Source organism: Grampus griseus (assembly GCF_964374135.1).
Source record: "Grampus griseus genome assembly, chromosome: 14".
Lineage (NCBI taxonomy): Eukaryota > Metazoa > Chordata > Mammalia > Artiodactyla > Delphinidae > Grampus > Grampus griseus.
The window spans coordinates 19,626,420-19,770,598 of record NC_139008.1 but is presented as its reverse complement, the minus strand read 5'-3'; the positions used below and the strand labels follow the sequence as shown (position 1 = coordinate 19,770,598).

The 144,179-nt window shown below is 45.2% G+C and overlaps 2 protein-coding genes across 3 annotated transcripts in view; both read left to right on the top strand.

Moving 5' to 3' along the window:
- PRKCB (protein kinase C beta) overlaps nucleotides 1-7,015 on the top strand; it is a gene marked incomplete at both ends in the record, with an annotated part of 311,977 nt that extends 304,962 nt beyond the window's left edge. Inside the window, one exon of one of the 2 annotated variants that reach the window (XM_082671427.1) lies at nucleotides 6,425-7,015. In XM_082671427.1, the coding sequence (XP_082527553.1) occupies nucleotides 6,425-6,577 (153 nt within the window). Of the gene's footprint in view, nucleotides 1-334; nucleotides 494-6,424 lie in introns of those variants that run through there. The other variant, XM_082671426.1, reaches the window with a different exon arrangement.
- Nucleotides 7,016-38,231: 31,216 nt separating this feature from the next.
- CACNG3 (calcium voltage-gated channel auxiliary subunit gamma 3) lies at nucleotides 38,232-118,671 on the top strand (the record flags this gene model as incomplete). Its single annotated transcript, XM_082669564.1, has 4 exons — nucleotides 38,232-38,442; nucleotides 107,675-107,758; nucleotides 113,590-113,730; nucleotides 118,160-118,671. 4 exons carry the CDS (start codon nucleotides 38,232-38,234, stop codon nucleotides 118,669-118,671), a joined length of 948 nt encoding a protein of 315 aa, XP_082525690.1.
- Between the last annotated feature and the right edge of the window lie 25,508 nt (nucleotides 118,672-144,179).

The following is a 144,179-nucleotide window of genomic DNA, read 5'->3' as shown; positions in this document are numbered from 1 at the left end:
CCTTGGGGTGGGGTTGGGAGAACATGCCACATGCCACCAGCCCCACCATCCCATGCCTTTGCCATCCAGCTCCTGACTGCCCAGAAGGATACCAGAGGCAGCTCACGAGCTACAGGAACTGAAGGTTGGGAGCCCAGCGTCATGTGCCAATCAACGGTCGTGAAAATTTTGCATTTTATGTTGCTCTCATTTCTGATCATCAAAACAACCTCTCTGAGGTAGTGAAAGGGAAGGGTTTGGAGAAAACCTCACCCAGTTTTATTTCGTTCTGTTTTGTTTTGGTTGTTTTTTTTTTTTTCCACCCACCACAAATTCTTCTCTTCCCCTCTCATAGTGTGGGCGAAATGCTGAAAACTTCGACCGATTTTTCACCCGCCATCCACCAGTCCTAACACCTCCTGACCAGGAAGTCATCAGGAATATTGACCAATCAGAATTCGAAGGATTTTCCTTTGTTAACTCTGAATTTTTAAAACCTGAAGTCAAGAGCTAAGTAGATGTGTAGATTTCCGTCCTTCATTTCATTCAAGCTCAACGGCTATTGTGGTGACATTTTTTTTTTTTAATTGCAAAATTGCATCCATGTTTTATTTGCTGATGAAACTAGAGTGACCATGTTTCAGGACCCAAATGTCCTCAGGTAGTTTGGAGCATCTCTGTGAGATGGGATTATGCAGATGGCATGTTGAAAATGTGGCTGCATAATTAGCACATTATCAAAGTTCTTTTAGCACTTATTTTCCCCAGCACGTCAGCGAAGTAGATCCAGTGGGGACAGAACATGCCTGCTTTCTTTCCTTTTTTCCTGCGCTGCCATTTTCACACATTTTCCAATCCCAACCATCCAATCTAGATTTTTCCTGCCGAACGAGTGGATAATCGGATGCTAGCAGTATTCTTCCACTTCTGGACTTGGAGCTTGGCTTGTATCCATGTAGGTGGTTGCTTTGACTTAGAGGGAGTTTCCTCCATTCTGCCTGGTTTGGAGGCACTGGGAGCTTTGAAAAGAACATGCTGAAAATAAAATTTTATTTGTTATTTTTTAAAACGCGAAGTTCAGAAGATTATCTAAGCCCTTTTAAAATTCTAAGAGTGTGCCTTGAAACAGTTTCAATCTAAGGGCACCTCAAGGAGTCATAAGGCAACCAACTTGGGTGCTGCCTCAACGCTGTAAGCTCTGATTCCCTGTGTCCCCAATCACCTTCATCCCCAAACTACTTGAAAAGGACATTTGGACCCACTCCCTGAAAAGACATGGTCACTTTAGCAAGGTCCTGAAGGGCCATGGTTTTACATTACATTTCAAAGTTTATTTGCTTTGGGGTTTTATTTCCGTTGTTGTCCAAATGCAAAAAAAAAAAAAAAAAAAAATTACTCTTGTTACACATGCTTTGAAATACGTGTCCAAATGTTATTAACCACAATGACCTGCTTTGATTCACCAAGAAGACGGCTCTGGAGCCTGGCAGACCCGTGCCTGCGTGGATGGGGTTTGTCTAGGTTTGTTGCTGGCTTCGGAAAGCTAATTAAGTGCTCTGAGAAAGACCATTCGTGAAAGCATAGACAGTTGTATTCCTCACTTTGATGTTGTTTTGCAAGATGTTTGTGGAAATGTTCGTACCTGGATGTCTGTTATGTGCCATTTTTCTTCTAGCATCGAGATACAATAAAAAAAAAAAAAAAGCAAGAAAGAAGAAATACTATTTCAAGGAAAATGGCTCTCTTTGAAAACCATGGACCCAAACTACAAAATGGGGCCTCCTGAGGCTTCACGACAGAAAAAAACTAAACCCAGAACTTAACCTTGGTCCCAGTGTTTAGCCAGTCAGAGAGGCTGGGACTGTGGACCATTCAGGGACTCCTGGGGGCCTGTGATGGGGTGAGGTGAGCTGGCGAGGGGGGCCTCCAGCAATATCGGAGCTCAAGGCCCACATTCCCACCAGAGGCAAGTTTAGGGTCCAGCTAGGAGCCGGGCTGGGGCTCTTGATTTTCTTGTCAAAATAGCTACTCCTCCCAGCTCACACTCAACCTTTCTAGCAAGTAGGTTTATGAGCCCCCAGAAGCCCAAGGAAACCCCTTGGGTGGAAGAAATCCCATTTCCATCTGAGCAGATGAGGACAGCAGGTGGTCCCCCATCCCTGCCCCCTGTCCCCTGCTGTCCTCAGGCAGCCCTAAAGACAACTCTTGTCACAAGTCCAGTGATTTCTGGAAGTGCCAGGGCTTCTAAGAGACCATCAAGGGAACTTGAAAAACTTGACAAATGTCCTTGAAGTGAGACTTCTCATCTTTAAAAAAACCATGATTTGATCTCCACTTCAGCAAAGCCCCCTGCGGTTCACTGCTTTCTGCCCGCTCTCATCTCCCTGCTGTGGGCTTTGGGACCAGCCCTGCTGCCGCCGTGGTGGTAGCAATCTGGACGTCAGGGGAAGCATACATGAAGTCCTGGCTGACAAGCTCAGGTGGCCAGAGAAGGAGGGAAATCGGGGCACAACCTCATTTTATTGTTGGGAAACCAGCATCTGGAGGGAGGAAGTGACTTGCCCAATGTCAGCCAGCTGGGATGCAAACCCAGTTTCCTCATTCTCGGTGCGGGCCTCTTTCTGCTCTGTGACTACCATCTCTGAGCTGTGCCCACCAACAGACAAGTTATTTGAGGTCCTTCACCTGGCTGTTGGGTCACCAGTCCTCTCCTTGGATATGCTCTCAGGAAGATTAAAAATGATGGAGAAACATTGGCCCATCAATAAAAGACTACAGACAACTTTAGAGAACAATGTAGGATGGATGGATGGATCGATAGAACTAGATAGATAGATAGAGATAAATAGAATATACTCTGTGTGTGTGTGTGTGTGTATACACACACACACACACACACACACACACACTGCACTCTACATTTTCCAAATTGCTGCCATTATTTTACAAAAGTTTAATAGTTTGCAGAAATAGGTACTCGAGCCAAAGTCTCTGTTCCCCTAACACACCGAGCTGAGGGTTGGTCAGGGAAGCCTTCTGTGAAAGAGAGGGATCATTAGTCAGAATTCCTGCAGTTGCCTTTTCTATCAACATTTCAATTGCAGAGGAGACTGAGAAACAGAGCTTTCGACATGTGTAATCCCAAGGGAATACTTTGCAAAGGTATCCAAGAAGGAAGATTTTGAATTTATTTTTGCGACCGTCCATGTATTCCACCCTCCATTCATTCACCCAACCAGCATTTATTGAGCACCGGCTCTGTGCCAGGCTCTATTGTGGGTGCCAGGAGCGTGGTGGGGAACCATGAAGATGCAGTCCAAGAAGGCAGTCATTAAACAAGTAATTAAAAGCATGATGTAATCTAGAGATAACTAGTCTCCGGGTTGATCAGGGAAGGCTTCTTTTAAGAAAGAAGAAGTCATCAAAAGTCTATGGGGCTCTGCTTTCTCTCTGGGGATCACATTTGAGGCTACAGGAGGAGATGCAGCAGTGCTCTCTTGACCCAGATTTGTGGGACAATCATATAGTGCAATGGTGGGGAAAGAGAGGCAGGAGGGTAACTGGGGTGAGTTTCCCTCCAGAAGACCAAAGGCACAGTCTCCATACTTGAACAGCTCACAGAATCACCAAGAGTGGAGCAGAGACGCCTGTATGGAGAGAGGGAACTGGTTTCAGAGCTCAGTTCTGAGTCCTGAATCTCACCTTTGGGGTTCATCACTCAGATTCCTGCAGGCATTACCTCTTCTGGCCCTCAGGGAGACACCGCCCCTGGCTTAACACCACCTGGTTCTTCTAGATGAGACAGGCTGATATTTTCCAAAAGAACTTAAATCAGAGGAGAAGTTTTTAAAAAGAGACTAAAAAGATAACCCAAAGGAACCAGAGCACAGTCCAGGTCAGCCATGGCTAGTTGCCTACCAGGATCTTAGAATCCCTCTTTTCATTACTTGGACTTCTCACTAACCTGCTTCTCTTCTAAGAAAGCACAGGGCCGTGGTCACAGTGACCTTCTTGGGGAATTAATAGGAAGCCAGTGGAATCAGTAACCCTCCTTGAAGGAGTGAAACTATTCTCATGTGGCTTCAGATACTATCAACCCAGAAAGGAATTGTCCCAACAGAGAGGCCCATTCTTTCCCAATTGCTAGGGTAGAATTCAGGGATATTTTCTATGAGGATCTGCCCATAATGGCCAGTCCTGTTTACACCATGTGAACGATGGAAGCATGAGTCATCACCAGAACAACACATGGGGAAGGGCCTTCAGTACTGGGGCTGGTGGGAAGGGAACCTCTTCTGGATGCCCACAGGCAGGGAAGGCCACGGTGGGGGGACCTGAAAGGAGACAGCTGCCTGCTTCTAGCCCCAGATATACCCAGGGCCCACACCCAGCCCTGGAGCTCTCAGATCTCGAAGGAACTTAACACAGTTCTGTCCATATTGGGGCTCACAATGGACAGGGGCCCATGTGAGAGACCCGTAGGATCAATGGGAACAAATTCCATTGTTTTGCTATAGAGTATGATCTCTAGCCCCGGGGGCAACTGTAAGTTGGAGAAAGCAAAGAGGCTCATCTTTCATAAAGTCTTCATTCATTGACTCATTCATTCAACAAATAATTGTGGAAGGCCTGCCATGTGCCAAGTCTTGGCACTGGAAATATACAGACAAGGACCTTGCCCTCCTGGAAAGAGGCAATAAATAATAACGACAGTTCCTGACAGCAGCAAGTGCAACGAAGACAATTAAAAAGATGCTAACGTATGACTTGTGGGGTCCAGAGAGGGATGCACAGGCAATATTAAAGGAAAAGACGGCGTGGAATTCAAGCTTTTCTCTGAACACAGCAAACAACACATTCAGTGCCTGGGACAACACAAGACAGGCTGACAGCAGGCAGGACCAGACAAAGCAGAATAGGTGGGGCATGGTAAGAGACGGTCCACTGTCCAGAAAACAGCTCCAGCGGCATCTTCAGCCCACTCCCCTCTGGCCACACTTACTGAAGTGCATTCTTCATGTCCCCCTCACCCCTACACCCCTACATATACACCAAAAGAGCAATTGGAGCACTTCTTAGGGACATTTTACCTGTCTCAGGGGAGCAACCAAAAAGAAGGCATTCTTGCGAGAAGTATTTTGCAAAGGGAAATGAATCCAGTAATGAGAAACCCTTGTCAGTCAGTACCCTTTAGGGGTTAAACCTAAAGCATGGATGGCCATTGACCAAATTCTAGCAAATCAGTCAATCTTCACCGACCCTTCCCTCTTTACAATCTGACACCACTCTGCCTTCAGCCAGGTAACCTGCCCGGTACCTGTGAAACCCATACGTTATCCTTGGTTGTCCTGCAATAAACCAGCCATCAAGCTTTCCCCCCAGTCAGAGAGGCTGAGATTAAGCAGAATTAGGTGCGATGTGGTTGGGTGAAAATCACTACCCCACTGTGCAATCTTGGGCAAGTCACTTTACTTTCCTGTGCCTCAGTTTTCTCATATGTCAGAGCACCAGGGGCGAGGACCTCTACCTGCCCCTAGATGTGTGGTAAGGATGGGAAGATCATAGGCTGATAGGGACCCTGAAGAGGTGAGAGCATCACCCAGATGTGAGATCTTGTTATGAACCCACGCTCTGACATTCCCTGGTGAAACTTGCCCCAAACTGCAGTTAGTAAACTGGGATGGATGCCCACCCCCCCCCCAAAAAAAAGAAAATGCCAGACTAACTAGGAGAATAGAATGTTTTAAAGCTGCCCTTCCAGACTAGGAGTTTGTTGACTAGATACATTGCTGTAAACATCCTTGGAAGAAACTCTGGCTGTTGAAGACCCAAATTCTAGTCTGTGGGCGGATTTCAGAGCATCCCTTCGAAGCCTAGATCGCACCAGGGAATGTGGGGTGGATAGTGATCTGTTCCTTTCATTGAGCAGTGATCTGATGTCCCCATTTTGCCGCTCTGCCTTCTGGGGAGCTGAGTGGTCATGTGGCTCTGCTCCTCTTTAAAGAAAGAAGCCTCCTAGCCACAGGGGACGCTCTTGGATCATGTCCTCCTGGACTCTCTACTGCATGACTAATTCTGTGACATCATACCTGGTCAGAGGAAGTTTCCAACTCAATTCATCTCAAAGCCAAGGAAAACAACACACACACACACACACACACACACACACACACACACACACACCCCTCACTTTCTGGCAATCCTTAAAGAAAGTCAAGGTCTCATTTCCTTTCTTAGAAAATTTCCACCAAGTTTTCTCTCCTGAAGCCAACATACAATGTGAAAGCTAGGGGATAGTATTGCAATGCCGCTGCTAAACCCTGTCAGCACAGGGCTCCTCCTGACTCTGCCCATGAGACGTCATCAGCTTCCCAATAACTGGCACGTCTTGGTCACGTTTCCTTCTTCTTATGCTGTGTTAATGTGTTTGCTTTCCATTTGGCAGAGAGACAAGCGAGACGCCTCCAATTTCGACAAAGAGTTCACCAGACAGCCTGTGGAACTCACGCCTACTGATAAACTCTTCATCATGAACTTGGACCAAAATGAATTTGCTGGCTTCTCCTATACTAACCCAGAGTTTGTCATTAATGTGTAGGTGAATGCAAACTCCATTGTAAGCCTGGAGTACAAGACTTCAGGGCGAGTGTATGTATCTATTCTAGTCTTCCAGGATTCATGGTGCATATGCTGGCATTCCACACGTGGAGAGCTTGTCCTAGAGGGCTTTTCTTTGTATGTGTAGCTTGCTAGTTTGTTTTCTACATCTGAAAATGTTTAGTTTAGAGTAAGCGCTTTATCCAGTTGTAGAGGTACAATTTTCCAAACTGCCAGAAACTCATCAAATGAACAGACGATATCAGAACTACTATGTCTGATACCAAAATGCTTCAGCATTTGTAATTTTTAAAGTCAGAAGCTAATGTTCATGGTAAAAGTTTTTACAGTTATTCTATGATATCCCCCTTGAATGCTAAGCATGACTGGTATTTTTAAATTGTGAGTAAGCTTTGCAGTTACTGTGAACTATTGTCTCTTGGAGGAAATTTTTTGTTTAAGAATTGATATGATTAAACTGAGTTAATATATGCAAACTCTTGTTTACATGTCTGCTTTTTTTTTTTTTTTTTTGCGGTACGCGGGCCTCTCACCGTTGAGGCCTCTCCCGCTGCGGAGCACAGGCTCCGGACGCGCAGGCTCAGCGGCCATGGCTCACGGGCCCAGCCGCTCCGCGGCATGTGGGATCTTCCCGGACCGGGGCACGAACCCGTGTCCCCTGCATCGGCAGGTGGACTCTCAACCACTGCGCCACCAGGGAAGCCCTACATGTCTGCTTTTAAATAGAGTCTGGCGCAGAGGTTACAAACTGGAGAGCCATGGGCTGATGCATAGATGAATTTCGTTTCACTCGCACAGAATTTCATTTAATTGAAATCATTGTCAACATTAAAAAATGGAAGTTTTATGTAAATTTCTAGACTTTCAGATTCACTTTTAAAAAAATCAGAAGACTGGTAGCATTGGGCCTACATTTCCATGTGGAAATAATTCAACAGAACTGAAAAATGGCTATCTCCTTTAAAAGCAGTGCATCCTCCTATTATACCACAGTCTCCACCACCCCCTATTGTACTATGCTCTCATCCACTTCTCTGGATTCTCTAGCCATTTGAGATTGAGACCTCTGCCATTTGCAAGTCACAGGCTTAGTGACCTTCATATTTTCCTGTGCCCGTAATCAGGGTATCTGCTCAGTCATCCATTTGAGTGGTTTGTGTGCATTAAATCCTCAAGCACAAAGTACAGGACATAATTTCATTGCTGCCATGGCAAAAGTCAGCAAGGAGACTGGAGTCAGGACAGAAAGAACCCTTCCGTGAGCATATCACTCATATTTGTAAAACTACTTACCTTTTACTATTTTCTCCTAACTTAGTATCTGCAACAGACAAAACAAAACAAACAGGGGTTTGCCCTTTTCTCAACAGCCATGCTTGTCCAAGGAGGTCAGAAGAGGAAGGGAAAATAAGGGAGATCACTGCTAAAAGCTGTTGGCATGATAAGGAGCCCCATTCTCTCTGAGATCAGAGTGTCACGTTACTGAATCACTGGATATGAGCCTGACACCTTCTCTGAATGAAATTATGCTTCTCTTTTCTTTTTGAAAGATGTAGTAGTCCAATCGGTAACACATGGCTTTGTAGCTGCTAATGCCATAGGGTAGCAGAAAAGAGCAATTCTGTCACACCAAGTACATCATGACTCCACAGAATTTATTCATCTCCTCCCTCCTTGGAAGACCCCCAGGAAATGGGCATTGGGCAGATACAGTGAAGTCACTGGTCTTAGTGTTCTCTGCAGAATTTTAGAAACTCTGCCGGTTAAAATTGGGTAAAGCCAACTTAAAAGAAGACTGTGTATTCAATGCATCACATTTAGAAAACAAAAACATGTGGATTTCTTTAGATGTGTGATGGCATGTTCCATTTAAGATGATATTAGAAAAAAGGTTGCTATTGTTACTTCTGATTCCTCCCTTTTTCATACCAACTCCACATATTTTCTCCCTCTGCTGGATATAAACCAGTTTCATTTCGTAAATATTGAGCACCGGCTCTGAGCCAGGCATAGTTCTGGGTGCTGGGCATATAGAGACCAACAAGGCAATCCAGGACTTTATACTTATAGGCACAAGAAGACTGCAGAAGTCCCAGACACTTATCTTCCTGGGATCATGTCCAGTGAGACAGAGTGGGAGCTCCTGTAAGAGCCCTGTAGTTTCCTCTGACTGGCTCAGCCTGGTCCCATGTACATCCCTGAACCAAGCACTGTATCTGGGGTGGAGAGGAATGGTGGGTGAGGCACTTTGATTGGCCAGACCTAAGTTGTATTAGTTATCTACTGCTGTGTAACAAATTATTCTAAAACTTGGAAACAGCAAATATTTATTACCTCTCAGTGCCTGGGCAGGAATCTGGGTGGTGTGGCTTCATTGGTTTAATGCCTCTCATAAGGTTGCAATCAGGCTGTTGGCCAGGGTTGCGGTCACACATGAAGGCTCGACCGGGGGAGATGGGATTCACTTCAAGTTTAATCACATGGTGTTGGCAGCCTCAGTTCCTAGCAAGATAGGTATCTCCATAAAACTGTCTTTGGACACGGCTTCCCTGGGGGAAGATGGATCAAGTGAGAGTGTCTAATCTGGAAGCCATATAATCTCAGTAGTAACCTAGTCTCAGAAGTGACATCCCATCATATTACTGTTTTCTGTTCTTTAGAAGGAAGTCAGTAAATCCAGCCCATACTCAAAGGGAGGGAATTATACAAGGTGAGAGTTCCAGGAAGTGGGGGCCTCTAGGTGTCATCTTGGAGACTGCTTACTACACACATCAGGAGCTGCACCTCTGGAGCTAGGGGTAGAGTGCCACCCAAACTACATTAACTGAGACTGGGTGAGGGACCACGCTCTGAATAAAAATCGGAAGCTGTTCTCGGAACAAGGGGAACGTATGTTGAGGAAGCAAACCACAATGGTGGGTTCTCTGAAGATGGGAATTTGGGGTTACCCCAAGGATTCCTTAAGGCTGAGAGACAGGTCAATACTGAGAAGCAATTAAAGGAATGACTCACTTGTCATTGTATTTGATCCACAGAGTCCCCATCGTTTCATTGCCAAGTTCACCACCAAAAGCAAGAGCCTGAATTTGACGTTCAGAGGAATTAGAGTCCTTTGCCTTCAGGGACTCAAAATCCACCAAGGAGATGTGTTGGTAGAAACATACGCATAAGTCTACATCAGTTATTTAATACTGAGTAACAAGACACTTCAAAACTTAGCGTCTTTTAAAAACAACCATTTATTTAACTCACAATGGTTTTTCTGCTTTGGCCATCCCAGCTTCTCTGATGGACTTGCCTGTGACTTTCCGTCACCTGGAAGGGCAGCTGGTGACTGCATGGTCTAGGCTGGCCTCATTCCATGTACAGAGTTTGCAAGACTGACTGGTCTAGGGAAGGCTCAGCTGGGATGGTGTGGCTTTACTCCATGTGCTCTATTGCATTCCAGCAGGCTAGAACGTAGGCTTCCTCGTGTGGTGGTTTTGAGGACTACAAAAAGCAGCAATGGGAAGCAAACCCCAGTGCACGAGCACTTTTCAAACCTCAGCTTATGTCATGGTTGCTGCATTCCCATAAGAGAAATTCAAGGGGTGGAGAAATGGCCTCTACTTTTGGATGGGAGGCACTGTAAAAACACATTGCAAAGGCAAATGGACAGAGGGACGGAAAAATGTGTGACCAACTTTATATCTACCATGGAGTCCAACAAGGGCACCATTCGTGAACTTAGGGGACATCAAAGAAATAAGACAGACGGGAAAGAAACTTCCAGGAACATCCTGGGCTGCCCCGTGGTCAGGCCTCATAGATCACCAGAAGTCAGTCACCCTACTTGTCTCTTCAATCTCAACATACAAAGATACGGTGCTAAAGTTCAGGCTTGCCAGTGGGATAACAAGAGTCAGCTTGAGAGCTGGTGCTATAGGTTCTTCAAACCAATGAAGACAAAGTTCTGAAATCCTCACCTGCTACTCCTGCCATGGTTCTTTTTCTCACCGCACATACAAGCTGAGATGCCAGGGAGGAATGAAAAGCAAGATAAATAATAACCAAATCTGGGACACCCAATCCAGTACCACCTATCAATATCTGGTTCTAAAAGCCCGAAAGCCAAATCGCTGAGCTCCTATATCTTTCCTGATTTTGATGTGGAGCTGCTTTGACCTACATGGAATTCTGCTGCTCATCACTTCCTAGACAAGCAATGGTGGCTTCAAAAGTGAATCCTGATTTCCCAAAACAATAAAGATTTGCACTTTAGACTTCTTGCCCAAACGACTGAACCGCACTCCCTCCACTATGGATTTTGTCCCATGGAATGCTAGTTTCCCTGGCATATGGACTGCTGATATCAGGCCAGATGTCAGGGTTGAGATTACCGTGGTGTTTAAACAAAAGATGCAAGGACATTCAGTTCTGTTTTCAACCAATCTGTTTTCAAGTACTTCTTGCACTTCCTCACGAGGTGCAAGAAGGAAATGAATGCATAGAGGACAGTGCCTAGTAAATGAAAAGCTGATCAGTATTTGAAGATTCGACTTTATATCCCAGTGTGGGATCCTAACCCCAAGGTGGGTTAGACTGCATGGAGAATTCCTAGATATCGTGTGCATTATATTACTTATCTATCGCTGTTAACAAGTTACCCCAAAATTTAGCAGCTTAAGACAAGACATATTAGCTCACAATCTCTGTGGGCTGGGAGTCCAGGTACAGTTTAGCTGGGTCTTCTGCTTCACAGTGCCTTATAAGCTTCAATCGAGGTATTGACAGGGGCCGTGGTCTTATCTGAAGGTTCAACTAGGGAAGCATCGCTTCTAAGCTTGCTTGCATTGGTGTTGGCAGGATTCAGTTCCTTGTGAGCTATTGGACTGAGAACCTCGGTTCCTCGCTCTCTCTCAGCTGGAGGCTGCCCTCCGTTGCTTGCCATTTGGGTCTTTCCAAAATGTCGGCTTGCTTCATCAAAGTGTACAAGCTAAGAAGGCAATATAGTGAGAATACCAGTAAGCGGGCAGTGCCGTTCTTTTGTAAATGAATCGTCACTAGGTCCAGCCCACACTTAAGGAGAAGGGATTATACAAGGGCATAAATAAGTGAGGCAGAGACCACGGGGAGTCATATCAGAAGCTGCCTGCCACATAGGTGTAAAGGGATGGGAGATATATCTGGGAGATTATATGAGATGGGAGATTATATATATATAATCTGGGATATATATATATATAATATATATATTACATCTGGGATATATATATATTGGGATATATATATATATTGGGATATATATATATATCTGGGATATATATATTTTATATATATATATATATATCTGGGAGATTATATGAGATGGGAGATTATATCTCTAAGAGATATAATATGGGATGGGGTATGGGAGACCGAGGGGGGTCTCAACACTGTGTTCAATGAATGTGCTCATCTTGATCAACCAGAACAACCCCTTCCTCGGAGGCGAAGTGAAGGTGCGGAGGAGACACTGTGATCATCCCTTTTCTGACTGGGAGTTTCCGAGCTGGTGTGGGTGGCCAGACTGACACCATTTATCTGAATGGAAATTACTTTTTTCTTGCATCAAAAGATTTGAGCCTCTCCTAAGTAGAACATTAATCAGCATTTATTTAATCCCACAAGATTGAAGGGCCCTTGGTCTCAAAACAGAGGAGTTTCCTTGAACCGCCCCCCTAAACACAAGCAGCATTAGATTCATATCTCTGCCCTAGTTAAGCAACAGAAAGCTGAAAGGAACCATGGAACTTTAGTTGGGGAGCCCCCAAGGCGGGGGCTCCAATGACCCCAAGATCATTGTCAGGAAATTCTACTAGTTGTAAGTGAACAGAGCCCAGGGGCGGACTTACAGGGAAAGAAGGTGAAAATATTTTAAAATGATGTAAAGGGGGAGGAAACTCTGATTGAAGAGAGGAGCAAGCAGAAAAAGCCTCCAGATCCCATCTTCCTCATTATTATGCTACAGAGACTGAAACTGTGTCAGGCAGCCCATGACTGCACTGCAAAGAGAAATCATTAGACCTGAACATGATTGAATATATTTCATTCATTCATTCATTAAATCTCTCTTTAGGACTAATGTCTATTCCAGATGGGGAACAAAACATGGGCCCTCTTCTCATGCAGCTGATGTGCTGAGAGGGATACATATGAAATACAGTGAATAACATTACAGATAGCAATACCTGCTAAGAAGAAAACAAAACAGAGTGGTGGGTAGATACTGGCAGGGATGGGGATGACTGGGTCATCAGCCACTTAACCCAAACGCTCAAGGAAGACCTCCTTGAGAAGGTGATAGTTCGAGGTCAGTGATAAGGAGCCAGAGCAAAGCATTCCAGACAGAAGGGACAGCAAGTTCCAGAGCGTGAGACCTGGCCTCCCAGAGACCAGAAAGGAGCCCATGTCACTGGAGAAAGGCAAGACTCGGCAAAGTGGGGGAGGTGAAGCCAGAGAGCAAAGCAGGGGCCAGATCTTGTAAGCATTCGCAGACCTTGATGGGAAGTTTGACTTTATTCTAAGTTCAGGGAGAATCCCCTGGACACTGTATTACTTTCCTGTTGCTGCTGTAACTAATTGTCACAAGCCGTGTGGCTTAAAACAACACAGGTGTATTCTCTTGCCGTTCTGGATGTCAGAAGCCAAAAATCAGTGTCCCTGGTCTAAAGTCAAGTTGTCCACAGAGCTGGTTCCTCCTGGAGGCTCTAGGGGAGAATCGATTTCCTTGTCTTTTCCACCTTCTGGAGTCCTCCTGGGTTCCTTGGCTCGTGGATCTCTGTCATCTTCAAAGCACATCACTACATCCTCTGCTTCTGTCGTCATATCTTTTTACCTGTGACTCCCCTGCCTTCCTTGTGATTACATGGGGCCCATCCAGATAATTCAGGATAATCTGCGCATCTCATGATCTTTAACACATTTGCCAATCCCTTTTGCCACGTCAGGTAATATATTTCTGGTTTCAGGGTTTAGGAGGGGACACCTTTAGAGGGCCTTTATTCCGTCTTCTGCAGAGACATGAAGCAACGGGCTGACATGATCTGATTTACCTTAGAGAACATGGTTTTGTAAGGGTGAGAGGGAGAAAGGAAGCTCAACGGAGACAATTGCGGTAGTGCAGGGGGAAGCAGAGGTGCCGGACCGCTGTGGTCCTCATAGAGATGAAAGAGAAAAACACAGAGAAGGACTATCTAGCCAAACAGGTGTGCTGACTCCCAGCTGAATAAGCTCAACTAGTCCAGCATCAGTCTCTTTAGAGAACTCTTGGGTCTGTGTGGCTTTTCGGAAGGGAAGAGGCCTGGACTGGAAAGGAGTGAAACACCCCTTCCAGTGACATAAGCAGGGTGGGGCTAGTCCCCAGTCTGGGGTGGGAGGGTGATGCTTGGGCTAAAGGGCTAGGGGGGAATAAAGAACCAGACTGGGGATGAGTGGGGGAAGGGCTTCAGCAGTGGTGGGGAAAACCTGGGGTAGTAAGTTGAGGACTGCCCCCCCCACACACACACACCAAGTATTGAGTCTTAACCCTAGAATTTGTAAAATTCACCTTCTTTGGGAAGAGTCTTTGCATATGTAATTACACTGAGGATCCTGAGATGAAGAGATTACCCTGCATTACCAGGGTGGCCCTAAATGCCATCACAAGTATCTTTACAAAAGAGACACAAAGGGCAGTAACACATACACACAGAGAAGGCGGCATGAAGAAGGAACAGAGAAGGATGTGACCACAAGCCAAGGAATGTCGACAGATGCTGGAAGCTGGAAGAGGTGAGGAATGAGTTCTCCCCCGGAGCCTCCAAAGAGAGTGAGACCGTGTCAGCACCTTGATTTTGGCCTCCAGAACCATGAAAGTATCAATTTCTGTTGTTTTAACCCATCCAGTTTTGGTCATTTGTTACAGCATCTCTAAGAAGCTAATACACCTGGTGTGGACAAGATCATAGTGTAGAGTTTGACTCAACTACTGATAAATGGGCCAAACTGGAATTCTGAAACAAACCCTTCCAATGTGGGCGTGCCACCAGGCAAGTGAAGTTGGAGATGGAATCTCAGTCCCAATCATCCCAGGAAACAAGATGAGAAGAAACTAATGTCACTCTGACAGCCAGGGGACCCTGATGACTTTAATCCCCTTCCCCATTGGTGCTGCCCTCACCAACTGAAACTGGGAGCAAGAACCCCGCCTGTGGTGCAGCCCTTCTGCGGGACCCCTGAAGACAGCCAGCCATTGCTTTGTATGGTTCAGGTCTGTGGACAACTTGCCTCCCCCTCACAATACACCCACTTGGGGTTGGCTCAAATGCCTCTATGTCTGACGCTGCAGAGAGTGGTGGAAAGCTACAGAGAATGGACAAAACTCACCATCTGTTCATCTTCTGTGTTTTGCGAATTTATTTTCAAAGTTAAGCATTTGATAGCAGTTGTCAGGCATTATCTTAAAAGATACCACTTGGGTAAAGACATTGTTTTAAAAATCCAGGAGAATCACTCATAGATCAGGGTTTGGAATAAGGGATGAGTTGTATTTTGAAACAACTTCAAATATTATCATATAACTTTATTACCGGAAAAGGGGAAAATGTCTTGTTTCTATAATACAGACTTCAGGAAAGAAAGCTTGACCAAATTTTGCTAGAAAAGCTGTGTAGAAAATGGAGGAATTTCTCAATCAAGAATCACAGGCTCTGGGATGAGGGTTTATTGGAATTTCCTGGCCATGGTGAGATTTTTATGTTTATCAAAAAAGGACACATTTGTTGTTGTTGTTGTTGTTTTTCTTTAGCGGTACGCGGGCCTCTCACTGTTGTAGCCTCTCCCGTTGCAGAGCACAGGCTCCGGACGCGCAGGCTCAGCGGCCATGGCTCACGGGCCCAGCCGCTCCGCGGCATGTGGGATCTTCCCGGACCAGGGCACGAACCCGCGTCCCCTGCATCGGCAGGCGGACTCCCAACCACTGAGTCGCCAGGGAAGCCCCAGGGACACATTTTTTAAAAAATGCTATGTAGCCCCTTCAGTAGAAGGATATGTCACCTTGACTTGATTCTCAGAATGTTTGGAAAGTGAGTACAGCCATCTAGGAAGGGGTGCATCAGCAGTTGTAAAGGATAAGCAGAATGTACCAACTTCTGGGCATGAGTTTTGTCCTCCATGCCCTACAGTTCTGGGGCTGAGTTGGGAGATACTCAGGTTGGAAGAGACTCTCCCTCCAACTTCAATACCTTCCAGCAGGAGCTTCTCAGTAGAAGCTTGAGTATCAAGGACTTAGAATAAGTCCTTGAGTATCATGGAAATTAGGCAGCTAATTCCCAAATCATGACCCTAGGCACCATAACTAAGCCCTCTTGGCCAACATGACCATGAGAACTGAATATCGACCCCCTGGAACACGTTCCCATTTCATTGATACAACTGCAGAAAACTTTGCCTAGGTTAGAATAAAGGGGTTACTCTAGAGTATAGTGGGGTGGCGAAAACCCAGACTCTGCATTCAGAGCATTCAACTCCCAGCTCTGCTACGTACCAGCTGCATAACCTTGGCAAGTTACTTAGCCACGTCTTCCCATCCTTAAGATGGGAGGGGACAATAATACTCTTCCTTAGAATTGTTGTGGAGATTGAATGAGACAGTGCCTGGAATATAGTTTGTTTCATTTATGTGTCAGCTATTATTTTCTTTATTACAGGAGCTGGGCAGGTAAGGCAAATGCATGAAGCATTCTAAGAGTAGAAAAATAAGAAGGTTGTGAGCTAAGAGTTTTTGACCTGGAGAGTGCCTCCTCCTGTCTGACGTCAGCAGCCACTGTGGCATCCTCTCCAAGAGACAACCTGCAAGGATGCAGCCCAACAATGCTGTATTTTCCATTCCTCAAAAGAAGCTAGATTTTTATATAAAATGTCTTGATTTTAAAATATGGACCACTAATTCTAATCTTTTGAAACTCTGGGCTGTGCAAATAAAATATGTCCATTTAATACATTTGTCAGGCAGGCTTCAAGATAAGCGGGTACACATTTTCAGCTCTTTTAAGAGTCTTCTAAGGATATCTGGGGGAGAAAGCATTTCATCTGCAGAACTTATTAACTGGACATTATTATTTATAATAATTTAGCACTTATAATGTGCCAAGCCCTATCCTAGGGCTTTATAATAATAATTCCATCCTCACAACAGCCCTGTAAGGTAGGTACTATTACTTTTGTCATTTTACAGTGGAAGGGACTGAAGCTCAGAGGGTAAGTAACTTGCTCAAGACAAAAGAGCAGGTGGTAGAGATAGATTTTAATGCAAGCTGACTTTTAAAAATTTGTTATGGGGGCTTCCCTGGTGGCGCAGTGGTTGAGGGTCCGCCTGCCGATACAGGGGACACGGGTTCGTGCTCCGGTCCGGGAAGATCCCACATGCCGCGGAGCGGCTGGGCCCGCGAGCCATGGCCGCTGAGCCTGCGCGTCCGGAGCCTGTGCTCCGCAACGGGAGGGGCCGCAACAGTGAGAGGCCCGCGTCCCGGAAAAAAAAAAAAAACGTTATGGATCACATAAAAAATTTTAAAACCCACACAGAATGTTGGCACGGCCAGAGCTGTCACCAAAGTGTGTATTTATAAAGGTGCGTATCACTGAGTGATGTTGGGATTAGCAGGACCACGAGAGAACCCAAGCAAACAGAGCTCAGCAGAGCCGTGCCACGCACGCAGAGTTGCTTGCGCCCACCGCAAGTCAGTACGTGACCACTGAACCGTATTTGTAGTTGACGTGGCACTAAATTAATCATATAGATGATGGCAAACCTTTATAGAGCCCTTACCATGTGCTAGTCCCTATTCTAAACACCCTACAAGTACTAATTTACCTAATCTCATTGAGACAGATACTGTTCCTATCTTCCCCATTTTATGTGGAAGCTGAGTCACAGAGAGATGGAGTCGTTTGTCCAAGTCCACACAGCCACGAACTGGGGCAGAGTTTGAATCCAGGCAGTTCAGTTCCCGAGTCTATGCTCTTGGCTACTACATTTTGTTCATAAATCAATTGACAATGTCAATTACCTGTGGTGAGTTCCACTGCAGAAATGCCCACGAGCAAGAAAGAACATGGCAAAGAGAGAGATTTCAAATGAAGTTGCAGACAAAACTGAACATTGATGGGGGTTTGGGGGGATATAGTTTGCTTTATAATGATGACAATAGCTAGCTCTGGGAGGGAATTATTCCTAGGTTCCACCAGTGTTAAGTTCACATTAGCCTCATAGAAGCTGTAGGAGCTGGATGTTATTATTCTACCCATTTTACAGATGAGAAAGCTGAGACTCAGAGATGGTTTGAATAAGGTCACATAGCTGCTAAGCGGTCAAATGAAGGCATGAACACAGGTCTGTCAGACCCTACAGCCTGTGTGTTTAAGCCTCACATTAAAATGCTCAGACACTTGTTTCTCCCACAATGGCTTCTGCTAAGGGAGGTGGAAAAAACTAGGATAAAGACTAATTGCTAATCAGCCAGGGAGTAACTTCCAGGGAGTTTCCAAAGAAAAAGTCCACATGACCGGGCGGTGCCTGAGGGGGGAGGGTTTGGGATAGAGCCTCACTAGGAGTGTCTCTGACACCCCACAGGCCCCAGCCCACAGACACCCTGTTCCCTGAAACCAGAGGACCACAGACCCTTCCCTTCCCTCTGGCTAAATGTGAAGAGCATCCTTCTGCCTCGTTACCTCTTGGAACCCAAAACCTGGCTGCGCACTGAACTTGCATGTTGGACCCTCTTAGGTTTACATGGGGCAAAACCCACCTCAAACTGCAGTAATTAAAAGAATAAGAATCATTTTTTTGTTTAGATAATTAAAAGAACCTTGGGAGCTACCCTGGTGGCGCAGTGGTTGAGAGTCCGCCTGCTGATGCAGGGGACGCGGGTTCGTGCCCCGATCCGGGAGGATCCCACATGCTGCGGAGCGGCTGGGCCCGTGAGCCATGGCCGCTGAGCCTGCGCGTCCGGAGCCCGTGCTCCGCAACGGGAGAGGCCACAAGAGTGAGAGGCCCGCGTACCGCAAAAAAAAAAAAAAAAAATTTAAAAGAGCCTTGGGCTGTCTGGCTTCAGGTACAGATGTGTCCAGGGACTCATACAATATCGAAAGCTGTCCTTCTCTGACTTCATCTAATGTTCTCCATGGCTTCATTTTCTTGGTGGCCCACAGAAGCTCCAGTCACTAGCCCCAGAGCTTAGCAATACTAGTGGGAGGAGAATTTAATTTTTCTAATAGTCCCAATAAAAATGAGACTGAGTTCTACTGGCTTGGCTTGAATATCCATCTATAACTTAATTATCTTAGCTAGAGGGATAGATTTGCCAAGGCTGGGTCACATGCTCGCCCCTGGAGTAGGGTGGAGGTAAGAGAGTCCTCTTGAATCACATGGGGATGGATGGTTTCCCAAAAGAAAATGGTAATATAATTTTAAAAAGAAAGGGGAATGGGAGTCTGGGAGATAATAACAGGTGTCTCCTAAAAGCTCAGACTATAGGGTCACCTACTTTCAGATGCTAAGATTATAGGCATAGATCCCTCTAGTCCCTAGATGTGTGTTACCTATCACTCTTAATGGGAGGTTCTCAGTGTCTCTGAAGCCTGTAAGAAAGGCAATAAACTTCTTTGCTAGCATATGTAGTGGACATTTCCCCTTCTGGAAAGAGCATGCCAATATTCCTTGTGGTTCTATCCATCCCTCATTCTCAGTCACTATGGTTCAGAATGGGGCTCACCCACCCAAGTCTTCAAGCATAAAGTTGTAACCTAAACCCATCGTATGCCTTTGGCCATATGACTGGTTCTGAGATGACTGTGTGATTTGATTCTTACCAGAGTCATCATATCCTGGGCGTTAAAAAAAAAAAAAAAAAAAGGACTACTGGGGAAGAAAAGCTCTTTCTTTTCAACTTGGGTTGGTGAGAGGGTAGGTTGTTGGCTGGGCGAAGCTAGAAGCCATCTTGCCACTGCAAGGATATTGCTGGCCCAAAAATGATAGAAGAAACCAGAGCTGAGAGATGGAATTTGAGCCCCAGGACCCAGACATACTCTATTTGAGTCAATCGATCACCATCATTTTTTTTCTTGAATTAAACCAATTTGAAGTGGATTTTCTGTCACTGGCAACTAAAAAGTGCCTAACTAATTGCTACTACCTGGCTTCAAATACCAGCCCTGCCATTTTTACAAACCATGTCACTTTGGGTAAATCGCTTAACCCCTCTCATCCTCAGTTGCCCCTTCTATGGGGGGCAAATGTCTTTCTTGCAGGGTTTCCAGGATAGTAATTGAGGTTATAACTGATTAATACTGAGCACAGTTCTGGGGACACCATGTGTGCATCACACATGTAAGTTTTATTGTTGTTGGGAGAGCAGGAAAAGCCAAAATGAGTGGGATGCAAACTAAAATTGAGTGTCTGTCAGAGCCAGGGAAGCATTTGATGTAGCTGAGCTTGCTGGACACAGATAACAGGGAATGCTGGGGGATACCGGGAGGGTGAAAGCCTGATTCCAACACATTCAAACTTCAAATTTTAAAATCTCTGTAAGGGACAAGCAAAATAAGGACAAGTGCTACTATTTCTCCAGGCCCCGGAAAACAGTTGAAACATGAATGTTCCAGACAAGACCGTGGCTGTGAGCCAGGAGGGGTGGTTGACCGATTCTAAGGTGTTCCTATGAATTCGGGGTCTCAGCACCATGACGCCCCCCACCTCAACGCTCTGCCTCTCCCAAAGCAAGAGAGTCGAAGGGCTCTTTGAGTCCAGGCTCTCCTTAATTTCAAAACCGAACATGACCACTCTTTATTTTTAACCTTCCCTTCCCCTCGTCTATGCCTTCAAGCAGCTTTTCTGGGGAGGGAGTGTTTGCGCCCACACTGGCAGATCTGAGTCCCTGGCCACGCGCCGGCTGCGATGGGGCTGTTGCCATGCCCACCCACCCTAGCAGCCGGGAAGCCAGCCTTTAGGGGGGCTCACTTGAGAGCTGCATGAACCGTGAGGAGAGTGGAACTCAAGTGCCAGAAGTGACCCGGGTGTGGGCAAGGTGCCCTCCGCTGGCTCCCTCTTTTGAAAGGCGCATGCCTCGTGTCTGGTTGGAACGTCTGTAACAGTAAAGGACTTGGAGGAGGAGGTGGGGCGTAGGGTCGTCATCGCCATACAGTGAATGCTCCCCATGAACCAGCATTTGTCGGATGTTATACTTTTATCACATTTGCTTTACAGAGAAGGAAGCCCAGAGAGGTTAACAAACTTGCCCAGAGTCACAAGGCTAATGGGCGACAGAGCCAGAATTTGAACTTCAGTGGCTATAAATCTAGCACTTTAACTTAATCACCATACTGAAATGCCAACCAGGAGATAAAATGCATTGATGAGCTGACATGAATGTTCTGAGCCCTTTGACAACTGCATTTATTTTTGCTAATTATTAAAGGATCATCTGATCCATACATCAATTTCCTCTCAATATGACTAGTTTGATGGTCTTAAACATGTCCACAGATTTCTTTGACATCCCTCCCATCAAGAGATGGAACTAATTCCCTTCCTCTTGAATCTGGGCTGGCTCCTAACGAATATAATGTGATGGAATTAATGCCTTGTGGTTTCCAAGGCTTGCTTAGAAAGAGCTATAGAGCTTCTGCCGGGCTCCGTGTCCTGAGATGCTCACTCTTGGGATCCAGCTACCATGCTGTGTGGAAGCCTAGGCCACTCAGAGGCCACATGGAGGTGCTCCCTGTGAAAGTTCCTTCTGAGGTCCAAGGCCACAGCCAGCATCAACCACCAGATGTGCAGATGGGGAAGACTTTGAGATGATTCCAACTCCAGCCACCATCTAACTGCAACCAGAGAAGAACCCTGAACAAGAACCACATAGCTGATTCAGTCAATTCCCAGAACAGTGAGAGATAATAATAATGATTGTCATTAGGTACAGTTAGTGTGAATTAGTTCCTGTAAAAAAAAAGATCAATTCTTGGACTTTGGCAAAAAAATAAAATAAAATAAAATAAAATAAAAAATGAGCTTCTTGACTTGTATGATTTGATTCCAAACTGAATAGACTCCAATCCCACAAAATCATGTCTGGGCAACTCTCCACCGACCTTTCTGACAGTGCTCTTAAATTTAAACAATCGGGACGATGATGATGATGACAGTGATGATGATTTGTGCTACTCCTTGAGAGCTTTGTATGTGCCACACAGAGAGCAAAGGGCTTTACCTACATGATTTCATTTTTTTTGCTCAAAACACCCCCATGGTATTGCCTTTTTTTTCAGGTTTGGAACTGAGCTCAAGGAGTGGAATTGTACAAAGTCGCCCAGCTAGGATGCAGCAAGGCTGGGTTTTCGTGGATTCACTGAGTTGACTTGTACCATATTGATTGAGCTCCCACTATGTGCCACACACTGTGCCGGGCCCCCGGAGACGTCGCAAGAAGACAGATATGGTTCTTGTCCCCAGACTCCAATGTGGCAGACAGGTGATAAGAAAACAGACGAGCAAGCAAGGAAATAAATAACAGCATTGCCGATGGTGATCAACGCTGTAAGGAAAATTGTGATGAGACTGGTAGTAGTGAAGGCACTGCCCTCAGTCCCCTCTGAGGAAGTGGCCTTTGAGGGACAAGACGTGAGATCTATGCCATGTGATTCTGGAGGAGGTGCAACCTGGGTGGCAGAAACACTGAGAGGAAAGCCAGGGTTAGGGGAAGGGCTTGGCACAGTCAAGAAACAAACACGAAAAAGGGCCAGCATTGAAGTCAACAAGAAAAAATACGAGATGAGGGCAAAGACGGAAGGAGGCCAGACCACACATGGCCTTGTTGGCCAAGGTAAAGAATGTGGGTCTATTCTAAGAAAAATGAGAAATTTGGAAGTTTAAAAAAAAACAGTATAGTGACATGATCTGGTTAACGTTTTAAAAGTGTCATTTCTGGGGCTTCCCTGGTGGCGCTGTGGCTGAGGGTCCGCCTGCCGATGCAGGGGACACGGGTTCGAGCCCCAGTCCGGGAGGATCCCACATGCCGCGGAGCGGCTGGACCCGTGAGCCATGGCCGCTGAGCCTGCGCGTCCGGAGCCTGTGCTCCGCAACGGGAGAGGCCACAGCAGTGAGAGGCCCGCGTACCACACACACACAAAAAAAGTGTCATTTCTGCTCCATGGGCTAAGCCAAGGAGAAGCTGGGTGGACTGGGAGAGGCTACTCAGTCAGAGCTGAGCCATATGACCCGGAACTAAACTGAACACCCAACCCCTGGGATCAAAGATTTGACCTGCTTGGCCTGACCAGAGCATTATCCATCCAGAGTGGCCATCTCTCCACTCCAGCAACTGGAGGATAAGACAGTATGCAGAGGAACCCAAAGAACGAAGTTCTGAATTCAGCAAGAGAGAGTGGGGAGGGGGCGTGGAAAGGAGAGGGTCGCCATAATGATTTCTATTCATTAAAAAAAAAGAAAAAGGAAATTAAATGAAGTAAGCATCCAACTCAAGAAATTAGAAAAAACAGCGAAAGTACAATGTACAATTCTTTGTTAGCAAACTGGAAAATCTTGATGAAGATGATGCTTTTCTGGAAAATAATCACTAAAACTCTTTATATAACAGAATATTATATTTTAAGTATAATATAATCTTTATAATATACTTAAAATCTTATCATCTTAAATAAAGTAGCACAGTGATTTAGGGTGGAGGCTCTGCTTTCAGACTGATCTGGATTCAAACCCAGTCTCCACCATTTACTAGCTGTGTGACCCTAGGCAACACTCAGTTTCTTCACTTGTTATTTTCCCCTCTTTTTTTTTTACTTCTTTAATTTTCTTAATTGAACTATAGTCGATTTACAGTGTTTCAGGTGTACAGCAGGTATATATCAGTTAGACATCTATCTATCTATCATCTATCTATGTATCTATATATGTATCTATCATCTATCTATTCTTTTTCAGATTCTTTTCCATTATAGGTTATTACAAGATATTGAATATAGTTCCCTATGCTATACAGTAGGTCCTTGTTGTTTATCTGTTTTATATATAGTAGTGTGTATCTGTTAATCTTAAATTCCCAATTTTTCCCTCCCTTCCATTCCCCCTTAGTAACTGTAAGTTTGTTTTCTATGTCTGTGAATCTATTTCAATTTTGTAAATAAGTTCATTTGTATCATGTTTTTTAGATTTCATATATAAGTGATATCATATGATATTTGTCTCTTTCTGACTTACTTCACTTAGTATGATAATCTCTAGGTCCATCCATGTTGCTGCAAATGGCATTATTTCATTCTTTTTATGGCTGAGTTCTTCACTTCTAAAATGGGGATAAAAACAGTCCCTGCCTAGAAATAAATATAACTAGGGGTGTGCAGAATGTATGTGAAGAAATAATAAAAGTTCATCAAGGGAATTTAAAACAAGATCAGATGAATGGAATCAAAGTATTGTTACTTAATAATGTCAGTTCTTCTTAAATAAACATATGGTTCGATATAATTCTAATAAACATCCCCAATCAATTACTTTTATATTTGTTATATTTGTGTTCCTTTGATGGGAAGGGGGAGAATTTGATGAAGTGACTCTAAAATTCAACCTGAAGAATGAATGGGCAAAATAGCCCAGAACAACCTGAAAGTGAAGAATAATTAGGGAACGTGCTGACTACAGATATTAAAATGGACGAGAAATTTTCAAAGATTAAAATAGCATAGTACATAAATATTGAAACATAGATCAATGGAATAGCGCAGATAGCTCTGAGGCAATCTTTCATGTACCTGACTTTATTAGATAATAAAAGTGGCCATCCAAGATTATGGAGAAAGAAGAAATATTCAATAGTGACACTGGGACAATTGATTAATATTGGGAGGTAAACAAAGGAAAACTAAATCTTCATCTCACTATACATCAATGTAAATTCCAGATTGATTAAAGAGTATAAAGTAATTTAAAAGTTAATTAAAACTAATAAAAAATCTAGACAAAGTTCTGATTAAGAAGGCAACTTGGTCACTTGGTCACAGGCATCTAACGTTTATCTGCTCCTCCTTTCTCCTATATGTATATTTAAATATATATATATTTAAACATATATATGTATATACATACATATGCTATATATATTTATGTATTTAAAAAATTTATTTTATTGAAGTATAGTTGATTTACAAAGTTGTGTTAATTTCTGCTGTACAGCAAAGTGATTCAGTTATATATATACATTCTTTTTCATATTCTTTTCCATTATGATTTATCACAGGATATTGAACATAGTTTCCTGTGCTATACAATAGGGCCTTGTTGTTTATCTATTCTATATATAATAGTTTTGATCTGCTAGTCCTAAACTCCCAATCCATCTATCCCCCAACCCCCTGCCCCAAGTCTTGACAGTCACAAGTCTGTTCTCTATGTCTATGAGTCTGTTTCTGTTTCGTAGATAAATTCATTTGTGTCGTATTTTTTAGTTTTTAAAGATGAGGGGTAAAGCCTTATCTGTGCTGACAATTATGGAGGGCTGCCATCCATATATTTGAAACTTTAAAATATTTATACTCAATATGATATGGATGAGACAAAATTTAAAAGTGGCTCTTTGGTGACGTTGGGAATCAATAAAAAAGAAATACTTTTTTAGTTAATCTAATCAAGGAGAGGAAGAAAGACAGGTCTCATTAGGAGTAAGAGAAATCAGAATTACAGTTAAGGAAAATAAATTTAAAATGCAGAAGATATTATGCATAACCTCATACTGATAAATTAGAAATTTGGGGTGAAATAGATTATATTATAGAAAAACATATATGGCCAAAAAATTGATTTGGAAAGGAGAATTAAAAGATCTGAGTAAGATACAAAACCACGGGAAAAATTGAAAACTTAGTCAAAGAATGACAGTGGGCCCAGCTGGTTTCATGGACGAGATCATACGTTTAAAAAAACTGAAGGGAGTTGGCAGAATCTATACTTCCATGTCTCTGTTTTGTTTTAAACCAGAGGTCCGACTGGAGCCAGGCAGGTGACTTAGGAGTGACGCAGGTGGAGGATCATAGGGAGGACTGGAGACTGCGGTAAAATGAAGCAGGCTCGCCTCACTGAAGGGGGCAGATGCTACTCTCCTCCAACCAATGGCTGGCTGAAATGTGGGCCCACAATTTAATCCAGTGCAATGCAAATTGTAAAATCAGGTGGTGAGGCATACCAGTTTGCAAGTTTCTCCCGGAAATGTACAAATACATAGGATTTAGGAAGAGATGACCTCTATACCATTGTCTGGAATCATTCTGAAAACTCTTTTTCAGGGGGCTTCCCTGGTGGTGCAGTGGTTGAGAGTCTGCCTGCCGATGCAGGGGACACGGGTTCGTGCTCTGGTCCGGGAAGATCCCGCATGCCGCGGAGCGGCTGGGCCCGTGAGCCATGGCCGCTGAGTCTGCGCGTCCGGAGCCTGTGCCCCGCAACGAGAGAGGCCACAACAGTGAGAGGCCCGCGTAACGCAAAAAAAAAAAAAAAAAAAAAAAAAAAGCCCAATCTAGGAATAATATCAGATCTGGGACTTGCTTCAAAATAAATCAGTGGGGAGGGGCAGTTAATAGGACATAGAGATAAAACAGGATTGGCCATGGGTCAATGACTCTTGCAGTTGGTGATGGGTACAAGGGCATTCATTCTTTCATTACACTTTCCTCCCCACTTTTATACATGTTTGAAAAATTTTCATAATGAAAATGTTTTTAAAGTCCATTTCAGTTGAAATCAAAATTTGAACCTTGCATTCAAAGTCTTTCCTTCTCTCCATCCCCGGCCTAATCATGAGTGGAGGGGCTCCGTGTAGGAGGGGGAGGTGACTGGGATGTCCTTCTCCGCTTCCCCTCCTCTCCTGTTGCTGGCTCCTCTGGGGTTGAGGAGGGGGAAGTGGGGTGGATAGAGGGGTAAGAGGTCAAACTTCTCTTAGATGATGCCATCAGTGGTTCTCTTTCGGCTGCCGATGCCCTCTGCATTGCTGGCGTTCAAATGTTGTTCTCTTGTGAGTGTGGTCCCATGGAGAGAGTTTGAGCTAATTTCCTCCGTATCCACACGGATACTGTGCGTGCGCATCTTTGCAACACCAAACGCTGGCAGTCGAGGCTGCCTTCCTGGTGCCCCCTCTCCTCACCCTATAATCGAGGGCTGCTCTAGCCAGCCTCTTGCCTTCAAGGTTCTCCAGGCAGGAACCAGACACAGCCTCTATGTTCATGGGTTCACGCATGCTCCAAACACCTGGTGACACTTAGTTTCTCTCAAGTGCTCCTCTCGGTGCTTGGGTCCCGCCCACCATTTTGTTCCAGGTGCCAGCCTAGAGCGGCCACTTCAGCAAGCACCAGCCAGGGAGTGAGGTGTCAGTCTCCCTTCTTGTAGGTCCCTCATCCCACCAATGAGGGGATTGGACCTCTTCTCACTTGACGTGATGGGGAGGAGCCACCCAGAGCCAAAGCCCCTCCCTCCCCCAGGCTCATGGCTCGTTGTTTCCCCACCTCATTGAACTCCAATCCTCAGTCCATATAATCTGGACAGAAGTTATCCGAGGGAGGACTGCAGGCGCCCTGGGGAGCCCTGGGGACTCATCTGGCAGCTCTTTGGCTCTGCACGTGGGAATATTTCATGTTTATTGTTTTCAGCTTTGGGGTTCTGGCCAACATTCCAAGCCAACAGGTAAAGCCCTAAACCACATCCTGTTCTACTGAATTTAGGAAGGTTTCCAAAGTGGTTTTAAGCCTCTTAGTTGACTCTTGAGGTGTTTCTCTCATCTCTCAATAAAGACACCTTTTGAATCTCTAACTGCCTCTTGGGTCATTTTGATTTCCTGGTGCACAAGTCCTACGGAAAGTGATGGACCACGTAATCGTCAGCTGTTTGTTATTCTGAAGGTGGCAGATTAAAACAAATCTCATTAAGAGAGCTGGCTGCTTTGGCATCATTTTATTTATAGCTGCAGCTGACACTTATGGAGGACTTCATATGTGTCAGGCACTACGTAAAGCACTTGTGTGAATTATCATATGTAATCCTCATTATACGATAAGGAGGTCCTACCGACCTTAGAAATAGGTCCTATTATTTTGTTTATGAAGAAAGAGAGGCAAAGAAGGATTAGGTAATTTTCTCAAGGTCACACAGCAAGTGATGCAATTAGGACTGGAATCCAGGTTTCACTGACTCCAAACCCCACACTTTCGGCCATGCCCCAAGTACAGTTTTTGGTGTTTCCGTAGATTTAAGCTTCTGTCCCACAAATCTGTTCAGAATTAGAGGAGCAGAACCAAGGCTCTGATGTACCACTAAAACAATACAAATCTGATCACTTCACTTCCTGCTAAAACCTCTCACTGTTCCCCACGACCCTCAGGAAATATTCCCTAACAACCCTAGTCTAGGATGTCCATATCTCTAGCCCAAGCAAATGCAATAGCCTCCTGATTCATCTCCTGGTTTTTCGCTCTTGTCCTGGTGGAGTCTATTTCTAGAGTGAAATTTCCAGGTCAGGTCATGTTACTCTGCTGCTTAACTTGTGCAATGGCTTTACGTTGTTAAAGAATACCCAAACTGTTTACCCTGGCACACTTGCTCTATGTAATCTAGCCCCAGCCTGCCGCCCTGACCTCCTTGGCTGTCATTTTTCCTCTTGTTCACGAGACTCCTGCCACAGTATCCATTCTGTCCTTCAACAAGGACACATTCATTCTCATTTCAGGGCTTCTGCACTTGACGATCCTTCCGCTGGGAATACTTTCCCTAGATCTTCTTCGGGCTAACTCCTCCTCCACCTTTGACTTTTTTCAGCTCAGAATCACCTCCTCAGAATGCCCTCTTGACTGTGCTCCCTAAAGCAGTCCTTCTTCCATTGCCGACACTGCTCTTATCCTATCGAATGACTTGATTTCATTTTCTTTTCTTCACAGCATTCATCATTACTTGCATTTTTTTGTTTGTTTGGTAACTCCCTCACCAAGTTCCTTAGGTGCAGGGAATCTGTGTTGCTCATTACTGCATCCTCAGTGCCTACAGCAGGGCCTGGTAAACAAGTGGGTCTTGATAGATATTTGTTGAATGATCTAGTGTGGCAAAAAGGCCCTGCGGCATATGGCATCGACCTATCTGCAGTGCACAGTGAACATCTCATTTTCTTTTTCCTTCCTCTGGTAACATCACCCTCAAATTCCTCAAAGAATCAGCCCTTTACCCACTCTCAGTTCACACGGATTAAGGTAAGGCTGATCTTCCTCCCTCTGTGTCTGGAGACAGAATGATAGCACAGACCTGAAAGTCAGTGAATCCCATTTCCTGGCCACCACGATTGACTCAGGTAGGTCTGAACCAAACGGGTCAATGAGAAACCATCCCCAAGGCATTTGTCGTAACTCTTGATGGAGACGTATCCTCTTTCTTCTAAGGTGGCTCAGCTGGTAGAATGCAGAACAGGAGTTCTTGGTACTTGAGAAGAGAGCCAGGCTGAAGATGGAGCTGGTGGAGACGGAGTCAGGGCTGAGATGCAGAGGCAGATCCTGGATGTCATTGTTGGAAGCCCTGGATCCAGTTGCTCATGAGCTTGTCTACTTTTGTACTTTTAAATCACAGGCACTGATTGATTGCTTTTGCTTGTTGTATACCATTTGAATTGGGTTTCTGTCAGCTCTGACTAGAAGCTTCATGGCCAGGGGGAGGGAGAGGGAAGGACTGGGAGTTTGGGATTAGCAGATGCAAACTATTATATACAGGATGAATAAACAACAAGGTCCTGCTGTATAGCACAGGGACCTATATTCAATATCCTGTGATAAACCATAATGGAAAAGAATATGAAAAAGAATGTATATACATATATATATAACTGCGTCACTTTACTATACAGTGGAAATTAACATAACATTGTAAATCAACTATACTTCAATAAAATATTTTTTAAAAAGAAGCTTCATGACCAATAGACTACCTAATTCCACTTCTCTTCATCTGTACAAATTAGGAATTACCATTGATTCTTGAGCAACAGGGTTTGAACTGCACTGTTCCACTTATGTGGGGATGTTTTTCAATAGTAAAGGCTACAGTACTATACGACCTGCAGTTGGTGGAATCTGCGGATGCAGAACCAGAACGCCGGATACAGAGGAACTGCAGCTACGTGTAGGAGGGCAGACTATAAGTTAATCATGGATTTTTGACTGAGCGGAGTGGTGGCGCCCCTAGTCCCTCCATTGGCCAAGAGTCAAGTGCGCTTTCATCTGCTAAAATTGAAAAGGGGTGAACTAAATTAAGGAGTCTATTTTTGTCATGTAATAATGATTTTGGAGATAATCAATCCTGGCCTTGGATGGGGTTTCCATAATGCTAGTAGGGGCCCAGGCTTCTCCAATTTTATTTTATTTTCAGCTGTCTTAAAAATGTGCTTGTCACGTTACGGTAACAAGTCAGCCGGTTGACCTCTGGCGCAGAGTTCCAGTTCCTAGCAGGAAGAAGGAGAAGGTAAGGGCAACACACTGTGGGTTGTCAAAGTCTGACCACCAGCCCCGTCGAAGGAGATTTTACACGCCACAGACAGCTCTTTTTTCCCCACTTTAAAAACTGTGGTAAAATTTATGTAACATAAAATTTGCCATTTTCAGGGTACAATTTAATTTCATCCACAATGTTAGGTAACCATCACCACTCTCTATTTCTAAAACTTCTCATCACACAAAACAGTTCCTTAACCATTAAGCAGTAACTCTCCATCCCCCTCTCCTCTCGGCCCCTGACAACCTCTAATCTACTTTCTGTCTCTATGAATCTGCCTATTCTAGAGCCTTCTTATAAGCGGAATGATATGATATTTGTCCTTTTGTGTCTGGCTGATTTCACTAAGCAAAATATCTTCAAGGTTCAATCATGTTGTCGCATGTATCCAAACCTCATTTCTTTTTCTGACGGAAAAATATTCCATTGTATGTATAGAACACATAAGTTTACCCGTTCATCGGTTGACGGACACTTGGGTTGTTTGCACCTTCTGGCTATTGTCCACAAAACAACTTTTAATTACATTTTATTGGTCAGAATTTTGTGACAGGGCCACCATTCTCTTCACGGAAAACTGAAAGATGTAATTTTCTTTCAAGTAGACAAAGAGCATCCCCAAATACAACTGGAGTTTTATTAGTTAAAAAGAAATGAAGAAAGGTCATTAGGGAAGCAACTAGCAGCCTCTGCAACAGTCCACCCCTTTGCCAGCAAAAGTCTTTCCACATGTAGAACACACTCACCTTTTCCCAAAGGAAACAATCCCAAGACATCCCCTGAGAGGGTAAGCTTTCTGAACAATGTGTAGTCCTCTTCATCAGGTCTGGGTGTGTCTTCTTTTGGTCTAAACTAAAAGATAACATACTTGCTACCAGCACACCCATTATTCAACTGGGCAGATGGAACCAGATAACCATTAAGAGCTTCTTTTGAATGCAGAGACTGGGCTACACAGAGCACCCACAGGTTCATAGAAATTATCCAACCCAACTGAGCAGGAATAACAAAATTTCTCTTTCCTGGGAATGGAAGAAGTTTCCTGGCTAGCAAGGAGGAACTCCCTTATCTATTATTTTCCATCATCTTCTCTCTGCCCTCTGGAAGATTCTTCTTTGCCCATCTCTCTCCCTGGATCCATCTGAGGTGGAACTGGGGGAGAACAGCCTTCCTCTTGGGCTCAAGAATCTTTCAGGGGTTTACCTGTTTAGAGGTGTCATAGTCACAGGTTGCTACCCAAGTTTGGGTCATATTTGGCAAAATAGTTCCTCCAAAATCTAATAAGCTTCGAATATTTTCTGGAAGAGTATTCGTGGACAAGCATCTCATCTATACATAATATGCAAGCACGAAAATCTGCGACACTAACCCCACATCACACTCCAGCCATACTAAGCTACCGTCATTCCCTCAAGCTCATCACGTACCAGGGCTTTGCATGTACTGGTCCAACCGCCTGCAACACAGTTTTCCCTCATCCTTACTTGGCTACTCGTCCTTAAGGGTTCAGTTAAAATGGAACTTCCTCTGTGAAGCCTTTCTTGATGACCCCCACTGTTATGAATTGTCCCTCACTTGCACCTCCCTAGCAGAGTACTTACCAGACCTCCATGATATTTTAGGTAGTGTTCCCTAGAAGCAGAGCCTGAGGCAGGGAGTCAGGTACATGTAACTTCTAGAAGGAGTGATCTTTAGGAAAAACCTGTAAGGGAGTATGGGAACAAGCATAACGAAGGGCAGTGAGTCTCCACCTGTGACCTCCCAGAGGAGCAAGCAGCATTAGCTTTGCCAGGGACCTTGCTAGAAGTGAGAAACTCCCAGAACCAGCCTAGAAACTCTGGGAATGGAACCAGTAAGCTGTTGTTTAACCAGCCCTTTAAGTGATGGTGCTGCACACTTAAGTTTGAGAACCACAGGGGAAGGGGCCAAAGTCAAATAAGGATGTGATCCCAGGTAAAATCTAGCCTGGGCCTGATCCATGGAGGACTCTGGAGCATAAATTGCACCACAGAATTGTCCCTGCCTCTGGCAAGAGGGAAGATTTTGCATCTCTGTATCAGCACTCATTGACGGTAGGCTGTCCCTTGGGGGAGGGATCCCTTGGGTGAGGCAGCTCCTATCAGCTGAGAGCAATTCTCCCAAGAAGGGGCAACCAAGGGCTGGCAGAGGGAGTGGGAAGGTTGGTGATGCAAATACACCAACCTAGCAAAGGGGATCCAGGCCTCTATGGGATACTAGCAGCATCTACTGCAATTTTTCTTATTTGTTCAATGATCTCTGTTCTCTCCATCAGACTGAGAGTTCCAAGTGATCAAGAACAATGTCTTGTAATTTAGATGTGAATTCTCTTGCTCTAGTTGGGGAGGTGGCAATAAACACACAGGCACATATACATACATATGTACATATGTATATATGTACATAGGAGGATGTCAGATATTGATAAATGCTATGGAGAAAAGCAAAGAAGAGGGAGAGGACAGAGGGAAGTACGAGGTGTTATTTTAGAGCAGTTAAAGAAGGATTCTCTGAGAAGGCGACATTTGAGCCGAGATATGAATGAAGTGAGGGATTGAATCATGAGAAAGAACATCTGGGTAAATTCAAAATTATTTCAAAATAAATGTTTTCTTATGAGAAGGATATCTCAGGGGAGAGCATTCCAGGCACAGGGAATGGATGGATGAGTCACAGGAAACACCTGCCATTTGTATATTGATAAGGCGGGAGGTGGCTGGAAAGATGGACAGGTGGCATGTTGCTTACTGTTTTCATTTATTTTTTAATTGACTTTAAACATTTATCAAAATATATATGCACAAGATTTTTAAAAAATCAAATAGGATCAAAGGGGCTGTCATGAAAAGCAGTTCCTCATCCCACTCCAGCTCCTCTCCCCAAAAGTTACCACAGTTAACCATTTCTGTCTTAGTTTAACTTATTTCACTCCAAATACAGCTGTTGAATATTTATGGTTCCTCTACTGGTTATCTTTGTAACTTTCAATAACAAGCCTCTAGTGCTTCCATCAACTATAGACAGTATCTCTTGGCTGTTGCCTTTGTAATATTGGGATGTTGCATTCCTACCATTCCTCCCCTCCTTCAACCATCCAACTCCTATTACTGTTGTAGACAGTAGGGACCTAACTTTCAAGTATTTGGGTGTGACAGGGAGAATAGGGGATTTCGGTTACTGAAAGAAATTCAGTAAGGCTAAATTTTAAGTAATAAAATGAGGATATGTTTTATAACAATATTTCATTTTCAATGCTTTTTCTATAGGTTGAGTCTAAAAGTAGAAAACTAATAACTAGACTGTGTGAGAACACAGTCAAGGGGGAATTACGGGATGGCAAACAGTACACCCTCGGTCTGTGTCTGCTTGGTCTTCACCATCTCCTTAACTTACACTCATGTGGGTGACTTTACAGCAGAAGAGTTTTTCTGTTTCAACTTATGTTCCTTGGAAGAAGAGCATAGACAAAGGTGAAGCTGGTTCCCAGCCCAGTTCTACCTCTAGCAGAGACTCCAGTATCTTCAGAGCCCTCCCATGTGGTCTCTCATTCATGATCATGTTTTACTGCTGAGTCCCTGGGCATCATCAGAGTGGCTCCAAAAGTGAATCACATGGACTTTTCATAGCAGTCTTCTGAGATGTCTCGAAAATTCCTCCTACTTTGAGAACTGTTCTCCCTCCCTCAACTCACAGAGGCTGGTCCCAATAGCCATGTCTATACTACACGACCCTATCTCTATGACCACAGCAGTATGGGCCAGGAAGTGGCACATGACACAATCAGTTTGTCTCCCCTGGAAATTTTAAATTGAGACTAAAACTGCCCAGTTGAGTCTGGGTGGATCTCTTGGATAGAGGAGACATAAAACCTCAAAATCTAGCTTCCATCTTGAAGATCAACGAGTAGAGAAGGCAAAACAATCTTTTTCAACTAAAAATACGGGAAAAGTCAGAGATGAAAAATAGAGTGACTGTCAGGACTCCTGATGGCTTTTTTCCCCTTGTTTCAGCTCCTTGCTGAAGACTTTGCTTGAAGGTTTCTTGAAACAGCACCACATCCTTATACCAAAACCCCAATTTCTTAAACTAGCTCCAGTGAGTTTCCGCTATTTACAGCCAAAATGTACTAACAAAATAACCCCTACTATGCAATGGGCTCCTTGGGGGGTAGGAACTATATCTGTGTATTCTCCAAACTGCTAAGCAGAATGCTTTGTACATAGTAGGCACTCACACAGAGCATTTATTGAATTGAATCAGCTGCTGGTACTCCTTCCTAAATGACACAGCCACTTTCAGGGGCACTGACTCCTTCTGACATGAGGGTAGTTCCGACCTATGAGAGGATGAACAGAAAAAAGCACAAATCCACCTTGCCAGCTACTCTACTACCTAAGAATCCAATGGAGGAGGGGTGGAAAGTTGCCTTAATAAGAGAATCAAACATCAGTTTCAAACTGCTTAAGTGCCTCCCAGTTTCCTGCCACATTAGTAGGATCAAAGAAGGTCATCTGCAAACACAGAGAAAGAGCCTGGCTCCATCATTATAAGGAAAGATGTGCTTTCAATCTCTTGGATCCCTTATGGATCTGGTGAAAGAGCCCTCTAGTGGTGAAAATGAGCAATTACATCTAGGCTTAGACGCCTATTCTACGCACACATGTACACACACCCACACATTCAATTGAATGAAAGGATGAGGTCACCCCCTAGTAAGTGGGGAGGCATCATCAGGAACTAACTGACGGCTTCCCTGTCTCTGCATTCCCACTCCAGTCAGGTGTTCTGACTCTCTCCAGATGCAGGTTCAGGTCTTCCCATTCTCTGTGATCAGCTTTGGCCCTGGGCAGGGGTTGTAAAGGATAATCCTGCCAAACCAAACCAGAGGCTCAGTATAAAGTTTCATTCTTGTTATGTTGATCCCTTTCTCTCCTTCAGAAAAATTGTCCACATCCTGACCCATGATTGTCGCCTTCATCTGCCTGAGTTCCTGACCCTTCTCCCCAACCCCACACTGTCCACCTGGATGCCTGATTCCTTTCTTCTGGACCTTCTGGGAACCATACCTTGTCTACCTGGGCTTATATTACAGACCAAGGAGATAGAGCGGGGGCTGCTTTTGTTTTACTGTGCGTCTGGTGAATGGAGTGATTGGAGCACACTCTTCCAAAGCCCAAAGCCCATTGACTTTCCAATCACATGATCCTGTTTTGAGAAAAGACCTTTCTCACTCTTATCAGAAGAAGAGAAGAAACAAACAGATCCTGGAAGAGCTGCTTTGGTCATTATTAATTACTTCATATTATTTACGTTTCAGAGATGGGGAAAGAAAATTTCACTAATTTAGTAAGCCTTCTCAGGAAAGACCAACTTCACCTCCATGTTACATATGGCTTTTTCCTTTTTTTTTTTTAAAAAAAAAAGGACATTTACTGAGAAGCAATTTTTCTTTTCAGGAAAGAAAAAACAATAAGTAACTTATAGAAGACCTTGTACATCTTCCCCCATTACCTCCTATCATTCTTCTGGGATATGACTAGCTGTGGTCTTGGCCCCAAGTTTATCTGTTCTATTTTGGTTATGTGGCAAAATTTCAGTATTTCTATTTCCTGCCCACAAATCAGTGTTTGTGATCCACGACACATGCATATGCAATTAAGTGCATGTAGGTGCATAAACCTACACTATACCTATACTTAAGCGTGTACACCCACAAATGCACACAGCTATGCATTTGCAGCAAACAGGCTTACTGCAGTTTCCTTGCAGCAAACTGCAAGCAGGTACAGACATATCTTTACATACCTGCTTTACTTCTACAACAAATTCCCAGTCATTCAGAACTCATAACTAAATTGAACATGGCACAGGTAAACATTCAAACACAGTCGCATGATGACTATATATTCAAACATACACATGCCTGCGCAGGTATATCTAACACCAAGAACCAAGCCTTTAAGTGAACTTGAAACCAAAAACAAACCAAAAAAAAAAAAAAAAAAAGTAAAAAGTAGCAGAGTCACCAAGCAGTTGTGAGCTGCATTTGAGAACTCTTCCATGCCTTGCTGCTAACTCATTCACCCAGATAGAAGCTCTCAGATGGAGAGCCAGAGATGGCACCATTATCTTTTTTGTCCAGTTAAATAACATTCAAATATGACAGTTGGTTATGAACACATCTCGGGGATGGCAGAAACAACCCAAGCAGCCTCAATTCCAAACACCTGACCTCTGGGTATCTGTACCATCATGCCAAAGGAAAGAAAATAATGAGGGCATTCTGTGGACTGTCCTTAGTGTATTCGGTGTGCTCAGAATACATAGTAACAAAAAGCTAGTTAAATTAAATGCTGATCCTTTGCAACATTGCAACATTGGCTATTTCTAAGGAAGCATCTCACTAGCTTTCAGGTATGAACTGACATTTGCACTTTGGACTGACAAGGAAAGCAAACCCAACTTCACCTGCCTCCTGGTCTAACTTAGACAAGGATGTTAACAAATGAACATCCCAGGGACCTTTGAAGAGAATCTGACATTTTCAGCGACTCTCCCTCCTTGATTCCATCACCACTGCCAACCCCAAAATGTAGGGTTGTTAAAATATATGTGTTTTCAGAGACCACACTCTCACACCCCCTCGGCCCAAATCCCTAATATGTATATAAGAGAGTCTACATACTTCTAGCTCCTTCTGTCTTTTAGTAATACATGATCATATGTATATGAACAGTTCCGGGTCTGGTCTGAGCACGTTGTCTCCAGTGTAAACCAGAGCTCCAGAGAAAGGAGGGTAGACATATTGGTTTGTTTTCTGGGGAACCAAATTGAGACAGACTATCCACAGATGTGCCGATGACAACACTCTTTGCCCGCCCAAGTGAGCCATAGAACCGTCGCCCGGAATCGCCGGCCCCTTTAAGAAGACTCGGTCTTCCCCGATGGGCTCCAGCGGCGCCCGCAGCAAAAGGCAAACTTGCCTGGCTCCTTGGGGGTGGGGGTGGGTGGGGGGGAATGCCGCGTCGGGTGGGAGCGGCGAGAGCGCCAGAGTGCGCTGCGGGCTCCTTTCCCTTTCCCCTTTCCTTAACCCTTCCGGGAGCGGGAGAGGAGGATCAGGGTCGTGCTGCAGCGCTACGGAGCCGGGGCGCTGACTGCCCTGGTCTCCCGAAACTTTGCGCGGAGCGTGGGTTGACTAGGCAGAGCCGAGCAGGCTGGCTGGCCTGGGAAGGGAGGGGAGAAGACAGACCCTTCAGTACCCCAGGTCTCTAGCCCGGGCGCTGGAAAGGCGGAGGGTGCAGCCGCAGCGGAGGAGCTGTCCCTTCAGCACCACGGGCTTAAAACTGGGCGTTAAGAAGGCGGAGGCGGGGCAACAGGCGGGGAGCTGTCCCTTCAGCACCGCAGACCTTTGCCCTCCAATGCAACCTCTCGGCCCCCGCCCAGGGACTGTCTTTTCTCCAGTTTGAGCGGGGGTGTCGGGAGCTGGCGGAGAGCTTTCCTGGGAGGCTGGGGAAGCAATGAACACTCTTCTCAGAGACTCGCCTCCCAGCAGCGCTATTTTTTGCCATCCGCCCTCACCCCCAGCACACGCGCTCGCACACACACGCACGCACGCACACACACACACACACACAGACCTCTCTGGATTTCTTTGCCTTGAGTCTCCCGGGGCTGTGAGGAACCAGGCGCATCTCAAACCGAGCTGGCAGCTCCAGGCTCCAGAGCCATGCCCTGCACGGACCCTCATGCTCACCAAGCTCCTGAGGAATGAAAGGAACCCAGGGACCATCAGAAGGCAGCAGTGATGTGGACCAACCTCCTGGAGCCTGCACCCTTCCGAGGGCCATAGGCGACCCAGGGAACTGGAGAGAGCTCCAGACAGGAAATCCCAGCTTTCCCAAAGTCCCTGTGGATGCTGACACAAGGAGACCTGAATTTTTGGAAGGGCCTGTCCTAGGTTACCCAGCTGCAGAGTGATTTTCCCCTCTGGCATTGAACCTCCCTCTCCAACCCCCAGCCATCTAGAGTACCATGAAGAAGTATGAGGATGTGTGACAGAGGAATCCAGATGTTGATCACTACTGTGGGAGCCTTCGCAGCTTTTAGTTTAATGACCATTGCAGTGGGCACGGACTACTGGTTATATTCCAGAGGTGTGTGCAGGACTAAATCTACAAGTGATAATGAAACCAGCAGGAAGAATGAAGAAGTAATGACCCATTCAGGGCTGTGGAGGACCTGCTGCCTAGAAGGTATTTACAAATTCCTCTCAATGGCCCTAAATAATCCAGTTTCTGATATTCTGCTATTCCAATGTGTCGTTGGGGAGATGGAGGCAGTGATGGGGAAAGAGAGATAGTTCAAATTATTGCCGAGAATGTGCAGACGTCCAGATTGTTCCAAGCAAGACTAATCCTGTGTGGGATAAAATGGTTGGGTCTTGTTGATTGTTTTTGGTATAAGCTTCATGAGACGAGATTTTGTGGCACTCTAGGCAGCTTCTGCAGTTGAGAAAATGTCTTCAAATCTAAAATCTCTAGGTATATTGTGAACTGCTTTGCTTTGATCTCTGGCTTGAGATGGGGTCTTTGGCTCTGCTTAAGTTGCATTTCAGTGGGGGAGAGGTGAAGGAAGAGAAAAGGAGGGAAGGGGGAAGGGGGAGAGAGAGAGAGAGAGAGAGATTCTGACCTAGCCTGGCACACTCTGCGCTATTTCCTTATTTCTCAACATAGTCTTATCAGTTTCTTCTGAGTTTGGTCTAACTAGATATTTTCATGAACTTCCATTGCCAACAAGTTCCAGACTAACATATATGAACCTCTAAACACACACACACACACACACACACACACACACACACACACACTTATTAATACATCTCCATTTGGGATCAAAAAACAAAACTGAAGTCTTGGTATTTGGTGTCCACCTGTCTTCTTTCCTAAAGCATCTGCAAACCCAACAAATATATTTCTATGACATTTGCGTAAGATTGATTCTCTGAAAATCACAGCATACCACTTCTAATTCAAAAAATTGAGGATTCATTCTAAATTATAATGAAGAGGACAGACCAATTTTAGAATGTCAAGCTCTTAGGTAGCCTGTCTCACTACTAAACTTGCTTTCAGTACACCAGGAGTCACTCTCAGCATCATTGGGCAATGCCTGCATGTCAGTAGGAGTAAACAGAAAAATAGAGAAGGAAACCAAATCTCTTTAGAGCCTATGTGCCTGAGGGAAGGCACTGGATTAGAGGGGCAGAAGGGAGGTTTCTCAGGCTTCTGAGGAATCTGTGAATCTTGTCATAGTGATGAGCAAGGAAATCTGTGTTTCCTATGTGCTCTCCTCCCCTGCCTGCCATTGGTTCTCCATGCTTGCATTCCTACTGGCTGGCATTCGTCAGGGCTTCTTGAGAAGTTCCATTTATGTAAATTGCTTAGGAAATCATGCTATTACATCACTTGCTAGTGTAATGTTGCATCATTGCCTGGCCTTCCTCCCATGTTCTGACACTCTGAACAACTGCTCTCCTGACGGTAGCACTACTAGAGTTGATTCTCTTTCCATTGCAAATTTGCAACTGGTGGGAAGCCCAGGTAGGAAAGGACTACTTTAAATGCAACAAGGATTACTGTATTTGATGTCTGAAGACGTGGGTAATGCTGCAAACTATCTGTGTGACCTTGGCTAAGACATTTACCCATCCAACCCTCAGTATATTAGTCTGGTAAATAATTAATTTGGAATAGGTGGTCATGAATTAGCACTAAGCACAGCTCTTATTGTATCCAAGGTACTGATGGAAATTCTTTCCTAAACATTGACAAAAATCTAATATCTGTGATTATTTGTGCTCAGATATGGTGAAGTCATTTACCTTAAGGAAATCTCATAATTCCCTTTCCTATGTTAACAATAAAGAATTGAGTCATCTTTTATAAAGTTGAGATTTGGTGGATGTTTTGATGCTTACATGGTTCCAGGGTTGGCATAAAAAATCCGAGGTGCCTCCCAATCCAGAAATGGCACATACGTAGACCAAGTGTCAGTTATTCCCAATTCTTCTGCCCCCTTGACCTAAACCTGGGAATTCAAAACTAATCACCAATTTTGACCTCCCCTCTTAGGGCCTGAAATTCCTGAATCCTTGCTCAGAATTTCTCAACTGATGGTTTCTCTTTTCTCCAACATCATCTCCTACACCCACAGTTTATACAAGGAATTGGAACCCCACCCAGGTATTCTGTGGGCTTAGTGGGAGAAGTGAGAATTTGAATCAAGAAGAAATTAGATTAATCTAAGATATGTTCTTGGTCAGGTGAATTCTTCTGAGAAAATTTCCTGCAGTCTCCATGCAATTTGGCCCAGCTATTTTTTTTTTTTTTTTACATTTCGAAGTATTAATACAGTAAGATGCATAAACTTTAATGAATCACAATAAAATTTTAGCTATGTGTACACCCATATACTCAACACCTAGATAGGCCTGGCTGAAATCTGCAGCCAAGATCTTCCTTCATGTAATGAACATATCAAGTGTTCAAGGGATTTGCAGGAACCTCTGCTTTCTGCATGGGAAGACACATGCAGTCGGCAGCACCCATCCTCTGCTGGAATGAAGGTGTACAGCCATCTCCTGCTCAGTATGTCCTGTCTCCCAAAGCCTCAGCATCCTCATTTTTCCGGTCCTTTAAGTGTTAAAGGATAACTGGGGCGGTGGGGGCGGGCAACCATACTTTTTTAAGAGTCATGAGAAAATGTGGCTATTTCATACAAAAGAATAGAATGCCCCAAAGGGACATGACGGCTGTCTGCAAATATCTGAAGGGCTGTCATACGGAAAAAAGATTCAAAATGTTCTATGTGGCCTCAAGGGGTTAGAAGTAGGAGCCAGAAGAAAACAGTGTTTACCTCAATATAAGTAACTATCTATTATGGCACGGGGAGCTTTCAGAAGTTATGAGTGGTCTACCACCAAAGATATTCAAGTGTAAGAAAACTACATCAGTTGTTTCCAGTCTTAACTAGTCAACAGAATCATATGGGGAGATTTAAAAAATAGATTATCAGGCCCCCACAGCTAGGTTCTTTGCCTCCATGGGTCTGTGGTGGATCACTTGGAATCTTAATTTTCTAAAACTCCTCCAAGCAATTACCATATTAAAGCCAACACATGCTGAGCATTTACAATGGGTCTGGGAATGACCCTGTGTGTTAGGAAGGATCACGCCTCTCAAGTGAGAGAAGAGATATTTCCAGTTTTCATTTCTATAACTCACCAGAAAGTCATTTATATTTAGCACTTATTATGTGCTAGGATTGTGCTAAGAATTTTGAAAAAATGACTTTCATCTTCAAAGGCGTTCCATGATGCAGGTAAAAGTATTAGCCTCATTTTACAGATGAGAAAACTGAGGCCAGGAGAAGTTATATAACTTGCCCAAGGTCACATACCTAAACTCAGCAGACACTACTTCACCTAAGCCATGTTGCTTCACTGAACACTTGCTAGGGAGCATTAATTCATGCACTAGTGGATAGGTTGCTACTGGTACAAATATTAGCTTGTGAGAATGCCCTGACACATGGGTTTTTCCATTCAGAAGCCCCAGATCCCAGAACACTCAGCATGCCTGTGCAGCCTCTGCAGGGGGGCAGGAGCCACCAGACAGGCAAAAACTCAGAGGCAGCAAAGGACACTCTTTGAATGAAAAAACAATCGACCTATGTAGAGACACCCACAATTGGAAGCCAGAATGAATGCCTGACTCGTTAGCTGGAAAGCACGCAAGGCATTCACAAAGCAGTGCCCCTACCTGCTGCGTGCTTTCAATGGTGGTGTGTGAATTTGAATGAGAACGTGTTCAATATGTGATTCTCTCATTAAGAAACCTCTTGAAGTCCTAGTTATAATCAAAGTGATGTGTTTAGATCACGGAAAGACCACTGGCCTAGTAGCAAGGAGCCCTGGGTGCTAATCACATTTCTGTCACTGATAGCTATGTGAACTGTGTACATTATTTCCTCCTTTGGACCTCAGTTTACCCAGTTCTAAAATGAGCGCTTCAGATAAGATTAGGAAGTAACAAATCCAAAGGTCCCTGTGGACTTGGCAGGTAATGTAAAGTGTGAAACAAACATTTCACAGTCCTCTTACCTCAGTTATATTGGGGTGGGGGAAGGAGTAAGAGTGTGTTTGAGAAGATATAAGGTAACTGAAACTTGGTCTCAGTGTGTGGGCAACAGAGAGTGGTGCAGACTGTGGCACATTGGAAACAATTACTGTGTGGCTTGAGTCGATCTTTACTCTGGGGAGATGTATACCAAACTTGGCCCAATATTCCAAATTTTAAAAAGCTAGATGTTAAATCTCCTGATTTTTAAAATGTGGGCAACTAGTTTACCTTTTTAAACATGCAGTGCCAGCCAAGCCATACTCACTTTACGGCTGAATTTGACCCATGGGCCGCCTTTTGAGCCCTGAAAATTATCTCAAAGCCTCCTTAAATCCAAATTTCTGATATTTTCATTTTTTATTCCTGAATTGCTCTTTATTAGTCAATAATCACTTATTCAATTCATTTAAAAATTGCCTACTAAGAAAAGAAAGCCCACTTAGGATTTTAGGACAGGGAACTTAAAATTATGAAAAAGAGGTTCAATAAACTGCTATTTCTGCTACAGATGGGCCTGGATGACATCAAACATCTGGCTGAAAAACTGAAAAAAAAATTAGCCAGTCATTAGAAATTCCCCCATATTTCCAAATCTCCAGATGGTTGACTTTTTCAGCCAGATGGGGTTCCAGCTTTATTTATGTGTTCAGAAGCCTTCAGGGAAGCTTCAGAGGCACAGTTGAGGACAAGGCTGGGAGAAGGACATAAGTATTTTCTATGTGCCAAGGCCATGCTAGGTGCTTTCACATATATTAACGCGTAATTTTCACATCTCCTATCTGCCCCCAGCAGAATATAAACTCCATAAGTACAGGGATCCTTGTCTGTTTGGGGCACTACTATATCCCTAGAGCTTAGAAACAGTACCAAGTAGTCACTTCTGCTCCCCCTGTCCTAGATTTAATGCTGCACCTTCCCTTGGACGTGGGTGCAGAATGCATTAGAACACTCTTACTCTCTTCCCTACTCCTGACCTTCTCCTTATTCCTTTCTCTCCACCCTTCTGCATTGACCCTAAAGCCCATGAGGCAGATAGAAGGGAGAAATGGGCTGAAGTCTTAAGACAGGATGGGGGAGACTGACCATGACTGTGTTTGGGGGCAAGTCAGGATGGGGAAGGTGGCAGAGGTTGAGGTGTGAGCATGACTAATATTCAGCCAGAACATGTTTGTATAGCCATACAGTTTGTTAAAATGTTGAAATACTTCCCTCCCTGTTGATAAACAACAACTGGTCCAAGTCCCTCACCAAACCCCCACCACTAGCCCTAAGCCCTTCATGGAACCTCTCAAACATCCACTAGACCCACCAAGTAAGAGGTTAAAACCTGGCCCAGCAGGGCCATCACAATCATGTTCCAGCCCTATGGAAGCACCCATTCTAATTGGCTCATCTGTGTCCTACTTGTGGTTAAATAGTTTTGAATCTTACTCTTAGTTGCGTCATCCTTGATGGAAAGCACTCCTCTTTTTTCTACCTCAAACCCAGCCTTCTGACCCTAGGTTTCTACCCATCTTAGAAAGTAGATAGCTTGGAAATACTTTTTTTTTTTTTTTGCTTAATTATTTGAGATGTTATTTCTGGATTGGAATAAAGGCAAATGACGGGCAATCCAAGGTTGGGTGACTAATGTAAGCTATTAGCATGGATGATTGGTGTGGGTAACCAGCACACATCAAGAAAAAAATAAAACAAGAATCAGGCAAAAAGATGAGTGTGTCCTTTTAATGTTTAATGTCATAGAGCAGTATCTAACAAGCTTACTTAAGTGGTCACCTAATTCTCCGGGGGAATGTACCTTTGTTTGACTTAGCTTTTATTATAGATTCAGGCCCAGTTGTATAGTTAGATGTTTATTTGTCGAAAACTCGGGAAGATGCACATATATTTTTTAGTTCAGTAGAGGTACAAATGATTTCTGCTCATTAGAGGAGATAACCTCAAATGTTGTGGACTATTGCTCACCCTCTAGTACATTAATCATTTTATATATAACGTAACGATATTATTTCAGTTTTTTTTAAGATTTAATTTTATTTACCTTTGGCTACGTTAGGCCTTTGTTGCGTGGCCTTTCTCTAGCTGTGGCGAGTGGGGGCTACTCTTCGTTGCGGTGCGCAGGCTTCTCAGGCTTCTCTTGTTGCGGAGCACGGGCTCTAGGAGCGCGGGCTTCAGTAGTGGTGGCACGCGGGCTCAGCAGTTGCGGCTTGCAGGCTCTAGAGCACAGGCTCATTAGTTGTGGCGCATGGGCTTAGTTGCTCTGCGGCATGTAGGATCTTTCCGGACCAGGGCTCGAACCCATGTCCCCTGCATTGGCAGACAGATTCTTAACCACTGACTCACCAGGGAAGACCCTCAGATTTTTTTCTTTGAAAAAAAAGTACATAACATCTTCCTTTGAGCCAGCTTTGTCATTCTGCTGGTTCCCTCACTGATGAATAAAACTTGACATAAGCTCACTGTGTATTTTATGAGAATTATGTTTTTAACGATTTGAACATTATACTCCGACATGTGGAAGTATCTGCAATGAAAACCAATGTTTCTAAGGTTTAAAAAAGCCTACAAAACTCCAAGGTTGTTTTCCTTTTCCTTCATCCCATGACCCTGCCAGAGTCTACTTTTTCAGTGTAGGAGCAAATGGGCCTTTAACAATTTATGTGTGGCCACAAAGAATATCAGATCGTAGGATGGGCTTTGAGGTCAGGTGGAACTGGGTTCTTACCTGAATCTGCCATTTACCGTCTACAAGACTTTGGAAATTGCTAAACCTCTGAGCATGAGTTTCCTTACCTATACAACGAGGAAGCAAAAGTAGCAAGCACTTTCATCTGTTTCTGCCTTAGTTCTTAGCTGTGTCTTGTGGTTCCTTCATTCCTTCACACCTCTAAATAGTATGTTGACCAGTAGTCCTGGATTCATGCATTTTAGACAGGATCCATTAGCTAAGACAAATGATAAGTCCACTTTCTTATACCACTACCCTTTCTTCCACTACTTTTAGTTCCTCAGTGAGTTTACCTGTGGCTCCAAGAAGAATCATTCATAAAGACTGAGGGGGGCTGGAAAAAAGAGAGACTGGCATCTCATTCCTGGATTGGATATTAGCTTAGGCAGCACAACTGCTCATCTGCTCATGCCCATATTTTAGCAAGGAAGCTGGGAGGCAAGACCAGGGCTCAGAGAGGGAATGGCAGCAGGTCCGCCTGTTTAGAATGGAGAGATCTCTGAGTTGAGTGGATCTATGGTGGATACTTGAGAGCTTGAGCCATTTTGTCAGTATCCCACCCAAGAGAGCAGCCTGTTAGGCAAGAAGACCCTAGACAGGGCTACATGATGTTCATGAAGGTGTTGTCTTTTTTTTTTTTTTTTTTTTTTTGCGGTACGCGGGCCTCTCACTGTTCTGGCCTCTCCCGCCGCGGAGCACAGGCTCCGGACGCGCAGGCTCAGCGGCCATGGCTCACGGGCCCAGCCGCTCCGCGGCATGTGGGATCTTCCCGGACCAGGGCACGAACCCGTATCCCCTGCATCGGCAGGCGGACTCCCAACCACTGCGCCACCAGGGAAGCCCATGAAGGTGTTGTCTTGCACAGAGCTACCTGGCCTAGGGGTCAAGCAGGGGCTGAGAATCAGCTCATGCTCCGCTTCCCAAACCATGCATGTTGGTCCAGAACTGAGTCCACCCAAAGGGAGGAGAGCCTGTAAAAATGTTCACAGGGTACTGTATGGGCCAACTGCAGACCCAGCAGCATGGGGCTGTGGGTTGCTATTGATGGGAGCCAAGGTGGGATGGAAAAGACTGACCAGACTCAGGCACCTCACATCAGGAAGGAAGTTGCAGTGGGAAGACCCCACAGGGCCCTCCAGTAACAAATGCATGTGCCTCCGGTGGAAAGTCAACATATAGACTCCTGTGTGCAGAGAACCTGACCATTAGTGTCAGCTGGAGGAACAGTATCAATGAACAGTAATGGTTTGCAACCTCACCCAGCTAAGTGAAGTGGCACTTTTGGCCTTTTTTTTCTTCTTGTTCTCTGCCACAACATATTAAAGTATTCCCATCTAAAAGAGGGAGGAGTAATAAACAAATAAATACAGTGAGAAAAATAAAATAAAAGAGGGAGGAGTAGGGATACAGCTTTGCAGTCAGATATGCAATTGGAAGTTTTAACAACCAAAAGTGACTGTAAAGTTATGAAATTGGCCCAAAATACCATTAAGAAAATGAGGGATTGGACATAACACAGTTGAAAGCCAAAATAAAACAAGTGCCTGTTTATCTACCACTTAGTTGAGACTTACCAATAAACGGATATATGTCATCATGCTTTGTCTCTAAAATTCTAAAAGTTGAAAATTTAATGATGTATGTGCACTGTGATATGTAATTACCTCTCAGGGGTTGGCAAACTACAGTCCATTGGCCAGATTTGGCCCATTGCCTGTTTTTGTGCAACCCACAAGCTGAGAATATATTGTACGTTTTCAAATGGTAGAAAAAATTAAATAACATCTCAAAATATTTCATGACACATAAAAATGATAAGAAATTCAAATTTCAGCATCTATAATTCTGAATGTTGTCAATTTAAAAATTATGGAAATTTGTTTTCTCTACTGTTGTATTAATATCTACATAGCATCCTTGATTTTGCTACTTGATCTGCAAAGCCTAAAATATTTACTGTCTGGCCCTTTACAGAAAAAGTAAAGTTAGCCAATCCCTGCTATATCTCATAGCAGGAATCGATAATAACATTTTATTTCTAGAAGTATCCTTTGTTTTCCCAAGAATGTTGAATTGCTTTCTTTTTTTCTTATACCTTTTGCCTTTATCATAGACTCTTCAGATCAGGTATTCTGTTGGGTTCTCTTTTCTTTCCCGAAGAACTCTCACTTAGTTCTTTGCCCAGACAGTCCTTGTCCTCTTTCTGAGTCATGGAGAGGTTGAAAGAAAGTCAATGAGGTCTTCCCCTCTGATGGTCTCTAGGGAAGGAAGCCCCTGCCCAGGTACACAGGGAACAATATCTGCTGGGGTAGGCAAAAGAAGAAAGCTTTGGTAACCTGTGTTCTGATGACAATCAAAAAAAAAGACGCTAGAGACAGATTGAAGGTAAACTCTATCAGACATGGTTACTGAGTGGGTGAGGGTGAAGAAATTGAGGTCCACAACAGGCGGCTGGTATTGGGAGTCTACTCAGAGGTACTCATCCATATAGTTCCACAGATGAGGTTCATATGATTATGAAACTTCATGAAAAATATGATGTGAATGGGCACTTTTATAGAAAGCGTCTCATCTTCCGTAAGTGTTAAGAATCACTAATACAGAGTTTAGGACAGAGATGAAACCTGGGTTGACACTTAGGATGATCCAAGCATAGATGGTAATTGAAGACGTGGAAGTACACAAGAAGTGCCACAGAAACCCCAATGACCACAAAGAGGGAAACTGACAGAACCCTAAGTAACATTAACATTATGGGGCAAGGAACAGAGGAACCTGTGAAAACTGAAAAGAAAAAAAAAAGAAAACTAGAAACAAAAACAGAGATGAAGGAGGAGAAAGAATTCAGGATTTAAATACCATTTTGATGGTCTACTGAGGCTTGCTCTAAAATAATGCAGATGAACAGAAATGTCTGGCACTAGAAGCTCTCTGGCTTAAGACAGTTCTTTACAAGTAAGTTCCTGACATCATCTGTGGGCTACTTCCTGGGTTTGCACAAGAGGGCCTGCTTCCAGGGTAGATCTGCCCCTCCTCCTGGGATCGGTAAGCAGGTGAGATGATAATATGGATCCTGGGGGTTGCATCTAAGGAAGCTGCAGAAAGAGAGAATGGGTCATGAGAACCCTAGGAAGAGGTGCCGAGGAAATAGTAAAATAATAACTAGCTGACACTTAGTGAACACCTTCTGTGTGCCATGCTACAATTACTGGGGCAGGTTGCACGTTCATTTCTGGGCTAACTCCTGAGCATTTATTTATTTATTTAACAGACACATACTCTATGCCAAGCACTGTTCTACGTGAGCACTTGACAAACGTCATTTAATCCTTGTGCCTTATTCATAAGGTAGACATTATTATTATCCCCATTTTACAGATGAAGGAATGGGGACCCAGAGGGCATGTGGTTAGTAAGAGGCAGAGCTGGGTTTCCAACCCTACCTTATGCCACCTTTCATTACTGTACTCTACTTGCTTGGATAAACACTAGTATAAACAGATGCAACTGATTCTCATAATAGCCCAGTGTACAACTAGCAGGGCTCTTCCACCAATAAGGAGACTGAGGCTTAGAGAATTAAAGATCACCTGCTAGGTGGTGGCAGGGCTGGACTTGAATCAGAAGCTTCACCTTAATCACCACACACTACACTGCCCAGGGCTGGTGGGCTGGGTTTTTCCAACCTGCCCACTCCTATATCCAGGAGAGTTTGATGTCAGTCACTGGCTCTGAACCATCCAACGACTGGAACTATTGTGAAAAATAATGAACCCAGCCTTTGTTAATTTTTATTCCACATCCAGAAAGCAAGATCAAGGAAAAGATATGGTAAAGCTAGCAAGATTTAGACGTTATAGCAGTAGGTTGTGAAGAAACACCACCTCTGGATCAAATGTAAATAAAAAGTAAAAGGCAACACCAATCATTTGGAAGAACAGTGTTTCTTTTCCAGAGTCTAACTAGATGCAGGGGAGCAGACTATTGGAGATTCTTGCATCTTCTACATTGGACTTGGGGTGTTTGCAAACTTGAGGGTGCCATTATGTTCGTGGCTGTCCCACTTCCTGAGGACCAGACTTGGGCACATCCTTCATTTGACTTCATTGAGCTTTATACTCTGTGTCAGGCAGGAGTCAAGTTTTCTGGGTTGGATAATTCTCATACTTAGGGTTCTGCAGCCTGATTCTCATGTAGCAGCCAAGGCCATAAACATCCTGGAAGAGCACCTAACCCACACGAGACATGGACTAGACGAGTGTACCACCACGTCTGGTTCTTAGTGACCTTGGGCCTGAGTAGGCTAGAAATGGGCAGCTGAGATGAGCTTGGGGCAGCATGACTTAACACCATCTATCCACATTTTAACCTGCATGTTGTAAGAACTATTATCACATATGTTTTGCCATCCAAATACTCTTTATCCACCGCATTTCCCTGAACCACTAATCTAGAACAAGAGCCTGGCACATAGTCGATTCTTAATAAATATACGTTGAATTTATTGCTTGTGAGTAGGTAATTTAATTACCTTGAGTTTCTCTTAGTGAATCCATGCTAATCCCTAACCATCATTGTTCTGCCATTATGTGCTTACAAACTACTTTTAAAATAATTTATCCTATAATCCCTGCCACAACGGATGGTAATTCAGCAGCCTGTATTTTGAGCAAGTATGACTTGAAGATCTCAACATTGCTTGTCCATCACTTCTTTTCCATTTTTTTCCCCCTCAGAAATGATCCAGAGTAGTTAACAGTCTCAGTTAAAAATTCCCTCAATACCCTGGGTGCAAACTTGGGGAAGGAAAAAAGAAAATACGTGTTGTGTGGGATATATTGTGCACAGATCTGGCAGGCACTGTTTCTATTCTTTGTGCTTCGGATTCTGTGTATGTTTAGGAAATGGAATTTCCACCACTCTGTATTCCACAGCATATGGTATTCAGCATCAGGCATAGCTGCCTTGGAATACAATAACACCTACCTGCTAAATTAAAGTGATTCAGAAGCTCACGGGCAACTGTTGAGGTGCCTTCCACCACCTCATCTATTACAAAATTCTACCGTCACCTGTGGAAATTGATTTTGGCATTGAGCGGTTAATACAGATGCATATTTACAACAAATCATTCTGACTCTTTGCAAATCACAGGACAGCAGAACCAATTAGCTGTTCATCAGCTTAAAATGTCTTAAAACATGTACTATCAAGTAAGTCCTGGTTTTTCAAAATATTACTCTTCACCAAAGATGAATCTGGCTTGCAATCAAAATGCCCTAAGTGTTTAGAGAAAAATAAAAAGATCAAATCAAGAGGCAATGATGTTAATCCGAGTCAAAGGTCTGCTGCACAGCATAATAATTGCTCTTTTCTGCTGTTTTACTCTGTGGTGAGTGATGGCTTAGCTCTGAGCAGTGGGAAAATGGCAGGGGTTGGATTCTAAGAGATAATAAGGTCTGAACCAAGGAAAATTCAATCTGGGCCACCCCCGGCGATGATTTTCCAGTTGGAGTCCCTGGGGCTGAGCATAGGAAATGGAGAGTCCTAGCCCAAGACCATGGACTTTCTCCAAACTCTCTTAAAGTAGGCAGGAGTACTGGGGAGGGGAAGGAGGATGAAATTTTAAACAGTGTGGTCAAGTTTGGTTTCCCTGAGAGGGTGACATTTAACCCCAAATCTGAAAGAGGTAAAGAACCAAGCCAGGTGGGAAGAGCATTCCTTCCAGGCAGAAGGAACAGCAAGTACAAAGGCCCTGAGGTGGGGAGGTGCCTGGGGTGTTTAAGGAGCAAGGAAGCCAGTGAGGTTGAACAGGATGAGTGAGGAGGAAAAGAGAATAGGTGAGGGTGTTGAGGCCGAAAGGACGCTGTAAGAACTTGGACTTAGAGTGAACTGGAAGCCTTTGGAAGAGTTTAATCCCAGGAATGACGTGTTCTTGAATTTGCCACGTCTGAGTCTTCTCCTCACCTGCATTATTTGCTGCTTGATAGAAAGAGCAGTTTGTCCTGTGACCTTCCTTGCTTCCCCCGGGCAAGAACTTCAGCCCTAATGGATGAAGATTTTGCCTCACTTCGCCCTCATGCTTCTCTAAGACTGGGCACAGTGGAATAGCATCTCTTCAGCATTGCCTTCCTTATTCCCCTGAAAACAAGCCGTGGTCCCTTACTGTCTTCAGTATTGTATTTCTCATCATGGGGAAATGGGGTTTAAATGAAAGGACAATGACGTGGAAGTTTCTAATGCTTACCAGATCTTACAAAGCTCTTGGAGTCATCATTCCTGTAGGGCAACCTCTTCCTGACTCACAGATTCACGCCCTTCTCCCTCTCAAGCTGGCATCTTCTCCCATGCTGGTCCCTCTTCTCAGTCTGGAGAGGCAGTAGGAGCTGTGAAGTAAGTGGTTTGCACTTGAGGGGTGCTCCAACCTGGTCCTCCTGCTCTATGAGGGCTTATTTAGCACCTACTGTGTGCCAGACACTGTGCTAGGTGCCAAGGATTCAGCAGAGAATAAAGTAGACACGGTCCCATCTTTGGTAAGTTCACAATTATGTAGGGAAGAAGCTGAGTGCACCCAGGTGAACAGTGCAGAATGCTCCTGGTGCATAAGGCAGGGGGTCCTGGATTAGTCAGGGGGACTCATCATCACAGAAATGTTCTCTTAGGGCTTGTGTGTCCCCAAGGTGCCTGGCCTACAATAGGTGCTCAGAACACATTTGCCGAATGCAGGAGGAGGGCTTGTGTAGGGCACACAGAGGAGAACTGACCTCTCCCGTGTGTTGGGGGCTGGAGTGGACATGAATTCAGAGCCCCTGGCTTCTCATCCTTAAGCAGAAGGGAAAGAGAACAAGAAAACAGCCTACCTCTAGAGATCCATGGAGACAAACCGAGTGATGACACATTTCTCTCTCTTTTTTAAGTTTTTGAACTGTATTTTTGTTTTGTTTTACAGACAATCCTGGATATTTGATTTTTGTCATGTTTTTGAGTGGCATGTTTTTCCTACTGTATTTTCATAATTAAAACACTTTTAACATAAAAGTAATACAAAAACATATTCTTAATACCAACTTTTAAAGTAAAATAGACAAGGCAAGGTTTCATCCCCTAACCCCCAGAACCACTGCTACTCCCAGTTTGGTGAATCTCTAATATATATCATTTCCCTGTTTTTCTGCTCTACTCTGTCAAGGAGATTAGGAAGGATATGTTTTTCTCTTCCAGGTCAAATTACTCATAATTTACTCAAAAGCTTTAAAAAAGTATCTTACAATTTATTAAGACATTTAATCATGCACACTATTTTTAAAAATCAAATCATATGGAAGGGCTTTTAATGACAAGCATCTACCTCAAGGGGGTTCACCCTTCCCTGCTCCAAATCCTACTCCTCAGAGCAAGTTTTTTTTTTTTTAGAACCATTTCTGATTCATTTCCTCTGGTGGTTACATCCAGATCTCTAAATAATATGTTTATCTTCTATTTCTTGATTTATAATCTATTGACTTCCTGCCATAATAGGTGAGGATTTAGCTAACTCACTCCACCCTCTGTATTGATTACCTTTCCAATTTCTAAAAATAACATTAATCTTCATTTCTTTTTCGAACCACCTTGTGTAGAATGTCTTAGCTTCCCACTTTGTAGAATGAGGACGTCCACATACCTTCCCCCACCACACACACCTACCCATGTCTATTGGTTATATTTTTCCTTCTTCATGGTCAAGGTTCACTCCTTTTGCATTCTATTCTATAAATATGCTAATGCCTTCCATGCTGGAGCTATAGATTGATTCTGGAGTTTGAAAACCACTGAACATTATTATGATTATGTAGACGATGTGTGATACAAAGCTAAGCTGTTTTCTAGGATTACATGTTTTCCTTTCTGGTTTCAACGTCATTGAAATCTCTGAGTCATTCAAAGATGGAGTCTCCTTTCTAACACTTAACTAGTTGTTCAAAATCATGCCATGTATTTGCTTTGTACAGTTTTCATTTTTCCTCGTGTTTCTGATTGATTCAAAGGGTTTTTTAACAGGTCATTTAGAGCAAAATTAGGCTTTTTAAACATAAACCCTGTGGTGGGGAAAGGAACCTTGGAAAAATCACTCCTCCCTCCCTTTTTGTCCTGCTTCCTCAGTGCAGTGTAGTAGTTAAGAACTCAGCCTATACAGTCAGATTGCTTGGCCTCAAATCCCAGGTCAACCACATACAGTTGTGTGATTTTGGATGCATTACCTAATCTCTCTGTGTCTCAATTTCCTCATCTATAAAAAGGGGATTATTACTCATAAGGTTGTTACAGGGATTTAATGAGTTATTCTTTGCACAGCACTTAGAGCAGTGCCTGGCACACGTAAGTACTAATTTGGTGTTGGTTTTTACCATCTTCCTGTGATAAACAGATCAGACGGAATCTGCCAACAGCAGGGATTCATCCCGGCCATGGATACCACTGTTCTGTGAGTCCCCGAGAAGCTTCACAAGTCTTTGCTTCCCTGAGGCAAAGCCAGTGACATAGCTGATAGAGACCTTACCGGGAAACAAGATTCACGATCTTTGGTGATACATCTTCGGCCCGATTCCTTTCATACTCGTTGATGAAGGTGCTCAAAACCTTAGGGAATATGTGTTCTAGAATATCCCCCAGCTGAGCCACACTGGGGAACGATTAGCACTCAGTAAATAACTGTAGCAAGAGCGTACTGAGTGCTCGTATGCGTTATCTCACTTGGTCCTCTCAAGAGCCCTGTGGGGTATTATACCCATTTTACCGATGAGCAAATGGAACTCAGAGAAGTAACTGTCCAAATTCTCATAACTAGTGAGTGGTGGTAGAGGGAAGATTCAACCCCAGGTCTTTTAAATCTGAAAACTGATGTCCTTAATGCTGATGTCATAGCCCAGTGTTCTCAAAATGTGTTCTGTTAAGCCCAGGAGTAAGGGAAGCCTCCCAACACCATTTCATGGGGGTCTGCAAAGTCAAAACTATTGCATAGCGTTAATAAGATGTGATTTGCCTTTTTCACTATGTTGACACTTGCACAGATGATGCAAAAACAATGGTGGGTCACACTCCTGGAGCCTGAGCACGAATAACAGCAATGGAACCAAATGGTTCCAGCTCTTGTCGTATTCATCACCACCACCACTCACTCACAGTGAAAGAAAGCGCTAGCTTCACTTTGAAACATCCCTGGTGAAGCAGCAAAAAGGTATTAATTTTATGAAATCCTGAACCTTGTATGTAACAAGATGGGAAAGACACGTAAAGCACTTCCGTCGTAAACCAAAGGCCACCGTGGGTCTCCAGCAAAGGCACGCGTGCAACCGAGTTGCGAGCTGAACTAGCTGCTTTTTCCCCATGAAACACCATATTTACTTGAAAGGACAACTGACAGGCAAATTATTCAGGCTTGAATATTATTCAGGCTTGGGTATTTGGCAGACACTTCCTCGAAAATGAGCTAAGCGAGCCTGTCATTTCAACGGAACAACTGACAGTATTTATTGCCAAGGGGAAAATTCAAGGTTTCAAGTAAAAATTACAATTTGGCTCCTATCTGCCCCCATGAGTGAATGTAATTTTTTTTTTCTACTGTGTAATGTGCCAGGTTTGGAAGATCTGTATGACTCAGTTGATATTTTCCAAATGACCGATGCATGACGTTAAAAATAATCCCTGGGTAAAAGATTCATTCAAGATGCAGAATTAGAAAGAGCAAGGTATTTTAATGTACTAGAGCATAAAAAGTTAATGAATATGGTTTCAAACTCCACATTGCAACTGGCTGTTAAGAAACTACCGCTTGTCGAGTTTTGGTGTAATATCAAAGGAGACTATCCACAATTATCTTCAAAGGCTATTCAGATTCATCTATCTTTGTCAACCACATATTTGTATGAGGCTAGGTTTTCTTCACGTATCTCAACAAAACATTTGGCAGCAGGTCAAATGCAGAAGCACATATGAGAATTTATCTGCCTTCTTATTAAGCCAGACGCTAAAGAGATTTGCAAAAATGTAAAGCCAAATGATATGATTACATAGCCTTTCCCCTTAACCACCATGCTGCATCCCTGGACTAAGAATTTTCCAAAATAAAAACTACAACTCTCACAAGAACTGAAGGATGAATGTGAGTTAGAGAAATGAAGGGATGAGAGAGTGTTCCAGGAAGAGAGAACAGCACATATGGATGTCTGGAGGCTGAAGTGAGCATGGCGTAATAGGGGAACTAAAACACTCAGTAATGGCTGTAGAAAAGTATACATTCATAGGTGGGGTGAGTTCAGAGAATGGCAGGGGCCAAGTCATGCAGATCCGTGGAAAGTGTGTTAGGTCAGACTTTATCCTGGGGGGCAACAGGAATCCTTTAGAAAGTTTAAAATGGTAGTTAAAAAATCTGACATGATAGTTTTCATTTTTGAGGCTCATTGCAGATGGAGTGTGGACTGTGGATGGGGGAATAGAAGAGGAATATTTGAAGACCAGTTGAGAGGCTTTAATGCAATAATCCAGGAGCAATGATGGATTCCCTTGTTAGGGAGATGGCCGTGCTGATGGAGACATTGGCCATCACTTTGGGAGGTGTGTAAAAGCTGGAATCCAGAGAAGTTCCTGTTTGTTGTTTGTCAAGGGTCAAGAAAAATAAAGTCAGGGGACTCTTGTGTTCCTGGCTTCACCTTTGGATGGGCAGTGATGCCTCTTACTGATGGAAAGTTTGTAGGGGGAGTTGGGGAGTTTGGTTTTGAACATGTTGAATTTCTAGCTTCTCATCTACTATTCAAGTGCAGGTGTTAAGAGGGCCATTGGATACACTGATCCAGAACTCGTAAGAGATGTCTTGTCTAATTGCTTCCCCATATATGTAGCTATGCTTTTTGATCAGAAAACAAACATGTACATTCCAAACTCGGTTAATTCTAATAGGGACACCTAGTGACAGGTCATTAGATGAGGTTTGGTGTGACAGATTAACTGATGTTAAAAGTCTGAACGCAACTTCAGGAGGTCACTGCCAGTCTAATTGGGCACAAATAGAGTTTACTGGGTCGTGGAAAGCAAGTTGTGCGTAACCATTGTTTCAGCCCCCCTCCTTCCATTTCTGACTTATCATCTGGTTTGGGGTGAACATTAAAGAATATTTTCATAAATGGTGACCTTTTGAAATTTGAAATGCTGGTTTCTGGTTAATTTCCATTCCAGCCCTGGGGCTGCTGCTTGAAGGTCATGAGCTTGAAGCTCTTGATTTGTCTCTAGCACTGTGCTCTCAACCAGAATTGGAAAAAGGCAGTGTGGTTTTTATCTTTTAAAGGTCCATCATTTGGATAAAGGATTGTCATTCATAATTGTGTGACCACACACTGAGGATGAAAAATGTATGAAGTGCAGAGTTTATGTTAACAAGACCCAATCTGTTCTGTTCTGGAGAATTGGGGAACATTTTGTTTGATGTCATAATAGTACAATAATACTGTTGTATCACCTAAAATTCATTCAACTGCAAGTGACAGAAAACCCAATTCTAACTGACTTAAAGAATAAGAGAGAAAAAGAGATAGAGAGATAGAGATTGAGCGAGCGAGAGAGAGACTGAGTCTATTGGCTCACAAACCTGGACAGTAAAGGTATGACTTGATGCATCGAATTCACAAATACACTATTTCTCTCACCATTCTTTCCCCTGCTTCCTCTCTTGTTGACTCCATTTCAGAGTAATGGATGAGAGACTCGGAGATACAGATACATAACAGCAGCTCTCAGGGCTATATGCTTCTCTGCTTGAATTCAACAGGAGAATATAAGTTTCTTTCCCAGCAAGTATAAGTCTCATAGTATTTCACTGGCTCTGATTAGGTCTATGTCTATTACCGAACCAATCACTGTAGATGAGGGGTCCCAAAGGGCAGACTGGCCTATGTGCTCCAACTTTGGAGTAGGAGAGGCATAGATCCCCAGAGATAATTATGATGATAAACAAGCATCCGTTACTACATGTCAGGCACTGGTCTAAGCAGTATGCACGCTTTTTCATTTGCTACCTGGAACAAACTTTGGGGTAGGTACTATTGTTATTATCCTTTTAATGATGAGGAAAGCCAAAATACAGTGAGGTTAAGTAAATTGCCCGAGGATCCACAGCTGGTAAATGACAAAACCAAGGTACAGGAAGGTGAAGGAACCTTCTCCAAATCCCACAGATGGTAGATGACGAAGCCACAATGCAGCAAACCCAGGCAGCTTCTCACCACAGCCTGGGCTCCTAACCCCTGTGCCGTGACACCAGCCTAAATTAGAATACGGTTACCAGATGTCCACTGTTGCTCAACATTTCACAGTTACAGAAGGCTTTCGTATATGATTTCATTTTCCCTCACAGCTTTATGAATGAGTCAGGACCTGTGTGCATTAGTCCCATTTTCTGATGAGAAAATTGAGGGTCAGGTTAATTGAGTGATTTGCTGTAGGTCAAACATCAAGTAAATAATGGAATGGGGACTAAAATCCTACCTCCATCCTTTCTGACCCTGTAATAATGTAGCCTATGAGTTTATTAAATGTTTAAGAAGCCACATGGGCCTGGAGACTCGTATGGAGCCCAATGCAGGCTAGTCCTGTGCACTTTACCCCTCAGCTACCACCGTGTTAATTTCCTTCTGTCTTTCATTGTTGGCAGATATGAGAATCTCAAGAACTTGGACACAAAGTTGCCCTCAATATTTAAACCACAAATTAAGCTATTTATGAAATAGTTCATCCACATTGGATTGAATTATGACCTTTTTCTTTGATTAAATTCACACACACACATAATAGATCTGTATCTGACTTTCTATTCTTTAATCTGTACTTCTACTTCTGAGGTTCTGTCATACTTGTTTGAATTAATACCATAGGTTTTAAGATTCTTAATACCGGAAGTGCTTCCTTACTATGTGCTTCCTTAATATGCTTCTTGACCAACATGTTCTTAGTTCTTTTGATTTTCCTAGTGAATTTTCGACCATTCTGGCAACTTGCCAGAGAAACGGAATATTAATAAAAGTTTAATTAATAGAGTTATTTGGGCACAATAGACATCTTCAGAATATTGAATCTTCCTCATTTAAAAACATAATAAATCTCCCGTGTATTAATATTTCCTTTTATGTCTTTTGGAAAAGTTGTGCCATTTTCCTCATTCAAGCCTGTGCATTGATTTGGTGTATTATTTTTAGGTAGCTGTTATATTCCTGGTTGCTAATGTTAATGGGTATGTTTTCCAGGATATTTTCTATATATTTCGTATTACTGGTATGTGAGGAAGCTATCGATCTGTAATTATCTATTTATAAGCTGCTTGAACTTTCTTATTGGTGCCAGTTGCGTGGTAATTAATTTCATTTGGTTTTCCAGGTAAACAATCATATCACCTGCAAATAATAGATAGAACTTATTTTCTTCCTACTCTCTTTTCTTTGACTGAGCCTTAGAGAATGGTGGTCAACAGTGGTGGTGCTTAAAGACCACCTTTGCCTTGTTCCTCACTATAACTGGGATGCCTATGGACAGTGTTTCTCAAAGTGTGGTTACAGACCTAGGTATAAATCCCAGAACTTATGCGAACCCAGTAATCTGCATTTAAGAAAATATATTTATTTATTTGGCTGCGCCGGGTCTTAGTTGTGGCACGTGGGATCTTCATTGTGGCATGTGGGATCTTCGTTGCGGCATGCGGGATCTAGTTCCCTGACCAGGGATCAAACCCAGACCCCCTGCATTGAAAGTCTTAGCCACTGGACCACCAGGGAAGTCCCAGTAATGTGCATTTTAGCAAACTCCTAGAGTGATTCCTGCTCCCCTAATCCTCCTCTTCAGGATTTCACCAAGAAGCATGGTGTTTGCTATTGGTTTAGAAAGGTTTTCTTTATCACGCTAGGAAGGTTTCTATCAATGTCTAGCTAACTAAGAATCTTAAGTGGGTATGGAGGTTTACATTTTTGGATATCTACCGAGATTTCACGCTTTTTCTTCTTTGGTTTGTTAATAGGATAAGATGTGTTAATACCTTTCATAGTACAAAGTATCTTTCATTTTTGTAATAAATCCTTTTGGGCTATATTTTATTTTTGATAATATAATGCTGATATAGGTCTGCTACTATGTAATTTAGGACTTTTCTCTATATTTTGTCAATAAAATTTATCTGTAGTCTGCCTTCGATATGCTATTTGTGTTGTTTTGATATCAGAGCCGGAGTAGCTTGAAAAAATGATTTTCTCTGCTCTGAAATAGATTCAACAACATGGAAATTTTCATGTAAAACCCTCTGGGCCTGGGGCCTTTTTAAAATAGTTATTTGACAACTTCTTTCATGTATGATTTGTCTATCACAGGCCTTTTTCTGGAGTCGTTTTTGTTTCCTCGAAAATCATTCACTGCATAGGAACGTATAAATGTTTTGGTATAGAGTTGAACAGTGTGATTGCTTAAAGATTATGTTCTTCCAAGTCTATCTTTTTTCTTCTCTATTTTATCATTTTGTCTCCAACTGCATTTATAGTTGGTGTTGTTTCTTCCAAGACTGTGCCATTGAGTTGTCTTTCTGTCTTTAATTTTTAAGCTTTGAGTTTTCAACTCTTTCTGGTTTTTTATGTATTTTTTAAGAAGCTGGGAAAAGCTATTTGAAGGCAGCTAGCCAAATGCATTTCAAGCAACATGTTTTTGCTCTTGGGACTTTTTAACCCAGATTTAAAGTTTCCTCTTGTTCAGGTTGGCAGGTTTTAATGCGAAGAAGTCCTTTTGGGGAACCCAACGCTCATCCAGCAAAGGCACTAGAGTTCCCAGCTAAGTTCCTGCCCATGTGATTGACTAGCTTGCCACTGCAATTCTCACAGAGTCACGGATAAAACCTTCGAAAAGGAAAAGTTCAAGAACGTAGCTCTGTGGTAAAGAATAGCTAAGCAAAGTCATCATCAGAAGATTCATCTGAGTATAAACTCACTTCAAGTTCAGTGAGCTCACTGAAAAGCTAGAGCCCCTAATGCTGGCTGAGTAAATGTTATTCACTCATATACTTCACACTCACTCAGTATTTTCTCTGGGTAAGGAAGGCACCTTGCTGGTCTTAGACGTACAAAGCTGAAAAGATGTGGCCCCTTTCCTCAGGCACTTAGGCTGTGAAGAAAATACTTTCTTAGTTATGTGATCTCACAGGGTTACCTCACACCATTATTTTTTTTCTTACATCTGCAAACACAAAGTTCCCTCTTCAAAAATTACAGGAGTAACGTGTTTACTGTAACCAGTGAAACTATCCAAAAACAGAAAAAGAAGTAATATACCCTGCTCAGTTCCCACCCTGTCCCCACGCCGCCCCACTCCAAAGTAGCCAATGGTAACAGCTAGCTGTGTTTTCTCCACATCTTCCTCACCCTCAAAACACACACATGCACAAGGGAGGGGACATTGTTTGATTTTAAAAACTGAATCACACTGGAGATATTAGCTGTCACTTGCTTTTCTCCCTCAATATATTATGGATATCATTCCAGGTCGATAGACACGGATCTAACCCAATCTTTTCAATAGCTAAACAATATTCCACAGAAAGGAGTCACTTCAGTGTATTCAACCAGTTCCCCATTGATGGGCATTCACCTTGTTTCCAGTTTTGTTTGGTTTTGGTTTTGGTCATTCTTATGCATATGTCCTTATGTACTGGTGTTTTTATTTCTACTTTAGATTACCCAAAAGTGAGATTGCTGGGATCAATAGAGATAGGGCTTTATAATCTTAATAGATATTGACAGATTATTATCTTGATAGATTTTAGCAACGGGGGATTGGTTATCAGGTAATTATTAAAAATAAAAGACCGCCCACCCACACACACAAATTCAAAGACTTTTGCTTTGAAAGGAGACTCTCTAGATTGGGTTGGATACACAAATAGCCCTGAGTTGTCTGTAGCACTGGCTGTTGCCATCTCCATGCCGGCCTTCAGGGGGCACTGCTCTGAGACCAGTCAGAACAACAACAATGCCGTTTACTGAGCATTTTCCATGTAATCAGCCAGTGCCTTAAGTGGACATCTTTCATTTCACTCTCGCTGCCATGGAAGAGAGAGATACTGTTCATTACCATCCTCAATTTCCAGAAATGGAATCTGAGGCCTAGAAAGTTGAAGTCACTGACTCAAGGTCACACATCTAGTAGGTGGTGTAGCTGGGATCTGACTCTAGTTCTGCATGGCTCCAAGATCTGTGCTCTCAACCATGGGGGATTTCTTTCAAGCCATTGCTGAGACTGTTTCATCAGAGCCCCAAAATGACGTTTGTGAGCAAACGTTAAACAAAGTGAGCTTTGACGTTCACCTGGAACAGGCCAAGCCCTGCCTCCTGATGGGGATGAGGTACACAGCAGTGAGCCCGACATCCAGGTAGGGCTTCCTATTCAGCAGTGAGCTGAGTGAGCAAGTGGGCTCCCAGAATACTAGGTGGACTCGTTTGTTTGCCTTGCACACAACTCCAAAGCCAGCTTTCTGTTCCTCCTCTCTCTCTTCTCTCTTCTACCCTCCCATCCCCACTCTCTTTCTTTTTCTTTCTCAAAACAGAAAACTGAAGCAACTAAGAGAAACTGGGAAACTTTGACCTCTCTCCATTCTCTCACGATAGCCAACAGATAGTCATGGTTAAAAGTATAGCCTCTGGAGTCAGAATGACCTGGTTTGGAAACCAACCTGCTATCTACCCTTGAGCAAATTTTATGAGACTCTCGAAGTCTCCTGGTCTCCCGGGCAGCAGAACCATCCCACTCAGCACTATTTTTATATATATAAATTTATTTATTTATTTTTGGCTGCGTTGGGTCTGCGTTGCTGCGTGCAGCTTTCTCTAGTTGCGGCGAGCAGGGGCCACTCTTCATTGTGGTGCGTGGACTTCTCATTGCAATGGCTTCTCTTGTTGAGGAGCTCAGGCTCTGGGCACGTGGGCTTTGGTAGTTGTGGCAGGCGGACTCAGTAGTTGTGGCACGCGGGCTCTCGAGCACAGGCTCAGTAGTTGTGGCGCACGGGCTTAGCTGCTCCGCGGCATGTGGGATCTTCCCGGATCAGGGCTTTAACCCGTGTCCCCTGCATTGGCAGGCGGAATCTTAACCACTGCGTCACCAGGGAAGCCCCCACTCAGCATCTTGTCTTACCTGTTAGAGCATCATCTCATTGGGGACCGGTCAATGCCCACGCCTCTTGGTTTACAGGTCCTGAGGGAACCTGCATTATGCTGGGCAGATATTGATTCTCGATAATTAAATACAATGATGTTTTATAGTAAGGCTGAAGGCTAATAAGGGGAGAAGGAAAATGAATCCAACTTTGAGGACCTGTGTGTTGAGCACTGTCTTGGAACTTGATAAACACTAACTCAACTCTGCGAAATAGGCATCATTATTCCCATTGTATAAAGGAGAAAAATGAAACTTGGCAGAGTCAGGATCATCTTGCTAGGATTGCAGAGCTAGAAATGGTGGTGGCGGTGGTGGTGATGGTGATGACAGCTACTGTTTGTTGAACATCGGCTATGAGTAGGTCCTATGTCAAGAGCTTGGTTTGTACTCTCATTTCATCCTAACAACAACCCAGCAGGTAGAGCCTTTGATTATCCCCTTCTACAGACGAGAAAACTGAGGCCCCAAAAGGTTAAGTGACTTTTAAAGGGTGCCCAACTAGTAAGTGTGGGTGCTGGGATTTGAACCCAGGTCTTTCAGATTCCTTAGAAGCCCTTCCTTTGGTCGTGAAGTTATTCAGATTGAAACATTCAGCTTCTTGGACCATTTCCAAATGTAGTGTCATGCTGCTGTACGGAAGGCCAGGCCTTTGGAAGAAGGAACCAGATTCCATCCCACCCGTCTTCATCCCTTCATCTTCTGGGTTGTGTGGGCATCACTTTCATCACAAGATTCTGCATCCTGTCTCATGGCCACACGTACCATCTGTGCTTGGCTCGGCCTGCTGCCTCCCTGGAACATCTGTGGCTCCCTACTACTGTGAGTGATTCTATTTTCCACACATCTCCAGCTCGTTAGACAGCAAGGCTCCTACTTGTTGTTGGATGTTTGCAATCTGAAGCTGAAACACTGCAAAACGATGATTGAGCTGATTCACACCAGGGGAGAGTCTGTGACACACAAACACACACACACATACACACACAGGCATGAGACACTTAATTACTGGGGATTGAGCTGGTGGTACCTGGTGCAGTAACTCTGTCCACTGAGGGCCATCAGGCTCCTGGTGACAGTTGCTGAGCTGGAAGATTTTCATGCAGCAGTGGTGGTCTTCCCTGGCCAGGGCTGCAGTCCAAATGTCCTCTGGGCCACCCGACTAGCTGAAGTGTCAGTGTCCTAGGGAAACACTCTGTCACCAAAGGGAGTGAGAAAGCTGAAACCAACAGCATCCACCCCAGCAGAACTGGGGCTCTGCAGAGAGGAAAGAGCCTCCCCTCTGAACGCATCTCAGAACTTCCTCAACATTCCTCCCAGAGTCTCCACTTCTGGTCACTGGCCAAATGCAATCTTTAAAAATACACATTTGGCAAGAATCTGAAAAAAATCCCTTCAGATTGTTATGTGATGGTGGGGAAAAGACACATTTTTTTTTAAACTCTAAAAAAAGCGCCTTAGCATTTGTAGGCTTTTATAATTCTGAAACAGCTGAAATGCTAAAACTTTCAAGTTGGCAGGATTGAAACTGAAATCTGCAAAGCCCGTTCAATTTGACAAGAGTGGGAGCCTTGCATTTCAGAGGGATTTGATGAAGCCTGTGGGCCTGAGCCATCAACACAATGGGTGGCCACCCACTCGCAGGGAGCCCTTTGTGCCTGGGTCCTTGCCTCCCTTCCAGCTTCCTGCAGAACTCATTCTCGGGGCTCTCTCGGCTCAGTCCACCAAGGCTGCCCCGCTGCCCTTGGAACAACTGGGAGCACAACACAGTGGTTAAGGATTCAGGCTGTGAAGCCAGACCACCTGGGTTTGCAGTACTGATCCCATGACCTATAAACTGTGGGACCTTATTCAAGTTACTTGATTCTTCTGTGCCTCAGTTTCCTCATCTGTAAAATGGGGACAATATCTATCGCATGGGATTGCTGTGGGGGCTGAAGTAGGTCTTGAAAATGCCTTAGAACAGTACCAAGTACGTGGGAAACATTAAATCATCCTGGCTATTATGTAGCAGAGAAAACTCAACCACAAAGAGAAATCTGGGATCGGGGCAAGAACAGTGGGAAGCCTGATGCTGGGGGATTAGAGAAGTTTAGAATCTAGACAGTCAGGAGTGAGATTATGACAAACATCATCATAGATATAATCGAGACCTACTGTGTGTCAGACGCTCTATGGGGATTCAAAATTAATGTTCAACATATTTGTCGATTTATACTCATCGTCTTCCAGAAAGAATTTAAGGCAGTTTCTAGGCACACAAAATAAGAAAAGATAGGTCCAATTTTTTAACTGGACTAAGAAAGAAAACATGGGGACAGGACCGAGCCAAGAATGAGAGTAAAATGCATCTCATAACGAAATACGTTCTTGCCGAGGAGGTTCATAGGCTGCCTGTAAAGCAGGCTTCCTTGAAGCCCCCGGACTAGGGGAAGCTTGGTCAAGTGTGTGGCTGCAGCACTCAGGATGCAGGCAAACCCTAGGCAGACCTCTGGTCAGGTCTCCCTGGGCTCCGGGACAGGCTCCAAGGCTTGTCTCTGAGCAAACTATTTAACCTCTCTGAGCTGGAGCTCCTTCACCTGTCATGGGACACTAATTGTAGTCATGGGGTTATTTTGAGGGTAAAATGAAATACTAGACGTAAAGCGTTTATCACAGTGCCAGCCACTTAGTAACTCTTCAAAATAAATACATTTCAGAATACATAGATACATACCACTCTCTTTGGTACCAAGATCAGAAAGGACTATCTCCCTTCCTAACATGGTATCTTCAACGTGGGCAGATGGCAAAGTCCCCAAAGCCACAGTGCACGGCACTGAGGAACACGACGGAAGGACAAATTCAAGTTCTAGCTCTGCCACTATTGGTGGTGGGACCTTGGGCCCATCACTTCACTTTCCTGGGAGTCGGGTTCTACGTCTGTAAATGGGCGGAACACTAGTACCTCCCTTATATAGGGTTGTTATGGAAATTAAATGAGATGATAATTGATAAGGTATCTGGAATAGTTTGGGCATGTAGGTAGCATTCTGTGGCCGTGTTGTTTGTTGCTGATGTTGACAGCACTGTGATTCATCTCTGCTGGTCTGGCTTCATCCAGATGGACACTCGGAATACCCGGGAGGTGGGTGGTGGTCTGCATACCCTGCTGCCCTTGCTGGGTAGTCTCCTCTGTGTGATGACACACTTAAAGACTGCATTTTTCAGGCAAACGTTCAGCTCTTTTATCTTGTCAACTGAGGACAAACCACACAGGCTTAAATAATCAAGTGAGGGGTAGAAGGATCCTTTAGTAGAAGACAAGGTGCCCTCTAAGGTCCTGGGCCCGAATAAGAGGCCATTTCAGTATCCTCCCTAGACCAGTCGTGTTGGTGAAAGCCGGCTGCGCAGGGTTGAGTTATTATGGCTTCATGGTTAGGAGCATGGCTTTGGGGGTCAGACTGTTCTGGGTTCAAGATCTGCTTCTATCACTTACTGGCTGTGTGACCTGGGACAAGTTACTTAACCCCTCTGTGCCTCGGTTTCCTCATCTGTTAAACAAAAGGGGAGAGACAATAAGAGCACCAGCCCCACATGATTGTGATGGGATTAAGCGAATTGGTACCCAGAAGATGTGTTGAACAGGGGCACGCAGTAAAACCAGCCTAAGTGTTCGCTGTTCTTATCACGGAGTGAGCGGAAGGTGAGAACCTGAAGACGGTATGGGAGTGGAGGAAAGGGTTAAGGAGGTTGTATTTCCGAAGAGAGGCAGAGTGGACTTTCAGGGTGAGCCGACAGCCAGAGAGACTCGGGTAAACGAGGGGTGGCTATTGATGAGGTAAGGACATGGGGGCGACAGACCAGACGGGGCTCCTGGGCACAGGTGGAGCGGATAATCGGGTGCGCGGAGGTGGAAGGCATTCAGAATGAGCAAGGTGGTTGCTAAGTTTAGCGCTGGAAGGGAGGGATTTGAATATGCATGAACTGTCCTCCCGCGGTGCCCTTCGGCTGGGTTTTTCAATCAGCCTTCTTGCGGAGTCATGAATGGGGAAACAGAGTCAGCAGGAACCTCCGTGTGGAGGGCTTTCTGTGCCGGTTTCTCCTGGGTTCAGGCCACTGGCTTCCCACCCCCTTTAGGAGACCAGAGAGGGACGTTCTTTACCCTTGTCCAAGGAAACGAGGCGTTTAGGGACAGTGGATCAGCAGGGAGCTGGGCATGGATTCCTTTTTGACATAGACGAGGCCTGGTCTTGGGTCGAAGCTTGTACACAACCAGAAATGGGGAAGGGTCCTGGCTCACTTCCTGGCATCATCCCTGGAGCTCACCCCCCAGTCCTTCCCGCCCCTCCTCCATCCCATCCCCTCCCCCGCCGCTCTCCTCTCCCCTTCTTCCTTTCTACCCCTCTTCTCCAGTTCCCTCTTTATCTCTCTCCCACAAATCTATATTCAGTTTCTGTCTTCCAAAAAGAAAAAGTGAGTAGGAGGACAAATTGTTTAAAAGCAACGCATCTATTTTAACAAAATGGTTTTTCCTTTGAGTCAGTCCTAAGAAATTTGGGTACAAGCTAAGCCAGGATGAACCAAACAATAATCCTGAAAAATAAAATGGATTAGGGAAAAGAGCCTAAACTCCCCAGACAGGATGGGGAACGGGGAAGGGCAGAGAGGATGGCACCCTGGTGTGCTGGAGACAACCAAACCCAGGTGCTTGACCAGAAGACCTGAAAGTCAGCAGGGAGAGAGTAAAACATCTATTCAGTCATTTGGATGTCAAGTCCATCCTGTGTCAAACGTCCGGCTCTTGGAAACGTTTGGATGATTGCTTGTGTAGACCTGACTTTTAGATCTTGGCCGCTCTGGGTGTGGGACCCCATCCATGTCCAGAAGTCCCTGTCCACTGGATTTAAAGATTCTGGAGCTGTCAAGAAAATATTGAAGTCTTTTCTGTTGGAAAAGTCAGAATCTTAGCTCTAGTCTCAGCTCTGTCCCCCAGCTCTGTGCTATGGAATAAACCATGCCCTTTGGGGGCCTATTTCCTTCTTTACAAGATAGGATTAGACTAGATGACCTCAAGGTACTCCAACTGCGACCTTCAGTCTTTGGTTCTCTTTGACCTTGTCACTCCACTTGACAGCCAGTGAAGAGTGTGGTCTTTGGAACCACACTGCCATCATTTGAATCTTGCCTTTATCCCTAGCAGCTGTGAATCTGTACAAGTTACTTTGAACTCTGAGTCCTCAGTTTCCTCATCTGTAAAATGGATAACAATAGGGTTGTTCACTCCACTTTTTTTCCCGACTCCACTCAACAGAGCATATCAGAAAGCAACTGAGTGAGAACAGAACCTGCTCTGATTTATAAAAGTAAAAAGTACATCACTTGTACATTTCAGAACTTACACTCTTATTGGTAATAAGATTCTTGTGATACCCTCTACAGTTGACAGGGAAATATTCTGCAGCCGAGATCTGGTGGATTCTCTGATCTGGTTCCATTTCAGTTTCTGCTTGAGAAAGCTGAGGACCAGAGAGGCACAGCTATCTGCCCAGCGTCAGCCAACAGATGTTTTTGTGTGCCTGCTCAAAGTGCCAAGGGAGGTCTAGAAAGGGGAAGTCCTCTCTCACTCCTAAACCCTGCATCTGGTTCTGGGGCGTGTACTGGAAATATTATGGGTGGGGGGGCAAAAAAACAAAACAAAAGCCCTTGAATCAAGAGCTTTCCAATCCTCCTGCTTCTTATTCCCATCCATCTGATCTACAGCCTCGTCTTCCGCTGCAGGAATGTGTTCTCATAGAAAACTACGCTTGCCTTATCTCTCTTCCGAGAAAATTTGCTGCCTCTGAAAAGATGTATTCTTCCCACAAGCTTAGTGTTGTGCACCTGATCGTAGATGCGGGAGCAAGAAGGTGAATCTAGTAGTAAAATTGCTTCCTTCGGCTTACCTGTAAACTCTTAACAGAGAGGAAGGACATCGGAGGAAGACACCAGAACATCTCCCCTCCAAGCAGCTGGGTCAGCATCCACTTGGCTTGGGAGCGAGCAATCCCCTGAATTAGTCAGTGTGAAGGGACGTAACACCATCCCTGCTGGCAGCAGAGCCACCTGTGCCAAAGCGGTTCCCAGCCGCTGTTCATTAATGCTGCCCACAGGCTGCAGGACAAGTCCGTCTGCCCTGACGGGCAGGAGGTCCAGGTTCCAGGGCACTGGAGGAGATAATTGTCTTTATAGCCAGGGGATGCTTGGCAAGGAGGTCAAGTGACTTCATACACTCCCCCAAAGTCTAGGTGGATGATGGTGATGAAACCATATTGTCCTTAACTCCTGGCAAAACAAACAAGTGAAAAGATATTTTAGAAGCAGCATGCTCTAGTAGAGAGAACAATGCGGGGTCTGAGACCTGGGATCTTGCCAGTTATGAGTCCTATGCAGGTTTATCTGGCAAAATTAAATAAATGATTCTTGCCTTGCATATTTCCTAGGGCTGTTATGAGAATTAAATGAGATAGTAAGTATTAAAGGACTTGGGGAAATATATTGCACTTCTTCATTCATTCAAACGATGGATGCTGAATGTTCACTAGACGTCAGGAGCTGGGGATAGGGCGGCGCTAGGTGGTACCTGCTCTCACATGCAGGTGGAGGAAGGCAGGTGTGCCACATTGCAGTCTGAGCTGAGGAATGGTTTCTCCGGAACGCCCTCCAGAGGCCCAATCCTAGCCTTCCACCTACCAGGTTAGCTGAAGTCCAGTTTCTTTCCTTGGGTCTCTTCCTAAGTCTCCAGGCTGCTTCCTGGGCTCCAAATGTTCACTCAGCTTTCTCCAGACTTGCAGCCTGAACTGGAGCCCAGATATGCTCCCTGGAGGCTACGGTGTTTCACAGCTGCCACCCAAGACGCCAGCTTCAAAGGGGACCTCCTCGCCGCCAAGCCACCCAGCCTGCTGCTGGGAGGGGGAAATCCCCCATAGAGTCTCAACTTGCTACTCCTGGCACTGACAGCAGCTAGATCAGAGTCTCCAGAGATGGTGCAATTTCTCCCCAGGCTGCTGTGATCCTTTAAGGTGTGAATAATAAAAATCTGACTTTTATTGAGTGATTTAGCAGTTTTGAACTAGGTATTATTCTGAGCATATTTCATACAATAACACTTTGAATCCTTAAAACAACTCTAAGAGAGAAATAAGGATTACCCCATTTTACAGGGGAGGAAATTGAGGCTTGGAGTGGCTAAGTAACCCTCCTAGGCCACAGCTCTAAGTGACAGAGCCAGGATTTGAACCAGAGCCATCACCTCTAACTACCAAGCTCTACTGGAGGAGCTAAGGAGGAGAATTTTGCATCACACCAAAATAAAGCATACAGATCTTAGTTTCAAGTTCAAGTCTGCCCTCAGGATGGCAAGGTCAGGAGTGCTCCCCATGTCCACCAATTCCTGACTCTTTCCCGCTTGATGACCTCAATCCTGGTCCTGTCTCCTCCCCACCACCCCTGCCCTGCCCCCACCCTGCTCTGGGGTCACTTCCATCTAGGGGTCCTCTTGCCCTCCTGCACCATCAGCTGGGCCAGTTTGCACTGAACAGGGTTCCACAACTTCACGTCTTGGTCTCCTTCTGTGAATTTGTCCTCTGAACGTGCAGCTCTTCCAGAACTACAGATCAACTGTTTCTCTTGCAGAAAACAAAATTAAACCTCTTCCTCACCAGACACCCAGCTGTGCACAAAATATTAATCAATTACTTTTGAGATAAGAGCTGCAAAGGAGAAGCTCAGGGGACTGTGGTGATACTGCTGTTATCTCTGAAGACACTCCTCGACGATTCTCTGGAAATGGAGGCTGGGTTTGCTGGGGATGTGTGCTCATTCTGGCGAATGTTTCGAGATCTACAGTTTCCCCCGTAACGTCTCTCTCTCTCTCTCTCTCTCTCTCTCTCTCTCCCCCCCCCCAACCCGCTTAAGTGAAGGTATTAAAGCATTAACCCTCCTCATTCCTTGATGTATATGACAACTACCACTGTGCTATAAAACCAGAATTCTGTGAATACCATTAGGGGAGGAGAGAGAGGCTGCTTTGTGCCTATGTGAGTCACAAAAGTCCCGAGGAGGTGATGCCTGGGCTAAAAAGGGCTTCATGTCCTTCATCCAGAGGCTGCCCATCGTTTGGGGTCTGCAAATGGGCTTTGGACTTCAGACAGGGACAGGAGCTGAGAGCACAGCCAGCAGTGGCATCCTCAGTCCTGGATGCATGGGCAGTTACCTGGGAAGTGCTTGAGAGTACTGACGCCTGCCTGCTCCTCCAGACCTGATTAAGCCAGAATCCTAAGCACCTGCTTGTTTGGAAGCTGCTCTGGGGATGGAAGTGGGCAGCTGGGATGAGGACTGCTGTGCTAGGGGAGTTAAGTCCTCCAAAAGCCAAAGGGACAATCCTCTCAATTCGAGCCGTAATCGAGGGAGGAGGCACACGTCTTCCGTTCACTCAACAAGCGTATATTGAGAACCCACTATGCACGGGGCAGGTTGCTGAGTCCCCTGCACTCGGCTGCCTGAGCAGACCTCTCTGAGGCTAAGGGCTCTTGAGAGTCGTCCAAGAAAGGAGCCCAGAGTGATGGACAGGGAGTGACTGTTGGAAGGTCTTTGGAAGGTTCTAGAGCCTCTCCACCCTGCCTGGGCCATTTTGCCCTGTTTCCCAGACATATTCAACCACAAAACTCTTGCACTGAAAAGATCTTGTGTTTTTCTAGTGGGGTTGAGAAAGCGAAAGACTGGATCTGACCCCATAGCCGCCTGACACTGTGGGCTGAATGGGAGTCCACGGTCTGGGCCTGGAAGCCTGTAGTTTTTTACATATATAATTATACATATTATATATATATATATATATATACACATATATATAATTGTATTATATATATAATGGCTTTTCTTTTTTACTATAGAAAACTTAGAAAATAAAATTTAGTTTGAAAGTCACAATAATTATCCCCATATTCTCACACCAGATATAACCCCCATTGAATATATATTTACATTTTCTACTCTATGTAGTTATCCCTTTTTTTTAACCCAAATGGGATTATACTGTACATTTTTTGTAATGTACTATTCATTCATTAAAACATCATGATCACCTTTTCTATATCAACAAATGTTTTCCTGTATCATCTAATGACTGGATAGCATTTCACTGTATGATGTACCATAACTTATTTAGTTAATCTCCTATTATTGGGTATTTAGTTTCCTTCCAATTAAAAGCAATAGACACACACACACATTGTGATGAATAAATTCTTGCACACATTCATCATAATTTCCTTATGATAGAGTTTCTAAAACGGAAATTACTGGGTCAAGAGACGAGCATATTTTTAAATACACTTTTTACTTAGAATTGTTTTAGATTTAGAGAAAAGCTGCAAAGACAGGACCGAGATTTCCTGTATACCCCACATTCAGTTTCCCCTGTGGTTAAGATCTCACATTACTATATTTGTTCCAACTAATGAACCAATATTGATACATTATTAACTAAATCCCATACTTTATTCTGATTTCCTTAGTTTTTACCTAGTGTCCCTTTTCTGTTCCTGGATCCCATCCAGGATGTCATATTATGTTTAGTCATCACATCTCTTTAGGCTCCTCTAGGCTGTGACAGTTTTTCCTTGTTTTCGATATCTTGATAGTTTTGTGACGCACTAATTCTGTAGCATGTCCCTCAATTTGGCTTTGTCTGATGTTTTTCTCATGATCACATCAGGGATTACAGAGTTTTGAGAGGAAAACCACAAAAAGTGCCATTCTCGTCACATCACATCAAGGGTACATGTTGTCCACATGACATCATTGGATGTTGACCTTGATCACCAGGCTGAGGTTGTGTTTATTAGGTTCCTCCACTGTAGAGTTGTTCCCCCACCCTCCATACTGTGCTATTTCGAAGGAAGTTACTCTGCACACCCCATACTTAATGAGTGAGGAGTTATGCTGCCCTTCCTTGAGGGGACAGTATCTACATAATTTATTTGGAGTTCTTCTGTATAAGAGAACTGTCCATTCTCCCCCATTCATTCATTCATTTATTCATTTATATCCATATGGACTCACAGACATTTTATACTTTGGATTATAATCCATTATGCCATTATTTATTTTGTTCCTCCAATTGTCCCAGCTTTGGCCATTGGGAGCTCTTTCACTTGGCTCCTGTGTCCTTTTGACGTTCCCCCATCGTTTGTATCTGAGAACTTCCTCATTTTCTGGCATACAGGATCCTCCGGGCTCATCTTGTATATTCCCTGACCTAGAAGCAGTCATTTTTCCAAGGATTGCTGATTCCTTTGACCGGAGAATGGGATTAGAAACCAAGACTGGGTGTTGGTTATGCTCATTGCCGTTTATTCTAGGCCCTCTTGGCAGACAGAGCTTAGAAATGTATGTGTACATATTAAGCCATGTGTATGGACATATCTGTAATTATTTCTGTATTTATCTATCTGTATCTATATTAAGCTAAACATGAGTTCATAATCATGTCTCCGATTCTAATCCAGTATGACACGGTTTGCTCTAGCCTTCTGCCTTTTTGAAATTAGCTATGTATATTTTTTAATTGAAATATAGTTGACATACAATATTATGTTGATTTCAGGTGTACTACATAGTGATTTGACATTTGCATACATTGTGAAATAATCACAGTCTAGTACATCTGTCCCCATACAAAGTTAGTACAATATTATTCATCATACCCTTTATGCTGTATATTACATCCCTGTGGCTTATTTTATAACTGGAGGTTTGTATCCCCTTCACCTATTTTGCCCACACCCACACCCCCTCTCCTCTGGAAAATACCCATTTGTCATCTGTATCTATGAGTCTGTTTCTTGTTTTTTTTTTATTTCATTTGTAATGTTTCTTGTTTTGTTCTATTTATTTGTTTGTTTGTTTGTTTTTAAGATGCCACATATAAGTGAGATCATATAGTATTTCTTTCTCTATCTGACCCATTTCACTTAGCATAATACCCTCTAGATCCACCCATTCCACCCATGTTGTACAAATAGCAAGATTTCATTTTTTTGTCTGAGTAGTACCACATCTTTTTTAAAATTTATTTTATTATTATTATTTTTAACATCTTTATTGGAGTATAATTGCTTTACAATGGTGTGTTAGTTTCTGCTTTATAACAAAGTGAATCAGTTATACATATACATATGTTCCCATATCTCCTCCCTCTTGTGTCTCCCTCCCTCCCACTCTCCCTATCCCACCCCTCTAGGTGGTCACAAAGCACCGAGCTGATCTCCCTGTGCTATGCGGCTGCTTCCCACCAGCTATCTGTTTTACATTTGGTAGTGTATATATGTCCATGCCACTCTCTCACTTTGTCCCAGCTTACCTCTCCCCCTCCCCGTATCGTCAAGTCCATTCTCTAGTAGGTCTGTGACTTTATTCCCGTCTTGCCCCTAGGTTCTTCATGACCATATATATATTTTTTTAGATTCCATATACATGTGTTAGCATACAGTATTTGTTTTTCTCTTTCTGACTTAATTCACTCTGTATGACAGACTCTAGGTCCATCCACCTCACTACAGATAACTCAATTTCGTTTCTTTTTATGCCTGAGTAATATTCCATTGTATATATGTACCACATCTTCTTTATCCATTCATCTGTAGATGCACAGTTAGGTGGCTTCCATATCTGGGCTAGTTTAAAAAATGTTGCAATGAACATTGGTCTGCATGTATCCTTTGGAATTAGTGTTTTTCCTTTGAAGATAGCTATATTTTAAGGGCTTTTGATATATATTGCCATACTGCCTTCCATGAACTTCTTTTTCGAGGGCTGGGGGAGAGGACAGGAGTTAGAGAAGTATGCCTTGAACCTCTTTGCTGCCAATCAGGTTTTAATAAAGTTGATTGCACACACACACAGTATAGAATGACGCATGCTAAGATGACATTTCTTGTGCTATGTGAAGGACTGGCAGTCCTTTCTGCTTGAAGAGATCAAAATCTGAAAGTACTTGTGTGCACAACTCACCCACTCTGAGAACCAGTGATCACTAACATCAGAGAAGCACTCCAGGTGGAAAGCCGTGGTTATTTCTACGCTTATTTCTCGCTTTGTAGAGTGCTTTTTTTGAGCCATGACCAAGATCTTTTGATCTGAGTGGCTTCCAAACTGCTTTTAAGTCCAAATAAAGAGTTAGTCTTTTATTCCTAACTTGTGGACCTGAGACCTCATGGGGCAAACAATGGACTATGGAATCTGCATAAAGGGTCACGATAACTCAGGTGCCTACAGAGCCAGGTGGGTTACACATGAGGGAAGGGGCACTGGCAAACTGGAGAACTCATGGCCTGTTGCAGAAATGTGGGCCCCTGGTTGTCAGGTCCTCTGATTTTTCTGAAGAAGCCAGAAATCTAGATTTTTGTGCGAACCCCTGCAGTTTTAAAATATTGGCTATGATTGGCGATCTTTCCGAAACGCTGTCAGAGCCAACCAAAATATGTCCTCTGGCATAACATGACCTTCAGGATCATGTTTGGGACTTTGGTATTGGACTCTCCTGTTCATAGGAAAACCATAACAACTCAATTATATGGGAATCCACGACCCTCTTTTCATATTATAAAGGGGTCCCACATACTACAAAGTTTGAATTACACTGGGTTACTGTGTCTTGAAAAAACGTTCACTTTTCTTTCTTTCCTGGGTCAATGAGTTTCCAGACAAGTTAGAATCCAGATTCTCTGGAGGGTGAGGGATTAAGACTGGAAGGTAGCAAACCATCAGCGGTAGGACAAGCCAAGTCAACTTCTCCGTGCAGTGTTGCAGGAAGTGTGGCACCCCACTGCCCACCACGGTCACAACAAGTGTGTGGGCTGGGAGGGACATCTGCCCGCCCTGCAAAGGTATATGCCCTGTCCCCTGGGGTCTTCATTGCTTCTTTTGCTTTTCTGACTGATGACTCTTTCAGGGCTATGGGGATTGGTTTGAAAGCATCCCGCACGGCAGGGAATGGGGCTGGGGGAATTATTACCTATCCAGCAAGATTAAGCCTCCAAATGAAAACCGTACATCTTTTGTTCATCTTGGCAGGCAGACTATGTTCTTTCACCCAAGAGGACCCGTTTAGTTAGCAACAAAAGAGTGAAGATGCTCATGATCATTTTCTTAAATTTTCAAACGACTGCATGTTCTTCTGGTCCTCTGTACTTCCCTAAATCTGCACCTCCTTTCTACTCTCCGAGATCCCTGTGTTTGGGACATAGATCTGGGTTTGAAAGTCATTACTTGGGCAAGTTATTCCTCATGGAATAGTTCTGAGTGTTTAGCGAGATGACATAGAGAGCGATTCTAGATTAAAGCATGGGACACTGTAAATTTTGAATCTCTTTCCTGCTCTCCTGATGCCCAGAATCCCTAGGGCTTCAAGCAACACGGAAAGCAAGAGAAGGCACCCAGCTTTCCCCGTTTTTCCCTCATCTCTTATCTTCCGGCTTCCACTCTTTTCTCCCTGCAATCTATTTTCTTCATTGTCACCTGAGTAATCTTTTGAAAACACCCATAAGGTCGAGCTCTCCTTCTGCTTAATATTCGTCACTAACTTCTATGATTCTTTAAAAGGAAGCCTCCTAATCACAGCCCCAAACCTTGCCACTCAAAGTGTGGTCCTTGGACCAAGAGCATCAGCGTCATCCGGGAATTTGTGAGAAATGCAGGTGCTGAACCCAATCTACTGAACCAGAGTCTGCATTTTCACAAGATCCTCTGATGATTGGGCTGCACATCAAAGCTGAAGAAGCTCTGGGCTTCCAGGTGCCACACTAGTGGTTCTCAACCCTGGCTGCACATTGAGTCACCTGGGGAGCTTTTAAACGCACCCCTGCCCGGGTCCTACCTCAGTGTGGTGGGTTCCAGGCTCTGGTATTTTTAAAAAGCTCCTCAGGTGGTTAGAAGGTACAACTGGAGGTAAAAAAACTGCTTTGCCTCTTCCGACCCTTCCTTGCCTCTCCAGCTTCATCCCTGCAACACCCTCCAGCCACATCCATCTTTTTTTTTTTTCATTCTCTAACAAATGTCCCAGTCCCTAGCCCTCATGTTTCTGCTGCCTAGAAAGCTCTTCTCGTGGTCATCTTCTTCTTACCGTTTAAGCCTCTACTTAAACATCAACGTCTCAGGTCCCCTTCCCTGGCTAGTCCCACCACCCACCGGATCCGTACCCCACTGTCCTGTTTGATTGCCTTCATAGCATTTATTGCCATCTGCAGTTACTGTGCTTCTATATTTATTTGCCTGTGAAATGGCTGCTTTTGTTCATTAGAATTTCAGTTTCAGGAAGACCGAGACCTTGCAGGTTTTATTTACCATCAGGGCTGGATTCATGGTAAACTAAGCATGTGCTTTGGGCAAGAACATGTTGGATGGGGGGATGTGAGAGAGAGAAAAGCTTTTTTTTTTTTTTTTGGTACGCGGGCCTCTCACTGCTGTGGCCTCTCCCGTTGCGGAGCACAGGCTCCGGACGCGCAGGCTCAGCGGCCATGGCTCACGGGCCCAGCGCTCCGCGGCATGTGGGATCTTCCCGGACCAGGGCACGAGCCCGTGTCCCCTGCATCGGCAGGCGGACTCTCAACCACTGCGCCACCAGGGAAGCCCAGAAAAGCTTTTTTTAAATGAGATTTGATATTTCAAAAACTGACCAAAGTTAGTCATCATGGAAATAAAATTAGAACCTGCTATACTTCCTTATGCATATTTTAAGGTAGTTTAAAAAAATTTGCATGTGGGAAAAGGTACCAATCATCTTTTTAGTACTTAGAGCTTTAAAATTTTTAAACTTAGAAAAATTAAAGTGTAACATGCACACAGAGAAATGCATCCTAAACTCAATGAAATCTCTTAAACTGAACACTCCTGTGTAACCATCACCTGATCTGCTTCTGGAAGCTTCTCTCATACTCCTTCTGGTCATGGCCAGCCCTGACTCCTAACAGCATAGACTGAGTTTTTGGAAAGTTGTAATCCAACGTCGTCCTCTATGTGGCCCCGCGACTAGAGCAGTGCCTGGCAAAAATACTGGATGATCAATCAGTGTTCGCTGAATAAACGAATCGGTTCATTGATTAATTACTTCCTCCTATCATCTCCATGCACACCCTTGCTGGGGAAGCCAGAGAGGGTGGCTCTCAGAGGGTGAACGGTCTAATCTGAACAACGAAAAAAAATGCGATAGGCTCAGCTCTGACCTCAGTCACCTTTTGGACACCAGGCAATCGAGGGCACGTTTCCCAGGTCCGGTTGGTGTGAGTCTTTTGATGGAATCAGCGAGGCGGGTTTGCTTTGGTACCTCCCTCCCGGTGGTGCCTGCACCACTTCCCCTCAGCAGGAGTGGGAATTATCACACCGGCGGGCTTTTCTTGGAGTCCCTGTGGTCACTGCCCTTTGGGTTTCTTTGCGTTTGACTAGGGCTTATATTTCGCCCCATGGAAGCTCGGGGCTCCTCTTCTTGCTTGTGGGCTTTTCGTTTTTTCCCTCTGGCTGGTGAAGCAGCCATGCTGAGCAAGGTAAAAAGGTTGAATGGCCGTTTCAGAAGCAGAGACGTGCTAAGCCACGGTCTCCTGGGCAGCAGGCATGTGGGACAAAGAGAGGAGGGCGCTGGCACTGACCCCAAAAGACGGGAACCACCGGCAGTCCGTGGCCTCTTTCTCACCACTGCGCCCAGTAACTATTCCTTCTAGCCATTTGCTGCCCCCCTCCTCCACGCCACACCTTTGCCTATATGGCCAGGTACCACAGTGCCTTCAAAATTCAATCGTCCCTGGGCTTCCCTGGTGGCGCAGTGGTTGAGAGTCCACCTGCCGATGAAGGGGACACGGGTTCGTGCCCCGGTCCGGGAAGATCCCATATGCCGCGGAGTGGCTGGGCCCGTAAGCCATGGCCGCTGAGCCTGCGCGTCCGGAGCCTGTGCTCCGCAACGGGAGAGGCCACAACAGTGAGAGGCCGGCGTACCGCAAAAAAAAAAAAAAAAAAAAATTCAATTGTCCCCAACTGTGAGAGGCTTTCCTGGACACAGTCCTCCCCACTCCCAACTCCTGCCCCTCCCCCCCCAAAAAAACCACACACACAAATTCCACAATTGGCATTAGATGTGATATCCTGCACTATCTCAGGCATAACAACACCTCTCATAACACTGCCAAGTCCCCTGCTAGAACTTCACCCTCACCCCAGCTCTATGAAGCCCCTCCTGGCCTCATCCCCATTTTATAAATGGGAAAAATGAGGCTCCTGGAGGTTGACTTACCCAAGGTGTCTCAGCTAGCAAGCGGCAAAGCCAAGACTGTCACCTCAGTCTGTTTGACCTGACTGACAGATGCTGGGGTCCCCTCATCTCCCAGCTGCTGGATTACACCTTCTGACACAGCCGGTTCAGAGCTGAGCGCCCCCTGGAAATTCCCCGCAGCATAAGGAGCTGCCTCAGCCGCGCTCACTTCCTTCCCAAGGGGCATCCCACATCCACTGGCTGCTCAAGGTAGAGGTACATAGGCCCCACCCCCTTGCTGTCATTCAGGACATCTCTAAATGCCGTCTCAGCTCCAGAGTCCCCGCGGGCTGAGGCCACATAACAACCGCGACAGAGTTCCATTCGCCCTCTGGCCGGTCCTGCTTCCCTCATTCCCCTACCACGCGGGGAATTGTTCCCAAGAGCCCATCTCAATAAACCTCTGGCGTGCAAACCTCTAGGATCTGTGTCCTAGGAATACAAGCTAAGACAACTTCAGGTCACACACTAAACTCCGAACTCTTCTGTAAACTGTACCCTCAGTCTCCCCAGCCCAGTACCCAGCAGACAGAGACAGGAAGACCACCCAAGCCTGCCTCTTCTCCATGCACCTCTTAGAAGAACTGGAGGTCCCCCATTCAACAAAATGGTTGTAGGGAACCGTGTGAGCAGGGAAGAAATCCTGTCTGGTGTGTGATGGGAAGGGACTCTCAACCCCTGAGGACTCACTGCATTGTCTGCCTTTCTGACTCATGGCTCTGCTTCTGACAGTTGGTGGCATCTCCATAAATAGGGGGTTGGGTGGAGAGGTCATGATCCCCCCAGCAGCCCCGGGCCTGCAATAGAAGGATCTCCTTTTGTCGGTCCAGGGGTGTGAGACCTGTCTTCTCTGACCTGCATCTTACTGCTTCATCTGCCTCCCCCGCTGCATGCTGAACTCTCCAGTTGGCCTTATTTGCATCTGAAACTCCTGGGTATCGGACAGGGCCTTTGACTTTGTGGACACTCAGAAAACTTTGCCTGAATGAACAGATGAGCCAGGGACCCAGGAGGAAGGTCGATAAAGGTGGAATGACCTCACAGGCTGGGGGGTAGATGGTGGATCGCCCCAATGCAGTCCTCGTACCATCGGTTATCACAGTCCCCGCCCCTCGGGAGCAGGCGCAGATCCTCGCCTCATTGCTTCGTGCCTGGGTGTGGCTGTTCCTGAAGCCATCTGCTCCGCCAGTGTCTGCAGCGGCCAGGGCAGAGGCGGTACGCCCACTTCCTTCCTTTGCACTTGAGAATCTGCACGGTCTGTACGACTTCGCTGGCTGGGCCCTTGTATCTTCCACTCCATCCATCATCTCTACCAGCTGTCCTTGCAGCTGGCCTGTGTTTTACCTCCGTCTAGATTCCCGCATCTTCTTGTCCAGGCCTGCACTCATTGTAAGCACTTAATCGATTAATATTATCTGTAGTAAAAAGCCAACAGTTTTGAAGCATTTACTAGGTGCCACTGGCCTAACTACCTTTCCTGAATGAGCCCGTTTAACCTTCACAACAGCTCTATGAGTTGTTCTCATGTTGCAGATGCAGAAACTAAGGCACAGAGATGTCAAGCAACCTGCCTGAGGCCACACAGCTAATCAAGCAGTGGAGTCAGGCTCTGAGTGCAAGCGCTTAAGTACCACTTTATATCTCTCCAATGTGTACAAAGTTAGGGCATTTGGACAAAGAAAAAAGGACTAATGATAGGTAGGGTAAAAAAAAAAAAAAAGTCAGCAAACAAATGCTATTTAGTGCTAGGTACTTTCTCATACTTTGTCTTTTTCTCCAAACCGCAGCACAGTGAGCTAGGAGAGGCTCAGAAAGTTTAAGTAACTTGCCCAAGGTCATCCCAGCAAGCGTCAGTCTGCATTCAAACCCAGGCCTCCTGACACCTGTTAGAGCAACTTCACTCTGTAGAAACGAAATGTTTTCAGCATGCAAAAACCAGCAGATGAGCTTCTAGCTCGGGCTGTGACCTCCTGGTGGGCACGAATATTACTCATTTGTCTTGGTTTTGTACACACTTCCTAGCAAAATGCCTGTTGAATGAGCAGATGAATTACAGTTCACGTACTTTCATACAGGGGTGCCTGGTGCCTGATGGGGCTTGGTAGAAACAGTGGAAGGACATGCTGCATAAGTAATGATTTCTCCACAAAGCAGTGAGAATGATCTTCTTAAAGAGTAAATCAGATCATTCCCACCACAGGATGGCAGAGAGAGCCTCTCTGAGGAGGTGACATTTGGGCTGAGACCTGAATCTCAGCTGAAGAGGAAGCCAGTCATGTAAGAATACAGGGGAGGGCTTCCCTGGTGGCGCAGTGGTTAAGAATCCACCTGCCAATGCTAGGGGACACGGGTTCGAACCCTGGTCCAGGAAGATCCCACATGCCGCAGAGCAACGAAGCCCGTGCGCCACAGCTACTGAGCCTGTGCTCTAGAGCCCGCGAGCCACAACTACTGAAGCCCGCGTACCTAGAGCCCGTGCTCCGCAACAAGTGAAGCCACTACAATGAGAAGCCCACACACCGCAACAAAGAGTAGCCCCCACTCGCCACAACTAGAGGAAGCCTGCGTGCAGCAATGAAGACCCAATGCAGCCAAAAATAAACTTAAAAAAAGAAAAAAAAGAAATATTAAAAAGTAAAATACAGGGGAGATGTATTCCAGGCAAAGGGAATGGCATGCTAATGGTGTGTTAAGGCCCTGGGGCAGCAAAGAGCTCAGTGTGTTTGTAGCTGGTGTGACCGGAGCACAGTGACCAGTGGAGTAGCATGGTAGGAGATGAGGGCTGGGAGGCAGACAGAGACAAGATCACGGAGGGCATAAGTGGTGGGGACTTCAGATGTAGTTTTAAATGTGGTGCGAAACTACTGGAGGGCTTTAAAGCAGAGGGGTCACATGAAGTGGTTTTCTTTGTCAAATATCACTGTGGGAAAGAAGTAAATGAGACTGGAAGCAGGGAGACCATTAGGAGGAGACATCCAGGTGAGAGCAGATGGTGGCTTGGACCAGTGTGAGGAAGAAGCGTTCCGAACAGTAACATGCTTTGGACATTGAGTTGACAGACGTTAACAAATTGGACATTTGAGAGTGAGGGCAAGATACTGAGAAGTCAACTATTCTGAGATAGGGAAGACCCAACAATGAAAATAGCTATCACTTAGACAGTGTTTACTATGTGCTGTTCTAATCTCTTACCATATGGTAATACCTCATTTCAGCTTCACAACAACCCTAGGAGGTAGGTAATGTTATCCCCATTTACAGATGGGGAAAACTGAGGTACAGAGAGTCTAAGCGATTTGCTAAGGTCACACAGCTAGTAGATGGGAGTGCTGGGATTTGAACCTGGGCTGTCTGGCTCCAGAATCCATGCACTGACATTTCACCATGTATTCTTCTCCTCAAAGAAGAATGTTCACAAAGCAGGGGACTTTCTGAACTCCCTACGTCCTGCTGTGAGCTGTCAGTACGTACAGATGAATAGCTATTCTTCTAGGGCTGTTAGAGTTCAAATGGAAGCAGACACTCCTCCCAGATATACTCCAGGTGATGTCCTGGCAAGGCACAAAACCAGGGACTCCACAGGTTCTGCTTCCTGGCCAGCTCTCCAGCATAAACACAAAGGACCCAGTCCTTAGGGCATTTTCAGGCTGTTTCCCTTTTCTATGCTGGGAAGCAGGAAGCCAGCCACAGGACACTTGGGTTGTCTCCTTTAGCCACAATATGGAGCAAAAGTTAAGAGCAAAAACTCTACACAGAGACTCAAGGCACATTAGTTGACTTCTCTGTGTCTAAATTTTCCCATCTGTAAAATGGGGACAACGTTAGTATCCCATGAAGTTATAATGAGTTAATATATATAAATTTCTATTAAAAGGTGCTTGGCACATTTTAAGAGCTTTTTAAGTGTGTGCTAAAGAAGTAAAATGGTAGTGGGTGAGGGCACACTGGGGAGAAGTGATGCTTCTCTAAGCCAAGACCATCGTCCACAGACCTAGATGATCACTCGTCATGTCTGTCCCTGGACTGACATATTTGGGGGTTGATTTGGAAAAATATTAAAGTCAGCCTTCAACCAATCTGCTCTAAATATGAAATCAAAGTCAACAAGAAGGAATAGGGAGCTAAACACTGATGGCTGGGCTGGACTGTATTAGGCAGTAGGAAAATATGGTTTACACGATGAAACACAACCCCCTGGCTGGGAGGCTGCAGGTCTAAAACGGATCGGAGTGTGAACCCAGCTCAGTGTCTCTTCCCTCCCATCAAAACAACCTATGTCCTGCCCCAGCTTAGGTGAGTTGTGTAACGAAGAGGAGTACAGTGTACAAGTCCAGAGCTAGACTGGTTCAAAGCCCAGCCCTGCCACTTGTTAGCAATGTTTCCTTGCACAAGTCACTTACCTTCTCTGTGCCTCAGTTTTCTCATCTGTAAAAACTTGGGTGATAATAATAATATGTATCTTACAGTGTTGTAGTGAGGATTGAATGAAAGTATGCTTCTAGCACCCAGGAAGCCCTGAATAAATAGCAATCACAGCGTGTATAACGTTTTGTCTTTTTAAAAATAATAGTAGCTAGAACATTCGCTATTCTAAGAACTTTATATGAACTCATTTCTCATCATAACCCTCTGAGATAAATCCTATTTTTTTATTGAAATATAGTTGATTTACAGTGTTGTGTTAATTTCTGATGTACAGCAAAGTGATTCAGTTATACATATTCATCCATTCTTTTTTAATATTCTTTTCTGTTATGGTTTATCATTGGATTTTTAAAATAATATTTATTTATTTATTTGGCTGCATCGGGTCTTAATTGCGGCATAAGGGATCTTTCATTGCGGTGCATGGGCTCTTTGTTGTGGCACACGGGCTTCTCTCTAGTTGTGGCATGCAGGCTCCAGAGCGTGCGGGCTCAGTAGTTGCAGCGTGCGGGCTTAGTTGTACTGCAGCATGTGGGATCTTAGTTCCCCGACCAGGGATCGAACCTGTGTCCCTTGCATTGGAAGGCAGATTCTTAACCACTGGACCACCAGGGAAGTCCCTATCATTGGATATTGAATATAGTTATCTGTGATATACAGTAGGACCTTGTTGTTTATCCATTCTGTATATAATAGCTTACATCTGCAAATCCCAACCTCCCACTCCATCCCTCCCCCACACCCCCTCCCCCTTGGCAACCACAAGTCTGTTCTCTATGCCTATGACTCTGTCTCTGTTTTGTAGATAAGTTAAGTTGTGTCATATTTTAGATTCCACATATAAGTGATATCATATGGTATTTGTCTTTCTCTTTCTGACTTACTTCACTTAGTATGATAATCTCTGGTTGCATCCATGTTGCTGCAAATGGCATTATTTCGTTCTTCTTATGGCTGAGTAGTATTCCATTGCATATCCACATCTTCTTTATCCATTCATCTGTTGATGGACATTTAGGTTGCTTCCGTGTCTTGGCTATTGTGAATAGTGCTGCTATGGACATAGGGGTACATGTATCTTTTTGAATTTGACTTTTGTCTGGATAGATGCCCAGTAGTGGGATTGCTGGATCATATGGTAATTCTATTTTTAGTTTTCTGAGGAACCTCCATACTGTTTTCCATAGTGGCTGTACCAACTCACATTCCCACCAACAATGTAGGAGGGTTCCCTTTTGAGATGAATCCTGTTATTATCTCTGATTTACAGATGAGAAAAATGAGACTCAGAGAAGTTAAGCAACTTTGCCCAAGGTTACACAGCTTGAAATGTCAGGATCAGGATTTGAACCCAGGCACTCTGGCTCCAGAGTCAAAGCTCAGAACACCACACTAAGAGGGTTTTTTGTTTCCTTTTGTTCTCTAGCACATCTATTTTTTAAAAACTTTCATTTTTCTACACCTTTCAGGATTAGTTAAAAAAAGATGAAACTGGCCAAAAAGGTATATCTAGCATGTCTCAATGCCCTAAAACAGAGCTCCTCTCCAGATGTGCCTTGGGTTACCGGTGTGTAGAACAGGAGTAGATCCTTAATTTAACGGAACCAGTGCGAAATGAAAAATTTTTTCATTTTTCCAAAAATGTTAAGAATTTCAAGACGGTAAGAGCAGAGCATTCAACCAAGCATAGGACTCTTCTGAGCATGGGACACTGTGAGACCGTTCCATTCTTCCACTCCTGAAGCTGGCCCTGGCCTGGATCCCCTCGGCCCTCAGGGCAGCCCAGTGGCCCTGGCTGAAACTTGATGCCTCAGGGCTGTGAGTGGCCTTGACCTTTTGCCCCAGGGCACCATGATGTGGAAAAGGTAGGAAGCCCTGGCCTCATGGATGAATCTAGAGAACAGACTCTTCCTTGGTGTTAGCCAAAGCCCAGTTCTTTTCTGAGGATTTATTAGCCATCAAAATGTTCTGCCTGGGGCTTCCCTGGTGGCGCAGTAGTTGAGAGTCCGCCTGCCGATGCAGGGGACACGGGTTCGTGCCCCGGTCCGGGAAGATCCCACATGCTGCAGAGCGGCTGGGCCCATGAGCCATGGCCGCTGAGCCTGCGCGTCCGGTGCCTGTGCTCCGCAACGGGAGAGGCCACAACAGTGAGAGGCCCGCATGCCGCAAAAAAAAAAAAAAAAAAAATCAGTGCCACCCAACCCAGATGGAAGGGGGGTTACCTAGCCCCTTCCTTCTACCTGGAGGCTACATTATAGCACACCAGCAGAGGCTCCCACACCCCCGTGCCTCAGGGGGCACCTACCATGGCTAATGCCTGGAATCCCGACATGGTATTAAATAACATCTCACCACATGCGGAGAAAGCTATTTACTTTTCAATTCACAGTGTCTAGCTGGAATTTAATAACATCACTTTGTTTTTATTGTGTTTATTTTCTAAGTGGCCTTCTATTTATGGCCAGTGATACTAGCTTTCCGTTTACAGTCAAGTTATAAAGTCTCCTTTTAAATAAATTTGGGTTTTTAAAAAGCGAGTTGATTTAAAGAGACCTATCAGACCAATACTAAAAGCTGGTATAAATATACAGAGAAAGGCATGAAGGCTGGGGAACACATGTTTTGCGGTAGCTGTACCCACAGACCTGTACTCAGATGCATTTTAGGAATCAGAATGTTTAGGATTTTAGAAAGGGACTAGGGTACATTTACCGTAGATGGCTTTACGCCTATGGGCAGTACCCTGCTATCAGATGCATTCATCACTCTGCAGCAAAACTTCAAAATAGTTCCAACAGGCGAGATCCATAAAGACCACGGATACTTTCTCAAGTCAGCTCAGGTCAGGTTTTGCCATCAGCTGAGTCCATGTCATGACCTCACAGCTTTGTTCCCAAATAAATAACAAGGAACTTTCCTTTTTTTTTTTGGATTTCAGAATTTTGGAAAACGGATTGCAAACCTTGGAAATAATACTCATGCGAATTCTAGCTGGGGGTTCATGAGTATTTCACCATGTGACATACTTCCCCCTATGTGATCTCATTTAATCCTCATGACAACCCTCAGAGTTAAGGACTATGATTATATCCATTTTCCAGATGAGGAAACTGAGGCCTCGAGTGGTTAATTCACTTGCCAAAGTTACACAGCTAGTGTGATGGTGGGACCTGAACTGGAAGCCAGACTGGCTGGAGGAGGAGGGCAGAATGGCCTGGAACTCAGATGTATCCACCCCCACGGTCACCCCATGCCCTGCTGATGGCTCCCACTCTCCTACTAGGACTGAAGCTCTCACATCAGCATCACTCCTTAGCTCGGTGAGAAAAAGCAGCCACTGTCTCCAAATCCCCGGAGAAACAAGCCCAGCCAGCTCCTGAGAACAGCTCTATGACCTCATAAGCACCTCGAAGGAACCCTGGTCACTCTTGGGTACCTGCCGCCAAGACAAGCTGTGAGCTTCATGGCCACAGTTCCTTTTAGCCTTCAGACCTGCCTCTCCTCATCAAACACACTCTTGATTGCCTCTTTTCCCCCTTTGGTTGCCATTTTTATTGAACACACAAGCCCCAGACAATGATCAGCTAAACATTTTCTTACATACTACCTCTGTTTTTTGGAGCGTTTTTAATCTGAAAAATATAGGGAAATGGAACCAAAAATGTAAAACTCATTCATAATCCACTTTAAGAAATAGAGTAAGAGGCAGAAGTTGTCCCCCCATTCTGCCACACAAATTCTGTCCCTCCCTACCCCACAGACGTAACCGCTGTTGAAAGTAACCATCTCAATCTTTTACTATCCTTATTGAGACATATCTATGTCCCGATCTATATCCATGACTATTCTATGTCTAAATCAGTAGGTACATATTTAGCTATCAATCCACAAAATAATCTATATACAGTTGCTCAGGTGGTGCACTGCTCAAATCCTAGAGCCACTATTCAGATAAACTGCCTTATAATCCACTTACACTTATTTTTTGCCTTACAAAAATGAGAGGACACCTTCCATATTAAACTGCTACTTTAAAAAAATGCATCCGTTATGGACATCTTTCCTGATCAACCCATATAGTCATAGAGTAAAGGCTGCCTGGTCGTCCATAGTATGGCTACACCTCAATGAATCCAACCCTTCCCATCTTGAGAGTCATCTAGATATTTCCAAACTTTTTGGCTCTTACATAGTCCCTTTAATATTCATAGCAGCCCTCTGAGGAGGGCATCATTATACCCATTTTAAACTATGGAAACTAAAGCTCAGAGAGGTGGGATAACTTGTCCAAGGATGAACAGCTAGTTAGTGGCAGAGTCAGGATGCCATCCCAGGTCACTCTGACTCCATGTTTATGTAGAGCAGTTGATACTGAGCATGGGTCAAGGTCATCACCTCCACAAGGTTGTTATTGATAAAGATCAATCCACAAACGGAGACCTGACCTCTACCTAGAAAGGCAAAGGGAAGAAAGCTAAAACTAACTTTGATTTAGCACCCAGTGTGTGTCCGGCACCTTGCTGGATGCTTCATATACATTATTTTATTGAATTCCCCCAAAGACAAACAACAACAGTAAAGCCTTTTAGAAACATACTGGTGTCCTCACTTATAGAAAAATGAAGTTCAGGCCCAAGGTCACACAGGAAGTGGGGGAGCTCGATTCCAACGCAACTTCTTCCAACTTCTCTGCTTGTATTTCTAATGAGTACAGATCTCAGCCCACAAACCCAAGTCTGCATGAATACAACTGTGTTTTTCTGAGAGTGAATTTAGTTTCTTAATTTCTTTCTGAAACCTGCTTCTTGTCCAGTTTTCCCATCTCGTTTCCTGATACCACTACTTACCCTGTTCGGACAGGCCCAAAACTTAGACAACCTTGATGCCTCTTTTCTCCCCCGACATCTAACATCCAAATCTCGTCAGCTCTGCCTTCAAAAAGAGTCAGCCATAAGCTTCTCCCACCTCCCGACCTGCCTGCTTCACTAAAGCCCCCATCATCCATCGCTCTCATCCCAGGACTGCAGGGTCCCAGCTTTCAGGCTTCTCCCTGTCAAGACCATTCTCCACTCAGCAGCCTGAGGGGTCATTTTTTAAATATCCATTGGGTCATATCACTCTCCCGCTTACCCTCCGTCCCCAAGGCCCCACCATACTTGCAAGAAGGCCCCAGTGCTGTTCTGTGGCCCACAGCTCCCGCCGGCCCCGTGGCCGCAGCCTCCATCTCCTTCTCCCTCCACACTCTCTTGTTCCCTACGGGGTCCTCCTCGTCCCTCGACTCCCCAGCTCACTCCCACCTCAGCGCTTCCTCTTCCCGCTGCCTAAGGTGGGCCTGGTTCCTCCCGCATTCAGTCCTCAGGCCACACGTGCCCCTCAGAGACACCCTTGATTGATCGTCACCCTCGGTGACTCCCGAGCCCCTCATCCTGCTTGAAATTCTTCAGAGCTCTGATCACTGTCTGAAATCAACTGTTCAATTGTCCTCCTTTCCCCCCAGAAGGGTCCCAGGGTGTTTGCTATGTCATGGAACAGTAGTCCCAGTGCCTAGCCTGGTGCCTGGAACCTAGCAGGTGGCTAATTGCTATTTCTTGAGTAACATGAATGAATTTTTGTTATGAGCCCTGCTCCATTGGGGGAGGAGTTTAATCTCAGCCAATCCCTTTCCTTGAAGGGCATCTAAGCTCAGAGGGGCAGAAGGAGTGGGGACGTCTGGTCTGAGTCATCTTACGTGCATACTGGCGTCTGCTAAGGTTTTCTCATTCCCTGGGGCAGAAGAAAGTATGATGGGGAAAAGGGATGGCGGCGGGGCGGAGGGGGGAGATCAGTTAATATACCAGAAGAGTCGGCGACCACACAGCTTTGTCCCACTTCACTGCTTCACACACTGGAGATCCAGCACACTCAGTAGTCCGGGCTCTCCCTGTCCTGAGTCCCAGCTGCCGGACCCCAGAGACACACAAGCCTCGTCCACGCCAGCGAGCTCTGCTCTTGGGGAATGATGCTCAGTACTCTTCCTGTGCCCGTGACCTCACTGATTCTCACAGCAAGCCTGAGAAGCAAGAAAGGTAGGGCTGGTGATCCTCATTTCACAAACATGGATACCAAGACCGGAAATGGTTACGTGAGTTGCCCAGGTCTGCAACGCGGGCTTGGGGCAAACCTGAAGCTGGGAGACAGATGTGTTTTGCTCTGGGGTCACCCACTCTCTTCAATGGGTAGCTTTTTAGACAGTTGCTGGAAGTTGAAACCACAGAGGGGTGATGAGTGTTCAAATCCTGATGACCTCATCTGAGACCCTGGATTCCGCCATGCCTGAATCAGCTTTACCTCCTGGATGTATCAGGAACCGTTGAAATTCAGTCACTGCTGATTGTCAATCCAGTCCTCTCAGCAGGAGGCACACTCATTCATTTATGCAAGAAATATTTACTGAGTGAAAGAAACAGAATCTGGATTCCTAAGGGTGAGACTCATACTTGATGAAAGAAAAGGGTCCAAATGGGGCACAGGCTGAGGCTGTGAAATGACTGAGAACTCTCACACCCAGAGGAAGCTCTGTGGAGGAATTAGGGTCTATGAGAGCCTAGAAAAAGGCTGGTTACTGAGTCCTTTTCTGGTTAGTCATGAGGGAGCACACTGAGATTTTTGGAGTCAGAAGAACCTGAATTTAAGTTCTGAATCTGCCCCTCATGAGCTGTGTTAATTGGGTAAGATACTTACCCTCTCTGAGCTTCAATTTACACATTGTAATAGGGTGATAACAAGAGTGCTGTGGTGTGAGGGTGAAATTATGTGTGGCGAACACTGAGTACAGTCAGTTTTGGAAAGAGAGGCAGGGCAGGAGAGGGGTACATGCATGGACTCTGGAACCGGACTCTGGGTTTGAATCCTGAGTCTGCCACAGATTGGATGTGTCATCTTGGGCAAGTTACATATTTCTCTATGACTCAGTTTCCTCATCAATAAGATGAGTACTGGGCTTCCTTGGTGGCACAGTGGTTGAGAGTCTGCCTGCCGATGCAGGGGACATGGATTCGTGCCCCGGTGTGTGAAGATCCCACAAGCCGCAGAGCGGCTGGGCCCGTGAGCCATGGCCGCCGAGCCTGCGCGTCCGGAGCCTGTGCTCCGCAATGGGAGAGACCACAGCAGTGAGAGGCCCGCGTACCGCAAAAAAATAAAATAAAATAAAAAAATAAGATGAGTACCTATCACATAGCGTTAGATCAAAAGTGCTTAGAACTGGGATTGACAAATAACAGGATTTTTAATATATAATGTATAGTAGAGACTACGCTTCCAAGGAGGTGATCTTATATTTGTGAACACTTTTGATTGCAAATGACAGAAACCCATCTCCAATAATCATGAGCAGCCTGAGGAGCTACTGGCTTATGTAACTGAAACACCCAAGGGTTTACCTAATTCAGGCATGGCTGCATCCAGGGGTTCAAATGATGTCATCAAGATTCAGACCTTCAACCCCTGTCAGCAATACGTCTTCATCTCAGTTTCACCCTCAGGCTTGCCCTCTCCAAGAGGGGTCCTTGCCAAGCTCCAGTTCCAGCTTACTACCTTAGCAACACAGTGAGAAAGAACATTTTCCTTCCCTAACAGTTGTAGCCAAGGCTCCAGGACTATCCTCAATAGACCAGCTTGGTCACTTGCCCTTCCCTGAGCCAGTCCCTCTGATCAGGGAGGTGGAATGTGTTGACTGGTCACATCTAGGTCATGGGCTCCCCCTTTAGCCAACCACAACAGCCAGGCCAATTTAGAATTTTGATTGGTCATCACATGTCCGCCTCTAAGCTAATAATGGTGTCACCCTTCTCCCCCCGCAACCCCGATACATGGACTGAAGTGAGGGAGAAATGATCTCCTACAACGGAATCAGGATGCTGATACCAGAAGATAGGAAAATGGACAATCCTCAGGCAGGTAGGACAGATGTCCCCTCCAGAGTCCTGGTACAGATCAGTGACCTCAGCCTCCCTGATCCCCAGAGAGACACACCAGGATCCCTCCCCCACTGCCCCTGGATCCTGAACCAGCCTAGCTAGTGACAACTGACTGTAGGCTCCAGGCCACAACCAGGGGACAGCACTGCCAGCTGAAGGGGGCACAGTGAATGTGCTGTGAGCTTCAGCATCCCCCTTGGAGAGAGATGGATGTAGTTACGGAGTGGGCTTGGCTTGAGGACCCAAAGAGAAAAAGCCACAGACTTAGGAAGAGGGAAAAGGAAAGTGGGCAATTCAAAGGCTCAGGTTTCGAAAGGCTCTGGGATAAGAGGGTCTCAGGCAGTGAAGAGATGCTGACACAAGAAGCTTAGAGAAGACTTCAGACTTGGAGGAGATACTTAATACTCATCCCTTCATTTACTTATTTGTTTATTTAATGACCTACTGTGCGCCAGGCACTGGGAAGACAGCAGTAAACAAGGAGACGGATGGGGTTTCCCCGGTGGCGCAGTGATTAAGAATCTGCCTGCCAATGCAGGGGACACGGGTTCAAACCCTGGTTTGGGAAGATCCCACATGCCGCGGAGCAGCTAAGCCCATGCGCCACAACTACTAAGCTTGCGCTCTAGAGCCCGTGAGCCACAACTACTGAGCCCGTGCACCACAACTACTTAAGCCAGCGCGCCTAGAGCCCATGTTCCACAACAAGAGAAGCCACTGCAATGAGAAGCTCACACACCACAATGAAGAGCAGTCCCGGCTCACCGCAGCTAGAGAAAGCCCATGTGCAGCAACGAAGACCCAACGCAGCCAAAAGTAATAAACAAACAAACAAACAAATAAATAAAAAGGAGATGCATTCTTGGAATTCATAGTAGCATAGAATAAACAGACATGTAATTAAACCCATAATTAATTATTTATAATATGTCTCCCAAAAGAAAAGCATGGGGTGCTGTGAGAGCAAATAATTAGGTGGCATCAGCCTGAGGATGCGTGGATGGTAAGATCTTAAGGAAAAGTAGGAATTAATCAAATGGGGAATGGATAGAGAAGCATGTATGAGGCAGACAGAGTATAGATTCAAAGGTCCTGAGGCAGGTGAGAAAAGCAAAGCCAGTGCAAGAGGAGTGTGAGGAGAAGAATCTGGAGATGCGCAAGGTCCAGATCACAAAGGACTGCATAGCACTTTTGTCCTTATCCAACAGAAAGCCACCTTGTCTAAAATTCCCTCAGATACAACACACAACAAACAGACATTCGATAAATACTTATGAATAACCTACTATGTAGCAGGCCTTGTAGAAGATGTTTGAGACACAATGGTGCTTATATTCTAGTGAAGAAGTCAGAAATTAAACAAGGCAATAAATATAAAGAAGATAATAAGCGCACTCACATATAATCATAAGCTTTGTGAAGGAAGTGACTGAAAGTGTTCAAGGCAGGTGGAGATCTAAACGCTGAGAACAAGACAGCTCCGTGAAGGGCCGGGAGAGAGTGGTCCAGGCAAAAAGCTGTGTTCCTCAACCTCCTGCACAGTAGAATCACCTGGGGGAGCTAAAAAGACTGAGCCTCACATCCAGAAATTCTGATTCCGCTGGTCTGCATTGGGGTCTAGGCACCAGTACTATTTTTTTTTTAATATCTTTATTGGAGTATAATTGCTTTACAATGTTATGTTAGTTTCTGCTGTATAACAAAGTGAATCAGCTATAAGTATACATATATCCCAATATCCCCTCCCTCTTGCATTTCTCTCCCACCCTCCCTATCCCACACCTCTAGGTGGTCACAAAGCACTGAGCTGATCTCCCTGTGCTATGCGGCTGCTTCCCACTAGCTATCTATTTTACATTTGGTAGTGTATATATGTCGATGCTACTCTCTCACTTCATCCCAGCTTCCCCTTCCCCCCGTCTGCCCCCACCGTGTCCTCAAGTCCGTTCTCTACATCTGCGTCTTTATTCCTGCCCTGCCACTAGGTTCATCAGTACCGTTTTTTTAGATTCCATATATGTGCGTTAGCATACAGTATTTGGTTTTCTCTTTCTGACTTACTTCACTCTGTATGACAGACTCTAGGTTCATTCACCTCACTGCAAATAACTCAATTTCGTTTCTTTTTATGGCTGAGTAATATTCCATTGTATATATGTGCCTCATCTTCTGTATCCATTCGTCTGTCGACGTAGGCACCAGTACTATTTAAGAGCTTCTCGGTGATCTGGGGTCAGCCAGGAATGAGAGCCCCTGGGCCAGACCTAGCTACTCAAAGTGTGGTCCACAGACCAGCAGTATCTGCACCACCTAGGAGCTGGTTGGAAATCCCAGAAGAGGCAGAATCTCAGCCCCTTTCCCAGACCTGCGGGTTTCAAATCTGCATTTTTACAAGGTGCCCATATTAAAGTCTGAGAATAGCTGATCCAGAGTATAGTGAGAGGGAGGGGTGTGAGTAGGACAAGGTGGGATGGGAGAGATGAGAGGAGGTCACATGGGTTTTACTCTAAGGGCCTGGTTTTATTCCAAGTACGGCACAGGTACACATATACCACACCCCAAAACACACAGAGGCAAACAGACATATCCACACTGGGCACCAGGCCCGTTTACCTTCTCTGCTTTTCTAAAATATATTTGTATCCACCTCTGATAACTCCAGATGCTCCCCTGGGGGTAGGTGGGGGCATCCCTACCCCATCTCTCTCTCTCTCTCTCTCTCTCTCTCTCACACACACACACACACACACACCTGCCCTTAGACTCATCCCACCTAGAGATGCCCCCTGCCTCACCCCCATCATACTGCAACTCAGAAGGACTCTGGTGGGTGAATGGGCAGTGAGAATGGGGGATTTGGAGGAAGAGGCCCCACATTCTTTCTCCTGCCCAGACAGGCAAGAGGCCTGGAGGGCACCTCAGATTCAGGGGAGAAACGATGACGTCCGCACAGGTTACAGGGAGGCAGCCAGGCTCTGTATCTTGCAGAACTAAATCCCAGGATGGTGTTTGCTCGAAACGCCAGAACTATTCCTGGATGTCAGGTGCAGTTAATGGTTGCCATGGCCACCACCCATGCTTAATGAATAGAAAAGAGTTAAAGATGCTGGATAAATGTCAGGGCCCAGGATGGATTTGCTTGGGAGCAAATCTGTTTGTGTGGGCAGAGCTGCCCAGTGAAGGTTGAAATGAGCAGTCCAAGGTAGCTGGAAACAGATACAGGAGACTCTCTCTCCCCCTTCTCAGGTTAGTGGAGTCAGAATGGCACAAAATTTCGAAAGTGTGGCTTTCTATATGGACAGTTTCAACATAGACTCCAGGTTTGTGGGTTTGATCCTGCAACATGTTCACAGAGATTGCAGTGGGGCAGAAACTGAGCCCAGGTCCCTCACGATTTAAAAGATGTCACTTTACAAAAAACAAAACTTTTCTGGATTTTTTTTTAATGAAGAAAGTGCCAAATTAGGGTTGAAAAAACAACCTTTTGTAAAGACGATGTCAAGAAAATGAGAAGATAAGCCACAGGCTGGGAGAAAATATCTGCCAAAGATACATGTGATAAATGGCTGTTACCCAAAATATATAAAGAACTCTTAAAAACCAACAATAAGAAAACAAAGAACCTGGTTTTAAAATGGGCCAAAGACCAAAACAGACATGTCATCAAAGAAGATATACGGATGGCAAATAAGCATATGAAAATATGCTCCACATCACATGTCTTCAGGCAAATTCAAATTAAAACAATGAGATACTACAAGTACCTATTAGAACGGCCAAAATCCAGAACGCTGACAACACCAAATGCTGGCGAGGATGTGAAGCAGCAGGAACTCTCATGCATTTCTGGTGGGAATGCAAAATGGAACAGCCACTTTGGAGGATGCTTTGGTATATGTGTACCTGTGCTGCACTTGGAGTAAAACCAGGCCCTCAGAGTAAAGCCCATCTGACCTCCTCTCATCTCTCCTGTCCCACCTTGTCCTACTCACACCCCTCCCTCTCACCGTACTCTGGATCACACACCTTGGTATTTACCCAAATACTCCTTGGTATTTATATCTACACAACAGCCTACACATGGATATTTATAGCAACTATATTCACAATTGCCAAGATCTGGAAGCAGCCAAGATGTCCTTCAGTAGGTGAGTGGATAAATAAACTGTAGCAAATCCAATGGAATATTATTCAGTGCTAAAAAAAAATGAGCTATGAAGCCATGAAAAGACATGGAGGACTCTTAAATGCGTTTTACTAAGTGAAAGAAGCTAATCTCAAAAGGCCACATACTGTGTGATTCCAACTATATGACATTCTGGGAAAGGCAAAACTATGGAGACAGTAAAAGGAACAGTGATTGCCAGGGGTTCCGTGGAGGGATGGATGAATAGGTGAAGCACAGAGGATATTTTTAAGGCAGTGAAACTACTCTGTGTGATACTGTCATGATGGATACATATTGTTACATGTTTGTCCAAACCCATGGAATATACAACACCAAGAATGAACCATAATGTAAACTATGGATTTGAGTGATAACCATGTATCAATGTAAGTTCATCAGTTATAACAAAGGTACCACTCTGGTGGGGAGGCAGATAATGGGGACGCTACGCATGTGTCGGGGGAGGAGGATATGGGAAATCTCTGGACCATCCCTTCAATTTTGCTGTGAACCTAAAACTGCTCTTAAAAGTAAAGTCTATTAAAAAATAACAATAACCTTTTGAACCCCATACCTCCACCTGTTATAGTGTAAGTGTGCCATTTACACGGTGCTTACAGCAGTTAAAGAACAAATGAAGGGGTCCAGTAACGAGGAGTAGATTCCAAGTCACACAATGAATGTCCCTCAGGTCTGTCAGTGTGTCTCTGTGACCATGTGTGGCGCTGCCTTTGGGAACTGCTAGCGCCTGGGAATGTGAAGGCCAAGTCCAAAGAATGGGCTGCTCTGAGCTCACAGCCGGGGGCAGGGACTCAGGACTGTGTGATGCTCACTAGTTGAGGAAAAGTCTTGTATGGCCTCAACCTCAATCTTCTAAGAGGGAATCGCTCTCCACAAACCCTCCAAAACCCTGTCTGGACCTGTTCCCCAGCCAGGGTCTCACATACCCACAGAGGCCGAGTCGTCTGTGTGTGTGACCCTGACCACACGTCCATCTGGCTGCAGAATGTGGCTCTCAGACTCCGGTGCTCATCAGAATCCTGGAGGAGCTTGCTAAAAAGAAGTTTCTCAGACTCTCCCTAAATCATTAAGTCATGTGGGGGGCCGATAAATGTGCTTTTTTTCCTAAGAGCCCAAGTGATTCTTATGCAGGTGGGTCCAACGTTTCCAGGCACCTCTGGAGGAAAAATGTCACCATTTACAAGCAGCAGAGATGAGGGGGCCGCAGCCTTCTCCGCAGAGCCCCTGCCATGGCCACGGCTACCTGTGTGGTCTGGATGGGCTCTCGATTCCTGCCGATGCTTGCCAAGGCAGGATTAAGATGATTTTTAGAAGCACTAAAATGATTATGGTGGCCACCCCACCCTCATAGATAATCCGATACTAAAATAATAATACTAAGCTATTACATAAGAAAGATCAACGCACTTCTGGAGTTTCTTCTGTGCTATTTTAATGATCTTTTGTAAAAGTCAAATATCAATTAATTTCCAATTCTCATTTTTTTTCTCTCTCTCTGTACCCCTGCTTTCCTGGTACCCCAAACACATGGCTTATTCTGCATAGTTGGTTAATCCTACACCAGCGCCTGTGAAGTTCCAGGTGCCAGGCTGTGTGCCAGGCTGCAAAGGGGATCTAGAACACAGAACCGGATAGAACTGCCGTCCTGGCTAGGATGGGCCGGGCTGTCGGTTCTGTGATCCAGGACCGGCTAGGACCTGGGCTTTGGGCTAGGCTGGTGTTCCAGTTGGGCCTGCAATCAACCAAATAATTAAGCACCAGGGAAAGATTTTACCCCAAACCGAGCAGAGGGGCTGATGAAGCAAAATGCCCAACACCAGGCTCTTCAAAATAAATCAGGCCTAGAACTGGGTGCAGAGAAGGACAGGTAGCACCCACAGTGCCCTGCTCTGAGCTCCACTTCCTGCACTTGGTTCTAAGGCAGGACGCTCTCGCGATGGAGCATCTCTCTCTGGGTGGATGTGGCTGGACTCTGGCTGGACCGCCGTTCCTCCGCCATCGGCAGTTACTTCTTCAGAAGGTTCAGGATGGCTTTCAGTGATTCCTCTGAAGATGCTCTTCCCTTCCTGCTCCTCTGCAAGCCCCTGCCATCTTCGAAGAGATCTTCTAAAACTATAAATCAGATTGTGTTTCTCACGTGTGTAAAGCCCTCCAAAAGCATGGACCACACGCCTTTCCAGCTTCCAGCCCTGGCCTGGAAGGGGCTCCATCGTCTGGCTCCTTCGTGGAACTGGTCTTATCCTGCCTCCCCCTCACTCACTCTGCTCCCTGCACTCCCCTTGGTTCCAGAAACACACTAAGTATTATCTTTCCCTGGGGCCTTTGCACTTGTGGTGCCCTCTTCCTAGAAAGTTCTTCCCTCAAATCTTCCCTTGAGTGGCTTCATCTTGTCACTCGGGTCACCTTCTCAGAGAGGCCTTCCCTGTCCACCCAATCTCACAATTTCCCCCCACTGCCCCCAGGTCACTCTCTCTCTCTCTGGGGTTTATTATTTTCATGGCATTTATCACTATTTGAAATTACCTCTTCCTTTTTACAGAAACCTTTGTTTTGTTCATTTATTTGTTCACTTTCGGTCTCTCCCCCACTAGCATGTAACAGCCTTGAGATCCAGAACCTACACTGTTTCATTCACTGATGAATCCGACGTGCCCAGGACACTGCTTAATGCAAAGCAGGCACCCCAGTAGACATCTGTTGAACAAGACTGAATTCAGGATGTGCACTGACAGCAGTTCAGGAACCTCAGAAGAGGATGTTTATTTCTCCTTACCTCACTCACTCCAGTGGTGCTCTTATTAGGAGCCGTGGGCCCTAATTGCTGAAACCCCAAGTGCTTCGTCTTGCTCAGAGAGACCAAGTTTAGTTCAGGGTCCTCATTATCCGTGAATTCATTATCCAAATTCCTGCACACGTGCGGTTGCACAGACAAGCCAGCAAGCTCCATCTTAATGTGAATATGTGATTCATCACCTGACCATTTATAAAGCCAGTCTCTACTCAAACACACCTCCAACCCCACCCCACCCCCGTTTAATACCCTACAATTCACGGTCTTTGCCAGGCAGCCTCTCTCTGATTGCCAGCTCTTGTCAGCATGTGACCATACAATGCAAATAGGAGGCAGAAATGATTGCAAAGTGAGATTGCGTATCTCGCAAAATGCACAGGACTTCATGAGATGGATGTGAGGGGCGCTGAAGATCTGCTGGCGTGGTGTGACATGCCAGCCATGGGCGGCCGAGAGCTTGGCAGAGGGACACTGGTTAACAATGCGAGAAGAGCAAACCGACAAGAGTGATGATGTGATAGGCGCATCCGGTGATTTGAATGTTAAAGGATTAAGAGAAGCCCTTGAGAAAATGATGACATGCTCAAATATTTTTTGCAGAAATGACCCACTTTATGATCCTGCTCTGAAAGTCAGACTTTATAATCCAGCTGGGAAAGTGAAAGATTTCATATTGGACCATCATGTGATTTTATCAGACAAAGGATGCCCCCTCCCACCCAAAATCCACATAACTTACTTTTTGGTTCACCCTAGTGCATAGTAAGAAAAGGTAAGACAAAATAAACATATTCTCATAAATGATCTTTTCATTTTCAAGATAAAGCTGGAAGTACATCTTTGAACTTTATTATTTGCTATGAAATAATGGTCCCTATTTTTGAGGGAACTCCCCTAAAGGCTGTGGGTCTCAACCTTAGCTGAACAGTTAGACTCATCTGGGGAGCTCTGCAAACTCCAGATGCCCTGACTAATTAGTAAGAATCTCCAGGGATAGAACAGAGCATCGGTATTTTCCTACTGTGTCCCCAGCCCCCGTAATTCCCATTTGCAGCCCATGTTGAGAACCACCGTTTTAAGGTAACTTATGCTCTGTAATAAAGAGGATATTTAACACCAGGAAACCAAACATTCTTACAATCAGGTGGTGACTTTTGCTTTCTTAACACAAGTACGTCCGGGGCACAAACAAACTTGATGTTTGTTCTTCTTTCCTGATTTCTCAAGGCGGATTCACCACAATGGGGACTTAAAAGACCTGTATCGCTGGACCCAGAGCCCTGGTCTCCAGTGAGCCTTGGTTTTGATTCTGAGCTGGATTTCAGGGGCCTGGCATTTCAGCTGGACTCGTGGCTGAGATGAGGCCAAGCTCTGGGCACTGGTTTGGCTGTGTTTCTGGGCTGGACCAGGTTCTGGGCACTGATGCTGGGCTCGGTGGGCTGGTTAGGAGGATCCACCCTCACTCTGAGCACATGGTAACGGTCCAGAACTGCTCAGAAGTGATCCTTTGTCAGGTTGGGTGGTGCCACAGCCACCCAGTTGTGCCCAGGACGGTCAATGTGGGCTACTCACCGCCCATGGGAGGTGGATGGGGCTCCGCCTGAAGACCACTGAGAGGCTCTGCCAATGGGATCTCCTCCCATCAGAGGAGGGACATCCTGGGGACAGCTGCTCCCCATTCAGGGTCTCCCTTCAGGACCGCAAACTTGAAAAGGTTGGGCCTTGGATGGCTCTCTCATTTCCCCAGGTCTTTCTGCTCTGGGTCTAGTATTTCCTGACTTGAGGCCCAAACCCATAAAGGCAGAGCTGTCTTTAGCTGACCCAGAAAAGCTCTGTCTGGCCCTCGCCCAAACTTGGTACAGCAGGTGCTCTAGGCCTATTCCTGCTGGGGTGCGCCAGCTCCTCAGGCTGCCTGCCTGGCCCAGCCCTGTATGGGTGCACATGCACACGCACACACACACACGTCTACCCATGTGCAGATATGTCCATGTGAGGGTGGCAGGGAGGAGACACGATCTCCAGCTTCCCCCTGGCTTCCTCTCCCCCCACGCCCGAAACAGAGTTCGCAAATAACATTAAGAGCTGTCCCTGTTAACCCTCTTCTTGGTGCCCAGCGCTGTGTTAGTGCCACTTAGGGGATTTTGCTAAGATCTCAGGCTCTGAGGTTAGACAGACCTTAGTTTTAGGCCTCAGTTTCGCCATCTAGAAATGGATTGACTGAATTAACACACACACACAATACTTACCATCGCTCTAAAGCACTTGACAAATATTAACTCTTCTAATCCTCATTAAACCCCACAGGGTTTCCCAGGTGGCGCAGTGGTTGAGAGTCCGCCTGCCGATGCAGGGGACACGGGTTCGTGGCCCGGTCCGGGAAGATCCCACATGCCACGGAGCGGCTGGGCCCGTGAGCCATGGCCGCTGAGCCTGCGCATCCGGAGCCTGTGCTCCGCAACGGGAGAGGCCACAACAGTGAGAGGCCCGCGTACCGCCAAAAAAAAAAAAAAAAATCCACGAGCTACATACCGTTAGTAGTCTCCGTTTACAGATAAGGAAACTGAGACACACATAAGTTAAGTAACTTGTAGCTAATACGCGGCACAGCTGGCACTCACATGCAGGCAGTCTGGCTCCAGAATCCTTACTCCTCACCCCAGCCTATGACCAGTAGGAGTGCCTGCTCCACGGGGTGGTAAGCAGTACCCAGAGATCCCTTAACCCAGTGCCTGGCCCAGAGTACATCTAAACAAACAGCAGATAATGTACCTACTTCTTGGAGAAATCCTAACATCTGCAGATTATTGATATTTTAACAGATGAGGAGACAAAGGCTCAAGCGAATGAATAACTCACCCAAGGTCGCCCAACTAGTGAGTTAGTAAGTGGTGGAATAGAGATTCGAACTCAGGCCTGAGGGCTCCAAGCTTTGCTCCTACCACTGCACCATACGACCTCTCTCCAGGTCAAACAGGTACATGCTGAAGAGGGGGCAGGCTCTGTTTTTCCAGATTGCAAGAATCTGACTTGTTTGTAAAAATTCACAGCAAAACAGCCTAATCCGCCATTTCCCAGGATCAGGCTGGGTGCCCGCAGTACTCGGATCTGAAAGGAAATACTCAGGATGGAGACTGAGCCACGGAACGTGGAAGCACCACCCTCCCTGGAGATACGGAACAAGGGCTTTAACAGTTAGAAACAAAAATGTCCTATTTTAGGGGCTCCCTCCCCACCCTGGCTTCCTCCCTTGCATGTCTGGAAGCCACTCAGGACCACATAGGTCCTTTAGGTTACCCTGATCCTAAGGAAGAGATGGAGTTGACTTTGGTCCTTGTGCAACCCAACCTCCTAGACATTCCAGAGACCTCAGTGCTGAAGGGACAGCTAGAAGGGCAGCTGAGGGACCCGGTAACGCCACCAAAATAGGCCCTCTTCCACCCACTGGCCTCCCTTCTGTCCCCCAAACTAACCAAGCTCATTCCCAACTCCAGAGCCTGTGTGCTTGCAGTGCCCTTGGCCTAGAAAGCTCTTTCCCTGGCTGTTCACACAACTGACTCTTTCTTTTTATCATGTCTGAGCTCACCTGTCCCCCTGAACCATCTTGCCGCAAATTGCCCACCATCTCCCCCACCCAATGCACAGTCACCATCACATCATCTTCTGGGCTTCCTTCAGAGCACAGTTATCTTGTTCTTTTATTGACTATATAGACTCTCTTTTCCAGTGAGAATGTAAATTCTGAGGACCAGAATCTTCTCTGTCTTGGCCACTAGTCAATTCCTGGGACTTAAAACAACTCTGGTACACTGTGGGTGTCTGATAAATTTGGGAGAAGGGTGGAAGGAAGGAAGGAAGGAAGGAGGAGAAAAAGTTTGAATCAATCAATCTTCACAGCCCAGTTCTCATATCTGCCCTACCCCAGGTACCCATCACCTGTCACCAGTGACCACTGGATCTGTCCCCCAGACCAACCACCACTGATCCTCTGAAAGCCCCGAACTACTACCCCCCCCTCCAGATGGGGACTCACTCACCCCCATCACCTCACTCACTCCCTCTCATCACCTCATACACTATTCCACTCTGCCTGAAGGCACACACCTCCTTTACTCTGATTAACTTTTAATTAACCTTCAGATCTCAGCTTAGACATGATTTTATTCAACATTCAGTTAACAAAAATCACTCTACGAAGTTATCAAGTGAGAGAATTTTTGGTGATGAGGGAAGTGCTGTTACTTTAATCTTATGCCATTCTGTATATACTGTTTGAATTTTCTAACTACATACATATATTCTTTTAATTTAACAGGGATTATCTGAATACGGGATAATGGACTGTTTCTTATTTTCCTTGTAATATTTCTCTTCTTTGAAAAAATATCCTAATAAATGTTCCTTTTAAATGTCAGTGCCACAATGACTTAATTATTACAGCTTTATTGTATGGTTTAATGTCTTAGAAGAAGCCAACTTCTTGAGTTCTTTCATTCATTCTACTATTTTTTCCCTAGCAAATTGCCTCCAGCTTCCCAAATAGACTATTCTATCACCTGGAAAAATGATAACTTTACCGTATTTTTTTTCTATTGCGTATAACTCTTAATTTTGTTTTATTTCTTCTTGCACTGGAGCTTGTAGAATCATGGTACATCATAGAGGCAATAGTGGGTATTCATATCTCATTCTTGATTGTAATGGGACTATTCCTAGGGTTTGACCTTTGAGAAGGATTGTTGGTTTAAAGGAGGCGCCTTCCTCATAGGAAGGAAGAATCCTTCCATTGTCTGAGCCAGAGAAGAACCGTCAGCACAATCTTCTCTGCCCAGGATTTTGTCCTTCTCTGCCCAGTTTGTTGTCACCCCATAGCCAGTCTCTGTAATTACACCTCAACACTTTGGGAAATCTCTCCTGGCTCTACCTGCCGTTCCAAACCTCTTCCTGGGGTCCTGGAGTCTGTGGATTCTCACAGCCTAGCTCTTCTATGTGCTCTACTGTGGGTTCCCATCACCTCTCACCAGTCACCACTGGATCTGTCCCTCAGACCAACCTCCACTGATCCTTCTCCTGGTTTACCACGTTCCTGGTTTCTGCTCCTCTCTGCCCCAGTGCCTTAGCCTCAACTCTGCTAGGACGGTGCTTATCTCTGTATCCTAACTTCATCCTTGCAGGGTACCTGTTTTCAGCATCTCTTTTGGCTCCAGCCTCTGCAGTTCATGGGCAAGTCCAATCCCATCCTTTTTTTCTTAGATTTACTGATGTGGGGAAGTACTGATGAGAAAATGTAAGTAAAAAGAAGACCAGCAAGATCCTGATTTTATAAAACAATGTGTGTGTGGAAGCCTGGGGGTAGGGGGAGCAGTGGGGGATGTGAGGGGAGCCTGGAAGGAAACATACAGAAATGCTAAATAGTGGTTATTTCTGGGAGCTGGCAATATGCTACTTATATGAATGGCCAAGTTCACTTTTTGATGGGTGTATGACTTGTGCCAGCAGCTTCATTTTCAGCGTGGAGTCTTCCTCAGGGAAAGTCTTGATTCCCTTTCCTTTTTTTTTTTTTTTTTTTTGCGGTACGCGGGCCTCTCACTGTTGTGGCCTCTCCCGTTGCGGAGCACAGGTTCCGGACACGCAGGCTCAGCGGCCATGGCTCACGGGCCCAGCCGCTCCGTGGCATGTGGGATCTTCCCGGACCGGGGCACGAACCCGCGTCCCCTGCATCGGCAAGCGGACTCTCAACCACTGCACCACCAGCGAAGCCCTCCCTTTCCTTTTATATTGCTTTTTAAAATCTCACCATGGCACCAATGTGTCTCTTCTGGTCCTAAAATACCTACCAACACCAATGGTAGGAATAGCTATAATTTATTGAGTTCTTACCACGTGCCAGGAACTGTACTAAGTGCCTTACGTCATTACCTGATTTTAACAGAGTTCTGTGGAAACTGCTGAGTACAGCACCAGGTGCTGTAACTACTATTACAGCTTCAATTAATTCTCATGACAACCGCATGAAGTTATTATTGTTATTATCTTTATTCTGGAGAAGAAGAAGAAACTGAGGTTTGGAGAGGTCATTTTCCATAGGTTCCTCAAGTGACATAGGGCCTGGGGAGGTGGGGGCAACTGTGGCCAACTAGAGAGCTGGCACCCAGTCCAAAGCGGGGGGTTGCTGAGGCCCGGCTGCTAGGGATTGTTTTCCCATGGAAATGTGGGACAGAGAGCCCCATTTTTCAAGAGAAGCTGCAAGTCAGCATTCATGTGACATACCCTGAATTTTAAATTGCAGCAGCATATTTAATTTTTAAAAAATACAATAAAATGCTACAAGTAAAAAACAGAACAAAACAAATACACTAAACAAACCATTCTGCAACCCAGATTCGCCATAGATGAGTATTATCTGCTTTAGAATCACCAGCTTGGAGTACGTCCTCCAGTCCCAAGAAGGCCCAAGTTCCTGTTTGCTTTCCACTTTTGCCCTCCCAGAGTTTGTGCTACTTCCCAGGACTGAAATCTCCAGGACCGTGATCAGCAAAATTTTCCTTAGCCAGAGGGTCAACGTTTTTGGCTTTGCCGTCTCTGCCACAACTACTCAGCTCTGCCATTTGGCACGAAAACCATAAACAAATGGGCATGGTTGTGTTTCAATACAATTTTATTTATAGACACTGAAAGTTGAATTTCATGTATTTTTTTACTTGTCATGAAACAGTATTCTTCTTTTGATTTTTTTCTAATCATCTACATAGGCAAAAACCAGCCTTAGCTTGTGGGCTATATAAAACAGGTGGTGGGACACTTTAGACCATTTAAAATTCGTGACTGTTTCTCCAGGAGCTACTGGTGTTTGCTGGCTCCACCTCCTAGTTTCAGGCTGCCTTAAGCCACCTTAGGTAAGGCCCATTTCACAAGCAGATGTGAGCACGTGTGTAGTTCCTTATCCCCACGTGGTTCTGACTGGTCTGTTTCAGTAGCTTTCACATTTAATCTTCAGCTGAACATTTCCTTCCTATGAAATCTTTCGTGGAGAATGTAAAACAGCTAATGATAGGTGGTCCCACAACCACCATCCTTGTCCTGCTCCGTGGCCCCTGATGCACATCATGGAAAAAGCACGGTGGATGGAAAAACCAACTGGTCCCGTTCATAGCAGTGGATGGACCGTGAAATTATCATAAAGCCATCTGGCAAAGGATCTTGCTTACAACTCTAAAATGTGTTGAAGAGAGTGCAGTTCACAGTAGTGGCTATGAACTTGGCTTTGGAGTCTGGAAGACTTACCCTTGAGTGTGCCACTTATAGCTGTGTCCTTGCAGAAATCACTTGCTTCAGATATCCTCATCTGTAAAATAGGGCTCACCATACCAGGTACCTCCCCAGGCTGTCTTGAGAGCTAGAGAGGATAAAACATGTAAAGTGTTTAGAATGGCATGTGGTAGATGGTAAGTGCTTCACGTATGTGACTTATTCTGATTTGTTACCCAGCCAGCTGGAAGGCGATGGGGCTTAAAAGCAAACAGGAATCTGTGAATGAAACTCTAAAATCCAAACAAGAAAAATGAAGGCCTTCTTTCAATATTAGGGAAGGAGTTCTGAGTTTGTTTTTCTTCCAAGAATTTCCTTGAGTCTTCAAGCCTTCTCTCCAAGACCCCGCCCTCTTGGTTCTGAGTCCATTCTTTGCCTGGTAAGCAGAGAATCAGAACCAAGAGGATGGGCTCATATCATATCATTTATTGTGAAATGCCTCTGGTTTGGAGCCTGTTTATAGTATGTGTTAAATACACGGCACTCTTTAAGAGATGGAAGCAACCTAAATGTCCATTGACAGAAGAATGGATGAAGAGGATGCGAGATACACACACACACACACACTTACACACACAATGGAATATTACTCAGCCATAAAAAAGAATGAAATAATGCCATTTGCAGCAACATGGATGAACCTAGAGATTATCATACTAAGTGAAGTAAGTTAGAAAGAGAAAGACAAATACCATATAATATCACTTATATGTGGAATCTAAGATATGACATAAGTGAACTTCCACAAAACAGAAACAGACTCACAGAACAGACTTGTGGTTGCCAGGGGTGGTGCGGGGGGCAGTATGGGAGGGATGGAGTGGGAGTTTGGGATTAGCAGATGCAAACTATTATATACAGAATGAATAAACAACAAGGTCCTAGTGTATAGCACAGGGAACTATATTCAATATCCTGTAATAAACCATAATAGAAAAGGATATGAAAAATTATGTATATATATGTATAACTGAATCATGTTGCTGTACAGCAGAAACTAACACAACATTGTAAATCAACTATGCTTCAATAAAATAAATTTTAAAAACTACATGGCACTCATTATTATGAGTTAATAATAGGCATAATAATAACGGCTACCTTCATATTGTAATGGTAAAGCCCATTCAAATATTGATTCTTCCCTTCACCAGCTGTGACAACTCTCTTTCCTCTGTGATCCTGCGTTGTCTTATCATCAAATATCAGTGTGAATAGTCCCTATCTCCTAAGGCAGTGGATGAGAGTAAATGAGAGAAGAATGTAGGTTTCAGCTCTGTGCCTAGCCCGCTAGAAGCACTTAAAAAGTGCTGGCCATTATCATGAAGTCCCTAGAGCTTTGCGAAAATTATCTCATCTTCATATATGGCCTTATTTAATTCTTATAGTAACTGCTCTAAAATATAAGCCCAGCTACGTGTGAACATAAACCTTGTCCACTGTCCACGACACCACCTTGCCCCTCACTTCCAGGCCGTCTCTGCCGGCAGCGACAAGAACAATAAGGCATAATTTCATGCTGTGTTGTGGTGAGAGGTTCTGAAATTGTTTGTCATTTATGAGAACTGGCAGAGCCATTAGCTGCCCCAGAGATTGGTTAATTGGCTAGTTAACAAACACCCACAACAAGTTAAGTCAGGCTGATGTCAAAGAAAGAAAAGGAAAGAAAATGCTGACAGTTTCCCCAGGGTGCACCTGCACAATTCTGTGCCCCCTGAAGGAGTGAGCCACACCGCAGAGCACAGCAAGCTGTGGTCCTGGGCGAGGGGAGCGGGGAAGGGGGCGGTCCTGTGTCAGATATGAGCATTATCCAATCAGGGAGAGTGGGTTACTCCAGAATCCATGCCTGGAATCCACACCAAGGAGTCAGCAGACCTTGATTGGAATTTTGGCTCTACTAGTTACCCGTATGACTTCAAGCAAATTCTATGGCCAGCTGCCTCATCTGTAAAATGGGAAGATAAATTTATATATATATATATAATATATATATATATTATATACATAAGTATATATGAATATATGTGTGTATATATATATTCCGCTTCCTTTTCCCCTTTCCCCTCACTAATTGGGAAAAAAAGAAAAAGATAAGACAAGACAGTTCTCATGATGAATCCTTATGCTTCATAGCTCTTTGCCCTTCTAAATAGATCCCAATATCATGCAAAATCTAGGAAGCAGAAAGTTTCCATCTTCGGCTTTATTTTTATTTTTTTCCTCTACCAATCTCCTTTTTGTGCCCTAAGAAAGATGCTGATGGGCCAACCGAGGCAGAGCCTGCAACACCCATCAGGCATCTTCACTGTGGGGGTGAGGATGCAGGCTGGGCCCCAGGGGCTCTTTCCACCCCTCCCCCGCCAGCTCAGGGCCACGTTTGTTTCCACAGGGGCTTTCCGAGGCGTGTGCAAGAAAATTGATCACTTCCCCGAAGATGCTGACTACGAACAGGACACGGCTGAGTATCTCCTGCGTAAGTTCCCCCTTCGCGGGTCCTCCCGGGGAGGGGTGGGCGAGGAGGGCTGCCCTGAGGTTGTCCAGCTGCCTCTGAGTTTGAGGCTCCCCAGCACCCAGCCCCAGAAATGGATACGTGCAAAGAAGCTTCAGGAAAATCTTTGCTACTAGACAGAGACATTCAGGTGGTTCTGACATCTGAATCTCTTTCATTTCAATGAAATAGAAATAGGAAAAAAAAAAAAAAAAGGGAGCTGTGTCAAAACTGAAAAGTTCTTTTTAGTCTGCTTAGGAGGAAATCTAAGGATTTTCTTCAACCTGAATACAAGTTTTCACCTTCCCCAGAGGGCTGATTTGAGGTGCTAATGGGCTAAGTGCTAATGGGTGAGGTGCTAATGGGCGAGGTCCTAAGAGGCAAGGCCTGGGAGAATAAAAGCAAACCAAGGTTCACCCCTCTTCAGTTTCAATCTCATTGGGGCAGGACCAGTGTCTCCCCCTAGATTGTCCCAAGGTCAGTAACCCGGATATGACATGGAACTGTCACAAACGCAGCACGTAGGAGGCAACAGTGTGCTGGCTTAGAGCAAGGGCTCTGGATCCTGGGTGACTCGGGCTTTTACTCCGGTGACGCCCTACTAGCTGGGCTGGACCTGGGCCAGGCTGCTTTACCTCTCATCTCTCACCTTTCTTCATAGTCAGCAATAAAGATGATAATGTCATCCATCTGACAGGGTCATGAAAATTAAATAAGCTGGTGCACGTTGCGCTCCGCCCGGGGCCAACATGTACTCACGAAGCCATACGTGTTGGCTCTCTTCTGGGGCATGGGATGAGCAATGGTCAAGGCCCAGTGGCAGCCACAGGCCTGACATTAATCCAGGCACAGAGAATTGGGGATTTAATGTAATTTAGATAGAATTTCTTCAACAGGGAGGTGTGTCAAGTTCACTCAAAAGAAAAGTTCTAAGGCATTGACTAACTTACTATTAGAGAGTGTTAAATGTAACATTTTTTTAAACTGCTGTTATACATAAAAACTTCAAGAAATTGTGCTACTCGGGTTATGCTTGTAACTCGTAGCTCAAGAAGAGTGCTGTTACAATTAAAATCATTGTTAGCTCTACTCATGCTTGCTAGTCTACAGATGGGCAGTGGGTCTAAACATGAGCCTTTAATCGCATAACAATGTAAGTGGTGCGAGGGGTCAATACGAAAGAAAGTCATTTCTAAGCTAATTTTTTTTTTTTTTTTTGCGGTACACGGGCCTCTCACTGTTGTGGCCTCTCCCGCTGCGGAGCACAGGCTCCGGACACACAGGCCCAGGGGCCATGGCTCACGGGCCCAGCCGCTCCGCAGCATGTGGGATCTTCCCAGGACCAGGGCACGAACCCGTGTCCCCTGCATCGGCAGGCGGACTCCCAACCACTGCGCCACCAGGGAAGCCCTAAGCTAATTTTTAAAACATATTATTTCTCTTTTTTCAGTCCTTATCCATCTACTAGGATTTACCCAAATGCCAACTAGAACTTACATGAGCAGCTTAAAAGGATCTGATGTGGGAATAGAGGCCACGTTTAGAGAGGTAGCTTGACCAAAGTTTGGGGTAGATTACTTGAACCTCCTTTTGAGGATGATTTTAAAGTCATCTCCAGTGGGGTTTTTACCAGAGTGACTGTAGTTTTTGTTTTTCTTTCCTATTTTGATGTTTGCCCTGTTGGGGACTAAACAGAACTGCGACCTCTATTTCACAACTTGCAAAACTGATTTTAATTTCTTCCAAGAGATCCATCGCTTTTCCGACAAAATATATTTCTCCCCTCTGGGAAGGTGGAGGTCCTCACCATCAGCCACAGAACCAAGTTAAGGAGGGACCTTCCTGAGCACACGAATTTCCTGCAGGGAACTTTGGAATCCCCGAGCCAGTCACGTGGCGCCAGGGTCACGTTCCTGCAGGGGTCTCCGGGCCCATCCAGCACATGTGCTGCCACTTCCTGTTGCGACCACACCCCGGTCGGGTGGGGTTCTGCACATTGATTATTCTGCTATTTCCTCTTTCTCATGTGTGGTTAGGGAGGCTGAAGCTTAAACCTATAGCAGAAGATTTAATCAGGGACTTCCCTGGTTGTCCCACTGCAGGGGGCCCGAGTTCGATCCCTGGTCAGGGAACTAAGATCCCACAAACCCCGTGGCACAGCCGGAAAAAAAAAAAAAAAAAAACACAATCCAGGGTAAACTGAGTTAGGAGAAAATGGCAGCAGAGCATGTCCTGTGTGAGACCGACACCCGTAGCCTCAGTTTATAGAACCTGCTCTTATCTCACTTGTGGGGTAGAGGTGGGATCTGGCCACCAATTGGTTGCCAAGTGGTTCCTCCACCACATGGGAAACAATCACATTCCCATATCTCATAGCCACACATTTCAAATATACACAACCAACACAATTCAGTAGCTTCCAATGTTCAGATCATCTCCTTCGGGCATAATCATAATTTAATCATACTTTGAAACTAAAAAAAAATTTTTGAAGGTGAAAAAATTAATCAATTTAACTCATCACATTGAATATTTGAGCAATTCCCAGCAAGTACACAATGCAAATGATCGCTTTAAAGATTTGTGCATGCTTGAAATCACTGGGGCCAGACCCACCCCTAATATTTGTGGGTCCTAGGGCCAAGGTTCACATGGAAACCTGTAGGTCATATGTGTAAATATTTAGAAGTTATAAATAAGCTATGGCCACCCAAGATCCCAGCGCCTACTTCCCAGGGATCACCCCCTTGACCTGGGAGCTAAATGAACCAGGGGGCCAGCCCTCCCTCCTGCAAGCCTGTGTGGGAGCAGGGAAGCACAGAGCAAGCCGGGCCTGGGCCAGGACTGTGACTGACTGGCCTGAAGCTAGGATGGGGACTGATTTGATCACGCTCCCAGGGGTCAGGGCAGCCAGGATCCCTCCCCCTACACCTCACTTCTCCCATCAAGGTTTCTAGGCAGTTTGAAGCCCCTTCCAAAACTTCCCCATTGCAGCAGGGACAGTTACTGGGACCCCGGTCTGCCCAGCCCCAATGGTGGGGGACTTGAGGTGGCCATCCTTAAGCAAAAGCTAGAACTCTTTCATTTTCTTCTCCTCATGAAGAGAACCTCACCCCTGTCTGCTTTCGTCGACCCCTCACCCCCGTTCTCCATCGGCCCCCCCAGGCAATCCCAGTAGGCTAAGTCAGCTACCAAAATTGCAGAAAACTTTTCCCATAAAAACAAACAAACAGGACTTCCCTGGTGGTGCAGTGGTTAAGAATCCACCTGCCAATGCAGAGGACACGGGTTTGAGCCCTGGTCTGGGAAGATCCCGCACGCCTCGGAGCAACTAAGCCCGTGCGCCACAACTACTGAGCCCACGTGCCACAACTACAGGGCCCGCGTGCCTAGAGCCCGTGCTCCACAACAAGAGAAGCCACTGCAATAAGAAGCCCACGCACCGCGAGGAAGAGTAGCCCCCGCTCACCACAACCAGAGAAAGCCCACGCACAGCAATGAAGACCCAACGCAGCCAAAAATATATATATAAATAAATAAATAAAAATGAAAAACAAACAAACAGACAAAAACAGTCCTGGTGTTGTGGAAACCAGTCCTCTGCATTCAGAGCGTGAGCACCGCCACGCAGTAGCAATAGGAAGGGCTGCAGCTGAACCCACAGGAAAACACACACTAAATGCAGGGACATAAAGCTCTGAACACTGAGCTTTGAACTTCCACACCAACGATGAACCAACCACCTTCCTGCTGCCCCACTGCTCACCCTGCAGGCGTGCCGGGATTATAAAGACGCCACTGCTGGCTCACTGGCTAAGACCAGGCATGGCGCTCAACAACGCTTTCTCTCACATCCCACCCCCAATTCTGTTGGCTTTACCTTCAAGATCTATCCTGAGTCCGACACCTCTCCCCACCTGTCTGCCACCCCAGTCCAAGGCACAGTCAGCTCAGGCCTGGGTTCTTACCATCCTTCAAGAGCCCCACACCTGGCTCCATGCTCTGCTCTCACTAGCTTAAAATTCTTCTTCTTTTTTTAATTTGCTTTTGACGGTCACCCTTTATTTTTTCTTCCAGTTTTATTGATATATAAGTGACATACAGCACTGTATAAGTTTAAGGTGTACAGCATAATGGTTTGACGTCCATACATCATGAAATGATTACCACAGTAAGTTTAGTGAACATCCATCACCTCGTACAGATACAACATTAAAGATATAGAAAAAAATGTTTTCTCCTTGTGATGAGGACCCAGGATTTACTCTCTTAATTTTCATATATAACATCCAGCTGTGTTAATTATATTTATCATGTTGTACATTATATCCCTAGTACTTATTCATCTTATAACTGGAAGTTTGTGCCTTTTGACCACCTTCCTCTAATTCCCCCTCCCCACAGCCCCACCTCTGGTAACCGCAAATCTGATCTCTTTTTCTATGAGTCTGTTTGTTTGTTTTTGATGTATATCTGATGTACAACACTACTACGTTGGTTTCCATTACACAACATAGTGATTTGGTACCTCTCTACATTTCAAAATGATCACCAGGATAAGTCTAGTTACCATGCCATCTTGAAATTCTTAATACTTTTGGGACAAGAGGCCTTGCATTTTCATTCTGCACAGGGCCCTGCAAATTAGGTAGTGGGTCCTGCCCGTCATCTCTATTAGAATGTAAGCTCCATAAGGGCAGGACTTTAGCTCTTTTGTACCTCAATGGACGCAGAATTTATCCAACTGATATTCCGGCCCAGGTGTTCCAGGAAATACTCTTATGCTGGCTGGGTAAATACTGGGATCCCCACCTGAAGGTCCCTCTGCCCCAGAACCTTAGGGCCTCTCTGTGATCCAGCAGCTGAAGAGTTAACACATGGGTCTCTAGGACACTGCTGCTCCAGCCCTCAGCCAGTGTCCCCTGCCTCCCCTTAGAAGGGCAGCCTCTGCACCCTTGGGGTGGTTAAACATTTCCACCAGGACCCCAGGACACAGCACAGCACCTGGCATTTGGTAGGTGCCCAAAAATATTGTTGGATGAATAACTAAACTCATTTGTTTATTCAGTGACTAAATGGGTATCAAATGGGCATTGCCAGACTCAGTACCATGCAAATGTAGGCGTGTGCTGGGACAGACTCTGCGTTTCGGTGAACAGCTTGTGATCTAATGGGAGTCCCAGGATGCCCTGTCGGCTATATGATTTGCAGGGGCCAGTGCAAAATGAAAATCCCGGGCTCCTGGTTCAAAACGCAGGCAAAAAAAGCTATCTCCTTTCTTCTGCCATCTCTCTCTCCATCTGTCATGGTGTCTTTTATTTGCTATGAAATGTCACACTCCCTCCGGCACGGGAACACTCAAGGGGTGAGTGCATACCCTCGCAGGTGCCTAGGGCTTTCAGCCAACACTGGTTCTCCCAGCGTCCATGCCCAGCAGTGGTCTCTGGCTGGGGTGGGGGAGTGAGCAGCTGAGGACCCATCCCAAGGAGAACGGGAGGTGGGGAGGTGATGGGGGGTGGGATGCCACGTGAGTAGAGACTCCAAGCCCAGGGCACATGCTCCATCGACCCATCAGAGTTACTTATAAAACACACATTCAAGGTAAAGCTATTAAGAATTTCAGGATGGTGACTAAAGAGCATTAACCTCAAGCACAGGGCCCTGAGCGACCGAACTGGTCTCGCACCCACGTTAGATGCAGGCTCTGTCCTTCTGCTCACGGGCTGTCCTCCAACCAGGCACCCCCATGCCCGTGAAGGGGGGGGATCCCGGGGCTGACCGGGTGCAGGGGGAACCCTCTCTCTTTCTCTCCGCAGGGGCTGTGAGGGCCTCCAGCGTCTTCCCCATCCTCAGTGTCACGCTGCTGTTCTTTGGCGGGCTCTGTGTGGCAGCCAGCGAGTTCCACCGCAGCAGACACAATGTCATCCTCAGTGCGGGCATCTTTTTTGTCTCTGCAGGTGAGCATCTGGTCTCAGCCCTGAGGGCATCACAGACACCAGACCCAAGGCAGGGCCACCAGGACAAAGCAATGCTATTCAGGGTTCCCTCCAGGGAAGGAACGAGAAAACGTTCAACTTGTGTGTTAAGAATGAGAACCAAAGACTTTAATTAGAACCAAAGATGCTGACATTCTAGCTGAGAATGCACGGAGGGGAGATGAGGAGAAGGTCAGCTTGGAGAGGCGGAGAATGACTAATGAGAGTGTGCATGTATATGTCTGCACATAGTGGGCAGGGGGCAGTATGGTGTGTGTAATGTGTGACCTGAGAGATGGCTTCAGTGTGTTTTAAAGGGGTCCATCTTTCTGTTCGCTTGGACATCGTCATACACTATCCCTGGCCCTTTGAGACCTGTGTTTGCTGGTTTAAATGCTGTTCACAGCTCTTCAAGCGCACAAATCCTCAGACTGCTCAAAGCATCTCTGGGAACAAGGTAAAAGTCAGCAGCCCCAGATGCTCTTGGGGAAGACCTTATCATCAATAGTAGCCTTGACCAGAAGGTGGCACAGGGTGGCAAGGAGGACGAGGCAGTCCCCAGGAAGAGGTCCTATTTCTGCACCCTCTCTCCTCCCTTCATCTCCATCCCTCCTCCACCCTCCTCATCGTCCTCTCTTCCCTCTGGGTTTCCACTCCACCATCGCTTTACAATCTCTTCCCACCCCAACCCCCAATCAATGCCATCTGGATTAAGTGCTTTAGAGACGCAAAGAACAAGGTGGGGGTGGGAGGGAGGGGAGCTTGTCTCTTTGGTGATGACCTCCAAACTTTGACCCATAACGGCAGAATATTTACTGGGGTAGAAACAGTGGGGAAGAGTATAAAATGGTGGGTGAGAGGGGCTTATCCTCCTGGATTTGAATTCTGGCTCTACCTGTGGAGCCTTGGGAATGTTACCAAATCCCTATAACTTGGTTTCCTTGACTGTAAAATGGGAAATAATAATAGTACCTATTTTATAGGGTTGTTGGAAGGAGGTTGAACATAAAAATCACAATATTATTTTCTAGCATTGGAAAAGCAACACAATATAGTTCCAAAGTTGGAAGCTCAGCATCCCGGCCTCCTCCAAGATATTGCTCAAGTTTCTTCCCTACTGTTTTCCCTTCTTTGGAATGGGAAAAGTGGATGGCATCCAGCTCTGAGTCTCTGGGAACCAACTCAAGCAACAGACCAGGGGAAAGCCGCCATCTTGTCAGGAGAATAAGATTAGCCCAAAGGTGATGCTCTGTGTGGACAGATGGTAACAGCTGGTAAACTCAGGGACCTGTGTTGCTTTGAGGCACGTTCTAGTTGCTGGTGGCCCCCTCCAGACCTCCAGCTTTGACTGACCCAGAGGATGAGGGTTTCCTAAACAGGAGAAGATTATTTTGTCCCTCAAGGGGATTGTTGAGGGAGAGTGTGTCACCAGCAACCTTCTTCTCACAAGGGGTGTTGTGAGAGATGGCAGGTAGATTAGACACATGGGAACCGGGGAACATGAGGGGCGGCAGCAAAGCCCTGAGGGGAAGCCAGAAGCTGGGGGTCTCATCCTAGCTATCCCCCCACCACTGGTCTTCCTGAGGACCCTGAAGAGCCTCAGTTTCTCCACCTACAAAGTGAAAATTTGGGAGGATTCAGCACTCCCTAAGGCTCTTTTATGCTCAGTTATGCTAAGGTTCTGTGGTTTCAGGCAAGCAGCCAACAACCCTTTATTGAGTACCTATTATGTGCCAGGCACTAGGCATTATGCTCAAGACCATGGGCTCTGAAGCCAGGCTGCCTGGTGAAAATCATGGCTCTACCACTTCCCAGCTGGGTAACCTCGGGCAAGTCTCTTAACCACTCTGTGCCCCAGTTTCCTCATCTGAAAAATGGGGATAATAATGGCTCTACCATTTAAGGCTGTTCAGAGAATTAAATAGTTGGTATATGGAAAGAGCCTAGAACTGCATCTAGCCCGCAGTAACTGCTGGATGCATAATAACTGCTACTATATACATTGTACAATTTAATTCTCATGCTGATGCAATTCAACAAGTATGCACAGTGCTCTTGTTTGGGTCAGTCTCTGGGCAAGGAGAGGAGGCCATAGTAGTGAACAAACCTAGCCTAGGTCTGCCCTTAGGGAGTTTACGGTCTAATGGTTGGGAGAAAGTGATTACCCACTTAACATCTAGTTCTTCCTAAGCTTTTTTACTGAAATCTAAATCCACCCATGGCCAAGAGACAGTCCTGGGTTCAAATCCCACCTCTGCCATCTCCCAGCTGTGTTGACTTGGAAAGTTATTTATCTTCTCTGTGTCCCAGTTCCCTCATCTGTAAAAGAGGGGTGTTTTTTCTTAAGCAGGCCTGTTGCAATGATTAATTGAGATCACGCACGTAAAGACTTTGCGCGGTGCCTGGCACATCATCGGTGCCTAGAAATAAGCGGCAACTCACCTGGCTTGGCCGCTTGCTTTAACCTGGGCTGACATCCGAGCCTCTCCTTGAGCTTCTTTTGTTTTTTTCCCAGCAAGACTTCCTTTCAGGGCTTCTCAAACTCTGCCACCAAAATTTACCTGTGGGCAGAGGAGAGCGAAAACGGGGCCCTGGGAAGTCAGGGGGCATCACCAGAAGCCACCTTCCGTGAGCTGAAATGTCTCTGAAGACTGTCTCCCATTTAGACTTAAAAATTCATGTGAATTCTGCTCTCTCCTCATTATATTCATGTTCATTTTAATATAAAAGAATGTGTCTTCCCTACTCATCTTCAAGCCAAACTGACACTCCAGAAAGAGGAGCCGTTTTTCAATCTGTGGCTTCCTGCAGCCTGACACAGGGCTGGCTGCATCAACCCCCATATTAAGAAATAGCTCAGTGATTAGAACTCGCTGCCTACCTGCTGAGGGCCTGCGCTGGGGAAGGCCAAGAGGAGACAGGGAAGAAACAGACCTTGGCCCTGCCCTCTAAGGGGTAAGTCCTAGATGGAATATGGCCAGAGATCGTATTCAAAATATGAATTCCCCTTAATGCATGAGCACCAGCCAATCAGAACGGTAGCACTGGAGCAGAGTGGGGGTGGCCCTTGCTATGCCAAGCTTTAACCCTTTGGCTGCTGGACTCCGGGGAGATCTTGGGGACCCCCAGAAAGAGTATGGGGTCTTCAAGGAATGGAGAGGATACTCAGGAGGCCATTGGAAATGGTTAGTTACCAACTGGTACTGGGAACTGTAATGAGGAACAGCGTCCATTTAGAAGCACCCTACAGGTGGCCCGGATTTGGAGGCAAGGAGACACCAGGTGATGTACCAACCTCCCTGAGTCATTATTGGTATCAAGGCCCAGATGAGACCCTTAAAGCAAAGGACACAAAGAGACATTCTACCTTTGGAGCAATAATGTGAGAGAAGTAGTCACAGATGAGGGCAACCCCCAGGCCCTCAGTTTCTACTGTTTCTTCTTACTACTCCCTAGAGAATCAATTTCTCTCCAAGCGACTAGGCAGCTCTTTCCAGGGCTATTCCGTTGGCACAAGGGGACTCTAAGTCGGCAGACCTTGTCTACTGGGGACGACAGCTTCATGTTCCCCAATTCTTGATGCTCGAACAACAGATAATCTAAAGCATTATCGTATCCCGTGCAGATAAAAAGACTTAGCTACTGCACCTTCCCCATTCGTTCCCCAAACTGCAGCTCCAGACCCATATATGTCCACTCAGCAACCACATTCCGACTCCCAATAAGCACTTCCAGCCCACCTCCTCTTCTCTAAGCCTATTCTCTCTGCTGCCTCTTATTTTAGCTCAAGATACCATCAACCTCGCCTTCATCCAAGCTAGAACCCTACTAGTAAGTCACTCACAACTCCGCTGTCAATCACCTTTCATCTCCTGTTGTTCAGGACCCAGCTTAAATGTCACCTTGTCTTCAGAACAAGGTTTAATCATTCTCTCTTTCTCTCTTTGCTCCTGAACCATTTCATATGTGTCTCTGGAAGAACCCTTACTATATTTTGCTATAATTGCATTTACATGTCAGTTTCTTCTGCTAATGGTGAGGAACTCAAGGGCAGGGATCTGCATCTCGTTTTTTACCATCATCATGACTTATTGCTGAAGATTAAGCTTTGAGGGAATGAATTGTTTCTCAGGGAAAGTACATACATTCTGAATTCTACTGCACTTGCTGAAAGAGTAAGGTGAATTCTTTAGCTGAACGCTTCCCACCCAGAATGGAGCGGCAGAATTCTTCATTTCCCGAGAGACAGACCCTGCAAGAAGAGCTCAGCAGCTGGATTTCCTGGCCATAAATCCATTCTCCTCTCTCCCTGTTGACTCCACATTTTTTTTTAAATAGATATTTCCAGCCTAAAAGTGACAGTTACCTCTGAGGTTTATAAAGGATGTATTTTTCTCTCCCCTTCTCTTAGGGTTAAGCAACATCATCGGCATCATAGTTTATATATCAGCCAATGCTGGAGACCCCGGGCAGCGTGACTCCAAAAAGAGCTACTCCTATGGCTGGTCCTTTTATTTCGGAGCCTTCTCTTTCATCATCGCGGAAATTGTAGGAGTAGTCGCTGTGCACATCTATATAGAAAAACATCAGCAGTTACGTGCCAAATCCCACTCGGAGCTCCTGAAGAAATCTACCTTTGCTCGCCTTCCACCCTACAGGTATAGATTCCGGAGGCGGTCAAGTTCCCGCTCCACAGAGCCCAGATCCCGAGACCTGTCCCCCATCAGCAAAGGCTTCCACACCATCCCCTCCACTGACATCTCAATGTTCACCCTTTCCCGGGACCCCTCAAAGATCACCATGGGGACCCTCCTCAACTCCGACCGGGACCATGCTTTTCTACAGTTCCACAATTCCACGCCCAAAGAGTTCAAAGAGTCGTTGCATAATAATCCGGCCAACAGGCGCACCACGCCCGTCTGAACTGACTTCTGCACTCTGCCCTCCACCCCAGCACAGCCCGGTGGGAAGTGGACAGAGGTGTCTCTGAGGTTGCATGGCATGGTCCTCGTGATGGTATTACTTTTTACAAAGACTGAAACCAAATGGACTCAGCCCTCTCCCACAGTTTGCCCCTCTCCCTCCAGGTCCTAACCCCTCTGTCCCTCCCCGACTTTTCAAGCCAATCCCATGACGTCTCTCTCTGTGTATCTGTGCCAGATGTTTTCCTTTCTTCCTTCTTTACTGGAAGGACCTCCACATTCTTCCCTCCTTGGAAGAGGACTTTACTCAAAGTCACGGGTGGTGGCTGGTGGGGGGGGGCGGGGGGGATCTCCGAATCCCCAGACTTGTGCATAGTTGTCCCCATTGTCCACTCCAAATCCTCAGGACACCAACGGCCCAGGTGGCCCTGAGGGAGGCATTCACCTTTCTGTGTTAGAAAAACATGCCCAGAAATCAAAGATGTCAGAGCCCTGAAGCAGCTACTGTAATAAGCACTCACGTATTAAAGGTTTTGCCTTGTCGTAACCAACAGAGCTGGGGTGCTTTGTTTCTTCTGGGTAATTCCTGCACAAATTTACAAACTCATTTGCCCTGCCCTCAAACTGCCTCGTGTATGTGTTGGAAGCTGAGCTTTGCTCATCCACATCCTAGCCACTAGGAAGGATCCTCCTTTACCTCTGGAGGCCAGCAGGGTGCTCCTACCAATGTCAGAGTCTGTGTGTCTCTCACCTAAATCCCGGGAAGCTACTGGGGGCAAGCATGTGTTCAAAAATCTGGCTCTGGCACCCAGTAGCTCTAGGACCTTGGGAAAACCCACCCGACCTTCAAACCTCAGTCTCCTCGTCTGTAAAATGGAGCATGGTACAGTATTCTCCTCCACAGAGTTGTGAGACTTAAACAAAACTTCATGTGTAAAATGATTAGCACACTGCAAATAATCAATATGTATATTTTTTAATTTTTGGATGAATTCTGGGTAGAGTGAGCATTATCTGAGTTTGGGCTGCCATAACAAATACTATAGATCAGGGTGGCTTAAACAATAGATATTTATTTCTCACAGTTCTGGAGGCTGGGAAGTTTAAGATCAGGGTGTCAGCAGAGTTGGTTCTTGGTGAGGGCTCTCTTCCTGGCTTGCAGACAGCTGCCTTCTCACTGTGTCCTCACTTGGCAGAGCCACTAACTCCATCACGACCTCATATAACCTAATTACCTCCCAAAGGCCCCATCTCCAAATATCACCACATCAAGGGTTAGGGCTTCGATAAGTGAATTTGGATGGTGGGGAGGGACCCCATTCAGTCCACAGCAAGCATGACTGCAGGAAGATAGAAGCCAAATGGGAGCTATTCTTTTTTGGGGGGAAGGGTGTACTTTGCACAGGCTCTGAGAGGCACAGGGGCAGGGGGGTAGAAAGTGGAAGGACATTTGAATAGTTTGAAAAATTGATATCAGAAAGCATGAGAAGGGCTTCCCTAGTGGCACAGTGGTTAAGAATCTGCCTGCCAATGCAAAGGACACATGTTCGTGCCCTGTCCTGGGAAGATCCCACATTCTGCAGAGCAACTAAGTCCATGTACCACAACTACTGAGCCTGAGCTCTAGAGCCCACAAGCCACAACTACTGAGCCCACGTGTCACAACTACTGAAGCCCGCGTGCCTAGAGCCCATGCTCCGCAACAAGAGAAGCCATGACAGTGAGAAGCCCGCGCACCGCAACAAAGAGTAGCCCCTGCTCATTGCAACTAGAGAAAGCCCGCGCAGTGCAACGAAGACCCAACACAGCCAAAAATGAATGAATGAATGAATGAATAAATAAATAAAAGCATGAGAAATGGATGTCACCTCTGCCCACAGTGACTCTTGGGGTGCTTGTGGTGCACGCCAGCTCGTCACACCTCCAAGGAGCTTCCCACTTCTGGGGTTCAGTCACTCAAGGGGGCAGAGTTATGGTCATAGGAGCTCATGCTTACCTGACACTGTTGGTACCTGGTTGTGTTCTACAACCTTACACATATTGTACCATTTAATCCTCTAGAAATATCCCCATTTTACCAAGGAGGAAACTGAGGCCAGAGAGGGTATGTGATTGCCCACACTTCATCCCTGCTACAACCTTGAAGTTCTGGGAAGCCAGTCAGATGCCTGCACTCACACCCTCGGTGAATTTTATTGTAAAGCGCAGACTAGTAACAATTTGTTTTGTTTGACACTTGAGAGTCATTGTATGCAAATTACACCCATACATCAAATTACCTCATTGAATCCTTAAGACAACCCCACATGTAGTAGAAATTATTATCCGTATTTTGGCAGGTGAGGAAATAGAGGCTCAAGAAGAGTATCTTAGGGGCTGGTGAACAGAGCCAGCGTTTAGAGGCAAGCCTCTGCTTCCTAATTTGACTGATTTCCTCCCTCTGCCAGCATTTCCCAAATCTCAGTCATCTGAGTTCAACCGTTGCGAAGTGTTTCACATCCACATACCACGTTAACCATTATTTATTTGATGTTTCTCTTTAAATTGACTCATTTTTTACTTCAATAAATACATCTCGAAAGTGAACTTTATATCACTACTGTAAAAAAGAAAACTGGAATTGCTTGCCGTAAGCAAATGGTAACTGGGAAAATAAATACAGTAAAAACAACACAATCACACCATACTCTAGCTGCTGCCTGTTCTAAGCCGAAGGCCAGCTGCCTGCTCTTTGTAAAAAGGATATAACCAAAACGTTAGAAAGATTAGTTAAGATACGCTGGCACAAAAGATGCTTGCTTTGGCTTAATCAGGAGAACCAGAGAGGGGAAAACCTTCTCACTAATACTTCTCTCTAATATTGCATCTGTGTGTCACATCAAGTTATCTCACCCCACACTTTGGGAAAAGTGGCTCCAGGCACCCTTGGAGAGGGAAGGATCTGGGAGATGGAGTAAATAGGTGATGAATACTCTGAAGGGGAAGAAGGAGCAACCTGCAGCCCTGGGAACTACGAGTTTGTCAAAAACAAGGCACCTGGGGAGTTGATCGGGGATGGGGAGAAAGGTCCCAGGGGCTTAACTAGCTGGGTGTCTGCTCTGGAGACCTAGTACAGAGCCTTCTGCAAAGGCCAGAGAGCAGGAGGAGGAAAGCAGGCACCTGACGCCTGGAAGGACCCCCGCACCTCTAGGTCTGCTCCCTGCAAGGTTTTGGTGCATGGGCCGTCAGAGTGCCTTTGCTTGAAGACTGAGCAGCTGGACCCAGCTAGCTGACATCAAATAAATATTCATATCAACACTCCTGGTTCACAGCCAGGACCCTGGGCAACCCCGGTCATCCAAACCCCTGTGAAGAGTATTCACATGCACTAGGCTCCCACTGTGTGTGCCAAGCAATGTGCCAGGAACTTCTCTTATTTTGTCTCATTAATCCTAAAATTCGAGGTAGGTACTATTGTTAACCCATTGGATAGATGTTGAAACTTGCAAAGAGAAAGCAAAGCAGGTCCTCCAACCTAATTCCAAAGCCTACGCAATAGCCACTCACTAATCATCTCTGGTCACACTTCTCAAATCTCTTGCTCCCTCGCTGAGTTTCCAACCTCCTTCTCCCCACAATGCAGCTCCCTTTCCCAGCCCACTCATTTCTGGACCAGCAGCGTCCTACGGCCAATCTCAAGACCAGAACCTTGGGGTTTCTCTTTTATACTTCTCTATTCTGCGGCCCCGAGAGCTGATCTTTAGCCAGGTTCTTCTCTACCTTTCGAGAGGGCATAACATTCAAGCAGGCAAACTCTGCAGCTGCACTGCCCAGATTTGAATCCCAACTTTGCATTTATCAGCCATGAGAACTTTCACAAGATAATCTCCCTGTGCCTCAACTTCCCCAGCTGTAAAATGGACACAAAAATAGTCCTCACTCCATAGGTTGGTGGTGAGGATTCAATGAGCTTATTTTCATAAAGCATTTGGAACTGTACTTGAAACACTATAATCACCATATAAATGTTAGCTATTATTATTTAATACTGTTCACAGATTTATGTTTTTCCTCCTGGGCCCTTTCCCCCTTGTTTTCCAGATTGTGTTGACACTCTTCTGCTGTAATCAAGCCAGTGTCCACATACTTATTCCCAATTCTCTAACTTTGTCAATGAGTATTATCCCTGCCTGCAATGTTTTCCCTTGTCCTCTCCAAATTCTTGTCCATTCTTCAAGGCCAAGATTAAGCCTCATCCCTTCCACGAAGTCTGTAGTGATTTCTCGGGCCACACAATCTCTCACTTTGTGGCATTCATTCATTCACTCACTCACTCATTCATTCATTCATTCATCTAGCACTTATTACTGAGTACCTACTATGTGTCAGAAACAACCATAATCCCCACAGATATGACCACTGCCCTCATGGAACTCCCAGTCCAGTACTAAACAAGTACTAAAGTCCTAAACAAGTAAACACACACATCAACATCATTTACAACTGCGATCTGTGTCATAAAGGGAAGGTAGAGAGTAAAAAGTACACAGGCATGTAAACAGAGGGCTCTAATTTTGATGGAGAGTCAAGGAACAGGAGTTGGCATTTACAATTATACCTAAAGGTAGAGCTAACATTATCCAAATAAAAGAGGGACACATGGAGGGAGAAAAAACCCAAGCGTGTGCAAAGGCCCTGAGACTGGAAAGACTCCTCCTCCAAAAAAGTCAGTAAAGCTGGAGCACATACAGGAAGAGTAGCATCAGATGAGACTAAAAGAAAAGCTGGATCCAGAGGATGTCAAATTACAGGCATGTTAAAGGTCTTGAATTTTGATCCTAAGTACATTCAGAAGCCATTTAAGAGTTTTAATGAGGGATACAGAAATTTTATATGATAGGTACCCAGTGAAATACTAGTTTCATAAATATTATCTTTAGAAGTACTTCTTTAAGAGCTTGTACACTGCCTGCTTTATCCACAGTCTCTGGTAGGTGGACATGATCATGAATTGGACATGACCTTGCCCCCAGGCACAGCTCATTAGATCATAGATTGCACCTCATCCAAGGCTAGCCAACCCATTCATAGCGTGGCCAGTGGCCTGGGACTTGCAACTTGACGTAAAGGGGTAAACTGAGAAAAGAAAAAGGTAAACTGAGACAATCAGATGATCTCTGCTGGGAACTTTAACTAAGAGACACAGAAATCGGTTGCTAGTTGGCTAGGGGGAGCAAAACAGAAAAGATATAAGGAAGCCTTGGGACTAGGGCAGCAACAATAGGCCAAATGCAAGTTGAAGTTATTAAAAAAAACAAAAAACTGTTTGGTCATGAGAAGACAACCCTGCAAAGCCCTCCCATTGTACTTAAATAAAATCCAAATTTTTGCCCTGGTCTCGAAGGTCTTGCATTATAAACATTATACTAACGGGAATTCCCTGGCAGTTCGGTGGTTAGGACTCTGCGCTTTCACTGCCGAGGGCATGGGTTCAATCCCTGATCAGGGAACTGAGATCCCGTATGCCATGTGGCTAGGCCAAAAAATTAAATTAAACATAAAAATCATACTAATCTATCCATCTTTATTCCATGCCACCTTTTACCTCGTGGCCTACACTTCAGTCACATGTCCTCCCTTTTCAGTTCCTTGATCCAGCCAAACATCTTTCTGCCTCAGGGCCTTTACACCTGCTGTTCCCACTGCCTGAATTCTCTTCTCTTTATGTGGCTGTCCCCTTCTCATTCTTCAGGTCTGAGCTGACAAGTCACCTCTTCATTTACCAACTCTCAAAAGCAAATCCCCTGTTATTCTTTAGTATAGTCCATACTTATTCTCTTGATAGCTTGGAAGGGTGTAATATTTTATCTTTTGCTTGCTTGTTTACTTACTAGGAGATAAGTTCTGTGAGAGCGGTGTACTTGACTGTCTCGTTCTAGCTACTTATCTGGTAAGTGCTCAGCTATCCAAAGGAAGGAAAGAGAGAAGGAGAATGCATTAAGTACTATTTAGGGGAAAACAAATATCACAAAGAGAGGAAGAGAGTGGCTTCCTTGGGTTCTAATAGCTTCCCTATCCCATTTCCTCCAGGCCCAGCTGTACTGCAGGTGCAGTCCTCAGATCTCTGGGAGACTTTTTCCGAATGCCTTCAACAATCTCCCCTTGCCTTGAGCAAGCCTAAGTGAGTCTCTGTTCCTAGTTACCAAATGAACATTGACTAGAACCTCTGAAGCTTCCAGAAGTGGGGAACACCCAGCCATATGGGAGCAGCTGAGAGTCCCTCTTAGGGACAGCAGGACAGCTGGACCAGAATGGTATTTAGTCAGGATGTTTATAGAAGGGAGATCAGAACCTCAAAGCCAGTTCAGTTCAGAAAGAATCAAGACTGAGAAAGAACCAGGGACCAGAAACCAGGTGGCAGTGCCTGAGGGCTAGTAAGTCATCAGCCTAAAATGAAAGCTACCATAAAGGCGCCGGCAAGGCCAAGTCACTAGGCTGAAAGCAAGCAATCCTGGAGGTTAGACTACATTCGTGGAACGCTGATTCCCTCTTTGTAAATATAAAAAAAACCCAAAGAAACAAAAAACAGTTTTAAGATGGTGGTCTGGACTTCACGGGTCCTTCTTTCCCGCTTTAAGTAAGAACCTTTTGTCTGAAAGTAACACCCAATTCTAACTTAACTAGATTGTATTTATCAGGTAAATTAAGCTGTCATAACAAACCCCCAAATTTCTGGGGCTTAACCAAATAAACCTTTATTTCTTGCTCACACAGAGTCCAGTGTAGGTGTTTCTGGCTGAGTAACACTCCTGGATGGCTCTGCTCCAAGCTGTAACTCAGGGAACCAAGCTGCTTCTATCTTGTAGTTCTGCCATCTTGTGGCTTCAGGGCGGTCCTGATATCACCCACCTTGGTAGATGGGGGGAGGAGGACAGGTGAGGGGTGGTGATGAGGAAGTGAAGGACCATGCACCTAAACTTAATTACCTTGACCCAGAAGTAACCCATTCATTCCATTAGTCAGAGCAGTCACGTGGTTCCATCTAGATTCCAGGGGAGGTGACGCTGAAAACATCGTCCATGGCTGAAGAGTTGTTTCCTAGTAATATCTCTACATAATATAAGATAGTCATTGATTTGGCAAGTGACGAGTCATCTCTGCCATTCAATTTAAGCATGAAAAAATGTTTCCTCTGTAAAAAGAAATCTCAAGATAAAGGGGCTCACAGGTTAGTTAATTCAGCAGCTCAAAGATAAATCCAAGGACCCAAAGCCTTTCCATCCTTCCACGCTTCCATCCTCGGGCCAGTATCCATCATACCAAGATAAAATATCCCATCATGTCCAGATGCAACATCCAGCACAAAAGCTGCCTCTTTCCTGTGTGTCTTTTTTTTTTTTTAATTTATTTTCTTGCCTGCGTTGGGTCTTAGTTGCGGCACGCAGGATCTTCGTTGAGGCGTGCAGGATCTTTTTTATTGTGGTGTGGGGGCTCTTCATTGTGGTGCTCAGGCTTCTCTCTAGTTGTGGCGTGTGGATTTTCTCTCTCTAGTTGTGGCACCCGGCTCCAGGGCACATGGGCTCTGTAGTTGTGGTTCGCAGGCTCCAGAGCACGTGGGCTCTGTAGTTTGCAGCACACGGGCTCTCTCATTGAGCCATGCAAGCTCAGTAGTTGTGGCGCACGCGGGCTTAGTTGCCCCGTGGCACGTGGGATCTTAGTTCCCCGACCAGGGATCAAACCCGCATCCCCTGCATTGGAAGGCGGATTCTTTACCACTGGACCACCGAGGAAGTCCCTCTTGCGTGTATTTAAGAGGGAAGAAACCTTTCTTAGAAGTTACTCCATTAGATTTTTCCCCTTATTCTCTTTAGCCAGGATTAGGCTCCACGTCTACCACTAAGCCAGTCACCAATAAGGGGAATAAAATTACCATGAGGGAGCCAGACCAGTGGTTCTCAGCCCTGGATGCACGTTAGCACCATCTGGAGGAGGTGTTTTTAAATATAAATGTCCAGGTGCCCCAGCAGAGATTCTTACATAATTTGTCAGAAGGGAGGCTGAGCTTCACAAGTCACCAAGGACAGTTTAAGGAACAAAGTCCATTCACAGTATTGTTTAGCTTGATCCATAGGTTGCTGATAAAAATTGGGAACTTCGAGTGATAAAGCAAATGGGACAAAGAGATAGCAACTGGGGAGTCTGGATAAAGGGTATGGGAAGGAGCTCTTTCTTCATTCTTGACATTTTTTCTATAGGCTTGACGTTATATCAAAAAAGTTACCAGAAAGGGGGGACGGGATGGGAACTTACATATAAAAGCCAGGATTTGGGGCTTCTCTTGAAAATCAGAAAATCTGGGGAAACAGCGTCTATATTCCTGCAGAAGATAAAAAGTTGATCCGATAGTAGCGTCCAGACCTCTCAACAAGTACCTCCAGGGCAAGGGCCTCGGCACCAGTGTCATTAGCTGGAGCTCAGGTGAGTCTTAAAATCAGGCTTGGGAATCGCTCTCTGGAATTCTTTCCATTTCTATTCATCTTGTTCTATCCTGTTCCATCCTCTTCCAACCTCTAAGTATAGCCTGGATTATTTTTTGCCAAACACAGCACCTTGCAGTTGCCCACACTGAAGTTCGTCCTTGGCAACTGCGCTGCCCACTCACGCAGCCTGGTGAGCTCTTCCTGCGATGTATCGCCAGCGGCTTGGCATTTCACTCCCTGGCACAGCTAAGTGTCATGGGCACATGCAGCGCTCTCACCAGTTACTCCTCCAGATCAGTCAGGCAAATGTCAACGAAGACCAGGCCCGGCACTGACACCCTGCTGCTTTCAATTAATTAATTAACTAACTCATAACAACCCAACCAAGTCTCCAGTGGCAAGCAAAAGAAGCTAACTTTGGTTACCAGAGAATTTCGTGTAAGTCAGAGCTTCTCAACAGCAGTGCGATTGACGTTGGGGGTTGGATAACTCTTTGCTGTGGAGCTGTCCTGTGCGTGGTAGGATGTTTAGCAGCAGCCCTGGCTTCTACCCACCAGATGCCAGTAGCACAACTGCCCTGACCCCCAAGTTGTGACAACCAAAAATGTCTCCAGACATTGCCAGAGGTTTGGGGTGGGGGAAGGAGGGGTTAAAAGCCACTCTCAATGGAAAGCTGAAGAACTAAGCCTTAGAAAAGATGGCAATCTTGAAACCTAGCATGACCAAGCCTTTCTGTGTCCCCCGTTCCTTGTTTGCAGGGAACAGACTCCAGTCTCCAAGACCTTCACTGAGTTCCGAAGGGCAGATTCGAATCGCTGCTAATCAGGGAAGGGAGGGGATGCGGAGACAAGGGAGGAACAGTCAAGAAACAATAGTGCAGCCTTGGGGCAGGGTCCTGGTTCCACCTCAAGGGATACACATAACAATATCTTTGAGGTCTTTACAGAACTAAAGCCCCCAACAAATGGAAGATGTTAGCATTCTTCATTCCAGACAAGACCACCTGAGGCCAGATTAAAGGAGTGCAGGCCCCCCCCACGCCCTAATCCTTATCAGCAACCCCACCCTTGAACCATTGCTATAAAACTCCTCACCAGATCCTCCTGGGTTGGGACACACAGTTTTTCAGGGCACAAGCCTGCTGTGTCCCCCTTTGCCTGGCAAAGAAATAAAGCTATTCTTTTCTACTTCACCCAAAACTCTGTCTCTAAAATTCGATTCAGCACCAGTGCACAGAGGCTGAGTTTTTGGCATCAGTCTGAGACGTTGTAACGTTCTAGACAGCAAGGACTAATAGATGGTTGAGTTTGAATCCTGGCTCCACCACTTTTATTTGTGTGACTTTGGACAAGTTACTTAATCTCTCCATGCCTCAGTTTCCTCATCTGTAAAGGGAGATAATCAGGATAAATTGGGTTATAAGGTGGAAACAAATAACTCCCAAATATCAGTGGCTTAAAATACACGCTCTGTGTCCAATGTGGTCAGCTAGGATTTCACTCATGTTGCCCACTTTGGGGGACCCAAGCTGGTAGAGGGCCCCCCATCTGGACATTGCTGGTCAACATGACAAGGAGAAAAGAAAGAGGCAATAAACTGGCTCGTAAACATTTCTACCTGGAAATGATAGAAATCATTCCTGCTCATAATTCATTGATCAAAACAAGTCACGTGGCTATACTGAATTTAAAGGGGATGGCAAAGTGAAAACCTGTCACGTGCCCAGAGAAAGGAGAAGAGGAAATATTGATTGATAAACAGCACTAATGCTGAACACTGACCTTGTAAATTTATTGGGAAGAGTAAACAAATTAATACATACAAAGTTCTCAGAACAGTGTCTGGCATCTATTAACTACTCAATAAATATTGGCTTATTATTACTGATTAATTCAGCCAGTGTTTACTGAGCACGGTGATGGTCAGTTTTATGTGAATATTGAAACCGAGCCCCTGTGGGGCTCCCGGGCATAGAAGGCCTTTTTTGTCTTCCCTTTCTTGTAGGCAAGACTCCAGCCTCCATGACCTTCCCTGAGTTCCAAAGGGCGATTCCAACAGTTGCTAATCAAGGGAGAAGCGGCCAAGAAACCACCTGAGGCAAGATTAAAGGGACCAGAGAAGCCCACCATAATTAGGAGACAACCACCTGAGACCCTGCACACACCCTAATCTTGTCAGCAACCCCACCCTTGAACCACTGTTATAAAACCCTTCATCAAAGCCTCTGGGGTTGGGACACACAGTTTTTCAAGGCAGGAGGCTGCTGTGGTCCCCTTTGCCTGGCAACGTAATAAAACTATCCTTTTCTACTTCACCCAAAATTCTGTCTCCGAGATTCGATTCAGCACTGTTGCACAGAGATCTGAGTTTCAGTAACAATATCCTAGTAGTCCCATCAAACACTCATCTAGGTATTGCTGTGAAGGAATTTTGCAGATGTGATTAACATCTACAGTAGACGTTAAATAAAAGGAATTGTTCTCAACAATCTGGGTGACCTGATGCAATCAGTTGAAGGGTCTTAAGAGTAGAAGGGTTCTGCTTCCCTAAAGAAGAAGAAATTCTGGGGAATTCCCTGGCGGTCCAGTGGTTAGGACTCAGCGCTTTCACTGCCGGGGCCCAGGTTCACGGGGTTCAGTCCCTGATTGGGGAACTAAGATCCCACAAGCCACATGGCGTGGCCAAAAAAAAAAGAAGAAGAAGAAATTCTGCCTGTGGGCAGTAGCACCACTTCCTGCCCAAGAGTTTCCAAGCTGCCCTTCCTAACAGCGTGTGCTACAGAGCTTAGATTTGCCCAGCCTGCCCCACAATCACATAAACCAATTCCTTGCCATCTCTTTACAGCCTTCCCCTCAATATCTTCCCACTCCCGCCTCCCCTCCTCTTCTACCACCTTGTTAAAAGACATTAGTGTTAGGTTTTATTCCCCACTTCTGTGATGACTCATTTCTGGTCTCTGACCCCTTTGTCCTGACTCCCCAGCCTCCCTGGTGGAAGTTTCTGGGTTTGTCCTCATCGCCCTGGTTCTTTCTGTCTCCTGCTACCACTTACCTCCTTAGAGGTCTAGCAGCTTCTTCCCCTGTGTTGGGTGTCTTGAAGGCTAAAGAGCACAAATTTTGAACCACATGATGTTGGGGCCCAGGGCAGGCTGTCCCCGCAAAGAGGCCTCAATCGTATATTGATTATTTTTGAATTAAAGTTAAGAAACAGCTGATGTAAGAAGGACAGTTTGACCCTCCTCTGTGTCTCTCTGGAAGCAGAAAATAAATTTCCCATGTGATACACACTACTATATATAAAACAGATAACCAACAAGGACCTACTGTATAGCTCAGGGAACTATACTCAATATTTTGTAATAACCTAAAAGGGAAAAGAATCTGAAAAAAAAATAGATATATATGTATGTATAGCTGAATCACTTTGCTGTACATCTGAAACTAACACAACATTGTAAATCAACTATACTTCAATAAAAATAAAGAAAGAAAAGCTTTTTTAAAAAAAGAAAGAAGAGAGCAGAGAATCCCCAAGTCAAAGCAAAGCAATCAATCATTAAATTTCCCACGTGAAAATTTACTCCCTGCATCTGGAGATAAAAGGACACCCTTATCGTCAGAGAAAGGGAATTGGGGCGAGAAAAGTGTCTAAACAAACATTGTTACTTCTTTAATTTGCTACCCCAAGCTCAAACTCTGTTTTGACTCTTCACTAATTAAGAACCCAAAGCCTAATTTTCTTTGTCCTGTCAATTCCTCATACATTTATCATTTCTTTGTCTACAAAGTATAAAAGCTGCTTGCTTTGGCCACTTCTTAGGTCCCATTTCTACCAGGCCTCTTTAATTTGTGCACATATATTAAAACTTGTTTCTTTTTCTCCTGTTCATCTTTGTGTCCATTTTATTAGTCCAGCCACAAGAACTCAAGAAGGGGAGAGGGATAAATTTCCCCCTCCCTGACAATGACCATGACCGCCTTGCCGGGTGGAGTTCTGTCTGCTGCCCTGGCCCCGCCTTCCCTATCTTTAAAGCAGACCCAGTTCAACTTCAGGCTCTGTGACTTTAGGCAAGTTGCTTTCTATGCTTCAGTTTACTCAGCTGCTGAAGGGGATCAGGATATACCATCTCGAAATATGCCACTTTGGCATAAGGATTATTTTGAGCTGAAGGCAATCAAGAAACCGCAGATGCAGGGAAAGCTCTTTATCCTCCCCCTTCCTGCCTAAAGGCAAGGCATAAATTTCCCTTTGAAGGTAAGGGGGAGGAAAGGGAAATTCCCTTCCCCCTCCTCCATCCTGTACCAGGAAGAGGAACCAACTCTTGTCACTGCTGATGGCACCAACTTGAATTTGCATAAAGAAACTGAACTGAAATAACCCTTATCTTTCATTGTTCCCCCCCCCACACATTTACCTTCCCACGATCTACTGCCCCTAGAAGCCCAAACCTTTTTCCTTTGTCTTGTTGCCTCTCTACAAATGTATTGCACTTTGTTAAAATGGTATATAAGACCGACCCACCTCTTCGAGTTTTTACTTCCTTTCTGCGAGATTCCCTTGTACACGTAAAAAAAATATTAACATCAGATAAAATTTGTATGTCTTGTAGGGGAGCAAAATTTGCCACCCCAAAATGTGTCTCTTCAGCATGAGGATTAATGATTGATTGTTAGTTTTTTGGTTTTTTTGCTGCACCACGCAGCTTGTGGGATCTTAGTTCCCCAACCAGGGACTGAGCTAAGGCCCTCAACAGTGAAAGCTCGGAGTCCTAACCGCTGGATTGCAGGGGAATTCCCTAGGTTGATTATTTGTAAGAAACAGAAGACTCAGGAAGAAACTTTGACCTCCCCCTTAGCTGCCTAAAGAATGTAGATAGAGGACCTGTTCTAGGAAGGGAGCTATCACCATAGATAAGTATAGTAAGACCTTAGGTGTGTAGACAGGGAGGAACATAACAGCATCTGATAAAATTCATCTGTGTCCCACTGCCTCTGCCTGGACCAGCAAACATTTATTTACCAAACATTTGCTTCTCCATCTCCATGTGAATTGCCTTCCTTACCTTTGAAGGCCCAGATCCCTACCCCTAACATCCTCTTCTGTCTTAAACTGAAGATTGTATTTAAGGTAAGGGTTTCAGCCATTTTAGTAAATTACTCAGTTTTCCTGCGTCTCTCCCTTTGTTTGGTTTTCTCCTATTAATCTGTCTCATGTCAGTTTAATTCTTAGACCAGCCAGAAGAACCTAGAAGGGAAGAGAAAAATGTATTCCTCCTTGACAGCCTCTTCTTCTGTTACCTGTATTTTGTTGGTTTAATTTGCATAGCCCCATCCACTCAATCGAATAGGGTAGAGGAAAAGTTTTTTCCTCCCCTATACTGCAAAATGCGAATCACAATAGAATCCACCTTACTGGGTACAGTAAGGACTAAACGAGGCAAATGCTTGTGTAGCACTTAACACACGACCAGCTCATAGTCAGTGCTTAATAAGTGAGAACTTGTTAGATAATTACCAATACTACTCTTGATGAAAAATCTATCAGTCAATCTAGAAAGAAATAGAACATTGTATTCCAGCCAAACTGAGGATCCAAGCTCAGTCATGTAACTTTTTGAGACAAAGGGATCGCTGTACATTAAATGATGTATTATTGATGGTTTACGCAATCTAGATCTACACGTATAATACAAAGCAAGTAGTGGGTCTTGGGTCATCATGGCCCCTTACAAGGTCAAGAAAGGTTATCTCCTAAGGAGTTGTGACCCTTGATGAAATTAAGAAGGAATGTGATCTCCTTAGGAGGTCTGGTTAATGCAGATGCACAATACACACCAAACAGGAGGGAGGAAGCCCAAATGGGCAAAGAAACATTTTATGTTTAAATTTTTCTCACCTTGCCATAAAACATGAACTTTATTTCATCATCAGCCCTCCGCACCTCCATCCCCAGCCCTGGTATCTTTGCCTCTTAAGGTCCCAGGACAATTTTGAGAAGGGAAAACAGCCGAGTCACAGAAACTTAACCAATTTTATTAACCACGAGGAAGCTGGTATCGACAAAAGATTAATCAGTGGATCTAAGAAAGAAATGGAAAATTTTATTCACGCGAAATTGAGGATTATAACCTGGAAAGAGCATCTTAGAAATCTCCAAGAACTGCTCTGCCCATTGAAAGTCAAGGCACAGTTATGTAAGTTTTTTGAGACAAAATGCTATACATTAAATGACATATTATTGACAGTTTACACAATCCAGATGTAAGCATCATTACGGCTCCTTATAAAATCCACAAGGACTGTTATCTTTTAAGGACTTGTCTTGTTGGTGCTATGAGAATGTGGCTCCTTAGGGTTGAGCAGGTGTTTCTGCCGATGGGGGAGGTTTGCTCAGTGCATAATGTAGGTACACAACACACAGTAGGGGGAGAGAGGAGGCCAAAGGGCAGAGAAAACTTCTCATGTTTAAATTTTTCTTGTCTTGCCATAAAATATGAATTTTATTTCACACTGGCAATCTCCACTCCAAATACCTCTCAAGAAGGGGAACTTCTACAACCTAAATCTGACCATCTTTTCTTCAAACCTACCCTCTCCCATCACGTAACGAGACACTTCCTTTTATTTTATTTTTTTATTTTTAGTTTTTTTTATTTTTTGGCCACACCGCGCGGCTTGTGGGATCTTGTTCTGCAACCAGGGAGTGAACTCGGGTCTACGGCAGTGAAAGCCTGAGTCTTAACCTGTGGACCACCAGGGAATTCCCAAGACACTTCCCTTTAGCAGGGAGCCCCAGGGAGCTGGCTTCTATTTCCCAAGCCTGAGCCACCCTCGGGCACCCCGTGGTCAATGTGTCCATATTGCCATCCCAGCTGTAGGAGATTCACAAGAAGTCTTGTGCTTTGAAGTGTCCCAGCTTACCTACATTTTACATATCAAGAGGGAAGAGGAGGGCTTCCCTGGTGGCGCAGTGGTTGAGAGCCCGCCTGCCGATGAAGGGGACACGGGTTCGTGCCCCGGTCCGGGAAGATCCCACATGCCGCGGGGCGGCTGGGCCCGTGAGCCACGGCCGCTGAGCCTGCGCGTCCGGAGCTTGTGCTCCGCAACGGGAGAGGCCACAACAGTGAGAGGCCCGCGTACCGCAAAAAAAAAAAAAAGAGGGAAGAGGAAATCATTATTGGTAAGAAAGATAGGGGAAATAGCAGAGGGGGGATATTCTAAAGCAATTAGTTGGGACAACAGAAGGAACAAAAGGAAAGACATTATGCAAATGGAGGCCATTCCATCCCTCAGAAGATAATGTCCCCTTTGAACACAAAGGAAGGCTTTTAAAGCAGCCCAGTTCATTCCAATTCTGTTCAAATATTAAGCTTCCTCATGATTAATATTAGGCCTGTGTAGCGTCAGGACTCCGATACTTTAACACTTTCATATTCCCCAGTAATGATGTTAGTATTCACTCTATTAGATTTTAAATATTTCACAAAATTGGGCAGGAGTCAGTACAGTCATCAATCTTATATTTCTACAAAATAACTCAAAACTGGCATGAGCCCATACCTCTCTTCTTTTTTTGTAGGTTTCCCCTATATAGTCTTTTGAGGGCTACTAAATGGGGGGGAGGGGATCTTCGATAGGAATCCATTCTCTGATTTCAGTTACTTTAGGAGGAGAAAGCAAGGTGTTACTGAACTCAGGGCACCATTCAAAAGCCAATACTTGAGTATTGAGTGTTGGCTGGAAAGGAAAGTTGCTTTTTTCAGGAGACTGGCAACCTAGGGAGAAGGTAGACTTGTGTCCAAAAACCATCTCCAAAAATTCTGCTCAACCATGAAAGCTTTTTTTTTTTTTTTTTTTTCGGTACGCGGGCCTCTCACTGTTGTGGCCTCTCCCGTTGCGGAGCACAGGCTCCGGACGCGCAGGCTCAGCGGCCATGGCTCACGGGCCCAGCCGCTCCGCAGCATGTGGGATCCTCCCAGACCGGGGCACGAACCCGTGTCCCCTGCATCAGCAGGCGGACTCTCAACCACTGTGCCACCAGGGAAGCCCCCCCTTTTTTTTTTTTTTGCGGTACGCGGACCTCTCACTGCTGTGGCCTCTCCCGCTGCGGAGCACAGGCTCCGGACGCGCAGGCCCAGCGGCCACGGCTCACGGGCCCAGCCGCTCCGCGGCATGCGGGATCCTCCCGGATCGGGGCATGAACCCGCGTCCCCTGCATCGGCAGGCGGACTCCAACCACTGCGCCACTAGGGAAGCCCCAACCATGAAAGCTTTTAAAAGGAGAATCATTTGGGGAGTGGGACAGAGTCTTCGACATCCTTCACTGTGTACAGACTTTCTTCTGATTGGTTGGTGACGAGGTAACAGGGTGGTGTTCCAGGAATCTTGCACTCAGCCTGAAGTCACCATCCTCCACCTAAGTGGGGGCTTAGTTCCTGCAGAACTCAAAGGTATTTTGTTATGTATATTCCTTGAGGAGGAAGCAGGACCCTGCTTTTTTTTTTTTAATTTTATTTTTGGCCTTGCCATGCAGGATGCAGGAATCTTAGTTCTCTGACCAGGGATCGAACCCATATCCCCTGCAGTGGAAGCACAGAGTCTTAACCGCTGGACCACCAGGGAAGCCCCTGCACTACTGTTCTTGACTTCTCCTTAGTTTCTGCATTCCCTCCCTTCCCTGATAAGCAACTGTTTGAATCTGCCCTTTTGGAACTCAGGGAAGGTCAAGGAGGCCGAATGAAGCCTATTTCCTACAAACAAGAAATGGGGGAACACTGAAAGGATATATACCCAGGAGGGCACCACAGGGTCCTGCTCCATTTCAAAGGCACAGTGGAATTGGAAAATATCCCCTCTACCCTTGCATCCTTCCTCCATGGGACCAGCACTCTTCTTTCTCTCCATGTGGAGAAACCAGGAGAAATGGAGATCAGAGCTCATCCCTCCCATCAGCGGAAGAGAGCAGAGGACAGTAGAGGTGTTACCAGAAGGGGGACCCCTTCCAGGGCCTGAGAGTGGGCTCTTGTCTAACGCTTGGAAAGGAATTGTCAGAGGAAACATATGTACTCACAAAGCAAAAGACTTTATTAGGATGGGGCCCCCGGGCAGAGAGCAGTAGGATACAGGAACCCAGGAGAACCTCTCTGCCATGCGGCTTGTAGTCTCAGGGTTTATGGTGGTGGGGCTAGCTTTCTAGGTTGTCTCTGAACAATCATTTTGCCTGTGAAACTGAGCAGGACCGTATGGGGCTCCTGGGCACGGAAGTCTTTCCGTGTCCCCCATTTCTTGTTTGTAGGAAATAGGCTTCAGCCTCCATGACCTTCCCTGAGTTCCAAAGGGCAGTTTCAAACAGTTGCTAATCAGGGAAGGGAGGGGATGCAGAGACAAGGGAGGAGCAGCCTAGAAACAATAGTGCAGCCTTGGGGCAGCGTCCTGGTTCACCTCAAGGAACATACATAACAGTATCTTTGAGCTCTTCTGCAGAATTAAAATCCCCAACAGGGATTTCTCAGGCAGTCCAGTGCTTAGGACTCTGTAGTTCCAATGCAGGGGGCATGGGTTCAATCCCTGGTCTGGGAACTAAGATCCCACATGTTGTACAGTGCAGCCAATAACTAGTAAATAAATAAATAAATCCCCCAACAAATGGAAGATGTTAACTACCTAATGAAGCATTCTTCATCCCAGAGACAAGGTCACAGTTTGATAACCTTGAGAACAACAGAAGCTCATCAGGAGACCACCTGAGGCCGGATTAAAGGATTGTAGGCCCTGCACACACTCAGATCCTTATCAGCAACCCTGCCCTTGAACCACTGCTATAAAACTCCTCACCAAATCCCCCTGGTTTGGGACACACAGTTTTGAGGGTATTAGCTGTGTCCCCCTTTGCCTGGCAAAGCAATAAAGCTATTGTTTTCTACTTGACCCAAAACTCTGTCTCTGAGATTTGATTCAACACTGGCGCACAGAGGCCAAGTTTCAGCATCACCCACGCCCGTATTTGGTCCGATTTAAGGCCTTTCCTGATGGCGCGTGGTTCTCTCAGTCAGTCAAGTTTCCAGTGCAAGGGTTTCTGGGAGGTGGGCAGGATATATTATGGCCTGGCATCTCCCTCCCTCCTTTTGGCCTCTCCCGCATTCTTTTGGCTGACAGTAGCTTGTCGGTTCCATGTTCCTTATTGGGACCTCCTGTTGTGAGATGACTGGTGCAAGTGGTTATTATCCTGCCTGGCCGGGCCAGGCAGTTTCAGTCAATGAATGGTTCCCTAATAGAGGGATAGCAAATTTTAAGGAAAGGACATTTGGTGACATTAGCAGGCTTCAGAGTGGGGAGGAAAATAGGAGAAGATTAGGGGACAGACAATGTCCATGTCCTAGTGTACCACCCACCTATTGTTGACACCCTTCCTTGACAGCCCACATTGCTGTCCATTACCAACCTCCGCTGTCACAATTGAAAGTCAAGGCAGCCCTTCGAGCAGTGACAGTTCCAAGGGAGATCTTCCACTTAGAGTCCCCTCAATCCATCCCCCAAGTTACCAGGCACCCAGGAAGTTCTGTGTTTTTATCCATCCCAGGGATTTACCCAAGAGTTGTTTACCTCCTTTGAGCCCTTAAGAGCTCTTCTTTCACTCTTCCAGGAAGATGGGGCGATTCACCCTTTAAAGGTACCTGGATTATTCCTAGAAGGTCCCACAGTCACCTGGAAGCTTCTCCTTAAAGACTGTGATTACTTCCGCTTCCCAGAGAATAGAGCTTGATTTCCTCCAGAGGGGCCCAGAGCATCACAATACAAAGGCCCAAGAGTGATAGCATGACCTTCTGTTACCTCTCCCACTAGGGCAGAGAAAATGACCCTAATTTCTGGCATGGCATCTGCCACATACACCAAAGCTGAGTTCTCTTCAGAGACAGCCTTGGGTGTGTTAGGATTTCAGTTGCCTGGCAGGGAATTTACCCCATAGGTTTCACCCTCTCTGTGCCCTTCCAACAGGATAGAAACCAAGTCTTTCACTTGCCAGTGGGAGATAACAACTAATGTGGAAACCAGACTGGGAGGAGAGAACAGATGCATGTTTTCTCAGGCCAAGCACAAATGCTTAAGTCTCAAGAAAGCATTCCTCTCCTTTGTCCACTAATACTCCCTTTATTATTTTTTTTATTTTTCTTTTTTGTGGTACGCGGGCCTCTCACTGTTGTGGCCTCTCCCGTTGCGGAGCACAGGCTCCGGACACGCAGGCTCAACGGCCATGGCTCACGGGCCCGGCCGCTCTGCGGCATGTGGGATCTTCCCGGACCAGGGCATGAACCCATGTGCCCTGCATCGGCAGGCGGACTCTCAACCACTGAGCCACTAGGGAAGCCCCCCCTTTATTTTATTATTATATACTAATTATATTTATATTAATTGTAATTATATTAGTTATTAGCTATAATACTATATAGTATTATTTTCCTTCTCTTCCTGGAGCCTGTCCAATATACCACATGCCCCTTCCTCAAGCACAGCTTACCCCCACCCCATGATAATAAAGCCCCATGAGACCCAGGCTGGTCTCATGAGTTACAAAATGTGCCATCTCAAGTGCCTCCTGAACATGAAGAGATTTCTCCCCGGCTCTGTATGCTGGTGGAAAGGCTGAGCTTTGATACTTTCTTCTAGTTTTTTCAGGTGGTAAGAAGGGAGAGTCCTGGTCCCATGGATGAGGGGTGCAGGGAAAGATGGGGGCAGTGGGTATTTCCACCCTAGGCAATGGCTTGTTAGCTCCTAAGGTAATTGAAATCAGATGTGAGGTTAATTTCCCTTTTGTAAACCACTCCCATTTAGGCTACCTGAAAAATGTGTTTGTCTCTTAAGAATTGACCTTGGACTTCCCTAGTGGGACAATGGTTAAGAATCCACCTGCCAATAAAGGGGACAAGGGTTCGAGCCCTGGTCCAGGAAGATCCCACGTGCTGTGGAGCAGCTAAGCCCGTGTACCACAACTACTGACCCTGCGCTCTAGAGCTCACGAGCCACAACTAATGAGCCCATGTGCCACAACTACTGGAGCTCGCGTGTCTAGAGCCTGTGCTCCGCAACAAGAGAAGCCACCGCCATGAGAAGCCCGCACACCGCAACTAAGAGTAGCTCCCACCGGCCGTGATTAAAGAAAGCCCACGCACAGCAACGAAGACCCAAGGCCGCCAAAAATTAATTAATTAATTAATTTTTAAAAAAGAATTGACCTTGACCTTATCCCTTGAGAAATAACAAATCAGGCCTTATTATGTTAAAGGCACAGCAAGCCCTCTTTTGACTTGGGTTTTATTACAGTGAAGCCACACGTTTATGGAAAGTGCCTCTACTTGTGCCTCTACTTACCCTCCAGATCGGTTATTCTCAATGCTGGCTAAACATTAAAACTACCTTAGGAGCTTCAAAAAAAAAAAGCAAAAAACCTATTCCCGGGCTTCCCTGGTGGCGCAGTGGTTGAGAGTCCTCCTGCCGATGCAGGGGACACGGGTTCCTGCCCCGGTCTGGGAAGATCCCACATGCCGCGGAGCGGCTGGGCCCGTGAGCCATGGCCGCTGAGCCTGCGCGTCCGGAGCCTGTGCTCCGCAGCCGGAGAGTCCACAACTGTGAGAGGCCCGAGTACCGCAAAAAAAAAAAAAAAAAAAAAAAAAAAAAAAAAAAAAAACCTATTCCCTATATAGAAACGCTAAACATACATTTGCCCTATATCCCAACAATTCCACTTCTAATGATATGCCTAAGAAAGATGAGTGCACTGACAAGTGTGTGTACACCAAAAGACACATAAAAAAGGTTTATAGGAGGTTTGTTATGCTAGCCAAAAACTGGAAACAACCACATTTCTATCAGAAATAGAAAGGATGCATGCATTGTGGCACACTCATCTGACGGAATGAATAACTGCTGACTCCCACAACATGGATGAATCTCACGGACACTGTGTTTAGGGAAAGAAGCAAAGATCCAAAAGACCACGTGCTGCCTGGCCCCATTTCTATCTGTGAAGTTCAAGAACAGTCAAAATGAATCTCAGGTGATAGAAGTACCCTATCATGGGGAGGTGGGAGGAGTTACTGCCTCGGAGAGGCATGAAGGAGTTTTCTGGAGGGGCTGGAAAGTTCTATAGCTTCATCAGGATGTTGGTACATGGGTATAGATTTATGTAAAATTTCATTCTCCTGAAATCCTAAGATATGTGTAATCTCCTGTAATATACTATAGCTCACTACAAATTTTTATAAAATAAGCAAAACTTTATAAAACACAAAATACCTAAGCCAGGACCCTCCTTCCCTGAGAGTCTGATTCAACTGGCTTTGAAGGGGACTCAGACAAGGGGGTGTTTTAAGAGTCTCATGGGGATCATTTTCCCAGCTTTATTGGGATATAATTGACATATATATTGTATAAGTTTAAAGCTTACAACGTAATGATTTGATATACGTATATGTTGCAAAGTGATTACCACAATAAGGTTAATTAACACATCCATCAACTTGTGAAATAAAATTCATACTTTACGGCAAGACAAAAAAATTTAAACATAAAAAATGTTCTCTGCCTTTTGGCCTCCTCTCTCCCCCTTACTAAGCATTGTGTATCTGCATCATGCATTAATCAAACCTTCCCACCAGTAGAAATACCTGCTCAACAATAAAGACCAGCATTCTCCTAGCACCAACAAGATAACTCCTTAAAAGATAACATTCCTTCTCGATCTTGTAAGGGGTCACATGACACTTAGATCTGGATTGTGTAAATTGTCAATAATACGTCATTTAATGTACAGCCCTCTGTCTCAAAAGACTTAATATAACCATGCGTTGACCTCTAACAGGCAGAAAAGAGCTTTCTGCCACGCTCTTTCCAGGTTATAATCCTCAATTTGGCTTGAATAAAATTTTCCATTTCTTTCTTAGATTGACAGATTAATTTTTCACCAACACCTCATACAGTTACAATTGTGTAATAGGGAATAACCTTTGTATACTATTACAAGTTAATCACTAACTTGTTGCCCATAAGCTATGGGCAATTTACATAATGGCCCATCTCTGGGAACCCTGCGTCCCAGGTAATGAGCATTATGCTAAAATACCTTTGTTTACCTCACAGGAAACATCTTGACCAGGCCCACCTGTGAACAACTACAGGCAGGAAGAAATTAGCACATCGCATCTGGAAGTTGACTGGAACCAGGAAAAGTTTGACTTTACTCCCTCCCCTTTTAGTATAAAAGAAGCCTGAATTCTAACTCGAGCAGTACGTACTTGGACTCGGTAACATGTGTGTAACATGTGTGTATGTGTTTAAGAACTTTTAAGATCTTTTCTCTTAGCAACTTTCAAATAGACAATACAGTATTGTTAACCATAGTGACATACTGTACATTACACCAGAGGATTTTATACACAGCCTGCTTTGACAATTCTGACCCATATAAGTCGGCCTATGCTCAGATAGATTTTCTCTGACCCTGTGGAGAACCCTTACAATCATGGGGAGAAGGGGGGGAGCATTTTGGCCCATGCAGGAATCTGGTCTACTGGACTGAAGCCGGCGACTTGGCCTTAAGGCCTAAGGAGGGTGTCTCACTCCTCTGTGTTTCAAATCTAATCATTTAGGCAAAGCAATGAAGGCAGATGAGACCTACCCCCAGGAAGCCAGCCTCAGAGGCATTTAACCTTTCTGTTGCGTGGGAAAGAAGAAAGGCACTGAAAAGAGAAAAACCAGCCTACCAAGCTGCAGGTCTTGCCTCTCCAGTGATTCCCAACCTTGGCTGCCCAGTGGAATCATCTGGGGAGCTTTGAAAAATCCCAATGCTCAGGCTGCACTCCAGACTCTCTGGCGGTGGCCCAGGCATGAGCATTTTGTAAAGCTCCCCAGATGATTCCACTGGGCAGCCAAGGTTGAGAACCACTATTCTTAGCCCTACAGCCATAGGCCACAGCCACACATTAAAGCACAGTGACCTGGGCCACTGTCCAAGAATCTGACCCCACTCCATCAGCATTGCCTTCTCTTGGAGAGAGGTGGGGACAGGAAGGAAGAGGGCCAGAGACCTCCTCCTCTCACCAGCTCTGGGGAAGGTACTGTTCTAGGTGTCGTGCAGCTGGAACATACAGACTCTTCCTCAAAAGCCCTGCAACCTCGCAGCTGGAGGACAGAACCTCACCAGCCACTTAGTGGACGTGAACATCTTCCCATTGTGCCAGATTGTTCTATTAGCCTGATTGTACAGGGGTCCATGCTTCCCAGAATCACCTTCCCTGAGTGGTTCCAGGTTAGAGCCGACCAGAGTGAAACAGCCCCCTTGAATGTTCATGGCGGAGAGAAACAGATGCTACCAGGTTCCAGTGTGCCCTGGCTCTGCTCTCTGCACGCCGCCTTCAGCCCTTCTCCTGAACGCTGGCTCTGCTGACCCACAGTGACACAATCACCACGGGATGCTTCACTGCAAATGCCCAGAGGCAGCAGCTAAAGAACCAACAGCTTCCCATGGGTTTCTACGCCAGCTCCTCTGTGGTCTCACTCCTACAGCTGGACGTGGCCAGCTGCCGGGCTTCCTGACACTCTCTGACTCATTCACCTGTGTCCTTGCTTCAGGTGAGCACCTTTTCTGATCCCTCTATGCCCTTTTTTTGAACTTTTAATTTCCCAGTTCCTCTCACAGTTGGGTATGGTCAAATTCTTTTAATCCCTCATAACCTAACATTCATCATGGTTCTGCTTTTCTGATTCTACCCTGATGGACACACCGCAGAAGGGCAGGAGGGAGCCTTCCAGGATGTTGGAAATGTTCTATATCTTGATCTGGGCCGTGATTACACAGGGACTATATGTATATATTTTTTTAATTAATCAAATCTTATTCTTTTCCTTTTTTTTTAATTGGAGTATAGTTAAACCTTATTCTTTTTAAAGATTTTTTGGATGTGGACCGTTTTCAAGTCTTTATTGAATTTGTTACAATATCGCTTCTGTTTTATGTTTTGGTAGTTTGGCCGCGAGGCATGTGGGATCTTAGCTCCCCCGATCAGGGATCGAACCTGTACCCCCTGCATTGGAAGGCGAAGTCCTAACCACTGGACCACCAGGGAAGTCCCTCAAACCTTATTCTTAAAGTTCAGTGAAAGCACAGCAATAGACTGAGTGCCAACCCATTCAGGCCTGGACCACAGACCCCCAGCCCCACGCCTGCCTGCTCACCTCCTCCCAGGCCCCAGCACATCTCTCTCTACTGCTGCGGCGGCTGCAGCCACTGCTGAATATGCAACAGTCCTTCTAAGGACTCCTCTGCCTGCTGGCTCTGACAATAACAGACCATGATTACAAATGGCTTTAGACTGAAGAAAGATCTTTGGTCTTCATTAAGGTTTATTTGTGACTGTTCCAATGGTGGTTTCTGAGGGAAGAGAAAGAATGCCGATGGTAATTAGGTCCTCCTAATTGCAGTAGTTGCTGATTGCCTGTATTAAAAACATTTGAGGAAGTGTAGCAATTAGAGCTTCGGGAAATATTTTAAAACAAAGTGAAAAGAGGCCTCAACGTGCAAGGACACAGAGAGGCAGCCAGGAGCCCCTGCCCGGCTGGAGTAGACCCCGAGTAACCCTACATGGCTGAGCCCCTCACCCCCGCACGATGGTTGTGACGGTCTCAGGAAAAAGAGACATGTTTCCTCCAGTCACCCTCCAGACGTGGCTATGAATCAGCTCATGGAGACACAACTTTACAAACAGGATAATAATGCCAGGCACATATTAATATACATATATACGCATTAGCCTGCTAAATCCACACAACAAGCTACAGCATTGTTCCCATTAAAGATGAAGAAACTAAGGTCTTCACTGAAGGAGAAAGTAGAAAACTTTCCAAGGTCATGTACACAGCAGGTGGCAGACCCTGACTCAAGGCACATGCCCATAACCAATACATTATTCCATGTCTTCCTCATTCCCAAAGCCCTGGATTCCTCTCACCATCAGCACCCAGCAAGGCAAGCTTGCTTGTGAGTTCACACCACCCCCTCC